The sequence below is a fragment of the Mauremys reevesii genome, linkage group 4 (genome assembly GCF_016161935.1).
Source record: "Mauremys reevesii isolate NIE-2019 linkage group 4, ASM1616193v1, whole genome shotgun sequence".
Classification (NCBI taxonomy): domain Eukaryota; kingdom Metazoa; phylum Chordata; order Testudines; family Geoemydidae; genus Mauremys; species Mauremys reevesii.
Genome location: NC_052626.1, coordinates 114,215,624 through 114,359,802, shown reverse-complemented (window position 1 = coordinate 114,359,802; position 144,179 = coordinate 114,215,624). Strand labels below are relative to the sequence as shown.

General features: G+C 47.7%; 2 protein-coding genes and 1 pseudogene across 2 annotated transcripts; 2 read left to right on the top strand and 1 right to left on the bottom strand.

The window, feature by feature from the left end:
* Window positions 1–23,521: 23,521 nt before the first annotated feature.
* On the top strand, window positions 23,522–24,142 carry LOC120403976 (olfactory receptor-like protein COR9). The gene has a single exon (XM_039535997.1). It carries the CDS (start codon window positions 23,522–23,524, stop codon window positions 24,140–24,142), a length of 621 nt encoding a protein of 206 aa, XP_039391931.1.
* A 19,560-nt stretch (window positions 24,143–43,702) lies between these two features.
* Window positions 43,703–62,191, bottom strand: LOC120403975 (NACHT, LRR and PYD domains-containing protein 3-like). Its single transcript, XM_039535996.1, has 4 exons — window positions 62,118–62,191; window positions 52,052–52,222; window positions 46,602–46,772; window positions 43,703–44,534 (listed from the first exon to the last, which is right to left on the bottom strand). The coding sequence occupies exons 1-4, from the start codon at window positions 62,189–62,191 to the stop codon at window positions 44,435–44,437; spliced, it is 516 nt and encodes a 171-aa protein (XP_039391930.1). The 3' UTR covers window positions 43,703–44,434.
* On the top strand, window positions 61,461–114,709 carry LOC120405024 (annotated as a pseudogene).
* Window positions 114,710–144,179: the final 29,470 nt, after the last annotated feature.

Sequence of the window (144,179 nt, the reverse complement as noted above, 5' to 3'; positions counted from 1 at the left end):
CTGAGCGACAGCAATAGTTCAGGGCTCAGGTCCTTGGCGGGAGCTGAGCGACAGCAATAGTTCAGGGCTCAGGTCCTTGGCGGAAGCTGAGCACACAGCAATAGTTCAGGGCTCAGGTCCTTGGCGGGAGCTGAGCACACAGCAATAGTTCAGGGCTCAGGTCCTTGGCGGGAGCTGAGCACACAGCAATAGTTCAGGGCTCAGGTCCTTGTCGTGAGCGGAGCACACAGCAATAGTTCTGGGCTCAGGTACTTGGCGGGTGCTGAGCACACAGCAATAGTTCAGGGCTCAGGTCCTTGGCGGGAGCTGAGCACACAGCAATAGTTCAGGGCTCAGGTCCTTGGCGGGAGCTGAGCACACAGCAATAGTTCAGGGCTCAGGTCCTTGGCGGGAGCTGAGCACACAGCAATAGTTCAGGGCTCAGGTCCTTGGCGGGAGCTGAGCACACAGCAATAGTTCAGGGCTCAGGTCCTTGGCGGAGCTGACCACACAGCAATAGTTCAGGGCTCAGGTCCTTGGCGGGAGCTGAGCACACAGCAATAGTTCAGGGCTCAGGTCCTTGGCGGGAGCTGAGCGACAGCAATAGTTCAGGGCTCAGGTCCTTGGCGGGATCTGAGCACACAGCAATAGTTCAGGGCTCAGGTCCTTGGCGGGAGCTGAGCACACAGCAATAGTTCAGGGCTCAGGTCCTTGGCGGGAGCTGAGCGACAGCAATAGTTCAGGGCTCAGGTCCTTGGCGGGAGCTGAGCACACAGCAATAGTTCAGGGCTCAGGTCCTTGGCGGGAGCTGAGCACACAGCAATAGTTCAGGGCTCAGGTCCTTGGCGGGAGCTGAGCGACAGCAATAGTTCAGGGCTCAGGTCCTTGGCGGGAGCTGAGCGACAGCAATAGTTCAGGGCTCAGGTCCTTGGCGGGAGCTGAGCACACAGCAATAGTTCAGGGCTCAGGTCCTTGGCGGGAGCTGAGCACACAGCAATAGTTCAGGGCTCAGGTCCTTGGCGGGAGTTGAGCACACAGCAATACTTCAGGGCTCAGGTCCTTGGCGGGAGCTGAGACACATCAAGAGTTCAGGGCTCAGGTCCTTGGCGGGTGCTGCTCACACAGCAATAGTTCAGGGCTCAGGTCCTTGGCGGGAGCTGAGCACACAGCAATAGTTCAGGGCTCAGGTCCTTGGCGGGAGCTGAGCACACAGCAATAGTTCAGGGCTCAGGTCCTTGGCGGGAGCTGAGCGACAGCAATAGTTCAGGGCTCAGGTCCTTGGCGGGAGCTGAGCACACAGCAATAGTTCAGGGCTCAGGTCCTTGGCGGGAGCTGAGCACACAGCAATAGTTCAGGGCTCAGGTGCTTGGCGGGAGCTGAGCGACAGCAATAGTTCAGGGCTCAGGTCCTTGGCAGTAGCTGAGCACACAGCAATAGTTCAGGGCTCAGGTCCTTGGCGGGAGCTGAGCACACAGCAATAGTTCAGGGCTCAGGTCCTTGGCGGGAGCTGAGCACACAGCAATAGTTCAGGGCTCAGGTCCTTGGCGGGAGCTGAGCACACAGCAATAGTTCAGGGCTCAGGTCCTTGGCGGGAGCTGAGCGACAGCAATAGTTCAGGGCTCAGGTCCTTGGCGGGAGCGGAGCACCCAGCACGAGTTCAGGGCTCAGGTCCTTGGCCGGAGCTGAGCACACAGCAATAGTTCAGGGCTCAGGTCCTTGGCGGGAGCTGAGCACACAGCAATAGTTCAGGGCTCAGGTCCTTGGCGGGAGCTGAGCGACAGCAATAGTTCAGGGCTCAGGTCCTTGGCGGGAGCTGAGCACACAGCAATAGTTCAGGGCTCAGGTCCTTGGCGGGAGCTGAGCACACAGCAATAGTTCAGGGCTCAGGTCCTTGGCGGGAGCTGAGCACACAGCAATAGTTCAGGGCTCAGGTCCTTGGCGGGAGCTGAGCACACAGCAATAGTTCAGGGCTCAGGTCCTTGGCGGGAGCTGAGCACACAGCAATAGTTCAGGGCTCAGGTCCTTGGCGGGAGCTGAGCACACAGCAATAGTTCAGGGCTCAGGTCCTTGGCGGGAGCTGAGCACACAGCAATAGTTCAGGGCTCAGGTCCTTGGCGGGAGCTGAGCACACAGCAATAGTTCAGGGCTCAGGTCCTTGGCGGGAGCTGAGCACACAGCAATAGTTCAGGGCTCAGGTCCTTGGCGGGAGCTGAGCGACATCAAGTGTTAAGGGCAGAGGTACTTGGGGGGAGCTGAGCACACAGCAATAGTTCAGGGCTCAGGTCCTTGGCGGGAGCTGAGCACACAGCAATAGTTCAGGGCTCAGGTCCTTGGCGGGAGCTGAGCACACAGCAATAGTTCAGGACTCAGGTCCTTGGCGGGAGCTGAGCACAGCAATAGTTCAGGGCTCAGGTCCTTGGCGGGAGCTGAGCACACAGCAATAGTTCAGGGCTCAGGTCCTTGGCGGGAGCTGAGCACACAGCAATAGTTCAGGGCTCAGGTCCTTGGCGGGAGCTGAGCTACAGCCAAATTTAAGGGCTCAGGTACTTGGCGGGAGCTGATTCCACAGCCAAAGTTAAAGGCTCAGGTCCTTGGCGGAGCTGAGCACACAGCAATAGTTCAGGGCTCAGGTCCTTGGCGGAGCTGAGCACAGCAATAGTTCAGGGCTCAGGTCCTTGGCGGGAGCTGAGCACACAGCAATACTTCAGGGCTCAGGTCCTTGGCCGGATCTGAGCACACATCAATAGTTCAGGGCTCAGGTCCTTGGCGGGAGCTGAGCACACAGCAATAGTTCAGGGCTCAGGTCCTTGGCGGGAGCTGAGCACACAGCAATTGTTCAGGGCTCAGGTCCTTGGCGGGAGCTGAGCACACAGCAATAGTTCAGGGCTCAGGTCCTTGGCGGGAGCTGAACCACAGCAATAGGTCAGGGGTCAGGTCCGTGGCGGGAGCTGAGCACACAGCAATAGTTCAGGGCTCAGGTCCTTGGCGGGAGCTGAGCACAGCAATAGTTCAGGGCTCAGGTCCTTGGCGGGAGCTGAGCGACAGCAATAGTTCAGGGCTCAGGTCCTTGGCGGGAGCTGAGCACACAGCAATAGTTCAGGGCTCAGGTCCTTGGCGGGAGCTGAGCACACAGCAATAGTTCAGGGCTCAGGTTCTTGGCGAGAGCTGAGCACACAGCAATAGTTCAGGGCTCAGGTCCTTGGCGGGAGCTGACCACACAGCAATAGTTCAGGGCTCAGGTCGTTGGCGGAGCTGAGCACACAGCAATAGTTCAGGTCTCTGGTCCTTGGCGGGAGCCGAGCACTCAGCAATAGTTCAGGGCTCAGGTCCTTGGCGGGAGCTGAGCGACAGCAATAGTTCAGGGCTCAGGTCCTTGGCGGGAGCTGAGCGACAGCAATAGTTCAGGGCTCAGGTCCTTGGCGGGAGCTGAGCACACAGCAATAGTTCAGGGCTCAGGTCCTTGGCGGGAGCTGAGCACACAGCAATAGTTCAGGGCTCAGGTCCTTGGCGGGAGCTGAGCACACAGCAATAGTTCAGGGCTCAGGTCCTTGGCGGGAGCCTAGCACACAGCAATAGTTCAGGGCTCAGGTCCTTGGCGGGAGCTGAGCACACAGCAATAGTTCAGGGCTCAGGTCCTTGGCGGGAGCTGAGCACACAGCAATAGTTCAGGGCTCAGGTCCTTGGCGGGAGCTGAGCACACAGCAATAGTTCAGGGCTCAGGTCCTTGGCGGGAGCTGAGCACACAGCAATAGTTCAGGGCTCAGGTCCTTGGCGGGAGCTGAGCGACAGCAATAGTTCAGGGCTCAGGTCCGTGGTGGAGTTGAGCACACAGCAATAGTTCAGGGCTGAGGTCCTTGGCAGGAGCTGAGCACACAGCAATAGTTCACGGCTCAGGTCCTTGGCGGGAGAGGAGCACACAGCAATAGTTCAGGGCTCAGGTCCTTGGCGGGAGCTGAGCACACAGCAATAGTTCAGGGCTCAGGTCCTTGGCGGGAGCTGAGCGACAGCAATAGTTCAGGGCTCAGGTCCTTGGCGGGAGCTGAGCACACAGCAATAGTTCAGGGCTCAGGTCCTTGGCGGGAGCTGAGCACACAGCAATAGTTCAGGGCTCAGGTCCTTGGCGGGAGCTGAGCACACAGCAATAGTTCAGGGCTCAGGTCCTTGGCGGGAGCTGAGCACACAGCAATAGTTCAGGGCTCAGGTCCTTGGCGGGAACTGAGCACACAGCAATAGTTCAGGGCTCAGGTCCTTGGCGGGAGCTGAGCACACAGCAATAGTTCAGGGCTCAGGTCCTTGGCGGGAGCTGAGCACACAGCAATAGTTCAGGGCTCAGGTCCTTGGCGGGAGCTGAGCGACAGCAATAGTTCAGGGCTCAGGTCCTTGGCGGGAGCTGAGCACACAGCAATAGTTCAGGGCTCAGGTCCTTGGCGGGAGCTGAGCACACAGCAATAGTTCAGGGCTCAGGTCCTTGGCGGGAGCTGAGCACACAGCAATAGTTCAGGGCTCAGGTCCTTGGCGGGAGCTGAGCGACAGCAATAGTTCAGGGCTCAGGTCCTTGGCGGGAGCTGAGCACACAGCAATAGTTCAGGGCTCAGGTCCTTGGCGGGAGCTGAGCACACAGCAATAGTTCAGGGCTCAGGTCCTTGGCGGGAGCTGAGCACACAGCAATAGTTCAGGGCTCAGGTCCTTGGCGGGAGCTGAGCACACAGCAATAGTTCAGGGCTCAGGTCCTTGGCAGGAGCTGAGCACACAGCAATAGTTCAGGGCTCAGGTCCTTGGCGGGAGCTGAGCACACAGCAATAGTTCAGGGCTCAGGTCCTTGGCGGGAGCTGAGCACACAGCAATAGTTCAGGGCTCAGGTCCTTGGCGGGAGCTGAGCACACAGCAATAGTTCAGGGCTCAGGTCCTTGGCGGGAGCTGAGCACACAGCAATAGTTCAGGGCTCAGGTCCTTGGCGGGAGCTGAGCACACAGCAATAGTTCAGGGCTCAGGTCCTTGGCGGGAGCTGAGCACACAGCAATAGTTCAGGGCTCAGGTCCTTGGCGGGAGCTGAGCACACAGCAATAGTTCAGGGCTCAGGTCCTTGGCGGGAGCTGAGCACACAGCAATAGTTCAGGGCTCAGGTCCTTGGCGGGAGCTGAGCGACAGCAATAGTTCAGGGCTCAGGTCCTTGGCGGGAGCTGAGCGACAGCAATAGTTCAGGGCTCAGGTCCTTGGCGGGAGCTGAGCACACAGCAATAGTTCAGGGCTCAGGTCCTTGGCGGGAGCTGAGCACACAGCAATAGTTCAGGGCTCAGGTCCTTGGCGGGAGCTGAGCACACAGCAATAGTTCAGGGCTCAGGTCCTTGGCGGGAGCTGAGCACACAGCAATAGTTCAGGGCTCAGGTCCTTGGCGGGAGCTGAGCGACAGCAATAGTTCAGGGCTCAGGTCCTTGGCGGGAGCTGAGCGACAGCAATAGTTCAGGGCTCAGGTCCTTGGCGGGAGCTGAGCACACAGCAATAGTTCAGGGCTCAGGTCCTTGGCGGGAGCTGAGCACACAGCAATAGTTCAGGGGTCAGGTTCTTGGTGGCAGCTGAGCACACAGCAATAGTTCAGGGCTCAGGTCCTTGGCGGGAGCTGAGCACACAGCAATAGTTCAGGGCTCAGGTCCTTGGCGGGAGCTGAGCACACAGCAATAGTTCAGGGCTCAGGTCCTTGGCGGGAGCTGAGCGACAGCAATAGTTCAGGGCTCAGGTCCTTGGCGGGAGCTGAGCGACAGCAATAGTTCAGGGCTCAGGTCCTTGGCGGGAGCTGAGCGACAGCAATAGTTCAGGGCTCAGGTCCTTGGCGGGAGCTGAGCACACAGCAATAGTTCAGGGCTCAGGTCCTTGGCGGGTGCTGAGCACACAGCAATAGTTCAGGGCTCAGGTCCTTGGCGGAGCTGAGCACACAGCAATAGTTCAGGGCTCAGGACCTTGGCGGGAGCTGAGCACACAGCAATAGTTCAGGGCTCAGGTCCTTGGCGGGAGCTGAGCACACAGCAATAGTTCAGGGCTCAGGTCCTTGGCGGGAGCTGAGCACACAGCAATAGTTCAGGGCTCAGGTCCTTGGCGGGAGCTGAGCACACAGCAATAGTTCAGGGCTCAGGTCCTTGGCGGGAGCTGAGCACACAGCAATAGTTCAGGGCTCAGGTCCTTGGCGGGAGCTGAGCACACAGCAATAGTTCAGGGCTCAGGTCCTTGGCGGGAGCTGAGCGACAGCAATAGTTCAGGGCTCAGGTCCTTGGCGGGAGCTGAGCACACAGCAATAGTTCAGGGCTCAGGTCCTTGGCGGGAGCTGAGCGACAGCAATAGTTCAGGGCTCAGGTCCTTGGCGGGAGCTGAGCGACAGCAATAGTTCAGGGCTCAGGTCCTTGGCGGGAGCTGAGCACACAGCAATAGTTCAGGGCTCAGGTCCTTGGCGGGAGCTGAGCGACAGCAATAGTTCAGGGCTCAGGTCCTTGGCGGGAGCTGAGCACACAGCAATAGTTCAGGGCTCAGGTCCTTGGCGGGAGCTGAGCGACAGCAATAGTTCAGGGCTCAGGTCCTTGGCAGGAGCTGAGCACACAGCAATAGTTCAGGGCTCAGGTCCTTGGCGGGAGCTGAGCACACAGCAATAGTTCAGGGCTCAGGTCCTTGGCGGGAGCTGAGCACACAGCAATAGTTCAGGGCTCAGGTCCTTGGCGGGAGCTGAGCACACAGCAATAGTTCAGGGCTCAGGTCCTTGGCGGGAGCTGAGCACACAGCAATAGTTCAGGGCTCAGGTCCTTGGCGGGAGATGAGCACACAGCAAGAGTTCAGGGCTCAGGTCCTTGGCGGGAGCTGAGCACACAGCAATAGTTCAGGGCTCAGGTCCTTGGCGGGAGCTGAGCACACAGCAATAGTTCATTGCTCAGGTCCTTGGCGGGAGCTGAGCACACAGCAATAGTTCAGGGCTCAGGTCCTTGGCGGGAGCTGAGCACACAGCAATAGTTCAGGGCTCAGGTCCTTGGCGGGAGCTGAGCACACAGCAATAGTTCAGGGCTCAGGTCCTTGGCGGGAGCTGAGCACACAGCAATAGTTCAGGGCTCAGGTCCTTGGCGGGAGCTGAGCACACAGCAATAGTTCAGGGCTCAGGTCCTTGGCGGAGCTGAGCACACAGCAATAGTTCAGGGCTCAGGTCCTTGGCGGGAGCTGAGCACAGCAATAGTTCAGGGCTCAGGTCCTTGGCGGGAGCTGAGCACACAGCAATAGTTCAGGGCTCAGGTCCTTGGCGGGAGCTGAGCACACAGCAATAGTTCAGGGCTCAGGTCCTTGGCGGAGCTGAGCACACAGCATTAGTTCAGGGCTCAGATCCTTGGCGGGAGCTGAGCACACAGCAATAGTTCAGGGCTCAGGTCCTTGGCGGGAGCTGAGCACACAGCAATAGTTCAGGGCTCAGGTCCTTGGCGGGAGCTGAGCACACAGCAATAGTTCAGGGCTCAGGTCCTTGGCGGGAGCTGAGCACACAGCAATAGTTCAGGGCTCAGGTCCTTGGCGGGAGCTGAGCACACAGCAATAGTTCAGGGCTCAGGTCCTTGGCGGGAGCTGAGCGACAGCAATAGTTCAGGGCTCAGATCCTTGGTGGAGCTGAGCACACAGCAATAGTTCAGGGCTCAGGTCCTTGGCGGGAGCTGAGCACACAGCAATAGTTCAGGGCTCAGGTCCTTGGCGGGAGCTGAGCACACAGCAATAGTTCAGGGCTCAGGTCCTTGGCAGGAGCTGAGCACACAGCAATAGTTCAGGGCTCAGGTCCTTGGCGGGAGCTGAGCACAGCACTCGTTCAGGGCTCAGGTCCTTGGCGGGAGCTGAGCACACAGCAATAGTTCAGGGCTCAGGTCCTTGGCGGGAGCTGAGCACACAGCAATAGTTCAGGGCTCAGGTCCTTGGCGGGAGCTGAGCACACAGCAATAGTTCAGGGCTCAGGTCCTTGGCGGGAGCTGAGCACACAGCAATAGTTCAGGGCTCAGGTCCTTGGCAGGAGCTGAGCACACAGCAATAGTTCAGGGCTCAGGTCCTTGGCGGGAGCTGAGCACACAGCAATAGTTCAGGGCTCAGGTCGTTGGCGGGAGCTGAGCGATAGCAATAGTTCAGGGCTCAGGTCCTTGGCAGGAGCTGAGGACACAGCAATAGTTCAGGGCTCAGGTCTTTAGCGGGAGCTGAGCGACAGCAATAGTTCAGGGCTCAGGTCCTTTGCAGGAGCTGAGCACACAGCAATAGTTCAGGGCTCAGGTCCTTGGCGGGAGCTGAGCACACAGCAATAGTTCAGGGCTCAGGTCCTTGGCGGGAGCTGAGCACACAGCAATAGTTCAGGGCTCAGGTCCTTGGCGGGAGCTGAGCACACAGCAATAGTTCAGGGCTCAGGTCCTTGGCAGGAGCATAGCAACCAGCTGGTAGGTCCAGACTTCTCTGTCTGATTGCTGGGGTGAGGGGGAGACTGCCACCCGTGAGTGGAGTGGCAGGGGGGACACAGGCCCACCCACTCCACTGTGTCCCAGCCCGGGGCCCTAACAGCAGCAGTTAGTCTGCTGCTGGGTCGGTGGGTTCCTGACCGAAACACACCGATATCGGCTCAACGTCCTCTGTAGCCAGACTGGGGTCATCTACCCCCGGGCTACTTTCCATTTCCCCCTGCATGGATACCTGCTCAGTACCAGTGTCCGGCGCTGGGTCCCACACCATGGGCTCCTCGTCGTGCTGAGTGTCGGCTAGCTCAGGCTGCTCCTCAGGATGCGGGTCCGGGTTACACTCAGGTAGCTCCTCGGTGTACCGGGCCCGGGGTAGGCTCGGCCAGTCCTCCTCGGGGTACCTGGCTCGGGGCAGGCTCGGTCCAGCAGGAGCTCAGTCAGGAGCGTCTGTCCTCTCTGGCCGCCGGGCTGCAACTGAGCGCTGGGCCGAGGCTTTTATACTTCCTGTCCCACCCCTTGACTTCTGGGGGGCGGGGACAGGCGGCAATAGCTCCGCCCACTGTGGCGGCTGTTCTGGCTCCTCCCTCTCAGGTGCGGCCGGGAGCCAGACCGCCTCACTACAGGCCTGTCTACTGCAGCCAGGTGTTGACTATGTGCAGGCACATCCGGAGCCTGGAGGTCAAAGCTGGGTGGTCGAAATTGCCGGTGTCGGGGAAGATCAGGACGGGGAGGAGGCAGGGCTGGAGCGGGTGGCTGGAGGGCCTGGAGCAAGGCTAGAGAAAGGCAAGGAGAATACCAAGCCGGGTTTCAGAACCCAAATCTGGAGCCAAGAAGGGTCACGCCAAAGTCATAGCCAGAGACCGGAGTCAAGAGTCCAGCCAGAGTCAACAGTGAGAAACCGGAGGGCAGGGCAGGGCAGGGGGTACATGCGGGTGGGAATGTGGATGACTTACTGGAGCCTGGAGACCCCTCATCGGGGGACTCCCTTCCTAGCAATAACAGAAGGACAGCGGGATGACAAAGATGTCTCTGAGCCTGGGGTCCAAGCCAAGGGAAGCTCCCATCCAGGCTGTGTGCCAGGACCCCGACACCCTCCCTGTTCATTTCACACTCTGAGACCCCCTAGCCGGAGGGGAGAATAAAGGGGCAGAAGCGAAGGTGCCCCTGGGGGAAAGGCTCTAGGCCGGGACCCAGTCCACTTCCCAGATCTACACCCAGGATTGTGTGACCAGGCCCACAGCCCTTCCTCTGCATCTCAGTTCCCACCTGCCAGACGGGGAGGCTGCTCCCCTGCGCCAGGGTGTTCGGGGGGAGTTTCCTTCCTGGCTGGGAAGGGCTCAGATACCGGGTGGGTGGATTGGGCCCCGGCTGGGGGATGGTCGGATGGGCACAGGGTGTTACTAGTCCCCACCGCCCCAGTCCTCCTCCCTTTCCCCTGGGTCTCCTCTCACCTCCAAAGAGGGAGCCTTGAAACACAGGGCTCCCAGACCCCACGGAGGAGCTGCTGGACCCGCAGGAGAATACAGAGCTGGTGCTGTCACTGAACTCCTGCTCTGGGCTGGGAGGAGGCACCACAAGTGCCAGGCTGGGGCTGGCGGGAGGCTTCTGAGTCGCCAGGCTGGGGCTGGCAGGAGGCTCCTCTGTGGCCAGGGTGGGGCTGGCGGGAGTCCTCCGTGGCCAGGGTGGTGCCGGCAGGAGGCTCTTCCATGGCCAGGGTGGTGCCGGCGGGAGGCTCTTCCGTGGCCAGGGTGGTGCCGGCGGGAGGCTCCTCTGGGGCCAGGGTCGGGCTGGCGCAGGGCCCCTCAGCTGCCACGATGGTTGGCGGCTCCTGCTGGGCCCTGGGGCGCAGCTCCTGGATCCTTGGCTTCCTGAAAAGGAAGCCCCAGAGCTGCTTTCCCTGGCTTCTGCCATCCTCTGGCTCTCTGCTCCACGGCTGAACCTGGGGCCACCTCCGTTTCGGCCCAGAAGGTGCCTCCGGGTCAGCTAGAGGAGCTGCTGTCTTCCGCCTCCTCCAGCAGGCGAAGCAGCTCCTCCCTTTCCCCTGGCCATGAGCCTCTTCCCCGCCTGTGGGGACAGAGGGGCCGCTCTCCACCTGGGCAGGCTGGCTGATGTCTTCTGGCTGTGGAGCCACCTGCCCGGCCTTCCTCCTGAGCATCTGCCTGATTCGCCTCATCCTGGAAGTGAGTGGGGAGCAGCCATGAGTCTGGCTTCAAAGCAGCCTCTCATTAACGAGCCTGCCTGCTCCCCTGCCCACCTCCCCTCTGCTGAGGCAATTTCTCCTCCCGACACATCCCACCGCAGGGCACAGGAAACCTTAACCTGGGGAACAAACCCTGACAAGGGGCGGGCTGGGAGCCCTAGTGGTGGGATATTCCCACCACACTGGGGAGGCTCTGGAGAACTCCACTTACTTACTCTAGATCAGATGATGCTGAATGGCAGATGCTCGGGGTTGCTCCTCCCTTCACCCTCCTCGCTCTCCGCACCCAGGTGGCCGGCAACGGGTGACGCTCAATGCCCTGCCAGCAGGGCAAGGGGTAGAAACCAGAGCTCTAAACTGGCTGTGAAAACAATACAATGCCACTAGTGGAACGCTCCTGGGACACTCCATAGCTGTACCGGGGCCACCTCCATTTGGGCCTAGAAGGTGCCTCAGGGTCAGCTAGGGGAGCTGGGGGCTTCCTCCTCCTCCAGAAAGCCAGAGCTGGCAGTGCCAGCAGGACTCGATTCCCAGTCTCCCTGGCTCCGAGTGGGACCTGTTGTAGTGACTGATGGATTTGCTCCTTGTCCCCCATCCAAAGCCAATAACACATCTCTGGGTTGGCAGTCATGAGTTAGACCTTCTCAGCACCCCTCTGTCTCCTGCAGCCCTCAGCTGTTCCTTGGACTGCGGTGGCTTGGACGGTAACAGGAGTGGATATTGTTACTGGCTCACTGGGTGGTTCTAGCCAATGAGGGTCTCAGTCTAGCCTCAGAGGCCCACACCCCCAGACACTACAGGTCAGGGTGGATTGATTTCATTCCAAATGTTTTGTAGTTGTATTTTTGAGTTATTTTCCTAATGAGAGATTGATTCTCATGAAATTCTTAGTGGTGGCCGATGACAGAACACGGAGCAACGGTCTCAAGTTGCACTGTGGAAGGCTTAGCTTGGCTATTAGGAAACACTAGTTCACTAGGAGGGTGGTGAAGCCCTGGAATGTGGTGGTGGAATCTCCATCCTTACAAGTTTTTAAAGGTCAGCTTGACAAAGCCCTGGCTGGGATGATGAAGTTGGGGTTGGTCCTGCCTGCAGCAGGTGGGTTGGACTAGATACCTCCTGAGGTCTGTTCCAGCCCTAGTCTTCTATGATGCTAGGAATAGGGATTCATTGAAACATGCTGACTTGCTGGTTTTGCAGGATACAGAAAAACAAAAAGGTTGACTGAACCATTTGTTTTCATTTCAAACAAACTGAGGTAAAGAAGTATCTCTAGTTCGTGCACTGAACTGATTGTTCCTGCTCATAACGTCCTTCCAGATTTTAGAAGTAGTAGCTCACACCTCCTCCTCTCTAGCCTTTATTCATATTTTACAAGGGGAAAAGAAGCCTTCATCCTTTTTCAACTCCCAATCAGTTTCTTACATTTGAATGAAGTAGCTGCATCAACTGGAATGAAGAAAATATTCTTTCTGCACCCGCAGAAGAGGCTAGTGCTGCCAAAATATGGCTGAGTGTTTCAATAACTTCTGGACCCCCAGGTGCTTAGGCAATGACTTCCAACAGTTCAGTGCTTTGACTTCCCCTGACACTTGGCAGCAAACATGGACTTCTTCATATATGTAGTTATTTAAATTACTTTAATAGGCTGGAGCAACTAGAGTCCTTAACATCACTTGTCATCATTTCAAATTTTATACTGGATAAGTTTAAAAGAAAGCTTTTTCAATATAAATTTAAAAAACCCAGTTTAAATAAAAATAAAATCTCTTTTGGGGGCGGGGTTAGGTTGTGAAAAAGCCACTGACTGGTCTTGCCCTTGATTTTAGAAGAACTGCTTCATCTGAGAGAATCAGAAACTGCTTGTATTCTAGTCAAGGAGAGGAGGCAGCAAAATTCATCCTAGCAGTAATTTGTTGGGCCTTATTTGCTCAGTCTCAAACAAACAAGTGTGCAAAACTCTAGCTAGTCTCTTTTATGTAGGCCCAGCTAAGAGGTGGTGGGAGGGGCAGGAATGCTGTCTCCATCCCAGATCCAGTAGCAATTGCACAGGATATTGCCACAAAACCTACATTTTACTGCCAAACTCTCTAAGCCAGTCCTCTCCTGCGCTTCCTGGTTTCTAAGTTTCAAATCCACAAAACCTTCCCCTTGACAGTCACTGCCCAGTTGGTGCAGCAGGCAGAGGAACCTGAGCAGTAACATTGTGACACCAGAGGTAACTCAGCCACCTGTCACTCCCTGACTCCACTAACCCGGAGCGTAAACCCGAAGCCTGAGCCCTGCCTTGGGCATCGCTCCCACGGAAACCTGAGGACTCATTTACTGACTTATGCAAATCACCTGTGGAGAGTTAGCACTGACTGGCTGAATTCATTCTCCAGTCACAATGCCCTTCAGCTTACAGCACGAATGGAAGGGGCACAGGGTGGAAATCAGGCTTTTCTGGTGGCCCGTTTTCCAATTGAGAAGAAGGGACAAGAGGGAAGCAAAATGGCCACATTCCAAACGCTCCCAGCGAGTCACAGATTAATTCCAAGCCCAGAGGAAACCACTGTCGTCTGACTTTCTCTTTCACTTCGGCCATAGAATGTGCCTCAAAATAATTCCCATAGGAATTAGAGCAGGTTTTTAGTAAAACACCCAAGCTTGATTTTAAAGGAGGCCAGTTGCGGATAATCCAGCACAACCCTCAGTGAATTGCTCCAAACTCTAATGTTAAAAATCCTCCTCGCCTTCTTTCCAGTGTGTATTGGTCTAGCTTCAGCTTCCAGCCATTGTCTGCTCATAACCTTTCTCTGGTAAAGGGAAGATGGAGGCTTGCTGCAGCAAGGCTCCAGGGCTCTGTGAGGTTCCCCCTGCCCCATATCCCTGTCCTGCCTGGCTGTTGGCAAGGGAGCTCTGTGAGGTCACAGACGTCTCACTCATAGAATCATAGACTATCAGGGTTGGAAGGGACCTCAGGAGGTGTCTAGTCCAACCCCCTGCTCAAAGCAGGACCAATTCCCAGCTAATTGTCTTTGCTCAATGGGCTGAGTTCCTGCCAAAAGCTTTTGTGAAGTCACTGCCACACCCACCTTTCCCTGGCAGGCCTGACCTCTGCCCCTGGCCAGCCCCGCTGGATGTTTGAGCTGCACCCCGGATCACCCCACTTGCTCATTATTGATTCTGGGGAGCAAGCAGGCTACCCAGTAAAACAGCAGAGTCTGTTCCGCACCCCACACTGAGGTTTTCATAGAGGCATCAGTTGTGAAACAATTCAGTCTCCTAATCTGGCCTCTATTTCACGGGCTATGAAATTTCACACTCTTAGCGCCCTATTGAGCCCAATTGCTTGTAATTCACTAAAAGGCACCTTCCCAACCAGTTATGATGGTAGGACACCAGGAAACAGAGACTCCACCTCTCCCCTGGGTAATTTCTTCCAGTGGCTAGTCTCCCTCACTGTCATAATTATATTGGAAATTGACAACCTCTGATAAGGGCCCAATTTATGACAATCTTTTAAATAATTTAAATAGAAGAGAAAAAATAACATTCAGTAGAACATGTTCACTGCCAAGCTTTTCAGACAGTCGCACCACTGATGTGATAGCTAAGGCCCTGGAAGCAAAGCTAGCTGAAATGCTAACCCAGCTTCGGGCAGCAGTAGCTTCCTTGAAAGGTGCAGAAAATATTGTCTTCCTTTCAGTTTATTCAAATCGTTCAGTTCAATCGACTAGTTTGCTGAAATTCAAGAAAGCCATTGGGAATTCACGAAATAGGCAAACTTGTTTTCCTCCCTCAATCTATGGATAAAAACTAAGGGGTAGATCTACTGGTTCATCAGTCTAGAAACATGTGGAGACTAGAATGTATCATTTCAGTTCACGAACCACACATCAAATTGCCTTTGTTTAAGAAATCGGTTAGTTTGAAATGCAAAACATTTTGATACAACTTCTTTCTTATGCTTCTCTTTCTAGCTCTGGCATGGCCTTGCTGTGTGACCAAAGAGAGGTCACTTCTTTTCTCTTTCCCTCGGTATCATGGGGGATGGAGAAAATTCTCTCAGCCCTAGCAGGAGAGAGATTTGAGCAAGTCAGGCGCGTTAGGGCCCTCGTGCTCTAAAGGATAATGGGCGATTATTGTTTGGGGTAAGAATCCCGACAGATTTGTTACTTGTCCCCCAACCAAAGCCAATAACACATCTCTGTATTTTCAGTCATGAGTTAGACATTCTCAGCACCCCTCTGTCTCCCGCAGCTCTCAGGTGTTCCTTGGATTAGGGAGGCTTGGATGCTAAGAGAACTGGAATTATTTTACTGGCTTCTTGGGTGTTACTAGCCCATGAGGGTCTCAGTCTGGCCCCCAAGGCCCGCACCGCAGACACTAAAGATCAGGAGGGGTTGATTTCACTCAAAGTGTTTTGTATTTGCATTTTTTAATTATTTTCCTAATGAAAGATTGATTCTCATGAAATCTTAGAGCTGGCAGATGACAGAACAAGGAGCAATGCTCTCAAGTTGCAGTGTGGAAGGCTCGGATATCAGGAAAAACTTTTTCCCTAGGAGGGTGGTGATGCCTTTGAATCTGCTAGGATAGAGTCCCCTATCTTGTATCTATATCTAGAACCTATATTTTTTCTTACCTTCTACACAGATGACAACGTCTTTGAAACAAATGAATGTTTGGAATGAAAAACACATGCACTGAATCTCCTGCACACCAACGTCTCTTGGTCCTGAGTAAGAGACCGCGAGCTGGAGGCTTGCTGCAGCAAGGCTACAGGGCTCTCCGAGGTTCCCCCTGCCCCGCATCCCTGTCCTGCCTGGCTGTTGGCAAGGGAGCTCTGTGAGGTCACAGACGCCTCATCATCTTTGCCCAATAGGCTGAGTTCCTGCCAAAGGCCTTTGTGAAGTCACTGCCACACCCACCTTTCCCTGGCAGGCCTGATGTCTGCCCCTGGCCAGCCCAGCTGGATGTTTGAGCTGCACCCCAGATCACCCCACTTGCTCATTATTGATTCTGGGGAGCAAGCAGGCCAACCAGTAAAACAGCAGAGTCTGTTCCTCACTGAGCTTTTCATAGAGGTTATGAAACAATTTGATCTCCTAATCTGGCCTCTATTTCACAGGCTATGAAATTTCACACACTTTGCACCATATGAAGCCCAATTGCTTGTAAGTCACTAAAAGGCACCTTCCCAACCAGTTATGATGGTAGGACACCAGGAAACAGAGACTCCACCTCTCCCCTGGGTAATTTCTTCCAGTGGCTAGTCTCCCTCACTGTCAGAAATGTGTGCCTACGTCTCATTTGAATTTCTCGGGCTTCAGCTGGCAGCTGTTGGTTCTTGTTGTGCCTTTTTTGGCTAGATCGAATTAGCCCTGCCCCGTAAAATCTGATCTCCCCGTCCTGCTGGACCCCCCAGCCAGGAGAACCCAGTAGGGGCCTCCTAGCTGTTTCTCTGCCCATCTGGGGACAGGACTTCCTCTCCATGGGGATATCAGACACACCTGCAGAGGAAATGCAGAAGTGAGCGCGCTGCATCAGCCTGGTGTTGGGCTCAGGGCTTTGGCCTTGGCAGCTTCTGCTCCACTCACGTCTCTGGGTGCCCTGACTCAGAGCTTCTGGCCCCCTGTGGCTGCAGCCAGTGCTGGGGCAGTGGGCTCAGGACTTTCATTCTCCCCCCACTCCTGCTGGCGCTCTGGGTGCCTGGGCTCGGAGCTTCTGCCCGGCATCTGCAGCGGCGCCTCAGGGCTTCCTTTGCAGGTCCTTCTGGGGCTCAGGGGTCCATTTCTCTGGATGCCCTGAAAATGGTAGGAGCCGAGGTGCTCCCAAGTAGACGGTAGGAGCTGAGGTGCTCCCAAAAGCAGGGACCCACCTGCACATCTGGGAACCTCCTCTAGCTTCAGAAAGGTTGCTGGCTGCTGCCCTTGGAGCCAGGTCTAAAGGCAGTACAGAAGTGAGGGTGGCAATGTTGTGACCCTCCCCACAACAACCTCTGAACTCCCCCGTTCTCCCAGGTTGGTGGGGACCCCCATGGTTACAATACCAGGAAATGTCAGGTGGAAACATCGAAATGATGACGTTGGTCAATTTCAAGGCCAGAGAGTTTGTAAATTAGTCAAAGTGAGCCCTGAATTTGGTAGGGACCTGGCTATTATGGAGGTCCGAGCAGGTTTGCACTCCCAGTTCTCTTGAAAGGCCATGGAGAATTACTGCTGCCTGAGAAACTTCCCAGAATAAGCTACCAGGACTGGGGGGAAACGAAGGAAACCAACCAAAGCCTGAGCTAGGATGGAGAGCATTGATCCAAGCCGTGTTTGAACCCCTCCACCCCCCACCTGCCTGCCCGTGGTGAAACAGACAGGGGGGCACTGATTTCTAGTCGTGAACTTGCTACAGACCGTGGGCTTCAGCACAAGCCGTACAGCCCATACTCTGAACTCTTGGATAAACAGCAAAGCTGGCTTTTCCGAAACCTTTCCCCCGAGTGCCCTGCATCCACTTGGGATTGTGCCCAGCAGAGGCTGGTGGAGGGGAGGGGAAGGGAGCGGAGGCCATGCAAATGTTGTGGCGTCTGCACTACCCCCCAGACACACACTACAATGCAGGGCGTAATATCCAGGACAGTAAATTATTTGGCCATAACCTACCAAATCCTCAGTGTTGAAAGTCCAATTTCTCTAGAAAACAATGGGAGGGAGGGGTTAGAGAGCTGCAGTAACCACCTGGACTTCCAGTCTCTGGCCAGGCACATCCCTCTCTGCAGAGTTTTCACTGCTATCCGTCTCCAAACTGGTCCTCCTGATCTAATGTGAGGTCACATCCTGGCCTTTAGGGACATTGGCAGGATCTTCCCTGTTCTCAGCTGCAGCATCACCCTCGTTATCCTGCCTGATAAGGATCCCGCCAGGGCTCAGCTAAATGGCATGTGGCAGGACAGGCTCTTTGCTGGAGGCCCTTGGCAGCGCTCAATCGAGATCTGAATCGGACAGGCACGTGCAGCTGCATTTCCTGACTTTTTACTGGACTCCTGGACCCTCTCATGCTGCTGCTGCAAATGTTCCTTCTCGCTCAGCGCTGAGCAGCAGAATGCTCATTGCCCTTTGGCTGAGCGACACACAGACGTCTAGTCCTGCTGCTTTGAAAGAAACCGTCTTCACAGCTTTAATCCTGGCAGATATTGATTAAAATCTTGCCGTGCTCCTCTAAGTGTATTTGTGATTGGATGTGCTTCTTGCTAGGGGGGATTTTTAGATACATGAACTGCATGAAACAGAGGGAAAGGCAAAGAGAAGCATCAACACGTCTAAGAACTTGAACAATATTTGAAGACCATATATTGGTGTATAGCGACGCAACTGGTATTTTAATGAGACACATACCCCACCTGTGCCTGACCTGAGATTCAGCACCCTGAGGAGGAAAAACTCAGTGGTTTAAGAATTGGCCTGTTAAATCCAGGCTTCTGAGTTCAATCCTTGAGGAGGCCATCAAGGGAATTGGGGTAAAATTCTGTTTGGGGATGGGTCCTACCTTGAGCAAGGAGTTAGACTAGATACCTCCTGAGGTCCCTTCCAGCCCTGCTATTCTGTCCTCTTGTGTTGGCAGAACAAATAAACCCCACCTCCAGTTACCCCTTATACAATCCATTTGAGTTCAAGAAAGAGAGATCTGTCTTGCAACAAGTATTAACATTACGAGGCAAAGACTAAGGTGAGTGGTCTCTTTTCCTTTCAGTTCTAATACCTGATGAAAGCTTCAAAATCCATTCCGTCGACCAAGAGAAAAGATTGTTTTTCTGCTCTCAAAGTGCTGATGCTTTTGACCCCAAAATGTTGTCTTCATTTTCTCTCACAAAATAACTTGCAGTGAAATGGGACCAACTGCCTAAACTATCCTGAACGCTGCATGTCAGAGTTTGGGAATATCAGGACATATCATCACCTGGTGTCAGTTGTCACGGATCCATCAGCATCAGCAGAGCTACGGTGATTTATACCAACTGAGTGTCTGGTCCATTGTGCTGTACTGAGTTAAAAGATTTTATACGCTGTGCATATGGAGATGAAAATAGTCTGTTTAAAATTACCCCTTGGTTTCAAAGAATCTTGTTCAATGGATGTTTTTTTCTTTTTTTTCCCTAAAAATGTGCTTCATTTATTTGCATATCAAACATTTTCATTTAAAATTTCCCAGAGTGGGTTTTGTGCTGGTGAAATATTCCCAGTTGACAGCCCTGGAGAGAGAAGATTGTGAAAAAAGACAGTACAGTATGGAATGGGCTTCCCCAGTGCACCATTCTTGGCCCCCATGGAAGCTCTCATGGGTTCGGGGTGGATACACACCAACAATGGAATGAAATCTCTCTTGCATAGTTGAGTTTTCTTCTTAGTTTGAAGCGGGAGAAGGAACAGGAACTTCTGGACCCACCTAGCTTCCAAGGGAAACATTTTTCTTGATGCTGTTTGACCTGCAATTCATTGTGGCCCTTTAGGTGGAGATCAGTGGGTATTCTCTAGGAAGCTGCTTTATGACTCTGCTAAAGTCATATCTTCTAAGGACAGGCTGGTCCTCCCACTGCCTCCACTCACTCACGGTAAATTATAGAGATTTGTAGCCGTAGGTTGTACAGAATGATAAGATACTGCATGTGAGCACGGGAGAGAGGGAGATGTTTTCCTTAGTATTCATTAGGGTCCTTTCCTTTGGAGGTGGAAGCTTTTCCAAACTCACTTGCTGCCTCTGCTTCCCCACTGCAGAACTCCAGTTGTAGGCTGTGCAATAAGCCAGAGCAGGCATGAGGGTTTCACCCATAGTTTTAATTCAGCTCTCGCTGCTTAACTTTGCTCTTCATTCATGTCTCCTCAGTTAATATACAGTGAACCAGTGTGAACGTAATCTTATTGATTTCAACAAGAATGCTGGTTATTGAACTTATCAGAGTTTATTCCTACTTTGTGGTTTTAATTGACTTCTTATAAATTGCATAGCTCCAGGTTTAGTTATGGAAAGGTGCTAGAGTGCTAATATGAGGCTTAAATCTACCACTCCAAGCACCCCCCGCCATAGATCAGCTAGCTGTGGTGACACTTGGCCTTTTAGTTTCATAAGAAGAAAATTATATTTGCAATTGTTGACTTTGCATTGTTTGTGGTTGGCATTTCTAAAATGCTGACTTGGGGCGGGGGGAAACATTTGCAATTGTCAATTGCTTCAAAGCAAGCAGCCTTTGGAAATTCCAAAATGCTCATCTCCTTCTTTTTAAAGTAATTCTTTTTCTCTGCCATTGTCATTCAGTTCACTTTCTCGAAATAGCTACAGTATTAGTGGGATTCACTTAGAGATTAAATATTTTAACTTTAATAGCAACTTTGGCTCTTTCTACCTGGAAATGATTCTTGAATTAATTTCTTTTCTATCCCACCTTACATCACAGTTAGGAGGGAACACGACATTTGAAAGTGTTCTGGATATTGCTCTGTTACAACAAGGTAAGAGTTGATGATGTTTTAGGAGCAGTTCTGAAACCTGGAAATGATAACGGATATAATAATATATTAATATTCTATTTGGGGGAAAAAATCCTTTATTTTTCAATTGTCTGTTTAATATAATGTTTTTTTCTCTTGATGTTTTCTCATGGGTTCCTATTATGGTGAAACGTGATTAGTCCCAACAGGACAATTGAAACGTGTGTGTATGTGCGTGCGTGCGCATGCGTTTTAATTTTTCACATTGATAAGGTAAAGAATTGTAGAAATCTAGTACCAAAATAGCCACCTTACTAGGAAATGGGGCTTCCAGATGAGTGTGACTTTATGCTTCCATTTCCATATGGAAATTTTGATTCCTATCTTTGGTGTTTCTTTGTCTCATGGAGAAATGCAAAAACTTTGTTACTGGAGACCTTGTTCATAACCATAGATGGGCAAATCTGAAAAAAAAACTAGGAGCTGTAATAAAAAGCAGCCAGAAAAGACCAGTTTGTGCAGAAGATGCATATCTCAGGGAAATGACTGAATATTCATGCAAATATATTGTTCACCATGTTTTTATTTGCAAGACTTTAACCCAAAATGATCTCAAAGTATTAAAGTGCTTGAATGAAAAGTCCACCAGCTATTCCAGTTTATAGCAACTCAGGATCGGGCTCCATAACTTTACCTTTAAAAAGATTTCAGGTAGGCGCCCACGTGGAGTGGGCCTGGCTGTATTTTGCATTGGCTGAGTTGCCCAGTGGACTGGTCATGCCATTTTATTATGGATGTTGTTTCATTAATGATCTGGAGGATGCCGTGGACTGCACCCTCAGCAAGTTTCCAGATGACACTAAACTGGGAGGAGTGGTAGATATGCTGAAGGGGAGGGATAGGATACAGAGGGACCGAGAGAAATTAGAGGATTGGGCCAAAAGAAACCTGATGAGATTCAACAAGGACAAGTGCAGAGTCCTGCACTTAGGATGGAAGAATCCCATTCACTCTTACAGACTCGGGACCGAATGGCTAGGAAGCAGTTCTGCAGAAAAGGACCTACGGGTTACAGTGGACGAGAAGCTGGATATGAGTCAGCAGTGTGCCCTTGTTGCCAAGAAGCCTAATGGCATTTTAGGCTGTATAAGTAGGGGCATTGCCAGCAGATGGAGGGATGTGATCATTCCCCTCAATTCAACATTGGTGAGGCCTCATCTGGAGTACTGTGTCCAGTTTGGGGCCCCACACTACAAGAAGGATGTGGAAAAATTGGAAAGAGTCCAGCGGAGGGCAACAAAAATGATTAGGGGGCTGGAGCACATGACTTATGAGGAGAGGCTGAGGGAACTGGGCTTGTTTAGTCTGCAGAAGAGAAGAATATGGGGGGGATTTGATAGCTGCTTTCAACTACCTGAAGGGAGGTTCCAAAGTCCATGGAGCTAGGCCGTTCTCAGTGGTAGCAGATGACAGAACAAGGAGTAATGGTTGCAAGTTGCAGTGGGGGAGGTTTAGGTTGGATATTAGGAAACACTATTTCACTAGGAGGATGGTGAAGCACTGGACTGGGTTCCCTAGGGAGGTGGTGGAATCTCCATCCTTAGAGGTTTTTAAGGTCAGGCTTGACAAAGCCCTGGCTGGGATAATTTAGTTGGGAAATGGTCCTGCTTTGAGCAGGGGGTTGGACTAGATACCTCCTGAGGTCCCTTCCAACCCTGATATTCTAGGATTCTACTAATCAATTAAAGGCAGGTAAAGCTGTCACAAACATCTTGGGAATTTAGACCCTGCTTTCAATTTCCTGATTTCAGGGCATTCAAATCTCATACTGAATAGTTCAGTAAAAGAGGACGTGTTTTTTCCTCTCTGAGTTCATGTACATTTATAATTCGGTGTGAACTTTACTAATCTCTTTGCCTTGAAGATCTCCTGCTTTAGGGAGTGCAGAAGGTTCAAATACACTGAGTGTTACCTTGCCTTGCTACTCACTCTGCTAGCTGGAAAGATGATAAAAACTGATATTAACAAACAACCTGACCCAAACCACAGTGAAAGAAATGGAAAAACTCCCCTTGGCGTCAATCTGTTTTGGATCAGACCCTCCTACAGTGAGTGGGAACACTACATTCCTAGGAAATGGATGAAAATTGACCTCCTCGCACAAAAACAAACAAATCTCTTTTGCATTGAACTTTTCCATGGAAATGTCAGCATTTTTACAACAAATAAAATAAAATAAAATCACAATAATCAATACAAATATTGTTACTCGGGAGTTCTAGCACTGTAGGGTGGAAGGGACCTCATGGAGTTTAGTCAGGCTCCCCATGCTGGGGCAAGACCAAGTAACACCAAGTAAACATCCCGATGGGTGTTTCTCTGACCTGTTCTCAAACATCTTCAGCACTGAGCAGTCCACATGCTGATCTGTCCAGCTGAAGTTCCTCAGGCTTCCAGTCTCCTTTATAGGCCCATCTTGTTGGTTTGGCTACATCTCCCAGTTGCTCCAAAATACTTCAGATTTCACCCAAAATAGACCAGCGCCAAAATCATTTGGATTTGGGGTTTTATTAATAAAAGCTCAACACTTTCCAAGGAGACACGTGGGAATTTTCACCAACTCGACATAAAAAGCCTCTCTTAACAGGGAGGGTAATTAACTCTTGGGATGATTTACCAAGGGTTGTGGTGGATACTCAGTTTACGGACGATTTTTAATTCAAGATTGGATGATTTTTTAAAAGACATGCTCTACTTTACAATGAAAACTATTGGAAAAAAATTATGACCTGTGTTATACCAGCAATTAGACTAGATTGGGGGTGTTGAATTTATCGTCTGCGAACACCTTGGGATCCACAGACTATACCTAAGGGGTCCTCCAAAGGTGGTTGTTACCATAGAACACTGCTTTTCAACCTGTGGGTCGTGGATTCCTAGGGGTCCACAGATTGTGTCTACAATTTCCACCTCCATTCAAAATTTTGGATTCATCCACAAATGAGAAAAAAATCCACTGGTCTAGATAATGAAAATGGGCTTTGGAATCTCTGACTAAATTGAATTTCCGTTGTTTCGGCATCCCTTAAGAGAGAACACGAGTCTCCACTGTACATCAGATTTATTGTTGTGGTACCCATTGCTTCTATCCCCTCCTCTGCCTCTTCTTTGACACAAAGCACAGTGACAGGAGAAATGGCTCCCGGAAACTGCACCAGAGTGACTGGCTTCATTTTCCGGGGAATCACTGACAGTCTAAAGCTGCAAAACATCCTCTTTGTGTTCTTCTTTGCCATTTTTTTCTGCACGCTGGTGGGGAATGTCTGGGTGATTGTGCTGATTAGCATTGACTCCCAACTCCACAGCTCCATGTACTTTTTCCTCAGCAACTTGTCCCTCTTAGATGTTGTCTCCTCCTCTGGATTGCCCCCAAGGCGATGCTCAGTTCCCTAGTGATGAGTAAAGACATTTCTTTCCCTGGGGGTGTGGTTCAGTTTTTCCTTTTCTCCTTCTGTGCCAACAATGAGCTTTGCCTCTTGTCTGTGACGGCCTTCGATCACTTTGTGGCCGTCTGCACCCCATTGCTTTATTATGTCATCCTGTCCAAGAGAGTCTGCTTCCAGCTGGTGGCTGGCTCTTCCCTAAGCGCCTGTGTCAATGCCACTGTGCATACGTGTACTGAATTCAGTCTGTCCTTCGGCCACTTCACTGTCCTCAATCATTTCTTCTGCGATATTCACCCACTCCAAGAAATCTCCTGCTCTGACTTTCGTATCAATAAGCGAGTGCATTTCATCTTTTCAGCCATAGAAACAATAAGCACCATTTTCACCATCCTCATCTCCTACACTTACATCATCTTTGCCATCCTGAGGATCCGCTCCACGGCAGGAAGGCACAAAGCCTTCTCCACCTGTGCCTCCCACCTGACTGTCGTTTCCATCTTATATGGGACCCTGACCTTTACATATTTACGACCCTCCTCTGGCAGCTCAGTGGACTGGGAGAAAATGGTGGCCGTGTCCGATACCCTTGTGATCCCCCTGCTGAACCCCTGATCTACAGCCTGAGGAACAAGGGGGTGAAGGATGCCCTGAGGAGGACAATACACCAGAAAATTATTCCTCACTGTATGTAAATGTAACCCTTCTGCCCCTCTGAGTTGGCAGCAACAAGGGCCGGGTTCAGTATCAAGGGGTTCCGTTTCAATAACACAAGGCAAAACCGGCTCGAGTCCGCACCCAGTGACCTGGGACAATTACATATCACCCCCCCGGGCACCTCTAGGAGGCAATACTTTCCCACTCGCAAGCACAGAGTCCAAGTGTAGCAAAATCCTTTTAATAAAGGAGGGAACAATGCGGCATCACGTTGGAGAGACACCACAAACAGGACTATACACAAACCATAAGCAAAACCCACCTCCAAGTACATTTGGCACTGTCCTTTCCCCCTTAGGGTCTTAAGTCCAATCACCCCAAAGTCCAACAACCCAAAAGTCTCTCTCTCTGGTCAGTGCCACCCCAGAGTTCAAAAGTTTATCTGCAGAGTTTTACCCCCCCCCCAGCCTAAGTGGAAATGGGGGGGCGCACACACAGGGTGTTAAGGGGCACCTTACGTGGGCCAGGGCTGACTGCTCTGCCTCTCCGTGCAGTTCTGCTGCAGCGTTCACCACGACTGGTTCCACTCCACCAGCTGTGCCACTCCTCCAGCCGACCCGTGAACCGCTCCACCCTGCTCACTATTCCATGGGCTGCTCCAACGTGCTGCAGACTGCTCTGCTCTGCCAGCCGCTTCGCGATAGATCTTCAGGCTCCCCCACTAATTAACACAGCACTCAGTAATCTCAGCTCAGTAAGCTTAGCTCTTTTAGTGATTTCAGCTCTTAGCGGTTTCAGCTTGTAGTAGGGGAGCCCTGGTGCTGGTACACCATTGACCCAACGTGAATTCAGGTCAGCAGTCTCTAGATGGACTCCTAAAGGATTCAAAATTAGCTCTGCTCTTCAACAGTGGAGAGAGGAGGATATGCAATTGGTGTTCCAGGCCCTCAAAAGGGGCCCATACCATCAAGTACACACACCAGTCCCCAACCTCTCTCCATTCACTGGGAGTTGGAACCCATGTCCCTTGTCTAGCAAGTACTATTTAATGTAGGTTGAGTCACTTCTGTCATAAAGCAGTCTCATAGTTCCTCATTCACATAATTAAGGTGACAGCACTTTTTTTCCTTCCTGCCCCAATAACAAAGAAATTGGGGATCCCACAGCTGTGAAAATAACCATCCCAGGCTGCTGTGTGTTATGCTAAGTGGAGTGGGTTTACCAATGCAAATGCACATTCTTGAAATTCCTTTGCCCACTCCTCATAATTTACCACTAGATGTCAGGGTACAGCTCATCCTGACTCTGCTTACATCAATATGGGGATTGTTTTTTCTGATCAGTACTGGAGTGCAGATATGAGCTAGTTCTCGCTCATTAAGTCATTGTGCAGAAATTTCTGCATAACATCATATGATTTACAGGAGAAAACAATATGGAAATGGAACTTGAGCCCGATAATGAAGGAAGGCACCATGTCCCTTGAAAAACAGTGTCCAGTAACTGTGTTACAGCTTCTCCTTTATGCACTGATATGTGATTTCTGCAATATAGACACCTCCCCCTGCTTGTTTCACTACCTTCTGAACTATGTTGGTTAACTTAGCAGATGATATAAAGAGGAGATGCTCAGACTGTAATTATTTCCGTTTGCCACCACTATTATCTCAGTTCCCACAGCCCCCACCTGAAATCCCTGTATTATTAAATAAAGGGAGGTGCACATGGAGAGGTGTTTTTATAGCTAGATAGTCAGACAGATGGTTCTGTTTGGGGACAGACAGGTAGACACTAGACAGACGGATGTTTTGCGATGGGGCTAGATAGACAGAGACATGGTTATGTCTGGGGTTAGATAGACAGAAACATGTCATTAGACACACACAGGGGAAAAGAAGGATGATCCAGAGGTTATCGCACTCGCCTAAGACTTGAGGGGTCTGAGTTTAAATTCCGCCCCCGCTGCAGACTTCCTTTGTGATCTTGAGCAAATCACTTTGGGCCAATTTTTTAAAGGGATTTCAGTTCCTAATTCCCATTGAAATCCATGGGATTTATGTGGCCTAAATACCTTTAAAACCCCTGGGTTTAGGCTTCCTTTGCCTCTGTTTGCTACTTGTAATATGGAGGTAAGAGAAGGAGTGTTGTAAGCAGGCTTACCATCTCCTTATAAACTTGCTGCTGCAATGTACCAGTTCTGTGGGAGGCTTTGCTGGGTGCAAGTTGTGATCCCACAGTGTTCAACTTAGGCAACTTTTGTGGGCCTGGCCTGGCCTGCTTCATCATACCTGCTAGTGACTTTGCAGCACAGCCATGACCTCTGTATTTTCACTTATGGTGACCCCTTCACACACCTCAAAGCTCTCGAGTGGGATATCCCTATGGCATTCAGGCCTCAGATCAGGAACAGGGGCTGTCTTACAATCCTCTGCACAGAATGGCATCTTGACAACAGCTTCACTGTTGTGATGCACTTTTAAGCTGTTTATATGCACAGTCCGAGGTGCGTCCCTGCTGTGGGGCCTGTGTACATTGCAGGTAACAGCATGACCCCTCCCTACCACCTCAAAAGGCCCCTCCCATCAGTTTTGCAATCTGTACTTTTCCACAAGGAATAACACCAGCAGCAGATCCCCTGCATCAAACGATCGCTCACAAGGAGAGCAGAACCCCCTTTATCCCATCGAGTTGGGGCCAGAGCCAGATTGGTTAACCAAAACGTCGATAATCGGATGAATGGGAACGTGCCAGGCTGCAGCGCCATCTAGGGACCATAGGAGAGAATGCCCACTTCTGGACCTGTGCGCTGGTTGTTGGGTTAATACGGAGAACCGGATAATGGAGGGTTAGATAAACAGGGTTCTACTATATTGCGATCATCCCATTCTTTCCGAGCTGCTTGGCTTCTAGTGAGGCTTTGCGTCGCTATTCCAATCATGGATTTAGGGAAACCTAATTTAGGCTCCTCCCTGTGAAAGGGGAAGGAAAAGTGAAGTGCTTCAGTAAGATCAACCTGACCAGAATGAAATGGTTCCAATTTTTGTTTCAAAAGGACATTTGGCTTCATAAGTGTATTTTATTTTGGATGAGATTGTGCCTTTCACGGTTTGTGGCACACAAGCAGACAAGTTAAAGAAAATATAAAATACTCTTGATGGACGTTCGCAAAGTCTTGCTAATTTGTTTCTTAGGAGCCCGAACAACAACACGTAAGAACCCAAAACTCAGAGGAAGAGAACGCAGGCTACTGCCTATAACAGAGAGGCACAACTCACTGGGTACCTGTTGACTGGCAGCTGTTACACTCCGATTGTGTGCAGCCCTATATATAGAGAGAGTTCTTTAAAGGGGTCAACAAACATGTGGACAAGGGGGATCCGGTGGACATAGTGTACTTAGATTTTCAGAAAGCCTTTGACAAGGTCCCTCACCAAAGTCTCTTACATAAATTAAGCTGTCATGGGATAAAAGGGAAGGTCCTTTCATGGACTGATGTCTGGTTAAAGGACAGGGAACAAAGGGTAGGAATTAATGGTAAATTCTCAGAATGGAGAGGGGTAACTAGTGGTGTTCCCCAAGGGCCAGTCCTAGGACCAATCCTATTCAATTTATTCATAAATGATCTGGAGAAAGGGGTAAACAGTGAGGTGGCAAAGTTTGCAGATGATACTAAACTGCTCGAGATAGTTAAGACCAAAGCAGATTGTGAAGAACTTCAAGAAGATCTCACAAAACTAAGTGATTGGGCAACAAAATGGCAAATGAAATTTAATGTGGATAAATGTAAAGTAATGCACATTGGAAAACATAACCCCAACTATACATATAACATGATGGGGGCTAATTTAGCTACAACGAGTCAGGAAAAAGATCTTGGAGTCATCGTGGATAGTTCTCTGAAGATGTCCACGCCGTGTACAGAGGCGGTCAAAAAAGCAAACAGGAAGTTAGGAATCCTTAAAAAGGGGATAGAGAATAAGACGGAGAATATCTTATTGCCCTTATATAAATCCATGGTACTCCCACACCTCGAATACTGTGTACAGATGTGGTGTCCTCACCTCAAAAAAGATATTCTAGCACTAGAAAAGGTTCAGAAAAGGGCAACTAAAATGGTTAGGGGTTTAGAGAGGGTCCCATACGAGGAAAGATTAAAGAGGCTAGGACTCTTCAGCTTGGAAAAGAGGAGACTAAGGGGGGATACGATAGCGGTATATAAAATCATGAGTGATGTTGAGAAAGTGGATAAGGAAAAGTTATTTACTTATTCCCATAATACAAGAACAAGGGGTCACCAAATGAAATTAATATGCAGCAGGTTTACAACAAATAAAAGGAAGTTCTTCTTCACGCAGCGCACAGTCAACTTGTGGAACTCCTTACCTGAGGAGGTTGTGAAGGCTAGGACTATAACAATGTTTAAAAGGGGACTGGATAAATTCATGCTGGCTAAGTCCATAAATGGCTATTATCTAGGATGGGTAAGAATGGTGTCCCTAGCCTCTGTTTGTCAGAGGGTGGAGATGGATGGCAGGAGAGAGATCACTTGATCATTGCCTGTTAGGTTCACGCCCTCTGGGGCACCTGGCATTGGCCACTGTTGGTAGACAGATACTGGGCTAGATGGACCTTTGGTCTGACCCGGTGCGGCCGTTCTTATGTTCTTATGCCCTACCGAGCTCCCTAGCATGCAAGCATGCCCAGGAACCCTGCCCAACATTTAAAGTTACAGTATTCAATTTTAACACAACCACAAATGCACCAGAGCATCAACATTTTCTGTTTAACGAGGTCTCTCCTTTTTTGGAACCCTTGTTTCTAAACATGCCATGTGGGATTTGAATCAAATTTCAGCAACTAATTATCATGTGGGTGGAATCATCATTAACGTGTATTCTGGGTAGGTATGTTGTTGGCTTCTTTAAGAAATGTTATAGCTGAGAACTTTCACTGACCCTGAAGTTGCATGAAATGAGTTTTGTTTTAATGCAGTTTAATTTAATGACTTTCAATACTCTGATCAGCACAGCACTGAGTGGTGAAACAGGGATTTTCACCAAGATAACAATGGCAATAAAATATAGACTGAACCAACGCACGAGTAAGAGCGTCCTTGTTTAAACAGCTTGTAGAGTTGCAGACTCACCCCTGCAGCGCCGCCTGCTGGTGACTTCTGGGAATTAGCTCATTCCAGCTCCAGAGCACCCTCTGCAGGCCAGTGATCCACCTGTCCTCTGGTCCCCCTGTCCCTCCCTGGACCCGGTGCCCCTTTAGCTGGGGTGCTGCCCCCCGGCAGCAGGGGCAGCTCTAGGATTTCCGCCGCCCCATGTAGGGCGGCGCGCCGCGGGGCACACTCGGGCAGTCAGCGGTCCCGCGGCGCCAGTGGACCTCCTGCAGACGTGCCTGTGGAGGGGCCGCTGGTCCGCGGCCCCTCCGCAGGCAAGTCTGCAGGAGGTCCACCGACGCCGCGGGACCAGCGGACCTTCCGCAGGCATGCCTGCGGGAGGTCCACCGGAGCCGCCTGCCGCCCTCCCATGGGACCCTGCCCCAAGCGCGCGCTTGGCGCGCTGGGGTCTAGAGCCATCCCTGCCCGCAACCCTGCCGTCCCGCTCCCCCGGCGGAGCCCATGGTCCCCGCGGACCCGCTCTCCCAGCTGGAGCCCCGCAACCCCGCGGTACCGCTCCCCTGTCCGAGCGCTGCAAGTCCCGTGGCCCTGCTACCGTGGCCCGAGGCCCGCAACCCCAATCTTCCGGGCGGAGCCCTGCAACCCCCCGGTCACACTCTCCCGCCCGAGCGCCGCAACTCCCGCTGTCCCGCTACCCCAGCCAGAACCCCGCAACCCGGTGGTCCCACTCCCCCAGTCAAACGCGGCAACACTCGCTGCCCCACTCTCCCGGCTGGACCCCCGCAACCCCACAGCCCAGCTCTCTCGGCCAGAGCCCCGCAACCCGCCGTCCCGCTTCCCCTGGCCGGAGCCCAGAGACCCCACGGTCCCTCTCCCTTGGCCGGAGCACCTCAACCCCGCGGTCTCGCTCTCCCAGCCGGAGCCCCGTAACCCCGCGGTCGCACTTCCCCGGCCGAGCGCAGCAACTCCCGCAACCCTGCCACCTCAGCCGGAGCCTTGCAGCCCCGCTTTTCCAGCCGGAGCCCCTCAAACCTGCGGTCCCGCTACCCCGGCCAGAACCCCGCAACCTCGCAGCGCCGCTCTCCCGGCCGGAGCACCTTAACTCCGTGGTCCCGCTCTCCCGGCTGGAGCCCCGCAACCCCACCCTCCCGCTTCCCCGGCCGGAGTCCAGGGACCCCGCGGTCCCGCTCCCCACGCTGGAGCGCCACATGTCCCGCGACCCTGCTACTCCGGACGAAGCCCTGCAACCCCGCGGTCCCCCTCTCTCGGCCGGAGCACTGCAACCCCACGGTCCCGTTTTCCCGGCGGAGCGCGTCAAGTCCTGCGCCCCCGCTACCTCAGCTGGAACCCTGCAACCCCTTATTCCTGCTCCTTCGGCTGGAGCCTCGCAGCCAGGGCTGGCTCCAGATCCCAGCGCGCCAAGCAGGCGCGTGGGGCGGCATTGTCCTGGCAGGGCGGCATTTGGCTCCGGCGGATCTTCCGCAGTCATGCCTGTGGGAGGTCCACCGGAGCCCCGGGACGAGCGGACCTGCCGCAGGCATGACTGCGGAGGGTCCCCTCTTCCCGCAGCTCCGCTTGAGCTCCCGCAGGCATGACTGCGGCGGGTGCGCTGGTCCCGCGGCTCAGACGGAGCTCCCGCAGGCATGCCTGCGGATGCTCCACCGGAGCCGCGGGACCACGGGACTGTCCGCAGGCACTTCTGCCCCTGCTGCGGGACCGGGGAAGGGTGGCGCGAGCGGCGCGGCGCGCCACCCTGCTTGGGGCAGCAGAATTTCTAGAGCCGCCCCTGCTTGCAACCCCTCGGCCCTGCTACCACCGCCGGAGCGGGGAAATTCGAAGTGCCACCCAGAGAGTACATGCCCCAAGAATGGGGCCCCGCACTGGCTTAAGCCCGCCCTGACTGCAAAACTCCCATTCATGGCCGGCTCCAGGCACCAGCAAAACAAGCAGGTGCTTGGGGCGGCACATTTCTAGGGGCGGCATTCTGGCACTGGCCATCATAGGTGCCGACTCTGGGGCATGGGGAAAAAGTGCCCCCACCACCCCCACTTGCTGCCCCAGCTCGCCTCCACTGGCTCCCCTGAGCGGCCGGCCGCCACTTCTCTTCTCCTCCCTCCCTCCCAGGCTTGCTGTGCGCGAAACAGCTGTTTTGCGCAGCAAGTCTGGGAGGGAGGAGAAGCTGAGCGGCAGGCACTTGGGGGAGGCGGCAGCGGTGGAGCGGAGGTGAGCTGGAGTGGGGAATGGTTCCTCTACCCCTCCTTACTTCCGGTGCCCCCCCACCCTAGCTCACCTCTGCTCCGCCTGCTCCCCTGAATGCGCCGCTGCTCCACTTCTCCGCCCTCCCTTGCCTGAGAGAGAGAGGGAGAAGCGGAGCAGCGGCACACCGGGGGGAGCAGGCGGAGCAGAGGTGAGCTAGGGTGTGAGGTCGTGGGGCCCCCCAGGAAGCAATGGGGAGGGAAATGCTGCACACCCAGGGGAGGAGGTGAGGCTGGGGATTTGGGGAAGGGGTTCAGAAGGGGTGGAGTTGGTGAAGGGCTGGGGGACATGAGAAAAAGGGCGGGGTGGCCAAAATTTTTTTTGCTTGGGGCGGTAAAAATCCTAGAGCCGGCCCTGCTCCCATTGACTTCAGTGGCACATGAATCGGCTTTATGGGTCTGCTCCAAAGCCCACTGAATCAAAGGGAATCTTTCCCTGGGCTTTGGATTCAGCTTTATGTGGGAAAGTGACCTCTAGAGTAATCACCATGTCACACCAGCATTGGTCCTTTTTTTTTAATGTTCCTGGTCTGATTTGGAGCTTATGTTGGCGAGAGCTTTTTCCCCTCACGCTAAGACTATGCCCCCATTTGCGTCACATACTCATGGCCAAGAACCCACCTATGTGTTGATGGAAACAGGTATAATACTGTGTACATGCATAGCCCTGTGGCCACACTGCCACTGTAAGTACACAGCAATAGCCCTGCCACTTCAGGGGTGGTATCTCAGGGCTCTGTGTGTCACAGGGAGATACTACAAGAACCGCTTTGCTGTGGGATATTGGTACTGTCCTCCACCTTCACATGCTTGCCTGTGGCAGTTCTTGATCATGTCACTCTCTGATTGTTACTCCCCACAGAACTGGGTAGAAGACATGGAGCAATTGGATGATGATCTGGTTCGTCTCCCATTCCTTACTGAGGGATAAATGGTTATGCAGTGAAGTGGGTGCTCAGCAAGCTGCTGGATGGAATTCTGCCCCAGCATTTTCTGACACATAGAAGATGGCTGACCCTGTGGGGCAAGTCAATTCTGCCCACACGGTATAGTTATGTGAATGCCTGTATTGTCACGGTGCGTCCTTCTAGTGACTGTCACATCTGGTGAAGGAGAACCAGCACCCTATGGTAGGGTGTAAGTTGTGTGCCGAATGAAGCAATAGACCTACATGGAGCTCTGTGATGAGCTTGTGCCAACTCTCCAGCACCAGAACACTTGATTCAGGGAAGTCGCACCAGTTCAGAAGTGGGTGGCTATTACCTTGTGTAAAAGCAGCAAAGAATCCTGTGGCACCTTATAGACTAACAGACGTTTTGCAGCATGAGCTTTCGTGGGTGAATACCCACTTCGTCGGATACCCACGAAAGCTCATGCTGCGAAACGTCTGTTAGTCTATAAGGTGCCACAGGATTCTTTGCTGCTCTTACAGATCCAGACTAACATGGCTACCCCTCTGATACTATTACCTTGTGGACGCTGGCTACACCAGACAGCTATAGGTCCATTGTAAACCACTTTGGGGTTGACCCATCCACTGTCAGGGTTGTGGCTGTGCAGGTTTGTGAGGCAGTGAACACTGATGTACCCACAGGTGGGTGTCATAAGAAAAGTTCCAGCACTACTAATTGGTTTTCAGAGAATGGGGTTTCTGAACTGTGCAGGGCCATCGATGGCACCCATAGCCCAATACTTTGTCCCTCGCGCTGGGCAGATGAGTCAGTGAACTGAAAAGTTTACTAGCCAATCGTCCTGCAAGGCCCAGTGGATCACATACTGCTGAATGGAGGGATTTGGTCATCTATGAAGGTGGAGGAAGCAGATTTGCACTGCCGGTGACCCTGAAGAACCAGCTGGAGTTTTTGCTGCAATAGGGAGGAAAAGTCAGCGCACAGTATTTTAAATGCCCTGGATCTTAAAACTGAGAATTAAGCACCAGAGCAAGAAGTGATATTGGTGAGGAGGCATTGTAGCTGACAAGCCTCAGATTCTGGTTCCTGACACAGCTCGGGGAGGTCTTCCTCAGTTTGTCATGGGGGGCAGTGGTTTCCCCAGGAATTGAAATTAGCGGGGGTGTTCGAATTTACAGGGTGGGGTCTCAGGACTAATGAGATATATAAAAGAGATATGAATAAAGTAAATGTTTTGTTAGGATTATGCAAATTTAACATAAGAATAATGCAAGTTACACCAAAACACATAACAGGTCTACATTTTTAAAAAAATATACATTTAAAAAAAAGTATTTAATTTAAATTGACTTTTGAAAAGTAAGCCATCATGGGGTAAGAGGAAAGTCCTCTCATGGATCAGTAACTGGTTAAAAGATGGGAAACAAAGGATAGGAATAAATTATCAGTTTTCAGAATGGAGAGAGATAAATAGTGGTATCCCTGAGGAGTCGGTACTGGGACCAGTCCTATTCAACATATTCTTAAATGATCTGGAAAAATGGGTCAACAGTGAGGTGGCAAAATTTGCAGATGATACAAATCTATTCAAGATAGATAAGTCCCAGGCAGACTGTGAAGAATTACAAAGGGATCTCATAAAACTGGGTGACTGGGCAACAAAAAATGGCAGATGAAATTTAATATTGATAAATGCAAAGTAATGTACACTGGAAAACAATCTCAACTATACATACAAAATGAAGGAGTCTGAATTAGCTGTTAACACTCAAGAAAGATATTGCAGTCATTGTGGATAGTTCTCTGAAAACATCCACTCAGTGTGCAGCGGCAGTCAGTGATTCCCAACATTCTATTTGCTTTTTTAAAAAGAACAGGAGCACTTGTGGCACCTTTGAGACTAACAAATTTATTTGAGCATAAGCTTTCGTGGGCTACAGTCCACTTCATCGGATGTAGCCCACGAAAGCTTATGTTCTTTTTGCAATACAGATTAACACGGCTGCTACTCTGAAACCTTTGCTTTTTTAAGAAAGGGATAGATAATAAGACAGAAAATATCATATTGCCTCTATATAAATCCATGGCACATGTACACCTTGAATACTGTGTGCAGATCTGGTTACCTCATCCCAAAAAAGACATACTGGAAATGCAAAAAGTACAGAGATGGGCAACTAAAATGATTAGGGGTATGAAACAGGAGAAGAAATTAAAATGACTGGGAATTTTCAGCTTAGAAAAGAGATGACTAAGGGGGGATATGCTAAAGGTCTTTAAAATCTTGACTGATGTGAAGAAAGTGAAGAAAGTAAATGTTTTGTTAGGATAATACAAATTTAACATAAGGAAAATGCAAGTTACACCAAAACACATAACAGATCTAGATTTCTAAAAAATATATATAATTAAAAAAAAGTGTTTAATTTAAATTGACTTTTGAAAAGTAAGCCATCATGGGGTAAGAGGGAAGATCCTCTCGTGGATCAATAACTGGTTAAAAGATGGGAAACAAAGGGTAGGAATAAATTATCAGTTTTCAGAATGGAGAGAGATAAATAGTGGTATCCTTGAGGGATCAGTACTGGGACCAGTCCTATTCAACATATTCATCTGGGAAAAATGGGTAAACAGTGACGTGGCAAAATTTGCAGATGATACAAAACTATTCAAGATAGTTAAGTCCCAGGCAGACTGCGAAGAGCTACAAAGGGATCTCACAAAACTGGGTGACTGGGCAACAAAATGGCAAATTAAATTCAATGTTGATAAATGCAAAGTAATGCACATTGGAAAGCAATCTCAACTACACATACAAAATGATGGCATCTGAATTAGCTGTTAACACTCAAGGAAGAGATTTTGGAGTCATTGTGGATAGATCTCTGAAAACATCCACTCCATGTGCAGCAACAGTCACAAAAGCAAACAATGATGGGAATCATTAAGAAAGGGATAGATAATAAGACAGAAAATATCATATTGCCTCTATATAAATCCATGGTACGTGCACACCTTGAATAGTGTGTGTAGATCTGGTCACTCATCCTAAAAAATATATATTGGAATTGGAAAAGGTACAGAGATGGACAACTAAAATGATAAGGGGTATGAAACAGGGGGAGAGATTAAAGTGACTGGGAATTTTCAGCTTAGAAAAGAGATGACTAATGGGGATATGATAGAGGTCTACAAAATCTTGACTGGTGCGAAGAAAGTGAATAAGGAAATTTTATTTAATCCTTCACATAACACAAGAGCTAGCAGTCACCCAATGAAATTAATAGGCAGCAGATTTAAAAAAATGAAAGGAAGTATTTCTTCACACAATATAAAGTCAACCCAGGGAACTCTTTGCCAGGGGATGCTGTGAACTAGATAAATTCCTGGAGAACAGGTCCATCTGTGGCTATTAGCCAGGATGAGGGGGATGCAACGCCATGCTCTGAGTGTCCCTAGCCTGTTTGTCAGAAGCTGGGAATGGGCAACAGGGGATGGATCACTTGATGATGACCTGTGTTCATTCCCTCTGAAGCACTTGGCCTTGACTAGTATTGTAAGACAGGGTACTGGGCTATATGGACCATGGGTCTGACCATTCTTATGTAAAAATTAATTATAATAAAAATGTTTAGTACAGAAACTCCCCAACATAATGACCTCCCAAGATAACAACAATGTGAGATAACAACCTTGGCAAATACTGCATTTTAAAAATCTTGGCCTACTGGGAAACATATTTATATAAGTTTCCATTCCAAGTCACAAATCTAGCATTCTGGAGCAAAGTGACTAAAATATAGTCCAACAAACAAATGTTTATTTAACATGCCCCTCACTTTTCCCTCCACCGCACTCCACTCACCGGTGTTGTCCTTGGTCAGTGGAGACTCAGAGTTCAGAGGTGCTTTCACGTGAGTACACCTTCCAGGTGGGGGGCAAGAAGGCACAGTTTGCTCTGGCCATGGCTGTTCGTTGTGCCACCGTTCACTCCCACCAATCTGTTGCCAATGGCCCTGCACAGTCACCTTCTGCAGTCACCTACCACTGTGACCTCTGCGAGTTGGTCTCTTGAGGTTCCACCAGCTCTCAGTGATTTCAGAAAAAGCAACAAAGAATCCTGTGGCACCTTATAGACTAACAGACGTTTTGCAGCATGAGCTTTCGTGGGTGAATACCCACTTCTTCGGATGCAAGTGGTGGAAATTTCCAGGGGCAGGTTTATATATGCAAGCAAGAAGCAAGCTAGAGATAACGAGGTTAGTTCAATCAGGGAGGATGAGGCCCTGTTCTAGCAGTTGAGGTGTGAAAACCAAGGGAGGAGAAACTGGTTCTGTAATTGGCAAGCCATTCACAGTCTTTGTTTAATCCTGAGCTGATGGTGTCAAATTTGCAGATGAACTGGAGCTCAGCAGTTTCTCTTTGAAGTCTGGTCCTGAAGTTTTTTTGCTGCAGGATGGCCACCTTAAGATCTGCTATTGTGTGGCCAGGGAGGTTGAAGTGTTCTCCTACAGGTTTTTGTATATTGCCATTCCTAATATCTGATTTGTGTCCATTTATTCTTTTCCTTAGAGACTGTCCAGTTTGGCCGATGTACATAGCAGAGGGGCATTGCTGGCATATGATGGCATATATTACATTGGTGGACGTGAATGAACCGGTGATGGTGTGGCTGATCTGGTTAGGTCCTGTGATGGTGTTGCTGGTGTAGATATGTGGGCAGAGTTGGCATCGAGGTTTGTTGCATGGGTTGGTTCCTGAGCTAGAGTTACTATGGTGCGGTGTGATTTCAGCTGAGCTCTCAGTGTGGGAACCTTGCTGCTAGTGCAGTCTGGGCTGTCTCTTACACAAAAACACTGTACCCACAGGAACAGTGTCCCCACAACAGGACTAAGCACTTAGACCTGATTGTCAGTGATTTCGGCTGCAATGTCACTTAACAGAACAAAAGACTATCTATGGAGCCTAATCAGCTCTGTCTTTAAACAGTGGAGAGGGACAGGTCCCCACCCTCTCTCTTGATGCCTTCAAATCATCACAGGCTAAGTACAGTTCTATTGCCCTTTACTCATACAATAAGAACAACATTTCATCCCCCCTTACCCCCACATTCAAGTGGTTTGTAACCCAATCCCAGCGAAAAATCACTTGGACAACACAGCTCTGTTTGCTGGATACCTAGGTAGATTAGGTGTGAATGTAAATATAATCTGGCCCTGAAGCCTTTCCCCGCAGCCCCAGCTCATCACTAGCTGTCAGGGAGAGCTCATTTAGACTTTGCTTACAAATCATCATTTGAAATTATTATTATTGACATCATAAAAAACAGCTGTATAAGGAAGCAAGGAAGCTAGTCTATGTTCATACTTTTCAAATCTATTATAGTTTTCCAGATGCACATATTTTATCATACACTGTATGTATGGCTGTGTTAGAACATCCCCATGGCCAGGGTGTCCCATGTTCTGTGCAGTCTGGCAGGCTGAGGGCACCTCTTCTAAGCTGCAGACAAAGAGCATCTGGTGGCACATGAAGATGGGAGACCCAAGCTGCATTTTGCAAAGGATAGAGAGTGTGCCCTGCTGCATGGCTGTCCTGCTCCCTATGTCCCTGCTGAGACCTGTGTCCCTTTTCATGCTCCCCTCCCTCCCTGCCTTTTCTGTACACGATAATTGCCTGGTACATAGTCCATGGCAATCCCAATCTCTCTGCTTTGTGCAATATAGAGGATCATCCCCACAGACGGTGTTTGATTGCAGGCAGCATGTGACACTCAATGAGGACTGGTGTAGGAAGAAGATGGGAGAGGGATCAAAAAGTGGCTAAACATCTGAGCAGTTGATCAGCTGCTAAAGTGAGCCCCCCCCCCCCGGCCACAGATCACAGCCAATGCTTGTTAGGAGGGATGGGGCAAGATCTTTGCATGCTAAAATGTGGGTTCTGTGCTGGTGCAGATCCAGGGGAGAAGCATGCTCCATGCACCCATTCATTTTCCACCCATTCATTCAGGGACATCACACATCACCCCTCCATGTCATACCCTGTCATTCTGTGCACATATCCCAGCACCTCAAACAGTAGCCTCCACTGAGCCAGCCCACAAGTTACACAAGGGAGGGAAATCACAGTCACAGGCCCAATCATTCATAGGTAGAGACCAGGGCAAGGAGAGGGCTTCCGTGTGTTCAGGGGATGTCCCATCCTTCCCAATAAACAACCTAGGCCCATGGTTCCCTGCCCCTAGCTCTGTCTCCCATTTTCCTGGGAAAGAAACTGCCCCACCCTTAAACCCCCCAGGGCACTGGCATTCCCCAATATCTGGTTTCACAGTTCACAGATGTAAGGCAGAAAGGGCTGTTGTGACAATCTAGTCTTACCTCATGCAGAAGGCAACACAACATCCCTGAATTAATTCCTGCTTTGAGTCCAATAGCTGTGCTTGATCTAGAGCAAGTCTTTTAGAAAAATAGCCACTCCTCATTTTAAACATGCTAGTGATGGAGAATCCAGTGCAATCCTGGGTCAGTTGTTCCAGTGGTTAATTACCCTCCCTGTTAAAACTGTGTGCCTTACCTCCAGTGCAAATTTATCTAGCCTCAACTTCCAGCCATTGGATCCTCTTACACGTTTGTCTGCTAGATTGAAGACACCTCTGTTATCAAACTTCTGTTCCCCATGTAGGTACCTATAAACTGATCAAGCCACCCCTTAACCTTCTCTATGACAGTATGTTTTCCACAGTTTTCCAGTGCCACATACAGAGGACTATGTAACTCTCTGACTGGATTAGCTCTGCTCTGTGCACTGGTGCTCTGCACAGAGTCATTAAAGGGTTTCTTGCAGACTGACTGGTTAAACACGAGCACTTGTGACTCTGGCAGTTAAATGTCCGATCACCAATGATTTGGGAGTTTTCACTATAAACAATAAATAGCTTTGTAACCCTGTGGTGTGAAGATGCCTTCAAAGGGAAAACCAATCACTAGAGCTGGGAGTTTGTGGTTTCTGCTAAAATCATTGGTTGATATTTTCATTGGGGACATCAGAGCTGTGTCTAAGGGCCCATCTCCATTAAGACATTCGCTCAGAGATCATCTACATTAGTGACACCAGGGTGAGTCCCCAGAGCACATGCTGCCTCAGTGCAAAGTGAGGGTCACGTGGGGGCAGCACAATCCATAACTACTGGAGTGGGAGGGGAAGTTTAGAATCCTGGGAAGCTGAGGGGACAGAGGAGAATTGCAGGATAGAGTTTGTGGGGGCTGCTTAGAGAAGAAGGGTGGGGAATCTCTGTGGGGGGACCTGCAGGAAGAAAGATGAGGAACTGTCAACCTGCAATAACAAAGGAGGAAGTGTTGCAGAAAATTGATAAATTGAAGAGCAGCAAGTCCCCAAGACCAGGTGATACACCCTGGGTGTGTTTAGGTAAATACAGTTTGCTCCTGCTTTGCTTAGATTTAATAGATATTCAGCTGATGAACCGGTGTTTTGCTCATTGTAAAGGATTTAGCTGGTGTTGGGTCACAAATTATTTTAGTCCTGAATGCAGGGGTAGTGAAATATAGTTACCAATGTTTGCAATTATTGTGGGAATACAGAAAAGGACTGTGCTTAACCTGTCCCAAAGGAGCTAGTCACTTTCAGTTTAAAGAACCTTGGGAAAAAAAAGGGCTCAAATGTCTGAGCTCTGTAAAAATATGATGGCATGTGTGTGCACAAATGGCTGCATACCCTCAAGGGGTGTTGGATCAATGGAAAGGAACCCCTAGATATTCAACCTCAGCACTGGTGAGGCCTCATTTGGAGTACTGTGTCCAGTTTTGGGCCCCACGCTACAAGAAGGATGTGGATAAATTGGAGAGAGTCCAGCGGAGGGCAACAAAAATGATTAGGGGGCTGGAGCACATGACTTATGAGGAGAGGCTGAGGGAACTGAGATTGTTTAGCCTGCAGAAGAGAAGAGTGAGGGGGGGATTTGATAGCAGCCTTCAACTACCTGAAAGGGGGTTCCAAAGAGGATGGATCTAGACTGTTCTCAGTGGTAGAAGATGACAGAACAAGGAGTAATGGTCTCAAGTTGCAGAGGGGGAGGTTTAGGTTGGACATTAGGAAAAACTTTTTCACTAGTAGGGTGGTGAAGAACTGGAATGGGTTACCTAGGGAGGTGGTGGAATCTCCTTCCTTAGAGGTTTTTAAGGTCAGGCTTGACAAAGCCCTGGCTGGGATGATTTAGTTGGGTTTGGTCCTACTTTGAGCAGGGGGTTGGACTAGATGACCTCATGAGGTCCCTTCCAACCCTGAGATTCTATGATTCTATGAACCTGGCTCCACCTAGCGGAAGGGTTACATTTTGGGGGGGCTCGTAAGCACCTGGTGAGTGATTCACTAAGTTGGGAAAACAATTGTGTTATATTTGAGGAAAGTACTCTGTATAATAGCTAATAAGTCAGGTTTGTTGGGCTCTGACTCAGCAGCTCCTAGCTTGGGGGCTGCAGCCTTGGCCGATGATTGGGGAAAAGCACTGGGGCAAGCATTGGAAAAGGTTGTGCTGTCCCATGCTACATCAAGCTCCTATCGTAAGTTAAGGTTATTTGCTGGGGGTCCCATCACAATACCTGGGAAAGAGGAGTGTGAACCCTGGTTGGAACATACCATTGAAATGCTGCAGGAGTGGGCCATACCAGGCACAGAAGAGTGAAGATGTCTAGTAGAGAGCCTTAGGGGCCCAGCTTTAGACGTGATTCGCACCCTGAAGCTCACTATCCCTGGGGTCGGTGTGAAGGACTGCCTAGATCAGGGGTGGGAAAACTACAGCCCACAGGCCAGATCTGGGCCGCCAGCCATTTTAATCCATCCGTCGAGCTCCCACTGGGGAGCAGGATCTAGGGCTTGCCCCACTCCGGCACTCCAGCTGGGAAGCAGCAGCATGAAGCAGCAGCATGGCCCCCATCTGGCTCCTACATGTAGGGGCAGCTAGGGGGCACTGCTCTGCATGCTGCCCCTGCCCCAAGCACCGCCCACGCAGCTCCTATTGGCCAGGAACCATGGCCAATGGGAGCTACAGGGATGGCACCTGCAGACAGGGCAGCGTCCCGAGCCACTTGGCTGCACCTCTGCTTCCAGGGGCCGCTTGAGGTAAGCACCACCTGGAGCCTGCACTCTTGAGCCTCTCCCCACACCCCAACCCCTGCCCCAGCCCTGAACCCCTTCCCACCCTCTGGACCCCTCTATCTCAGCCCAGAGCACCCTTCTGCACCCAAACCCCCTCCTCCCCAGCCCCCCCCCCGGGCCCGCACCCCCCGCAAGAGCCTGCACCCGGTACCATGCCCCAATCCCCTGCCCCAGCCCTGATCACCCTCCCACCCTCAGAACCCCTCTGTCTCAATCCTTCTACCAACAGATGTTTAGGCACCTGCCTATACAGCCACTGACCGGCCTTGGCCTGTGTGGCCTTGTAGTAGTAAAATCTTAGGTTTGTATTTTGTATAATTACAAAAAAATAAAGACTGGTAATGTAGCATGTATTAAATGTATTAATGTATAAATAATTGAACAATATTCTGCCAGCCACTATTTCGGAAAGCAGAAAGGAATGGCCTAACAGGCCTTTGGTAAAAATTGCATCAGCCAGAATCTTGTGTCTAAAGCTAATTTCAAGGCAGTAATAGACCTTTGGGGTCACCACTTTGTTGTAGGTTTAAAATTAGCATTTTAAAATTAATAAAAGAATGCAATAATGGTTTTCTCCTGCATTGTAATTTAATGTTCCTGTTCAAATGTTCTGTGTAAATCAATCCTGTTTTGTGTGTAAATAAAAAATGTGTATGTAAAAAAATAACTGTCAAGGCCATTATCAAACCAAATGTTCTAAAACAAACCCCCAAAACAACATAAAGATACCAAAAAATTGCAACATGCCCCTATTAAAATGTCAAAAAAGGACAAATTAACAACTCTTAAAAAATAAGGCAGGTACCTATCAACCGGGACAAAATAACTAATCAAAACCAGCATGGGGTAACTCCCCAAAAAACTAATAAAAAACAAAATAAAAAATAAAAAAAAATTAAAAATTAAAAAAACAAGCCCTTGTCAAACAGCAATTAATTACAGCATAATGGTGAAAAACTCATTGGTCTCAATAAAACAAAAATCTCTATATAAACAGGGTTCTTTGCCATAACATTTTGGGTTCATCCTGCCAAGACTTCCCCAGAGCATCGTGTCGTGACCTACAGAACCTGGGTCCTCCCTACTTGTAATCAACCTAGCTGGCCACTAGACTGAGACAGCCTCTTAACTGGTAACTGTAACACTGACTAGCGGGACAGTGTGTCTATGTGTGTAATTAAATGCATATGCTAATTGTTGTATCTCCAATATCCGCGGCGTATTGCCTTTTCCCCTAAAAAAAAAATCCCGTGTGCTTCTTCTAAGCATAACATTTGTTGCTGGAGAATTGCAAAAGGGGGAGGACATGCACCGTGATTGTTGAAAATACTGCTAAAGGGTATATCATACGTATAAAGTGATCAATCATTCAGTTGTGCACACCCCCGGTCATAGAGATATTGGGCAATAGGGAGAAGATTAGAGTCCTCAGTGCTCCTACCCGTCTGTCGGAAAAATATATATAAATTTATATATATAAATTACATAGGTGAATATACCCTCGATCATAGCAGGATCAAGCCTAAAAGGTAGGGGGGTTAGTGTTTCCCCCTCCTGCTCTGTCAGTCAGCATTTTTTTAGTGTGTACAGACTTTTTGTGTTTTATAAGTCCCAGCACAAGCATGGGCATTATGTTAAATGTCTTGTTTTTCCCTTTTTTCTATTTTTGCCTTGGTTTTATTAACTGGGAGATGTCCCAGCCCTTTTTATTCTCTAATCTGATGGTGTGAGAGCCTGGGTTTGTACATACATGCAGCATGTGCGTACGAGCGCCAGTAGAATCTACACCAGGAAGGCGCCTTAAAGAAAGTTCCCCGGATAGAAGTAGCCCTAAAACAGTCTCAAAGACATTCGCTGAAGTATGTTCTGTCTGTGTGTGTTTGAGGCCTGAGAAACAAAGCTGTCAGCTGTAAATTGCTAAATAAGAGATGTCAAACTGCTGCTTAGCAGTGTGTGTTTTTTCAAAGCCTACACTGTAATAGCTCTGGGTGAGGGGAGGAAAGTGTTCACCAGCACACATTGAAATGTCAGGAGAAAGCTTTGTAATTGGCTCTGAGCTTGTGGTTTGGACATTAAATAATAAACTCCTTACAGTATTAAGAGAGTGACCCAGCACCAAGTTATAGATTTGGTTGATTGGGTAAAATTCTTTAGCTGGGATTCATAATCCAAACAGTCACCTTCTTAGATCCTTTTTAGGATTAATACAACAAATAATCAGTTCTTATTAATCTGATGAGGTAACTAATTTGGTGACATAGTTTTGATTTAACACTGAGACTAATTTAATTGGGGTTTGATTTTGTTTGGATAGTTGCATTGCTCTGCGCTTCATTTAGTTTTGTAGTACGATTAGTAGCTTCACTTTGGTGATACAGTTTGTTGGTGTAATAGTTTTAATACAATTTATAAAACTGAAACCAAACAACATTTCTTTCAATAAGCAACAGGGGTCTACAACCTTGAGGATGTGGGCAGATATCAGTGGGTGAACCTAAAAAGCCTAACCAGCTCCACATAATAAGCCTTTGGTTCTCACAGACCTGACAGTCTCTTCCAGTCCTGCGCCTGTGGAGGCTGAATGTGTATATTCAACAAGCTCACAAAACGGGAGCGTATTTTCCCCACAGTGTGAGGTTCTCACTCTTAACACCAGCAGGAGAATATGCATCCAGAGTCCTTGGTGATGCCAGAGATGCCTTAAAAGAGGCAGGTCCTGTCCCTAGCTGCTGTCCCAGCTAGCAGGCCGACAGCCAGGCCAGAGCAGTGTCGGTGCAATGGCTCCTGCTCACCAATTCTTCCATATATGTATGACCATATCAGGTTTCCTCTTTCTCACAGCATCTAGCTCTCTCTGTGTGTCTTCATTTACATTGACACTGCTCAAGCTGTGGGGAAAAACAAGTCAAGAAAAAGTGTTAGACATAATGCCTGAGAACACAGTCCCTTTGAAGCAGAGTTAGCCGCACACCATTGGTTTCAGTGAAATCATCTCTGGAATGGACACAAAAGACTATTGCAATGAATGTTCAGACATAACTATTTGGGCCCATCTTCTTTCCCCATCCCACACATTTCTGGTCCACCCCGGCAGTCACCATCTGCACTGGATTCCCTCTGGAGTCTGACCAGGCCCGTCCTTGCCTGCTGAAGAGGCTGCTGTTGAGTGACGTGTGGAACTCTCGGCCCACTTAGAGGGAGGGAGATGCCAGCATGTGACATTTATAGCAAGTGAGAAAACTGACTTCAGCAAACTTATTTGTTTCTGAATTGTTATTAATCTATAAAGTTATTGTTCTAAATCTAAATCGTTTTGAAACCTGTCATCATGTGTTTTGGTTGTAACATCCCAGAACCAAAGGCGGTGTGGGGGATGCTTAGGACTGTGTAGAAATCTGGACGTTGTTTAAATGTATTTGCTATCTCAATGCTCCACAGAACTTATTTCCATTTTTTAATTCCCATCAGTCTTTTATCTTCCTTTATTTCTGGTCCTTTTAGTTCTCTCTCTTTTATAGATTTGCCTTTTCCCCTTCAGGCCAGTGGTATAGAAATTTCAAAACATTCTCTTGTAGCTGTCCGGCTGTGCTGGATTTAAATGCTGCTTAAGCTGAAACTCTGGTAGCTTTTATGAACTAAGATGATCTTAAAAACAGTTTAAAACTGCCTGACATTGTTCTGGAGGAAAAGGCAGATGTCAGTTGCCTAAGGTGCCGGCTGGACCTTCCAATCCTACCAATATCTGTATGAGCTACTGAATAGACAGACAACCAAGATGAGGAGGAGAAGAGTGAAGAAACAGGGTTGCCATCATAGATAGAAAAAGAAATTAAACAAAAACAATTAGGTGTCAACGTTGTATCCTTTCCTCTTTTCCTTTTTCTTTTTCTTTGTTTGGCTTTGTCCCAGAATTATTTGTTGAAATGGTGGTAAATTATCATTTGCATGGAGGGCTATTTTAATTCAATTGTGAAACACCCCCGACTCGTATTCTCAGTCCTGCTTACTGAGTACTGAGATATTCCGATTTTATAGGGACAGTCCCGATTTTTAGCTCTTTTTCTTATATAGGTTCCAATTACCCCCCACCCCGTCCCAATTTTTCACACTTGCTGTCTGATCACCCTAATTCTAACACAAAACTACGCTGCCTTTGAAGTGCTCAGCCACTTTATTATCCCATGTTTAAGTTAGTCAAGTTGCATGAATAATACATTTTTCAGATTGGTGGCTGAACTGAAGAAAAAAAAAGAAAAGGTTCATTTTGAATCAAAACCTCAAATTTTCAGGGTTTTTGTTGTTGTTGTTGTTGTTAAAAGAAATCAAACAAACAATTTTTTTGGTGCCAAATGAAAATTTATTTGATCTGAAAAAAATTCGGGTCTTTTTGTGGTTTTCTTTAGTTTCTTTTTAAGTGTTTTTTCCCCTCAAAAAACAAATTAATCAAATTAACTACATTTCTAAACAAAACATTGTTTCAAAGTGACAAGACAAATCTTTTGTTTAAAAAAACCCACCTTTTTATTCTGCCAAAATTATTCATCAGATGCAACATCCATTTGCAAATATTTTCATCCTGAAAGTGCATTTTTCTGCAAATTTACTATTTGAGCAAAAAATGTCACCCAGCTCTACTGTTATCACAGCAGTGGATCTTTCTTCCTTTCTCTGCAGGAGGAGACTAGGTGCCAGTTCTTGGGTGCATGGACAATAACATTGTGACCCCAGGAGAAAGAGCTTAAATCACATCACTATGTGCCAGATTTTCCAAAGAACTCAGCACCCACAACTGGGGCTGGATGTTCAAGGGGACTGAAGTCCCATTTACCCAGGGTGCTGCTGGCTTTTCTGAAAATCTGACCATAGAAGTCACAAGCTACTGCATGCTGAGCACTTTCGAAAGCCTGGCCCCATGTGAAAGGAACACTCGTGAAAGGAGCCCACTTGTAACTTACCCCAGTTTCTGCAGTTTGCAGTTTGGGTGTTTCAGTCCTTCACACAACTGTTTCACACCTGAGTTGTCCATTGTTTTCTCTCCCAGGATCAGCTCTGTCAGCGTCTGGTTGGTGCTGAGAGCAGAGGCGAGATCCTCACAACAAGCAGCTGTGAAATGGCAACCACTCAGTCTGCAGGAGCCAGAGAGATACAAAGATTTGTGATTGCTTATTTTTGCCCCATTCGCTGACATCAGCAGTCTTCATTCTAGGCATGCACAGTAAACCACAGTGCTCTGAGAGGAGCCTTTGGGATTAGTCATCAATTCCAAGGCCAGAAGGGCCCACTGTGATCATCTGGTCTGACCTGCAGTACAGGACGTCCCCCAAACAATTCCTGTTTGAACTAGAGCAGAGCTTGTCGACAAAAATATTCCATCTTGATTTTAAAATTGCCAGTGACAGAGAATCCACCACAACCCTTGGTAAATTGTCCCATTGGTTAGCTGCCCTCACTGAACCTTATTTCCAGTCTGAATTTGTCTAGCTTCAACTTCCAGCCATTGATCCTGTTATACTTTCCTCTGCTAGACTGAAGAGCCCATTATCGAATATTTGTTCCCACGTAGGTACTTGTACACTGTGATCATGTAACCTCTTAGCCTTCTCTTCTGAACAAGCGCATATAGAACACATAGTAACTGACACAATACCTGCACATGGTAAATTATTCCCTCCAGGGCTTATAGTGTTTAAGAGAAGAGGGTGTGTTTCTATGGGGATCCCACAGGGATCGATTGGCCCTATGCTTCATAACATTTTTATCAATGACCTGGCAGACAACATAGTATCACTGATAAAGTTTGCAGATAACACAAAAATTGCAAAAGGGGAAATAATGTAGAGCACAAGTTACTGCTACAGAGCGATCTGTGTTGCTTGGGAAATTGGGTGCAAGCGAACAATATGTACATTTTAATACAGACCAATAGAAATGTGTGCATCTAGAAACAAATAATTTAGGCCACACTTACAGGATGGGAACCCTATCTTGGGAAGCAGTGACTCTGAAAAAGACTTGAGGGGGTACGGTGGATAATCAGCTAAGCATGAGCTCCCAGTGTGTTGCTGTGGCCAAAAGGGCTAATGGCAGGGGTGGCTCTAGCCATTTTGTCGCCCCAAGCACGGCGGCACGCTGCGGGGGGCGCTCTGCCGGTCGCCGGTCGTGGACCTCCGCAGAGGGTCCGCTGGTCTGGACCTCCCGCAGGCGTGCCTGCGGATGCTCCACCGGAGCTGCGAGACCAGCAGACCCTCCGCAGGCATGCCTGCAGGAGGTCCACTGGAGCAGCCTGCTGCCCTCCCGGCGACCGGCAGAGCCCCCCCCGCGGCATGCCGCCCCAAGCACACGCTTGGCATGCTAGCCTGGAGCCGCCCCTGGCTAATGGATGTATAAAGAGAAGAATCTCGAGTAGGAGTTGAGGTTATTTTACCTCTGTATTTGGCACTGGTGTGATGATGGCTACTGAAATATTGTGTCTAGTTCTGGTGCCCACAGTCCAAGAAGGATGGTGATAAATTGGAGAAGGTCCTGAGAAGAGCCATGAGAATAATACAAGGATGGGAAAACCTGCCTTATAGTGACAGACTTCGATCTACTTAGCTTAGGGACAGGCAGATTGAGGTGTGTGATACAGGAGGGCCTGGGAGCAGGGGTAGAGTGGTAGCCTCAGGCTAATTAAGGTGTGGTTCCCTGTAGACTAGGGAGGGTTGCTACAGGTTAATTGTAGCACCTGTAGTCAATTAAGGCCCCATCAGGAACCTAATGAAACCCCCTGCTTCAGGCAGTCAGGGAAGAGGAGGAAGGAGAGAGGACTAGAGCTTGGAGGTGTGTTGTGAGATTTGAGAGATCAGAGAACCAAAGTAAGGGAGACTCCCTCCTCCAACATCTAAGGACTGAGGATAACCCCACCCAAGGGGGAAGAGGGTAAGAAACCCGCAGAGGTTGAGAGGGACTCAGAGTGAGGAGAAAACCCAGACCCCTTTCCTGCTTCCCTCCTCTACCACCTTCCTGGGTCACTAGTGGGGCCCTTGGCACCCAAGAGCAGGGGCAAGGGGTAGTGTCTTAGCCCCTCCCAAGAAAAGCGCAGGACCCACCATACAAACATTGACCATCTTATTACAGGTGCTATTTCTAATGGGTGGGATGGTCCTAACAATACACTGTAATGACCTGCTGGTTCCCTACTGGTTCCCTGCTAGAATGGTAGGAAGAGAAAGGACTAAACCAGTGTTCCCCAAAGTGGTGCCTGTGGGTGCCATGGCACCCGACAGGGCATTTATGTGTGTCCGCCTAGTGCCCAGCAGAGGACCTGCCAGGGACAGAGAACTCAGGCTGCAGGCACGGTGTTCTCGGTCCCCGGCAGGTGCGGGGCCCACCTACTGCCCAGCAGAGAAGAGAATCTGGGGCCCTGCGCCTGCTGGGCACAGAGTACTCCAGGGCTGCAGGCACCGGTGTTCTCTGTCCTTGTGGCTTTTCTCCGGCATGTCTCTGGATTCATATATTATGTAATATTAAATATGTTTTTTGGTATTATTTAATGTACAAATACAAAATAAGCCTTGAAAAATTGTTGGCGCCCGCCACGCTCTTCTGAAAACATGAATATGCTACTGGTCACAAAAGGTTGGGGACACTGGGCTAGGTTATTCTGGTAGAGGAAGAACCTAGATTAGCATCTCACCAGTAGGGGGAGCTGTGTTAAGCAGAATGACGAGGAAAGAGAAGTGACATCCTTTGGACAGAAGGGATCAGGCTGGGAGAGCGAGAGGGCCAGTGTGTGGGGGGGTGAGCAGCAGGCTGCAGGTAGCAAGGACAGAAAGCCTGGCAGTGGTATCCTGAGAGCCAGGGCAAGGAGGCAGGTGGGAAGGGGCGAGCTGATCAGAGAAGCAGGCTGTGGCTGGAGGGCTGGGAGCAGCAGCACCAGGACATGTGGGGGTGGAGCAGCCTGCAAGCAGGAGGCGAGAGGCAATTGCTAAGGCTTAGTGACACAGGAGGACAATGCACAGGGATGCTGAGGAGACCAGAGATGACAGGGCTGAGCTCTGGCCAGTGGGGTTGCAGACCAGCCTTGAATTAGCTGCCATGAGAAGGATGTGCCAGAAAGGGCACTGGGTGCCAGCCCACAGCCCGTTCTCTGTGACATACTTGCTGACTGGGCTGTGTTATCAGTAGCTGGGGTGACAATGCAGATTTGGCCATGCACTGCTACAGGCTGGGGAGCGACTGGCTAAGCAGCAGTTCTGCAGAAAAAGATCTGGGGATTACAGTGGATGAGAAGCTGGATATGAGTCAGCAGTGTGCCCTTGTTGCCAAGAAGGCCAATGATATATTGGGCTGCATTTTAGTAGGAGCATTGCAAGCAGATCAAGGGAAGTGATTATTCCCCTCTCTTCAGCACTGGTGAGGCCACATCTGGAGTATTGCATCGAGTTTTGGATCCCCCACTACAGAAGGGATGTGGACAAATTGGAGAGAGTCCAGAGGAGGGCAACAAAAATGATTAGGAGGCTGGGGCACATGACTTATGAGGAGAGGCTGAGGGAACTGGCTTATTTAGTCTGCAGAAGAGAAGCGTGAGGGGGGATTTGATAGCAGCCTTCAAGTACCTGAAGGGAGGTTCCAAAGAAGATGGAGCTGGACTATTCTCAGTGGCGGCAGATAACAGAACAAGGAGCAGTGGTCTCAAGTTGCAGTGGGGGAGGTCTAAGTTGGATATTAAGAAAAATATTTCAGTAGGAGAGTGGGGAAGCACTGGAATGGGTTACCGAGGGCGGTGGTGGAATCTCCATCCTTAGAGGTTTTTAAGGCCTGGCTTGAAAAAGCCCTGGCTGGAATGATTTAGTTGGGGATTGGTCCTGCTTTGAGCAGGGGGTTAGACTAGATCAGTGGTCCCCAACGTGGTGCCTGCAGGCGCCATGGCGCCCGCCCAGGCATTTATATGCGCCCGCTTAGTGCCCAGCAGGGGACCTGCCGGGACAGAGAACTCAGGCTGCGGGTGCAGTGTTCTCTGTTCCCGGCAGGTGCGGGGCCTGCCTAGTTCCCAGCAGGGGAGAGAAGCCGCGGCCCTACGCCTGCCAGGGACAGAGAACTCTGGAGCTGTAGGCGCTGGTGTTCTCGGTCCCCGGCAGGTGCGAGGCCCACCTCAGGCCCCGCAGAGAAGAGAATCTGGGTCTCAGCGCCTGCGGGGGACAGAGTACTCCAGGGCTGCAGGCATCGGTGTTCTCTGTCCTTGTGGCTTTTCTCCGGCTTCTCTCTGGATTCATATATTATGTATTATTAAATATGTTTTTTGTATTATTTAATGTACAAATACAAAATAAGCCTTGAAAAATTGTTGGCGCCTGCCACGCTCTTCTGAAAACATGAATGTGCTACTGGTCACAAAATGGTTGGGGACCACTGGACTAGATGACCTCCTGAGGTCCCTTCCAATCCTAATCTTCTATGATTCTGTTAAATGATGGGTAATGATCAGAGGGGAGTCTCAGCCCCTTTGTGGGAAACACATTAATATTTATTCACATTTACTGTTTACAGCCCTTTTGGGAGAAAAGAGCCATGTTCAATTTCCTTTTCTTTCCAGCTCTTTTGGGAGAGCAGGAGTGACAGCTCCAGTTCAGGGCAGTGTGCACACATGTGGGGTTGTTACTGCCTTAGTGAGTAAAATCATTGTTTTCTAATGTCAAAATATGCTGCATCTGTGGTTTGCTAAAAGCCACCAGATTCTGTCCTCGGCTGCACCAAGTTCACATCTGGCACTGCTGAGAGACTTCGAGGAGAAGATATTGGCTGTAACCCACCTTCCTACTGCACTGATCCTGGGCCAGGTGGGGGCCAAAACAGCCTCTGGTATAACTAAGAGGAATCTCAGGGCTGCTCTAAGTTACTCCAGCTGCTGTGCCAGGCTAGGATCCAGTAAAGCATCATTGCGCTCCACCCTGCCCCTCCTAACCTCTCTGCCCTTCGTATGCTGAGGCAGGAGGGATGCTGTGGAAGGGTGCCAAAAATGTGGTTAGACCTGCTTTGCACCACCTAAGGATTACCCTGTATTGAGGGACCTTTGGCTGCCCCTTTAGGACAATTACCCAGCTACTTTGCCTGCTGAACAGGGCCCAGGGACTGAGCCCACTGCAGTACTCAGAACTCCTGCATCTTGGTGGGAGTTAGAGCAGCTGATCATTGTAGCCCCTTCTAGCCCTATGTTCTGCAGTTCTCTCATTATTCAGTTGTTTAACTAGCAAAATGTGACCAATGAAGATATCAGTGAGTCTCTGTTCTTTGCCTTGGGAGCAGAGTGGGGCTGGTCCATGGCTGGGTTCTATGCAGGTTATTGTGACCCTGATAAACAGAGTGTAACTCACCAACCACAGTGTTAACAGGCACAGACTAAAGGGAACCATCTGGTACTTACTGCAGTGTCTGTAATTTGCAGTTTGGATGTTTTAATCCTTCACACAGCAGCTGCACTCCTGAATCTCCTAGGTTGTTCCACCTTACGCCGAGCTCTGTCAGGGTCTGGCTGGTGCTGAGAACAGAGGACAGATCCCCACAACAAGCAAATGTGAGATCACAATACCCCAGTCTGTAGGATATGAAGATATACAGAGAGCAAAATGATGACTTGTTTATGCCTCTTCCTCTGCATTTCCCTTCTTGATACCTGTGTGTAACTCTAAAGCAGGGGTAGGCAACCTATGGCACGTGTGCGAAGGCGGCATGTGAGCTGATTTTCAGCGGCACTCACACTGCCCAGGTCCTGGCCACTAGTCTGTGGGGCTCTGCATTTTCTTTAATTTTAAATGAAGCTTCTTAAACGTTTTAAAAAACTTATTTACTTTACATACAACAATAGTTTAGTTATATATTATAGACTTATAGAAAGAGACCTTCTTAAAACATTAAAAGGTATTACTGGCACGTGAAACCTTAAATTAGAGTGAATAAATGAAGACTTGGCACACCACTTCTGAAAGGTTGCCGACCCCTGTTCTAAAGTGATTCTTAATTTGGAAGCAATAGAGAAATCATTTCACTTTGATTCAGATTACAAAAAGACCCCTACATGAGGCTTTAGACCAGGGGTGGGCAAACTACAGCCCGCAGGCCATTTTAAGCCAGCCCTCAAGCTCCTACTGGGGAGTGGGGTCTGGGACTTGCCCTGCTCTGGTGCTCTGGTGCTGCAGCCGGGGAACAGGGTTGGGGCTGTTCCACACGGCTCCCGGAAGCAGCCACGTGGCCCCGCTCTGGCACTCCAGCTGGGGAGCGGGGTTGGGGGCCACTCCATGTGGCTCCTGGAAGCAGCGGCATAGCCCCGCTCCGGCTCCTATGCACTCCAATGTCCTCCTCCGGTGCTCCAATGTGAGCTGCAATGGCGGTGCCTGCAGATGGGGCAACGTGTAGACAGGGCCGGCTCTACAGTTTTCGCTGCCCCAAGCAGCGCGCCAAATTGCCGCCCTGGGCGGCGGGGGCAGTCCATGTGCCCTTAGGGCGGCAGGCGCGTTTCTGCGGAGTCGGCAATTTGGTGGCAGCGTCTATGTTTAGCTGAAGCTGCCCCGGACAGCTAAACATAGACGCGGCCGCCGAATTGCCGCCGCCGCGGAAATGCACCTGCCGCCCTAAGGGCACACAGACTGCCCCCCCCACCCATGGCAGCAATTCGGCACGCTGCTTGGGGGCAAAACAAGGGGGGCTGCCGCCCCTTGCAGAATGCCGCCCCAAGCACCAGCTTGGAATGCTGGTGTCTGGAGCCGGCCCTGCGTGTAGAGCTGCCTGGTTGCGCCTCTGTGTAGGAGCTGGAGAAGGGACATGCTGCTGCTTCTGGGAGCCATTTGAGGTAAGTGCCACCTGGAGCCTGCACCCTGAGCTTCTCCTCGCACCCCTGAGCTCCCCACACCCCAACCCCTGCCCCAGCCCTGATCCCCCTCCTGCCCTCTGAATCCCTCCATTCCAGCCCAGAGAACTCTCCTGCATGCTAAACCCCTCATCCCCCGCCCCACTCCAGAACCTGCACCCCCAGCCTGCACCCCTTCCCGCACCCCAATCCCCTGCCACAGCCCTGAGTCCCCTCCCGCCCTCCAAACCCCTCAATCCCAGCCCAGAGCACTCTTCTATACCCCAAACTCTGCATCCCCCAGCACCACCCCAGAGGCCGCAACCTCAGCCGGAGCCCTCACTCCCCTGCACCCTACTCCCCACTGCAGCTCACAGTCCCCTCCCGCACCCTGAATGCCTCATTTCTGGCCCCACCCCAGAACCCGCTCCCCCAACCACAGCCCTCACCCCTTCCCACACCCCAACCCCAATTTTGTGAGCATTCATGGCCCACCATACAATGTCTATTCCCAGATGTGGCCCTCAGGCCAAAAAGTTTGCCCACCCCTGCTCTAGACCTCTAACACACAATTAGAGCTACAACCAAAACCCCAGTAGCATTAAATTAATTATTCTAATAGGAACTTATCCATTCAGCTACAGAAAACACCTTCTCAACCCTCTTTAAAACCCCAATCAAACAGAGGCTCATTGCAGCATGCCCAGAAGGTCCCTAAATGTGGGGTATTTTGGACTGCGGGAAAGTCCCAGAGCCCTCACAGAGGCCAACCATCCCTTCTCTTTTATAACAAAGGGGGAATCAGCTCAGGTGCCCGTGCTGACTGCAGTTGGGGCAGACACAATCCCTCAGGTAGGCCAGTCCCAGGTCATTTAGGGCTTTATCGATCAGAACCAGCCTCTTAAATTCCACCCAGAGACCAATGGGCAACCAGTGCAGATCCTGGAGCCATGTGCTCCCAGCAGGATGCTATGCTCAGTAAGTGACCTAGCACTGTCCCCCAAGGTATTTTGGAGGTATGAAAAGAGGAGCCTGCAATGGGAGGAGAGATTCTAAGATTGGGTTGAGCAGGGGGAGAAAAAAACCCAAAGGTGTATGTGGGAATCTGAGGGGATAAACCCTAATTTGGGGAGGGTAGAGAAAAGAGGGCATCCAAGTTGAAGCAGAAGAGAAGAGCCCCACAAGATTTAAAGGCTAAAAGAGAGATAGAGACAGAAGACACCTGAGAAGGTGAGGAGAAAGAGACCCCAAAGTGTGGGGAGGGCATGTGAGGGAATGAACCTCACTTGGTATTAAAAGGAGACCCCTCTGCCTTAAAAATATTGTTACTCTGCTCAATGGGGAGGTGTGAAGGGACCCTCAGGGTGCAACCTGAGAAGGGTAGTGAAGGGAGTAAGGAAAGACACCACCCCACACTCCCACACCCTGATACCTTTGATGGAAGAGATAAGGCTAAGGTGGGGTAAGAAAATACCCACCATGGTGCAGAGGAAGGCAGACCTCCAAAGAAGAGCACTGAAAGTGGGGAAAAACTGTAAAGGAAATAGGGGAATCCCCTAGAAAGTAATATGGGGGACAGAAGAGAATTAATAAGGATACAGGGAGCAAGACAGAAAGAATTAATGAAGCATGGAGGGAGTCTCTAGGGAGCAGCAGAAGGAAAACAGTGAAGATGGTGTGGGGGAGAATGGCAGGAAAAAGAAAATGACTAAATTTGAGGGTAAACACACTCAAAAGACTGAAGGAAAAAAGAGAGTGACGAAAAGAGAAGAAAATATCTGAGCAAAGAGAGAAACAACAGAACAAATGACAAAATTATAAAAGGGGGACTGTAATGCCAAAACATTGCACTAAGATACACACTCACTGTATGCTGCCAAATGTTCAAAAATCACGAGTCAGGTTGCAAAGAGTCTTAAACTGAGCATAGTTATGTGATTGTCTTAAAAATAATGAGATTTAAAAAAAAAAACCAATACACTGAATTCCTTTTATTTGGCTTCTGTTTTTTCAGACTTTAGGGTTCATGTTCTCAGGCTCTCTGCAACTACAAAAGTAGGAACTAAGCTTTCATTTTCTTTTTAAATGGAGAGTATTACTTAGGCCTGGTCTACACTAGGAGTTTATGTCGAATTTAGCAGCGTTAATTCGACTTAACCGTGCACCCGTCCACACCAGGAAGCTAATTAGTTCGACCTAGAGGGCTCTTTAGTTCGAATTCTGTACTCCTCCCCGACGAGGGGAGTAGCGCTACATTCGACATGGCTATGTCAAATTAGGCTATGTGTGGACAGAAATCGGCCTTAGTAGCTCCGGGAGCTATCCCACAGTGCACCACTCTGTTGACGCTCTGGACAGCAGTCCGAGCTTGGATGTTCTGACCAGCCACACAGGAAATGCCCAGGGAAAATTTGACACGCTCTGGCGCCTTGTGGATGTTCTGCAGGACTGCAGGCAGGAGGACAGAGCCCCCCTGCAGTGTATCTGCAACCGCCCTCCCCCGCCACAAAGTCCCAAACCCCCCTCACCCAAAGTAACAAGAAGGAGGGGCGACAGGGGCCATGAAAACTGTCACTGCACCCCTGCAGAGTGCACAAATACAAGAAGGCTCTCATTCCCTAAATGTTGAGAAGTCCTTCCCTTCCTGGCTCACCGAAGCCCCAATCCCAGTTTCATCCCCTAACTGTGTAGTTGATTATTAAAAGTAGTTTGCTGTTAATTACTATTTCCGTCAAGTTTTTCTACAGAAGACTGTCTGTGAAGGGCGGGGGAGGGGGGTTGTTAATTGCATAGGACAGTCACCTTTACCAGGGTACAGACACGGGGGCAGGATCAACAGCAGGTCACACACACAGTGCAGTCAGTAGGCACCCTGGTCGGTCTGGGAGGTGTTTTCCATGTTCTGTCTGGGTGGGGGGTACGTGACTTTGTGGCATAGGAGGGCGGTTACAGAACTTATGCATGGGTCCTTGTCCCGGACCACAGAGCCACGCAGCAGGGGAATCTGTAACCGTCCTCCCCTGCCACAAGGTCACATAGCCCCCGCACACAGAGTCCCGAAAAGGAGGGATGGCAGGCTCCGTTGAAACAACCAGTCCGGCACTGCAGACCGCTCTAGGAGCAGGAGCCTATCATTCCTCGAGTGTAGAAGCGGTGTTAACATCACTGCACACCCTACCCACCACAGTCTGCGTCCCTGTTTCAACCCTTTAACGCGAATTCATTAATAAAGAAAACGTTGTTAATTAACAATGTTCCATTAACTTTATTTTTAAACGTGTGTTGGAAGGCGGGAAACGTGGTGAATGGGGTATGTAACCGCAGAAGAAAGTCAACAGTAACTGAAGCAGGGGCAGGTTCCGCTTCGCTGTAAAGAAACTGAACAGTCACAGGTTACCCTGCTCCCTGAGGAACCTAGCTTTCAAAGCCTCCTGGATGCACAGCGCTTCCCGCTGGGCTCTTCTAATTGCACGGCTGTCTGGCTGAGCATAATCAGCAGCCAGGCGATTTGCCTCAACCTCCCATCCCGCCATAAAGGTCTCCCCCTTCCTCTCACAGAGATTGTGGAGCACACAGCAAGCTGCAATAACAATGGGGATATTGGTTTCGCTGAGATCCGAGCGAGTCAGTAAGCTCCTCCATCTCCCCTTGAGACATCCGAAAGCACGTTGAATGATGACTGTTACCCAAGACCACCCTCGACACATTTTTCCCCCCAGCATGCATTGTGGGGAAATCCCAGAATTCAAATGGGCAGTGGGGACTGCGGGAACTGTGGGATAGCTTCCCACAGTGCACCGCTTCCAATGTCGACGCTTGCCCCGTTAGTGTGAACTCACAAAGTCGAATTAGTGTCCTTAGTGTGGACATACAAATTCGACTTTGTAAGGTCGATTCCACAAATTCGAATTAAGTTAAATCGAACTAATCTGGTAGTGTAGACATACCCTTAGTTACATGACTCTGGGCACTAGGACTTTCAGAAAAACATCAAATATCAAGAGATTTGTGATAAAACCACAAGATGGCAACATTGTCATGTATTACAACATGATTCTCTGGTGTAACAGGGGTCTCAGAGGCCTGGCTGAGATTGGCAGAGGGCATGAGAGTCTTTACTGAGATCAGAGGCAAGAATAACCTGATTTTTCTTCCTAACAAAATGATGTGTAAAATGAAGGGTTTTCAGTCCGGATTTAACTTTAAATCTGAATGCAAAGTTAATCCTGGAGCTGCTTGTGCCCTTCCCCATCAACTCAAGTTGATGCTGGGTTTTAGAATATAGCTGGGTACGCATCTATTGGCAAATAATTGTATCTATTTAGGGTCTTGTGGTTTTGATGCACTTCTATATTAACATGTAATTTGAGACACTAGAAAGTTTTCTTAGTGCAGAACTCCAGAAGAACACCATGAATGCTCTTATTATTCTAATTGCATAGAATTTTGCCTTTAAAATGTCTGAAGACTTTCAGATATACTAGGAATGGCACCTGACATTTCAAAAATGTTTAGGAGATGGCCACCCTTCACCCTCCTCCTCCAGACAACCCTACCTGGATTTTGTTTTGCCTCTTCACAGCTTTCAGATGTTTGTTTGGATCCGGCCTGGTCAAGACAGAGCTTTTTGAATTTTTCTGACACACTTCAACAAATCACGTGTATCGTGGTCAGAAAATTCATAAGTAGCACTGGCCCTAATTTTTAAATGCTGATTGTTAAGTTTGTTATTGTTTAAAAACCATAAACATAGAAAAGAGAGGTTGTGTCCAATCCAAAAAGCACATTTCTGAGACCAAAAAACACAAGAGAATGAGCAAAGCTCTCTTCAGGAGAAAGGAGGCTCTTGTAATTAAAGTCCTGCCTCTACCACAGACTCCCCCATGTGACTTTGGGCAAGTCACTCTATCTTTATGGGTCTCAATTTTCCATCTGAAAAAATAATTATATTTCCTTGCCCCATCCTTTGTCTTTCTGGTCTCTTATTGCAGGGTGATGCTATAGTTAAGGTTTAGACCAGGTTTCTGTTTAACAATCAACTCTTCTAAAATCCACAGGGTTAGTCAGATTACCTTGAAAGTTAGTGAGCCTCATGAGTGCCTGCGATTCTGTACGTGTTCCAAACTTTTAGATATTTGACCAGTTGTTCCCAAGATACAATCTCAGGGGAAAAAACTGTTTTTCTTAAAGGTGGCAGATTTCAGCAGCCTTTTTCTGCTCACCAGGTATGTCTGCACTGCAGTTAAATAGACTGTGCAGATCAGGGAGCCTCTGCTAAATTCCTGCTCCCTGAAAAAGGAGTTTGCATTACTCTTAGACTGTGGCTTCAGGGATATGGCGTCTCCAGCATCGCAGTGACCAGAATCCAGAGAGAGAGAGAGAGATCTTACCCAGCACAGGTTACCGAGAGCCATCCGAGATCCCAAGGGATTCTAATGAACCGGATGGAGTCAGGAGAAGAGCCTGCCCTATCAAGGCATGAATTAAAAGGTGACTTTTGTTTTAGTCAGCCACCACCACAGTGCTGCAACACTCCATCTCAGGATACGCGACCTCAGCAGCACCATCCACCTTGGGAAGGTGCCAGGTGGGAGATGGGGTTAGAGGAGTTTGTGAGCATTAGGATGCAGGAAAATGGGTTAATAATGTTTCTTAATTATTAGATAATCTTAAACCCTTCCTGCCCCGATCCTATTTTCCTGTGACCAATACAGTTCACCTTTCTGTTATAGTGTTATTTTTGGTGTGTCATTCATTTGCTGAGGTTTATTTTATTTACTCTATTCTCCCCTGTATACTAGGCTTTATGCTTCTTTCCTGTTTGAAGTATTATCATGGCTTTATCAAAGGATAGTCACCCTGTGCACTGGGCATAGTGCAGAGTCTCTTTGAGTGGCAACACCAGGAGCCAAAATAGAAAAAGAACCCAGAACCTGACCCATGCAAGGAGTGGAGAAAAAATACCCCAAATATTTGCGATAGCAAGTGCCTAGGAGAGAAAATGGAGGAGGGGCTACATATTATTATAATAAAAACAAGTTTTAAAACCCAGTGACATGTTTAAAAAAAACCTGAAGAAAGTTAAAAGAAAAATAATCTAGTTAAAAGTTGTTTTGTTAAATTTGTCAGGGATCAAAGTGGAGTCTTTGGTGACCATTTAAAGTAAAAGTCACTGTAGTTACAGTCTAAAGTAAAAGAAGAAAAGGCCTTTCATGCTGGTTTCTATGTTTTTTGAAAGTGAATACTGCACTCACAGGGATTGAGTCCTCATTTAAGAGTCAGATCCAAAGTGTTTTGAAAGTAAAGAACTCAGTGATCAAAGTCATTCAATAGCATAGCTGAGCAAAAGTCAGATTTCCCATCTAACAAGGAAATTACAAATATTTCAACATTTGTTTTCATCCCAAAGCGTGACAAAAAGGTGAGGCATCTGTACCTAAAGTTCAGAGTGGGAAGGAACCTTGACAGGGAGTCTGAGGAGTCTGCGTGGGTTGGAGTTGTGAGCAGAGACTAATGGATGCAGTAGGGGACCAACCACCAGAGAGAGTGGCCATAGCACCTACATCGCTAGCCTCAACATAGGAGTGTCTCTAGGGCAGCGGTTATTATGTTCACTTTATGTGCAGGGCTGATACAAGCAAATCCAGCCCCCTGTAAAGCTGTGTATTTAGGGACCCGTATATGGGCCATCCCTTGGCAGTAGTACTAAGCTGACATACCAGCTGAGATCTGACCCCAGGCAGAAACCCCTCTCTCTGCTTCCATCCTAAGAGGAGCAGGACCAATGGATTCTGGTTCCCATAGTTCTTATTTCTCTGCTGAAATGAACAGCAAACTTCTTGTTTCCACTTCTCAGTTGGGACAAGGGCTGCTGGCAGCTGCAGACAAAAACAAAAGTACAAGAAATTCTTAAAATGAGGTAACAAAGCCCCAAATGGTGGCAGGTGGTGGGGTGCGAGCCAGCATGGAAGCTTAGAGTTGCTGCTTATTTGATCTCAGAGAGAATTGCCCCAGAAAGACGGCAGAGATTAAGAATCTCACAGGGACGTATCAGAAATGTGTCCTCACTTCCTCTGTTTAACAAGCAGCTATTTCCTTCTGAGTAACTGTATGAGTGACTTGTAAAACTTTCCAAGCTCACTTTTGAAGCTTATGATTATTGTGGTCCATGGAGATCCAATTTTGCTGACTTCATTTTTGTCCAAAGTTCTGTTCTCATGATTTTTTTAATATTAAAGATAGGGATTCTTCCCCTCACCCATGAATAGGATGTGTTAGGGTTCCCTCCCCACACTGAACTCGGGAACAGATGTGGGGACCTGCAAGAAAGACCCCCTAAATTTATATTCTACAGTTTAGGTTAAAAACTTCCCCAAGGCACAAATTCCTTTCGTTGTCCTTGGATGGTATTACTGCCACCACCAAGTGATTTATACAAACATTTAGGGAGGGGCCACTTGGAGCCCTATCCCCCCAAAATATCCTGCCAAGTCCCTTCACCCCCTTTCCTGGGGAAGCTTGAGAATAATATACCAACCAATAGGTTAACAAAGTGAGCACAGACCAAATCCCTGTTTTTTAGGACACTGAAAATCAATCAGGTTTGTAAAAGAAGAATTTTATTTAAAAAAAAAGTAAAAGAATCACACCTGCAAAATCAGGATGGAAGATAACTTTACAGGGTAAATAAAAAGATTTAAAACATAGAGAATTTCCCTCTAACTTTGTTACGAAACAGGAATAAAATTACCTCTTAGCATAGGGAAAATTTACAAGCTAAAACAAAAGATAATCGAATGGATATTCTTGCAATTACTTACCTTTTTTTTGAATTTTAGATGTATTATTTTAGGGTTTTTTAGGAGCTGGGTTATCTGCTTGGTCTCTTTCTTTGTCCCAAGAGAGAACAACACAAAGAGAGCACAAACAAAACCTTCCCTCCCCGCCCCTAGATTTGAAAGTATTTTTCCCCATTGTTTTTTTTGGTTAGGTGCCAGCTAGGTTAATGGAACTGATTAACCCCTTACAGGTAAGTGATTCTGTACCTCTGGCCAGGAGGGATTTTATGTTACTGCATACATAAAGGTGGTTACCTTTACCTTTATATTTATGACAGGATAAGCTGATATCACTGCTATTTATGTATCAAGATGATACAAAGTCCAATCCCCATTCTGTCTGTTGCATGCTATTTAGGTGTGGCTTGTCCTGGTTAAAGCTGCTGCACTGCTTTGATAAAGCTGCTACAATATTTTCTCCCAACATGGAGTGTGTGGGAAGGGAGAAGTGGTGAACATGATTATGGAGTTCATGACCTCACTATTCAGAGAAACAAGTTGCTGAAGCCAAAGGAATAAAAGGAATAAAAACCAAAACAATATAGATACATGGACTAAGAAGGCTTTAAATCGTACTTGCTGTGGTATGAGGGTTCGTAGAGAAATTCAGAAAGTGCTGAAGTTCAGTTTTAGCTAGTGATGTTTTAGTTTCTTTGTATTGAACAATAAACTTCGAGCAAACAGTTTCCTGTTTCCTCTTCCTCTTCCTAGGGTTGTTTTGGATGTCTCTGTTTGAACACAAAGAAGATGGAGAGAAACAGATCAAACAAGAGCCATCAGATGATGTTGGTGAGAGCGTTCTGACCAACAGTAAGTCGATCACTTTCTGCATTTTCTCTTGGGATGAGCCAACTTTAATCTGAACTAGTTGTAGTTTGTACATGTGGGTGGTGAGACCTGTCAGAATAGGGCCTGTGGGTAAGTTTACACAGCAAGTGAGAGGTGTAATTCCCAGTGCAGGAAGACATGTGCATGGGCTGTGTTTGTGCTCCCGCCCCAAAGAAGCAGCATGGGCGGTGGCTTGAGCTTGCCACCCGGGTATGTATCCAGGGGGTCAGGCAGGATTTGACATGGGCATCTAACCTGTGTTGCCCCCACCACACTGCTATTTTTAGGCCCTAGCTCAAGTAGAGCTGAAGCTCACATCTATCTGTCTGTCCAAACTGGGACCGACACCCCACAGTTGCTGTGTAGATGCACTGTATGTCAGAAATTACCACTGCTCCACCTCGCCTTGCTCTGATATCCAAAGTACCCAGGAGGCTCCTCACAAGCTAATGCTGGATCTCAGGACGCAGGGCCTGATATTCCAGGACTGTATTTTCTGGGTTTATATTTTTGAAATGTTAATTAAATTAGGGTGTCCCACCTCTATTTTCAAACCCAGTTGGATGATAAATACTATTACCATAGCTCCTATCTTCCTATTACTCATCTGGCTTTACAAACATTGTCTAAGCTGCACAACAACCCTGTGAGTTAGATCAGTAGGATTATCTCCATTTTACAGATGTGGAAACAGGCACAAAGAATCATTTGTGAGAGAGAAACACTGAGGAGTTATGAGCCCCAGTGATCTTCTCCCACCACTAGATTACTTCTTTCCTCTACATGGGAATAATTATTGTTATACCCAATTAATGATTAACATGAAGACTTTACATTGCATTTTAGCTTCTATCTTGATGCCCAGTGATGGGAAACCAAAGCAGCAAAGTCAGTGACCTGCTCTTACGAGCTCTCGACAACCTTTCTCAGGAAGACTTGAAAAGATTTAAAGACAAACTATCACATTCTGACTTTGAGGGGAAAGGTAACATCCCCCGAGGTCGGCTGGAGAATGCCGACAGGATAGATATGAAGAACCTCCTGATGGAATTCTATAGTGGAGACGCTGCAGTAGATGTAACCATAGAGGTTTTCACTCAGATCAACCTCCGAGATTCTGCTGCAAAACTCAGAGAGGAAAGAGAGAAAGGTAAGAGACATAAAGTTACTGTAAAACCTGGGAGTCTCCCCCAGGGCAGCAGTGGCAGGAGCAGAAGGAGAAACAGGCTGATGGCAGGAATGACAAATTTCAAATCCCAGCAGGAAGCCAGGGGGACTCAGAGCAGAGATGCCCACAGTGGCCCAGATTCTCTCACCTACTCCACTCCCTTTTCACCACTCAGCTGGCACAAAAGGAGAAGAGACAGCCTGTAACACTCCCTCTGAGGAAATCCCCAATGTGGGGGAGTCCCCAGTGGGTGTAGAGCCAACAGAGCGGTGCAGAGGGAGTGCCATGGGCAGAGAGAGGTGCAGAGAAGGAGTTACTGGGATGCATCCCTAGCTGGGGGATCATTCCTTGGTGACCATTAGCAGCTAGTGCAAGTAAGACCAGCCCCCAGGCTGCTCTAACCTGTGCCAGAGCTGGGACAGAGAACTGAGGATCTGTAACTGGTAACTGGTCACAGCAGAGTATGTTATCCCCAAACAGCTGGTGGACAACATGAGACATTCCTGGGGTTCCAGGCAGGATCTTTATTATCTCCAAGGCTATCTTTTAATGCAAGAAACAAATTCAGTGCAGTACAAACAGCCAAGGAACCAGCAAAGCTGCAGAGCTGCAGTTCCAGAGGCTCCAGGCTGCTTTGCAGTGTCCCACAAGAGTGTAAGAGCCAGTGCCAGTGGGGAGCCAGTCTGTAGTGGAGCAGTGTTAGATTCCATGTGCTCAGTGATGGAGCTAAACTCAACCCTGTTACAGTCATTCCTGTTCCACTTCCCTGCATCCTACGGTGCCAGTGGAGCCCAGCTGGGCTGGTTCTGCCTGGGGTCCCTGGGATGGAAGCTCTGGGGCTGGCAGTGGGGCTCTCCCTAGAGGCCTTTGGAATTCACTGCCCTGGGCAGTCCCCCAGGGGGAGAGTTTAGAAGCCTCCAGAGCGCAATGCAGGGGGCAGTTACTTGGTTTAGACTGAGCTCCGTCAGGCTGGGACAGTCATGTTATGTGTGTGCACAGGGCCTAGTACAATGGGCCCCCGATTGGGGCTCTAGATCCTACCAAAACTCAGTAATAAAATAATAATTATTGAGGGGTGGGGAAAGGGTTCTTTGTTCCCCTAAATTAGTCACAGATGCTTGGCAAAAGGAGTGGCAATATTAAGCAAACTAGTCTGGTTACCTGTGCGGCTTTTAATCCAGTCAGCATCCTACATTCTATCAATAACTGAACCTAGTGAAAAGCTAGGGGGTGTTGGGGGGGAGGCCCCAAGTGGTAGTTATCCCAAATGAACAAATTCCCTCGGGCTGCCCTCAGTGTCTGTTTTAGATCCCTACATTTTAAAGGCTCTCCTGGGCCACCTAGCCCATCCCTGACCGAGGGCAGAATTCTCCTTTGCATGGACCCTTTAGTTGTTTCACCTAATCTGTGTTGGAACATGAGTGTTTGTGAGGGATTCCCTCTCCCCACAAACGCTCCTGAATTGACTGTTTGTCCCAGTGCCAGTTGTTCTGTGTTTCTCTGACCACGTGGCCGGCTCATCATGTAAAGTGCAGACTAGTCATCAGTGGAACCAGGCAGGGGGAGGTCCGAGAAACAGTATTCCCCAAACTGAACTTCATACACTGATGGCTGGTAGCAGTGCTCTCCTTGGTGATTACTTCATTAACAGAGGATGCAATTGGATTATCAGTCACTTGTTGCCTCCATACAGAACAGAAATGCACTTGCATTGAACTACACTCTACATTCTTTCACTGTTATTTAAATGTAATTTCCCTTTCAGAGTTTCACCAGAGTCAAAACCCATCAGAGTTGTCGGCAAAAGGTATGTGATGGCTACCCAGGAAGTGCCTTTCCAGGTGACACCATTAGCACAGGGTTCCCTGGCAATTCTCCAGAAAAGGGAACACCGTGAAACTGCAGTAACGCTACCAAAGGCAGCACTGTAAAGATGTTGATGGTGACTGTGGCAATGGCCCTGCAGGTGAGGATCATTCCCTAGGTTTTAATGTGCAGCAGCCAACGTCAATCCCCAGGAAATGCCTTTGTGGTGGTGGTGCCGCTGAGGTCCAATCCTGTTTCCTTTCACAAAGGGGAGAGACGAATAGCAAAGAGAAAATGCTGCTGGTCTCTGATGCTGACGTTCCCGTGCAGCTTCCCTGCTGTTGAGTTACCGGTGCAGCAGGTGTGTTGATCTGCCACCCTGAGACCCAGCAAACTTTTACCAATGTCAGACTAAGGCGTGACTTTTATCTGACTCTGTGGTCAGGCCAACAGCAGTGCTGGGACAGATGGAGTCGTCTTGGCCAGCTGAGCCAGACTTTCCTTAGATAGAAAAAGAAAAAAGAAACATGGCGGGGAAGGCAAATGACATGGTGTGTGTGGGGGGAGGGCATGCGGGGTGACATCAGAAGCCTCAGGCTCACATCCTGGGTAGTGTCCAGGATTTCGCCATTTGGTTCCCTCAGGCTGGTCAGAAAGTCTTTCAGAATCAAGATGATGAAGGCCCAACATTGTCATAGAATAACAGAAATGTAGAACTGGAAGGGACCTTGAGTGGTTATCTTGTCCACTCCCCTGCACTGAGCCAAGACCAAGTAAACCTACCCCGTCCCTGATCGGTGTTTGTCTTCATAAAACCCTCCAATGATAGAGACTCCACCACCTTCCTGGGAAGCCTATTCCAGAGCTCACCTATAAGAATAGTTAGAAAGTTTTCCCTAATATCTAACCTAAATCTCCCTTGCTGTAGATTACGCCCATTACTTCTTGTCCTACCTTCAGTGGACATGGAGAACAATTGATCACCATCCTCTTTATAACAGTCCTTAACATATTTTAACACTGTTATCAGGCCCTCTTCATCATCTTTTCTCAGGACTAAGCATATCCAGGTTTTTTAACCTTTCCTCATAGGTCAGATTTTCTAAACTTTTTATCCTTTTTGTTGGTCCTCTGGGCACTCGCCAGTGTTTCCACATCTGTCTTAAAGCATGGCACCCAGAATTGGACACAGGACTCCTGCTGAGGCCTCACCAGTGCTGAGTAGAGCAGGACAATTGCCTCCTGTGTCTTACATATGACAATCCTGTTAATACACCCCAGAATATTAGCCTTTTTCACAACAGCATCACATGGTTGACTCATGTTCAATTTGTGATACACTATAACCCCTAGATCTTTTCAGCAATACGACTGCCTAGCTAGTTATTCCGCATTTTGTATTTGTGCATTTGATTTTTCCTTCGTAAGTGTAGTACTTTGCACTTCTCTTTATTGAAGTTCATGTTGTTGATTTCTTACAAGTTTTCCAATTTATAAAGGTCCTTTTGAATTCTAAACCTGTCCTACAAAGTGCTTGTAACCCCTCCCAGCTTGGTGTCATCCACAAATTGTATAAGTATATTCTCCACTCATCAAAGTTATTAATGAAAATACTGAAATAGTACTAGACCGAGATCCATCGTTGAGACCCCATTAGAATGCCCTGCCATTTTGACAGCAATCTATTGATAACTGCTCTTTGAATACTTTTTTTTTTCAATCTACTGTGCACTCACCTTATAGTAATTCAATTGACCACATTTCCCTAGTTTGCTTATAAGAATGTCTTGTGGGACTGTGTCTCAAGCCTTATTAAAATCAAGACAAGTGATATTTATGGCTCCCTCAATCCTGTAGGCTAATAATCCTGTTAAAGAAGGAAATTAGGTTGGTTTGGCATGATTTGTTCTTGAAAAATTCACATTGGCTATTACTTTTTACCCTATTATGCTCTAAGTGCTGACATATTGAGTGTTTAATAATTTGTTCCAGTATCTTTCCATCTTAGGCTGCTTGGTCTTTAATTCCCTAGGTTGTCTTTGTTCCATCATAAAAAAGATATTTGCCCTTCTCCAGCCCACTGGGACCTCATCCATCCTCTATGAGTTCTCAGAGAGAGTGATTCAGAGATGGCCTCATCTAGTTCCTTAAGTATCGTAAGTTGAATTTTCAGGCCCTGCTGACATGAGTGCATCTAACTCATCTAAGTAGTCTTTACCCTGCTCTCTCCCTATTCTGACTTTTGAGTTTTCCCTTTTGTTATTAATAAGAATTGTCTTAGCATCTGGTCACAATTAACATATTTAGTGAACACTGAAGCAAAATAGGCATTAAACACCTCAGCCTTCTAGGTATCATCCATTATTAGATCTCCTTCCCTGCTAAGCAGTGGACCTGTGCTTTTCTTTGTCCTTCTCTTGCTCCTGTTGTATTTATAGAGCCTTTTATTGTTTTCTATGTCCTTCACTAGGTGTAACTCATTTTGTCCCTTAGCCTTTCTGATTTTGTCCCTACATCTCTGTGCAATCCTTTTGTTCTCATCCTAAGCAATTTGTCTGTCTTTCCACTCTTTGTGTCATGGTGGATCCCAGGAGGTGATGGGAATCCCAGCCATGATGGGAAAGTTCTCTCCTTCCATTTCATGTGTTCTTCTGTTCCATTTAGCGACCATGAACAAACTGTGTACAAAATGGGGCAGCAGCCTCATGCCATTACAATGAACCAATCAAAATACTTGGTGATTTCAATTATAAACATTTTTCCTATTTCTAGAATCTCTAGGCTCATTGTCATGCCAACCTATGACTTTATCAGGAGCCTTGCAGACCCCTCAGTACTGCTTTTCTAGAGTAAATGATCCAGTTTGTATCAGTTGTTTTACAAACAATTTTCTATAATGGGCGGAGTGGGACTTTTGTTACCTTGGGCAACTTCCAATACAGATGTGTGCAAAATGTCCCTCTGGGTCAGTACTGAGTGAATGTACTAGCCTCATGCTGGAGGACACTCTGCTGTAGGGGCAGGGGCGGCTCCAGACCCCAGCACGGCAAGCGCATGCTTGGGGCAGCATGCTGCGGGGGGCGCTCTGCTGGTCACTGGGAAGGCGGCAGGCAGCTCCGGTGCACCTCCCGCAGGCTTGCCTGTGGAGGGTCCGCTGGTCCCACGCGGCAGCCAGCACACCTTCCACAGGCATGCCTGCAGGAGGTCCACCAGAGCCGTGGGACCAGCAACCGGCAGAGCGCCTCCCGCGGCATGCCGCCCTGCTTGGGGCGGCGAAATGTCAAGAGCCGCCCCTGTGTAGGGGCACCATCTCTTAAGTGAGGCAGGTAACTGGAAGTACTCAATTGTGGTAATTAAAGATCCCGTGGCGCTCTCTCTTGTAAACCCATGTGTCCTGACAAATTCTAGTTTATGAAGTTACATTCTTTCCACCTACATTCCCAGTATTGTTTCAACTGCATATAATATTCTCCTCCACTTGTTACCTACCTTGTTGTGTAGACAGTAGCCAGGTTTCACCAGGGGATGAGGTGATGCCTACAATCTTTACTTAAATGAATAATTTCATTGAGGCGACCATGTTTGAATAAGGGCTGCAGGATCTCACCCATATTTAAATGATTTCAGGATCCTTTTTGAAGAAGGTTTCATTATAAATGTGAAGAACCATTATTGTTGTTCCAGTAGAACTATTTTAAGACATTAGTCTGAGATTAGTCTGTCTGTTTTCTGAACTTTCAGTTCAATATTTCTAATGTTTCATGTTGCTGATACAGGTTACAATAAGAAGTATAAAGAAGATATTAAAAAGAAATACAAGCTAATAAAAGACATGAACAGTCGTTTTGGTGACAATATAATTCTAAACAGAAGATACACAAACCTCACTATTGTAGACAGACCTCGTCAGGCAAAGGAGAGAGAACATGAAATAATGGCCATGGGATGGAGACATGCAGAAATCATGACTGAACGAGCTAGTTCTGCAGTTACACTGGCCACTCTCTATAAACCTGATAAAGATGGACAAACACCACAAGTCGTTGTGCAGCTGGGAGCTGCTGGGATTGGGAAAACAATGACTGCAAGAAAGATCATGTACGATTGGGCAGCTGGGGAACTCTATAAGAAAAAGTTTGATTATGTTTTCTACATAAACTGCAGGGAAATGAACCTTCTTAATGAGCAGGGAAGTGTGGCTGACATGATTTTTAAAAGTTGGCTTAATACAAATGCACCAGTTAACCACATTCTGGTGAATCCAGAAAAACTCCTGTTCATAATAGATGGGTTTGATGAATTGAGATTTTCCTTTGATCAGCCTAAAGATAATCTGTGCACTGATCCCTGGGAGAAAAAGCCAATGGAAATCCTCCTGAGCAGTTTATTTAGGAGAACAGTTCTTCCTGAATCCTACCTGATGATCACTACAAGACCAGCTGCTCTGGAGAAACTCGGGCAATGTTTGGAGTGTTCACATTATGCAGAGATCCTGGGGTTTTCCAAAGCTGAGAGGGAGGAATATTTCCACACGTTCTTTGGAAATGAAAACCAAGCAAGACAAGCTTTACAATTTGTGAAAGCAAATGAAATTCTTTTCACCATGTGCTTTGTCCCCTTCGTATGTTGGATCATCTGCACAGTTCTGAAACAACAGCTTGAAAAAGGTGAGAATCTCACACAAACTTCAAAAACAGTCACTGGAGTGTATATGCTCTACCTTTCCTGTTTAGTCAAGCCTCTCAGCAACAATACAAAGCAACACTTACATGGAAATCTGAAGGGACTTTGCTCTTTGGCTGCTGATGGAATCTGGAAACAAAAGATACTGTTTGAGGAAGAAGAAATCAAGAAGTTTGGCTTAGATCAAGAGAACTCTCTCCCCCTCTTTTTGAATGAGAATATTTTTCAAAAAGAAACTGACTGCGAATGTCTCTACAGCTTCATTCACTTAAGTTTTCAAGAGTTTTTTGCAGCTTTGTTATATGTCCTGGAGGAAGGTGAAACAACAGATTCAGGGATTCCCAAGAAAGATGTGAAAACGTTGTTAGAAAACTATGGAAACTCTAAAAATTATTTAATGTTAACAGTGTGATTCCTGTTTGGGTTCTTAAATGAAGAAAGAATGAAGGACCTGCAGGAAAAATTTGGGTGTAAACTTTCACCTAAAATTAAGGCAGATTTACTGAAGTGGGTTCAAGCAAACCAACAAACAGATTTAACCTTGCCCTGTGTTCATGAGGGGATTTATCAAAGTTATCAGCTTGAGTTGTTTCACTGTGTGTATGAGATGCATGAAGAAGATTTTGCAGTTAATGCATTGGATCACTTCACTGAACTGAAATTAAATCAAAATAAATTTACCCAGATGGATCAACGGGCTCTTTCATTCTGTGTAAAGCATTGTCGTAGTCTGGAGTCACTTTGTATGTGTGACTGTACATTTAGCTTAGAAGACCACGAGGAAGAACTCCCAAGACGACAAAAGTGGCTACATCAGTAAGTATTGTCTGAGCTGAAAAATCTGTAGTTTCTTTAACAGATCAAATGTTGTTTTTCCTATGTCTTGATAACTACTAATTGGCTGAATGACCCACCTGAGAACAATTCTACTGTTACTGTAAGCTACTGATACAGTTATCCAGGGCCGCTGCAACCATTTAGGCGACCTAGGCAGTTGCCTAGGGTGCTAGGATTTGGGGGGCGCCAATTTCTTCGTCAGCGACCGCAGCAGCCGGATCTTTGGACACCCCGGTTGCCGCCAACATTTAGGCGGAGGGAGCTGGGGCAGGGGGGTGCGGGGAGGGCTGCCTGCAGCAAGTAAGGGGGGGGCAGCACGCAGGGGGAACTCCCCGCCCCAGCTTACCCCTGCCCTGCCTCCTCCCTGAGCATGCCATGACCGCTTCATTTCTCCCGCCTCCCAGGCTTGTCGGTATTAACAACTGCTTGGCAGGTCTCCAAAAGCAATCCTAACCCAACCTACCACATCTTGCACATCTTGCAAAACTGTCACATGTTTCCACATAACTAGTGCAATGGGAGTGTGGAGTTTTTTTGTTTTTTCTGGGTGAGCGAAGATGCCACAATACCCAGTGGTAGAGTGACCAGATAGCAAGTGTAAAAAATTGGGACAGCAGGTGCTGCCTGCCCTGGCTCCCTATGTAAGAAAAAGCTCCAAAAATCAGGACTGTCTCAATAAAATGGAGACATCTGGTCACTCTACCCAGTGGCTTAGCAGATGGTGCATTGAGGTACCAGCTAAAGGGCTGTGAGTTCTAATCCCAGTTGTTTTCTTGACTGCTCTTGATATTTCTCTGCTTTTTTCATCCCTTATTAACATAGGCCTCAAAACCCTGCCTTAGGGGAGGTATAACTATCACCAACCCATTTTACAGCCGAGATAACAGAGCGATTGGCAAGTTCACATCAACAGAGCCGAGGATAGAACCCAGGCCTCTAATAGCATGGATCTAAGCCTCATCCATTTTGCCACCCTGCCTATAAGGTAAAAAGAGCCAAAATATCTCTGTGTAATCCACATTCAGACAGAGTGGCTCTTTATTCCTGTCTAGTGACTAGATCGTACAGCAAGCAGTTCATGGATCTCTAATAGCCCCTGTACTCATGGGAGTGGTCCTATAAATCAAGTGACAGATGCTCCTCTTTTGAGGTTGAGAGCCCAGGACCACTCCCTGCAGATCAGGGCTGGCCAAATCAGGCAGGGAACAGATCTGACCCTGGTCTCTCACATTTCAGATCAGTGTCCTAACTACCCAGTTACAGAATCAGTCTTGTTCTCTCTGGCCCAATTAATATTTAAGGATCTGCACAAAGTGGAATAGCTCCAACAGAGAGAAAAACACTACCCATAGGGTTATTTGCTATTCTGAGATGAGAGCTCTCTCTCTTCCTCTCTCCAGAGGTATTAAGGAATGTTTGTTGAACATTTTCTAACTGAAGACAACCCAAGCAGGAGGGTTGTTGCAATGGCTCTGCTGTCTCTAACCAGCAGAGCTTAGATTCCTCCCAGAGCAAGGAAGAGAACCCAGCCTAACAATCCTGAAACCCAACAGCCTAGTGCTAGGGATTAAACACCATTCCCCGCTAATAGGATGTTGGTGGCCCCAGAATGAATTGAGATTGGTCAGTACCAGCTCCCACCTCACAAACTCACCACCATGTGTTACACTAACTAGTAAATGATCAAGTTTAGTCTAATGGGCAGAAGTTAGTAAGCAGGAGTCATGTGCACCAGCTGCCCGGCCATTGTCAAGTGTTTTGCAGGCAGGGGAGGCTCTAGACATTTTGCCACCCCAAGCACGGAGGGTCCGCTGGTCCCGCAGCTTCGGCGGACCCTCCGGACCCGCAGCTTCGGTGGACCCTCCGCAGGCATGCCTGTGGGAGGTCCACCGAAGCCACGGGACCAGCGGACCCTCCGCAGGCAAGCCACCGAAGGCAGCCTGCCTGCCACCCTCGCAGTGACCGGCAGAGTGCCCCCAGTGGCTTGCCGCCCCAGGCACGTGCTTGGAGTGCTGGTGCCTGGAGCCGCCCCTTTTTGCAGGATTCACAGCAGAGGTAAGTTTTAAGGAGGGATTTGAAAAAGGCTATTGCAAAGGAGTAATAAGAACATAAGAATGGCCATACTGAGTCAGACCAAAGGTCCATCCAGCTCAGTATCCTGTCTGCTGACAGTGGCCAATGCCAGGTGCCCCAGAGGGAGTGAACCTAACAGGTAATGATCAAGTGATCTCACTCCTGCCACCCATCTCCACCCTCTGACAAACAGAGGCTAGGGACACCATTCCTTACTCCTTAGTGGAGTTATGATGTGTTCCTCCCAGGCATAGGGGATGGCAAGGGAGAAAGCATGAAAATATTATGGACTAATGAGTAATGAAAACTGGCTTGGTCGGCAGAGTAGAAGCGGAGGTTGACATCTTGATAATGTGCTACAGTAACAGACAGGGCAAGGCTAAGCCATAAAGGGCTAAATGGTAACTTGTGTTCGATTCAGTGGAGAGGGGTGGCTAGGTTACCAGGAACACATCTCCCCAAACGGTGCTGCCTGCCCTGGCTCCTATTGGCCCGAGTCAAGTTAAATAAGGTTGTACTGACTCTTTTCAAAGCACTGCATGGTGCTGGCCCTAGATCTGAGATAGAGAGAGAAAGCTACAGTCCCTCCAAGACAGCGAATTGGCCTGGTGGCTTTGTTCCACAAGAAAAACCAATCAGTTGACAAGGAAGGAAAGGCTTGTCTCTGCAGGAGATTCAGTTGTCCCAGGTGTGGGGTCACAAGGTGGAACTCACTGCTCAATGAAATAAGAATGAACCCCCTGCACCCACCCACCCACACTGCCTCAAAACTAAATACAAACCCTACATCTCTGACTGAGTTTTCCCACAAGAACCAGCTCTCACCAGCACCATCACATTACACATGTTCTTTAAAAATAACCCCAGTGATACCCACGCTCTTTCCTGATGGAGGGGAGATGTCTTGTGGAAGGCACTGGGACACCATAGTGTTGGATGACCTTACAATAATCTGAGTCTTCAGCATAAATTTGACCGTCAAAGCCACATTTTGAATGAAATTGCCCAGTGTCAAGGTGTAGGTGGAGAAAAGGAGGGGCCAAGGAAGGAGCCCTGTGGGGTGCCAGTGAAAGATGGAGGGGGGTGGGAGGATGCAGCACATGAAATGCTGACGAGAGAGGTAGGAGGAGAAGCAGGAGAGAACAGACTCCTGAAAGTTGAGGGAAGAAGAGGTTTCAAGAGGAGGAGAGTAGGCAAAGGTGTTAAAGGCAGTGGAGAGGTTGAGGAGGGAGAGGACCGAGTACAGAACCTGAACTCTGGCTAGGGTGCGGTTAATAAAAACTAAGATGGAAGCTTCAGTGGTGAGGAAGCCAGACTGGACAGGGTGACAAAAGACAGGGATTTGGCCTGCTCTCCTTTTACCCACCATCTGCCTCAGTGACACCATCGACCATCCCATCCTATCTTCTGATCTACCTTGTCCCTAATGCCCTTCCATTCCTCATGTTCCCCCACCCTCAAACTCTGGTCTATTTCTTTGGCAACATATGTGTGATTTATTTGCCCCATGCATGGCCGGCTCAGGGTTTTTGCCACCCCAAGCAAAAAAGGGGGCCGCCGGAGCAGCAAAGCGGGGAAACAAAACATGGTGTAGCCAGAGTGGCAAAGTGGGGTGGGGAACAAAAATGGCACGGCTGGAACGGCAAAGTGGGGTGTGAGGGGGAACCTGCAGCACAGCCAGAGCAGTAAAGCGGGGCAGGGGGACCAAAAAAACAAAAAAAAGGCACGGCTGGAGCAGCAAAGCAGGTGGAAAAAAAAAACCCTGCGGTGCGGCTGGAGCGGCAAAGCGGGGGGAGGGGCACGGCGCGGCAAAGTGTGTGGGGGGAACAAAACAAAAACACGGAGCGGCAAAGCGGGGGAGGGGCGGGAATGGCGCGGCTGGCAAAGCAGGGGAAAAACAAAACAAAAAAACCCTACAGGGCGGCCGGAGCCAGTGTGCAGGGGGACTCCCTGTGCTGGAGAGTGCGCGCCTGGTCTAGTGGTGGGGGCGGGGAGAGAGAAGGGGGGCAGCTAGGGCTTCAGCGGGGCTCTCTTCCCGCGGCCCCAACCGCCTCACTGCCTGCCGGGAGGGCTCCGTGCTGCTCCGGTCGGCTGGGAGAGAAGGACGCTGGCTGCCCTGCCAAGTTTGCTGCAGGGTGCTCCCCTCCTGCACCCCTTACAGGGCGGCCAGATCACCAGGAAAAAAAAAAAGCGGTCGTGCCGGCCTAATATTGGGCAGAAGCCACTCCCTAGAATCTGCCACCCCAAGCACGAGCTTGCTCGGCTGGTGCCTGGAGCTGGCCCTGCCCCCATGATAAAAAACCCTTCCCGTGACCCCACTTGTCTCTCCAACTATCACCCTGTCTCCCCGAATACTCTACAACTGCTGTTTAAGAAAGACCTGATTATTAGAGCTGGGCAGATAATAATTAATAATTCATTCAATGTGTTGCGTCGCGGTGCCTCTCAGGCGGGCATGGACCGAGCCCATCAATCAATGTGATTGGGAGCAAAGTCATTTATTTCTTTCCAGCATGCTCTTATATATAATTAAAGCCAGGCCATCAAGCAATTGCTAATTGGTTAATAAAATACACACAAGCACAGCTGTAACTTCATAGGGTAATTGTCATTCTGTACAACTTTCTAATTTATTATCCTGTTTACTGCCCACTTGCAGATAAGAGCCAGCCCAAGGCCAACATCTCAGGCACAGCTCACAGCCTAATTAGCCCGTCCTCAAAGTCTAAACAACTCAGCTTCTCACATTCCGTTCCCACATCTCCCCCCTCTTTTCAAAATCAAAAGAAGGAAAAAGGGTGAAGGCATTAGTAAAACATTCCCAACTCATAATATCAATACTACAATCTACACAAACCAAAGCTAAAAGGCAAATAAAAACACCAACTGCCTAACTAAACCGTAACAATATCTTCCGCAGTGCCCTACTTTTACCTATTACTTCCCTCCTCCAGGTAACGCAAGTGGCCCAAGGGGCCAGGAGGGTTCTGCCAATGTGCGTGCCACACAACAGCAACGGCGGCCACACAAATAGCAAAAATACAAAAGGCAAACAGCAAAAATACACAGCATCCCTCTGTTCTTGTGACCACACTACTGTAACTTTCCACCAAAGGAGGATAGGGAAAATGCAACCCCACATCCACATCTCCCCCTCTATTCCAAAACACACAAAAAAAGGGCATGCAAAGCAAAGCAAAAAAAATTAATAACAATAACCAATAAACAAAACAAAAACAAAACCAAATAGTACTTCCTTAATCTATAGGGCTCATCTATAACCATGCAATTCATAACATACAACACCAACAACATCAGACAAAACAAACATAAATTAACAAAAATAAAACAAATAAATGGTAAAAATTCGGCAGGGTTCCCCCATTCTCTATTGTACACCAACCTGTGACAAATTTCTATTACCAATCCATCCCTCATGTGTCAGGTGATCAAGCTGACACTGAGGGAGGGGGGGTCCTAGAGAAAACACAACATAAACCACATAAAAATCTTAACAACACAACAATAATTCTGGCCAGAAAAACAAACACCACAAAACAAAACATAAAACACAAAACATAAATTTAAACTCTAATAATAACTGCATGGTACATTAAATACTATACAGCTAACATCAATTCTCTTAAATATCTAAAAAACAAAAACAAATATACCCCTACTGGGCAATCAATCATTACTTAAAATACACAAATACCCTTATTAATTTCAGGCAGAACAGGGGAATTACTTCAGCAATTAAATCATTTACAGTAATACAACTGCATCTTGACTTGCTTCTAAATTCAAAGGTATACACAGCTAAAATTTCTTACTTATAACTTCTGCTTTTAAACACTAAAAATAAAAAAAAAAACATCACCACTTATATGCCCTTAAGCCTAATACAACTTCAATTACATAGCACTATATACATTCTTCAGCTAATACAACAAAATTGTTTATAACCAAACAATTGCAAACTAATTTCTTTGCCTAAATTTATTTACAAACATTTCAAAACTCCAAAAACTTTTCTCTTAGCATTTTTACAAAATTCAGCTATTATTCCCTTTAGCAACCACAAAATTAACTTTTTACTCTGCCTTAAATTACTCGCTTGTACTCCAACAACAACCTTTCTCAACTTAAATCACCATTCCAAGTATCCCCCTGAATATTTGAAATTCCCAAGCTTTTGTCTGTAGCCTGGCCGCCTGGGCCCGATCCTTTTTTCCTCTTCAGATTCTCTGTCTGTTGCCTACCCGCCTGGGCCCGATCCTTTTTTCCTCTTGTTAAACCGTTCCTTACATGAACACCAACTTATTCCACTATCAATTTAGCTAGGAGGGTGTACTTCTTAACTAGCCCCCACCCTTCTAGTCTCTACTGCAAGCAATCTTACAGCTACCAATAATCAGCAAATAACACAAAATTTACAAAAAGTCTAATAAGACTAACAAAAGCACTTTACATAAAGGTACTTTGGGTCACATAAATTCAAAGCCATTCTCCCAAATTACCTAGATTTATGCCTAATAACACCATAAACTCCCCCCCTTTGAGAATACTCAACAAACCTTTTGGCTGAGTTTTCTCAAACTTTAAAAACAAAAACAATTAAGCTCTAGAAAATCGGGGTTAGTAATGGGAGGGGGTAATACCATTTACAATCCAATTAGGGAGGGCAATACATGCTAAAAAAAAAATTCCACAACACAGGACGCAGCCTGTAGAATAAACCCCAAAATCCAATCAATACCACATTTTTCAGCAGGAGTCCCAAATTTCTTCCGCCTGTGTACAATTCTTCGTTTCTTCACCAGGGTCAGTTCTCAATGTCCTTTTAGTCAGGAATTTCTGGACTTTGGCAATGTCAATAATGTGAGCGTTTTTTCTTCTTTTCCACCACCGTTGTGGTTCAGCTTCTACGGGGAAAATTACCAAAACATTATTCTGTAGTGGTTTTGCTTCTTGGAGTTGGTTTTGCTTCTTTTAAAAAGAAATCCAATAACACAATGGGGGCTGCAGCGGACAAGGGAGAGGTTAGTCAGCACGTCACCTTGTCCTTTTTTCCTGCTGTTTAGAAGCACAATGAAGCTAAATAAAAAAAAATAAACCAATCATCAGTAGTAGAATCCTCCTGATGTAAAGGGGTCTTTTTGCAGTAAAAATCATGGGTCCAAGCAGTCAGTCTCCTGGTTGCAAAATGGCAGGGCTGCTAGGATCTTTGGGCAGCTCTTCCATACCTGTGAAAGGAGACAGCTAACACATTCCGTAGTGCCTGGCAGGGTTTTGCAGCTCTCATTAGCTTTTTTGGGCCCAGTCAAGCCCCGGCTTTTCCTTGGCTGTCCACCAAGTCTTAGCTAAACGGCGTGTGTCCTTGACTGGGGCGAGAAAAGAATGAGCTTTCCTGGGTTAAATCATTCTGTTCTCTCTCCTTCCCTGCTTGGCTTCTTTTAATCTGTGCAGCCTGTGTCAAAACACCCAGCTGTTGCTGCTCATACCGGAGAAGCATAACGGTTTTCCCGGCACTGTCCCAGGCTTAGACCAGCCAGCGTAGGACGCCTTCTCCAGGCTCCTGCCAAAACAACTTACTTGCTTGTAGGTCCAAACGACCTCCGGGGCCACGGCACGAGCCTCTGCCTGCGCCATGCACTCCAAAGTTTTCTCATCCAGGGCTCGCTTCCAGCGGAGCCCCTCCTCGTCGAGTGCCCGAAGGGCGGTCAGGAGCCTCTCCAGCTCCCCCTCTTTCCACAATGATGCTGGAAGACCTTGCATTTGATCTAACTTGTTATTAATGGCCTGCAGCTGTTGACCCCGGCGCTCCATTTTCTTATAAAAGGCATTAGACTGGGTAAACTGAGTAAGCGTAGTCAAATTGGGATATACCTGTGATGGCACGTGTCTCACCCGAGCCTCCTTTGTTTCCCCGCATTCGTGACACCCCCAGGTCCCGTGGACATGGCATGGCTTGGGAGGGGGTGCATACGGCAAAGCTGTTTTCACAGGCTCGGGCGTATCGGGGGGTAGCGGGACCGTAGCAGGATTAGTTATATCGGGGCCGAGGGCCACATTGGAGGGTAATGGAACCATAACAGGGGCAACATTATCCAGGTCGGAAGCCAAAGGTATCACCGTGTCCTCGCCACCGAAAAACTCCCTGGCTCCAACCGGCAACACAGAAGGCATTTCGGGCGTTGGGCGGAAAAGCTTAGAAAGGGCCACCTGCACTCCTGCCTCGGCCGCGAGAGTTTTTACTATCTTCTTTGTCTTATTCCATACTGGACTCAGGGAAAAGGCTTCCTCATCGCCCTGAGCCACCGACTTCCAAAGCTTGGAGCCTAGCCGCTCCCACACAGTTCTATTAAAAATTGTACTCGGCTTAACAAAAAGTTCCCTTCTCTGTCCCCACCGCAGCAGGCGGGATAACGTATCAGAGGGGAGCTTTTCTCCCTGCCGCTTCATAATGTGCAATAAAGGCTTCTGTGTTATCTTTTCTTCCGCTGATGCAGCGGTTCCCATGTTAGCTGCTCTGCCCTTCCTCCGCGACTTATAGCCGCCGCTTTCCTCCGCGGCTTATAGCCGCCGTTCTCCTCCGCGACTTATAGCCGCCGCTTTTCTCCGCGACTTATAGCCGCCTTTCTCCTCCGCGACTTATAGCCGCCACTTTCCTCCGCGACTTATAGCCGCCCTTCTCCGCCGCGGCTTATAGCCGCTCTCCTCAGGGCTCAGGTGCGCCCCTCTTTTCGGACGCCCGGGGGCTTCTCCAGCACTCCCCGCCGCAGCTCCTCCGCCTGGAACAGGCCACCGACTCTAGGCCTCCGACACTATCATCATTCGATTCGAATCACGTCGGGGTCACCATTTGTTGCATTGCGGTGCCTCTCAGGCGGGCATGGACCGAGCCCATCAATCAATGTGATTGGGAGCAAAGTCATTTATTTCTTTCCAGCATGCTCTTATATACAATTAAAGCCAGGCCATCAAGCAATTGCTAATTGGTTAATAAAATACACACAAGCACAGCTATTACTTCATAGGGTAATTGTCATTCTGTACAACTTTCTAATTTATTATCCTGTTTACTGCCCACTTGCAGATAAGAGCCAGCCCAAGGCCAACATCTCAGGCACAGCTCACAGCCTAATTAGCCCGTCCTCAAAGTCTAAACAACTCAGCTTCTCACATTCCGTTCCCACATCAATGAATGTTGCCTTTTTCACAAGTTATCCAAACAATTTTATTTTTTTAAATATTAATTTTTCTAAATTATTTTGATTGGACACACAGGTCATAGATATTTCAGTTCTGTGATTCGATGAACATAAATATGAGAACCAGATTTCTAGTATGAATGCTCAGGATTATAAATACAAATTTTGCTTTCACAGGAATATTCTGTAATAGTTATTTAAACGCATTGCTTCAACAACATTCCTGTCTGCAAATTCCCTTTGCTAGAATATTTGGAAAGCACACAATAAAGATGTGTGAACACAGTGGAAATAAATTCACTTTAAAATTCATCAGAATATTCTTGAATTTTAGTTGTTTAATTATTCATCCAGCACTATTTCTTATACAGATGCTGCTTTAAAATTAACTTACCATTTTACACATTCTGCTGTCAGGAAACAATAAGCTCCATTTCTGGTTCCTCCTAGGGATGTAATTTATTAAGTGTAAGCCCAATTATACACTATTGAATAACAGTTGTCATAATTACAATTTTAAGCAAATACTTATATTTGGTTTTTAGCTTTGTGGGCAAATTAAAGACAACATTCCTAGTTAAATAAACACAATAATTTCTACTGTATCTCCAGAAATGATACTGCACTTACTGCCTGACACACAAGCATAAAACCTCTGGAGACATTCCCATTTGTGTGAATAGTTAGAACTGGTTTTAATATTCAGAGAATCAGAGTACCACAAGTTCATAAAATGAATGGATTAAATTTAGTCGCATGTATTCTATTTGACTCCATATACTTAAAACACATATCAAAGTACTAGATGTAGTTTTGAATTGGGGGACTTACAACTAACTGCCTGCAGAATAACCTATGTGCACTGTATCACAGTGTCCAAGAGGCTATTTCAATGTTCAGGAAATAGAATTAAAATCTGCCTTCAGAGAACAACAAAGACAATTTCTATTTTCTCCTTTTTTTAAGGAAAAACCGTCAGGATAAGCCAAAGCATTCACCTATTTACCTGCTCTGTCAAGCACTGAAGGATCCAAACTGTAAATTAAAGAAACTAGAGTAAGTAACTATTCTTTCTTTTTAAAATCCTCTTATTACTGCTGCTATCCCAGAAATTCTACAGCAGTGCAGCTCTTCACCATGGTTGGTATAGTGACCACATAGAATTGTGTAACTTCTGAGGATTGTGTTTAAATTTTCAGTTAAAACATGTGGGGTTGGCTTAGTCGGCCTAGTGCTGTAATGACAGTTAACCCAATTACCTTACCCACAGATGAGCCTGAGAGACAGGGGTCAGAAGGCCAGGGGGAATTCTTTGAGATCAGGAAAGATTCAGGACGTGGAAGATACAAACTTAAGCATTTTAATCTTAGATATTTCTGAGGTGCTTGTCACTAGAGCTCGGTGAAATTTACTTGGTGAATAGCTGATTTGGCAAATAATGCAGTTTAGAGTTGACTGTTCACGAATTCAGGTCAAATCTGATGAATAGTTTAAACTGAATAAAAATGGGGAGAACGTTTCCAAAAAAGTCAAAATATTTAGTTTTGACATTTTTGAAACAAAATTTCAAACTTTGTGACAAAATGATGTTTTGTTAGGAAAATTTAGCTCAGTTTAATTAAAAAAATAGAGTTAAACAAAAAACCTGAAAACTAAGCATTTTGTTTAGGGGAGCACAAAACATTTCATTTGATCCCAAACCATTTGTTTTACAGTTTTTTTTCATTTTGTTGGGAAAAATTGTCTTTTCTGTTTCAAGTGAACCCAAATAAAATACTTTCTTATTATTGGGTTCAGGCACTGAACCAAATAACCAATCATTCACCCAGCCCTACCTGTCAGCAGGATATCTAAGCCCTGAACATATCTATTTATTTAACATCTATGTATCTTCACTGGATTTCATTTCTCCCTGACTCACAGGTGTGGTTTTTTTGGGAGGGGATTGATTTATTTCTTTCTCTTCCTCTGCTCCACCCCTCAACTCTCTCCTGGCTTCTTTATTTTCTTCCTACTACACCAGCTCCATCTCACGCAAGTTGGTCTAGTTCAGGGGTCGGCAACCTTTCGGAAGTGGTGTGCCAAGCCCTCATTTATTTACTCTAATTTAAGGTTTCGTGTGCCAGTAACACATGTTAATGTTTTTAGAAGGTCTCTTTCTATATTATATAACTAAACTACTGTTATATGTAAAGTAAATAAGGTTTTTAAAATGTTTAAGAAGCTTCATTTAAAATTAAATTAAAATGTAGATCTTATCAGTTTAGTTGTGATCCTTGCCCTTGCTTTTCCTTGCTGAGTTTTCCAATTTTCCCAGGCAGGCAGCGGGCTGAGCGGGCTGGCAGATGGAACCCCAGACCAGCAGCAAAGTGCCACTGAAAATCAACTTGCATGCCACCTTTAGCATGTGTGCTATAGGTTGCTGACCCCTGGTCTAGTTATTACTTAGTCCTGCTTTGAGTGTGGGGGACTGGATTAAATGACTTATTGAGGTACCTCCAGCCCACACTTGTGGGATTCTGTGGTGATCCTGGAGTTGTTCCTGGGAAAGTCTTTAGCAAAGAGGTGATCTTGCATTTTGCTTTGACCATGGCTAGGCCAGGACTCAGTCTGATCCCCTCTGACAAGGAGTTCTACAGCAGGGCTCTAGCGGTTGAGAATTCTCTGCCCCAATGCCCAAGACTCTGAGCCTGGGCTCCTATAGCTGGATTGTCCCTGTGAGCACAGCTGTTCTGCAGGGTGCTGGTGGATCGAGCGGTTTGAGACGACATCTGTGCTAGAGAACTTTGAGCTTACCAGCAGCAACAGCAATATACCTGTATCGCTGCACAGCCACATACATACTTACAGCGATGCACAAGAGATCACATCACCTTTGGATTTTAATAGAATGCAATTACATATTGTCTCCTACCATGTCCCTCTGCACTGATTCAGCACAAACACTGGCAGAGCAGCTGCAGTGGGGCAATAAATACTTCCCATTCAATCCGACAATGCCCCTGCCCAGCCTTCCATGACAGCTCAGCGTACTGGTGCTGTCGTGATAAGCCACTCACTGAAGCTAGACAGAAGATTTCATAATTTGGATGAAAAAATGAACAAAGGTGATACAAAATTATCAGAAAATTGCTTCCAATTTCCAGCCAGTTCTGCATGCCAGCCCCATGTCTGTCCCTAAACACCCAACCCTCAGATGACGACATCTGAATTTCAACTTGAAAACAGAAATCTTGTTTTTATTTGGCCCCTTGAGAATTCTTCTGAAAATCAGACAAGCAACAGCTTGTGAACATTGTCCTGGTGCGTGTGCACGTACATTCGCACACATTGCACGGAGTGTTCACTGCCTCAACAGCAACTTCCATACTGCTGAGATCTGCAAATAAGAACACAGAGCAGGATAATTAACTAATGAATTAACAACCAGACAAGCACTACCCTCTGCACTCCCACACCTCCAAGTAACTCCAAAGATCATTACATTTCACCCAGTTACCCCTGCACTGAGCCCAGTAACTTGGGTTTAACTAAAGCATCTTCCAGAAAGGCATCCAGTCTTGATCTGAAGACATTCAAGAGACGGAGAATCTACCACTTCCCTTGGTAGCTTTGTTCCAATGGTTAACCGCCCTCACTGTTAGAAATTTGTGGTTCATTTCTAATTTGAATTTGTCTGGTCTTAATTTCACACCATTGGTTCTTGTTGTGCCTGTCTCTGCTAGACTAAAGAGCCCTGTAGCACCTATTGCCCAAGTGGAGATGGGAGATGATTTCTGGTGTGAGTATGAGGCTATTGAGCTGGCTCCAGGACAGCCCCACACCTCATCCAGCTCCTCAGTGGCCCCCATGGCTCCATGGCTCCTTCTCTCCCGCACCCTTGGAATTTTGGGTGAGGATGGTGAGCTTTCCCCTCCCCTCCATTTTCTTCTGAGGGCAGCCAGCTGGCCCAACCCCCATGCATGTTTTACGAGGGCTGACACGTGGGTCCACAGTGCTCCACTTCTCTGGGTGCAGGTCCCAGGGATCTTCCTTCAGGCAAGAGCTGCCGCCCTTACCCAACTTTTCATCATCCATTGACAAAATGAGGTTGCTTGCTAGGCTCCATCTCTGCTTTTTATAAGCAAAGCTGGTGGGATGGTGAGGGGAGGGAGACTTAATCTCCAACAGTGTTTTCCAGGATCTCTGGTTGTTCTCAGGGTAGTGCTACAGGGGCCAGACAGTTTGGGTTTGCACATTTTTGATTTCCAACTCACGTTCAACTAACTTTAAAGTAGAACCTGAATTTGTAATTTCTATGCTTAGGAATGAAAGTTTAGGATATTTTTTTTAAAACAGCATTTTTTAATCTCTTTCTACAAGGTTGGGGGCAGGTCACAGTAACTTCAATGTCAGTATGACAAAGCCTTCTGTCTGGGAACTGTTTACATGTTGGCTGTGAAGGAAGAGTTTGCTACACAATGGAAGCCCAGATACTGAAAACTCAAACTTTGCCAACAACAGCACATGTACGGGGCATCACAGCCACCTTTATCCACAGAGCAAATTCTTGCCGACACCAATCCCAATGTGATCTGTGAAGCTAGGCAAATGCACTGCCCTTTTCCACAGCAGACTGTGGGTGACCAATGGAATATGCATTGATTTCTCACTGCGAAGTAAAGGGAATGGAAAAACTGTATAAAAATAAACTACAATAGAACCTCAGAGTTATAAACACCAGAGGTATGAACTGACCTGTCAACCACACAACTCATTTGAAACTGGAAGTAGGCTATCAGGCAGAAGCAGAGGGGAAAAAAAGAAGCAGCAGCATATACATTATGTGACTGTTAAATATAATCTACTAAAAAAATAAAGGGAAAGTTTAAAAAAATTGACAAAGTAAGGAAACAGTTTCTGTGCTTCTTTCATTTAAATTAAGATGGTTAAAAGCAGCATTTTTCTTCTGCATACTACAGTTTCAGAGTCAGTTGTTCACTCATAGTAAAGTATTCAGTCAGTGTTCAGTGGTAAACTTTTGAAAGAACAGCCATAACATTTTGATCAGAGTCACAAACATTTCAGAATTATGAACAACTTCCATTCCCAACGTGTTCATAACTCCAAGTTTCTACTGTTTTAATGAAAACTAACTGTAAAAATGGGACCACTTCCTCCTGGCCTTTTGAAGAGCTAATGTGTCAAATCGGTGTCAAATGAATCAAAGTTTTTTTTCCTAAAAAGTTGGTTGGTATTTCCAAATGTTTAATTTGCCCCAAATAGAACATCGAGTCCCTGGGGAAAGGCCCGACTCAGATGGGCATGCAGGCATGAGGGAAAAAATTGTCAGGATGGATAGACTAGTAAGTTCAAAACACACTTGGGAGGAATCTCAGAGGAGTCTATACTATCACCTTAGCTTTGTAAAATGTGACACAATGGACCAGTCGTGTGAGCCTGAAGCTCACTCGCTCTGAGCCAGAATCATTGTTGGTAGGAAAATGACTTTCCGTGTATGGAAATTGAGCTCCATTAACCTAGTGATTCAAAAGGAGGTTTCATCAGCTTTATCCCATGACACCAGGGAATGGAGGTGTTACAACTTGGCCCAGTACCACTCTGGAGGATTGCCAGGTTGTTGTGAGTGGGGCCCAATCACTGGGTGACACCTGCTTCTAAGCCAGGTGAGCCTGGGTGTGGTCTAGCCCCTGTTTCCAGGTCTGGATCTTTGGGGTCATTCCTCAGCCCTCTTGTCTGATGTCCTTCCTTGGAATGTGAGGCGCTGCCTTCCCATTGCCCTAGGCCCTGAAATCAGTGTCTGAGATCTCCCAAGTCCCACCTCCAGTCAGACTCTCACCCTGCTCCAGCGCTCCACCTGGGTTGTGGGTTCTCTGGGCTTCTAGCTTGTCACCTTCAGGGATAATGTGGCAGGAAAGCAAGGAACACAGGCTTGGCACAGGGGCTTATTAATCAGAGACTTTGTCTTCAAAGCACTCAGGAGTTACAGATCTTTGAAAAACAACAGAAGTCCTGAGATCCCACCTCCCTGAGTCTGGTTGGGCCCTTCCCACGAGTCCGAGGCATGTCAGGGTTTCAGGCTGGGCAGAGTCCCTCTTGCCCTCTCTCTCCTGTACATCCTGCTTATATGTCATGATGGTCATACCCATCCTCTGCATAGGGCAGCTCTGGGTCTCTGTCCCCTTGCTATGTGACCCACTGGGTTGCCCCAGCACCCTCTCCTAGTCATGCTTGCCCTGCCTGTGGCCCCGCTGTTCCAAGGGGTTGGGCCAGAAGTTGAGACAATCACAGTCAATGACTCCAGAGCATAGTCCTGATGGCTTCTTACTGACAGTCCTTCAACTGGCTGCCAGGCACCTTTCCTGCTCAGGAAATGCTGTTCAATGGGTTTGTCCTGGGCAAGTTCAGACATGTGTTCAACAGCTAATACAAAATGGGCTTTGTAATTTTGTACAGTCACACACACACACACACACATACACACACCTCTCTGACACAGGATTTCAAAAGTGTCAAGCCCTATATGAAGCGGATAATAAGGGCTGCAGGGACGGGACACTTTGTCTACTTCCTGAGAGGCTGGAATAGCTGCTAAATGCCTCTGTGTGGCGTCAGTCTTTAGGATAGACTCGGATGAAGGAGTCAGTTAAACTGCTTTTCTGTGGAGATAATAGAGAGCACCATGTGGACCTGTTTGCACCCTGCTAGAACCCCTTTCTACTGGTAGATGGGGAAGGATAGCTCAGTTGTTTGAACTTTGACTTGCTTAAATCCAGGGTTGTGAGTTCAGTCCCTGAGGGGGCCATTTAGGGATTTGGGGTAAAAATCTGTCTGGGGATTGGTCCTCCTTTGAGCAGGGGGTTGGACTAGATGATCTCCTGAGGTCCTTCCGACCCTGATATTCTATGATATGATTCTAGGAAGACATGAGGCTCCTGCATATGGCCCGTACCCTGTCAGGAGCCAAGCTGTCAGGAAGAGGGCTCCTGAGATGAAGCAAGGTGCCTTTGTTCTATGTTAGCAACCAAGACCAGATTCAGCCCAATGGAGTCGGCTTTGGACAGCTGCACGTGACCTAGCCAGTATGAGGCTATGAAGATTATAGAACCCTTGTATCTTCTGAGATGCGCCAGTGCCTGTGTCACCAGAAGCAGATATTAAGGTCCACAGGAGCATTCTTCTCACGGAGGTAGAGAGAGCCCCCTTGCTAACATTATCTATTCTCCAGGCTATCAGCAGAAGGCTGGTAGGTTCTTGTTCAGGTATGTGGCAAAGAGAGACCTCCCTCTCTCTTGTGCCCTTTGAGACTGGGCTCTCTAGGGAAATTCCAGCCTTTTCTAATGTATGGTCGAGAGAGATGGGGTGGGGGGTGAGACTTGAGATGTGGCAAATTGGAGCCATCCCTGAATCCTGAATGTTCAATACTAAGTCTTCCATAGATGGTGGCTTATTTGCTGAGTCCTCAATTGACAAGATGCAGCAAGAAAGAAGAAAAGGCTCCTCCCATCCACAAAACTTCTTATTAGCAGATGCCCAAGTGTGTCTGCTCAGAGGTGGAAAACACTCATATGGGAATACAGGATCAATGAGAGCTACAGATGCACGTGGATTGAAATCCACACATAACCATGTGGTCCCCATCATCCATTACTACAGCTCTGTGATTCCCCCTCCCTTCCCCCCTCACTCCCAAATACAGGAATCTTTCTAGAAACCCACGGCGGGACTGGACAGACAGAAATTCTCATTTTCCTCTCTGCTTATCTCCTGCAGGTTTTGTGATTGCCTTTTGACAGCTGCTTGCTGTGAGGATCTCTCCTCTATTCTTGGTACCAAACAGACCTTGATCGAGTTGCACCTGGCAGGAAACAGCCTGGGAGAATTAGGAGTGAAGCTGCTGTGTGAGGGACTGAAGCATGTGAACTGCAAACTGCAGAAACTGAGGTGTGTATTTACCATTTTTTTTCCGTAAAAGACTCCATGGAGTGTGAGGATGGTGTAAGATGCTGGCTTCCTGCAGGTACATGAAGTCAGTGTGTACATTGCAAAAAAGACCCACAGCAGTGAATTCTCAGATCCTGGATCAACTGATCCAGGTTCATACTACAGGACTAAAAATAGCTGTGTAGTGAGGTGGTGTGGCTCCCCTCCACCCTGGAGCGGGACGAGCCCATCTGGAGCTCAGAGTGGGCGGAGCTAGGGAGCTCGGAGCCCGTCTCTCAGAGGGTCAGGCGGCAACTCGGAAGTATAAAGGCTCGCCCTCAGAGCTCACTAGGGAGCCAGTCGCCAGGCAGGACAGACGTCTCCAGCCTAGCCCACGACTGGGAAAACCCCGTGGCCCAAGGTGCACACCAGGACTGGCCTGACTTGCCCTGCCTTGCCCTGCGCTCGCTAACCAGAGGAGGTACCGGACCTGCCCTGCGCTCACTACCCGGAGGACGTGCCGGGCCTGTCGCTCACCCACTGCCCCGAGGAACCCATGGTGCTGGACCCCCGGAGGACACCACCCTGACCCAGGTACTACCCGAGGGGGAGTCTGGAAGTAGCCTGGGGGCAGCCGACCCTAGCACTGCCAGAGCCCATGTCAGTTTGTTGTGGTAAATAGAAGCTAGGCACTTCCCATGGCCCCTCCAAGCTCACCGAGAAAAAGTTTTGAACGGTTTCACAGCCGCATTTCGGGATTCACCAGCCCACTGAAAATGCAGCCACCCACTACCCTCATCTTCAGCTTAGCTGAACGCACACTTGTGGAACACAGGCTAATGGACATAACAGATGCCCATAGAAGGACCCCAGTGTAAACTTCTCTTTTACAATCCCACTTCTGCCAACACCAAGGTTAAGATTCATTGCTGAGCTTCTAAGAGGCGCAGCAAAGATCTCACATTCCAGAGAGAGGGTGGAGCTAAGTGGATTTAAACCACCTTTAGGCCTCCCAGATTCAGGGCTGCTCCAGGTATTCAAATAGTTCCCTAGTGTAAACTAGAGCTGCTCTGAGATCCCCAGGCTGCTAATGGACAACTCTGCAGCTTGCAACAGATGAGAATCCCAATAGCTGGCAAAGCAGAGTAATTGTTCTAAAGGAAAAGTTATTTTGATTCTGGAAGAGTGTGTCCACACAGGGAGCTATTCTGCTCAATGTCCTTCTATAGACAAGCCCTCAGTATCTAGCCATCATGTTTAAGGCCTGATCTACACTTAAAATTTAGGTCAATATAGCTACAAGGCTCATAGGTGTGGAAAAGTCAATTAAAATAAAAATAAATTAAAAATTCAACCCCTGGTGTAAATGCAGCTAGATTGAGAAAAGAGGACAATATATCTTCAGTTTGTCTATTTTGGTCATAGTCTCCTTGATCTGGGTGATATTTCTTTCTAAAGCACTGAGACTTTTAGTCTACAAGAAAGAGAAACTCTAATGTACAACTGGATTCCTATATAATTCCCTTATTCTTCATTTTTCACACCAGTCTCTATGAATTTGTTTATTGATGTGTTGCAAATCCTTAGATTAAGGGTCATGGGGACTATGGTAAATGCTTCTTGGCTTTCCACGCTGGAATTTCAATTGAGAGGAGAGGACTGGATGGACAGACATGCTCATTCTCTAATCTGTGCATCTCTCTCTTTCAGATTGAAGGCTTGTAAACTCTCAGCTGCTTGTTGTGGGGAGCTCTCTTCCGCTCTCAGCAACAACCAGTTGCTGACAGATCTGGACCTGAGTGATAATCAGCTGGGAGCTCTGGGAGTGCAGCTGCTGTGTGAAGGACTGAAACAGCCAAATTGCAAACTGCAGAGACTAGTGTAAGTATTGACCAGTTTCCTCTATGTAAAGACCTTGGCAGGAGGCGTGGATGGGGTACAATAAACTTCCTGCAGGTACGTGGTGAGGTTAAAATCTGAGTCTCTCCTATTAATGCCTCAGTTGGGGATACTTTCTCCCCACCCCCAAACATGTGAGAGCAATATGGAGCCACTACCCAGGAGGACCCTTGCAGTGAATAAAAATCACCACTTGCAAACCAGGACAGCTCTGATCCCTCTGTTAACTATTTCTCCTCATGTCCAGTCACCCCCGCATCCACTTCTCATCCCTCTCCCCTGCTCTGTAGGGTAGGTGGTGGGAGGGACAGGAACAGTCTCTATTCCTGAAGCCAAATGACATGCCCTCTTAGAGCACCATCTAGCTGAGGATCTCAAAGCACTTACAGAGCTGAGGGAATTCACCTCCCACCCCATTGAGCCAACTGGAGACAAAATAATATAAGATTCATTTAAGTCAGTTCCTGCTGCCTTGATCCCCTCCTGATTCTCCCTCTGTCCCTGACCCTGCCCCACCATCCAGGTTTGTGACCTCCCTGTTGATTTTTACTTCCTCACGTCCCCTCACCTACACCCAGGCTGCCATTGAATCTTCTCGGTTCTCCATCCCATGTCCTCCCGTCATCGTTCAGCCGGATGAAAGCAATTTTTGCTGCACACAACATCCGAATACTAAGGTGCTCCCCCACCCCATCTCCAAGTTTTACTGTTGACTTCAACAGGAACAGGATTTGTCACCATTCTGCAAACCCTGACAGTAAAAAGCTTCAAAAATCCTCTCGCCTGTGGACAGGAGGAGGTTCTCCATCAGCCTTGGCAGTGCCGTGTCTGTTCTGTGTCTAGGCTTAAAACCCAGCTGGATATTGCCAATGGACAGGTGAAGTTGGATGCAACTGTTCAGTAACTGCTTGACTAGATTGCTCAGAAACAAGAGACTTGATGATACCAGGCATTCACATGTAAGGCTGGTTGTATCAAGCAATGAATTCTTAAGTCCTGGCCAGGTTACTGCATGCTCCAGGTTGGGGGAGCAGATGTCTGTCCTCAAAAGCAAATGATGACAGTATTTGTTAGTAGGGTTTCTAGATGCTCTTGCTCAGAGCCGTTCTTAGGGTATGGCGAATCAGGACGACCCCTCTGGGCCCCGCGCTTTTAGGGCCCTGTGGGCCAGAGCAATTGGCCAGCACAGTCGCTCCCAAAAGTGACGGATCAATCCCGGAAGTGATGTATTCATCACATCCACCCCGGGCTCCGCACCCCCCTAGGGATGGCCCTGCTCTTACTGGCCTGCACTAGCCACAGAGATCAAGGATCCGAGTCATAGGCAGAGGGTCGGATTTCCTCTAGCATTGTCTAGGATTCCTGTTTTGTGAATGAACAGAATTCTGAGGAGGGTTTTGTGTTGTCCCTGATGGCCATAGAGGCCATCCTGAATGTGGAAGATCTTCTCTGTGAAGTGGGTACAGTTCCTCACGCTGACTGGTGCTGGGCTCTGGAGCTAGGAGGCATCTAGGTTAACAATGTTATTGACAATCCAAAATAGTTCAGTGGGGTGTGACTTGGGGCTTGTCTACCCAGCCCTGCAGTTCAGACTACAGGGGTATGAAGTGCAGCATGCACCAAACTGCTGTGCTGTAACTCCCCCATATAGACAATGCAGGTGCAAACAAAAAGGTACCTAGTTCGTGCTAACATAGTCCTGTTTGAAGAGGACTATGTTAACACAAGCTAGGTACCTCTTAGTTTGCACTAGGACCATCCACATTGGGGTGCTGTGTGCACCAAAATGCTGTGCTGTTGCAATTCACACCCCCATAGTCCAACTGCATCAATGTAGCCTCGGTGGTTGCTATGGAAGAGGAGAAGGAGGATCTCTTAGTCTCCTCCAGGGACAAGGAGCAGGCAAAGAAGAATTCGTTGTTCAGACATCTGTATCTTCTTGAGTGTTCTCAACACTGACACTTGGGTTTTCTTGCCTCCTTGCATCATCTATCACAGGAAGAAGAAACCACAAAGCTCTGTAAGGGCCATATGGGAAGGAAGTGCTTCAGAACCAAAGTATTCATGGCTGTGGTCAGTCAGTGACTGTGATGTCTCACTGGTTCTTCTAGTCCTTGGCTGCTGGGCTAGGGCATCAGTGCTTTGTGGGTCTAATTGGATCAGTGAGCAATCTAGGATGGACTATGATGTTAAGAAAAAAAATTAATTAATAAGCAGCAGATTTAAAACAAACACAAGGAAATATTTTTTTCACACAACACACAGTTAACTTGTGGAACTCCTTGCCAGAGGATGTTGTGAAGACCAAGACTATAACACGGTTAAAAAAAGAACTAGATACATTCGTGGAAGATAGGTCTACCACTGGCTATTAGCCAGGATGGGCAGGGATGGTGTCCCTAGTCTCTGTTGACCAGAAGCTGGGAATGGGCGACAGGGGATGGAGCACTTGATGGTGACCTGTTCTGTTCATTCCCTCTGGGGCACCTGTACAAGACAGGATACTGGGCTAGATGGAGTATGGCTGTTCTTTCTCTTTTGAAGGTGGCAATCTGACTGGCATCAGGGATTGATCCACATTCATTATAAAGGTCAGGATGTGACCAGCTGTGTGTGTGTTTAAGGCCTAGGGACTGCCTGTGAGAATCCAAAGGTGAACAGGGCAAATAGAAAGTTTTGTGCATTGGATCAGGTGTATTGTCAGTGTGAATTGTTAAGCCTCCAAGAATGAGAAGCCTCAGGAACTGCATCACCATGTGAGCCAGTGTCTCTGTCAGCTCCTCCAGAAAACTTGAGCTCTCTGTAGGTAAAAGATCTGTGCTATTGGAATGTCTTATTGGGCTTGTCATTGGTCTCTCAGGGTACGTCTACACTACGGGATTATTCCGAATTTGCATAAACCGGTTTTGTAAAACAGAATTTATAAAATCGGGTGGAGCACGGCCATACTAAGCACATTAAATCGGTGGTGTGTGTCCATGGTCCGTGGCTAGCGTCGATTTCTGGAGCGTTGCACTGTGGGTAGCTATTCCCTAGCTATCCCATAGTTCCCGCAGCCTCCCCCGCCCCTTGAAACTTCCGGGTTGAGATCCCAGTGCCTGATGGGGCAAAAATCATTGTCGCGGGTGGTTCTGGGTAAATGTCGTCAGTCACTCCTTCGTCTGGGAAAGCAACGGCAGACAAGCATTTCGCGCCTTTTTCCCCTGGATTGCCCTGGCAGATGCCATAGCATGGCAATCATGGAGCTTGTTTTGCCGTTTGTGACTCTCACCGTATGTGTACTAGATGCCGCTCACAGAGGCGATTCAGCAGCGCTACACAGAAGCATGCTTTTGCTTTTGCATGACAGCAGAGATGGTTACTAGCCATATTGCACCATCCAAACCCTTCCATAAATTGGAACTGCGGATGATCATGGCTACCAGTCCTTTTGTACCATTTGCTGCTAGTGCCCCTGGCCAATCAGCCAGGGGTGCAAAAGCCAAGATTGGTTACTAGCTGTATTGCACCTTCCATCATTTTGTACCATTAGCTGCTGTCATAAGTGCCCCTGGCCGATCAGCCAGGGGCGCAAAAGCAAAAATTGGGAATGACTCCCTGAGTCAATCCCTCCTTTTTGGTTTCTAAAAATAGAATCAGTGCTGCCTAATATAGGCAAGTGTGCTAGAGAACCACCGTATCATAGAACCAGAGAGCACAGCTGCTCTGTGTCAGAGCCTGCAGAAATTATTACCTGTATGCTATTCACAGGGGGTGCTCCTGTAACAACCCCACCTGTTGATTCCGTTCTTCCCCCAGCCTTTCTTGGCTACCGTAGCATTGTCCCCCCACTTGTGTGATGAATTAATAAAGAATGCAGGAATAAGACACACTGACTTGTTAGTGAGAAATGAGTGGAAGGCAGCCTCCAGCTGCTATGATAGTCCAGACAGGACATTAAGCAGTGTGTAGGAGAGAAGCCCAGCATCCCACTGCTAGTCCAGGGGCAACTGAATCTTTTCTTTACACATGAAGGGTGGGGGCTGATGGAGCTCAGCCCCCTGTTGCTATGATGAGGATGGTTACCAGCCATATTGCACCATCCATCCACCAGAAAAAATTAGGGCCAATAGGCTGATGACGAGGACGGTTACCAGTCCTTTTGTACCATCAGCTGAGGCTGATCATGAGGATGGATTTCCAGCTTTTTGTACGATCAGCTGATGCTGATGATGAGGATGGATTTCCATCATATTGTACCATCAGCCGCCCATGGCGGGGGGGGGAGCAAGGATGTTGGTGTTGAGTGCTGCACTATCGCGTCTATCTGCAGCATTCAGTAAAGATAGGGTGACATGTAAAAGAGTCAGAGGATTGTTTTACCTTTCGCTTCTGGGGGTGGGTGGGGGGTGGGTGAGTAGATTGCCAAGCTATGCCCTGACCCGCGGACACTGTGTTTGACCCTAGAAGCATTTGGAGCTCAGCCAAGAATGCAAATAATTTTCGGAGGCTGCAGGAACTGTGGGATAGCTTCAGTCCTCCAGTCCATGAGCGTCCATTTGATTCTTTGGCTTTCCGTTACGCTTGTCACGCTGCAGTGCGCTGAGTCCCTGCTATGGCGTCTGTCTGGAGATTTTTAAAAAAGGATTCTGAATTTCATCTTCTGTAACGGAGCGCTGATAGAACGGATTTGCCTGCCCTTACAGCGATCACATCCGCATGGTCCATGCGGGAGCTCTTTTTTTATTTTGATTTCGGACTGCATCGCCACCCATGCTGATCGGAGCTCCACGCTGGGCAAACAGGAAATATTCAAAAGTTCGCGGGGCTTTTCCTGTTTACCTGACCACTGCATCCGAGTTCAGATTGCGGTCCAGAGCGGTCACTGGTGCACTGTGGGATAGCTCCCGGAGGCCAATACCGTCGATCAGCGTCCACACTAACCCTAATCCGATATGTTAATACCGATACTAGCGTTACTCCTCTCGTTAGGGAGGAGTACAGAAACCGGTTTAAAGAGCCATTAAAATCGATATAAGGTGCCTCCTAGTGTGGACGGTTTTGGCGTTAAATCGGTTTTACGCTCCTAAAACCGATTTAAACGCCTAGTGTAGACCAGGCCTCAGATTAAGTAGATGCACTCAAGGGATTTTGTTATAAAGGAGCTTCTTTTGCATTTGAAGCTGGGTGGCAATAAAATTGGTGCTCCGCTGCTGGAACTGCCTAGTCTGGGTCTGTAGGGCCCTGTGTCAGCTGGAAGGATGAAATGATCCAGCTCCCAGCCTGCTGTGTCAGATAGCCAGGCTCTGGGGATGCAGACCAGATCAGGGATCTAATCCAAGCTGATAAAAGGCTTTTCAGCCACTAACCTTGCTTTGTTCAACACAAGCTTTGATCCTGAGGTGTGCCTGTGTCTGTAGCAATTTTGTGTGCAGTGGCTGAAACTCATTTGCACTGGATTGGTGGCTGGTGCCTAGAGTAATGCTTTCCAGAGGCTGGCTTGTATTTCTTGTGTGTCTTCCATGCAGGGCCGGTGCAATCATTTAGGCAAACCAGGCGGCTGCCTAGGTGCCTAGTGGTTGGGGGTGCCTAAAAGCCTGCTCAGGTGAGGAGGTGGAGTGGAGGTGAGCTGGGGTGGGGGGCCGTGGGGAGGGCTGCCCACAGTAACAGGGGGGGCGCACAGGGGAACTGCTCCCCGCCCCAGATCACCTCCACTCTGCCTCCTCTGCTGAGCACACAGCCCCAGCTCTAATTCTCTTCCAATTGGTGCCACAAGCCTGGGAGGGGAGGAGAATTAGAGCGATGGCATGCTCAGCAGAGGAGGCAGAGCCGAGGTGAGCTGGGGCAGGCTCCCCAGGTGGGATTAGCTGCTGCAGGAGGGGGCTCCCCAGGCAGGGTTAGCTTCTGCGGGAGAAGAGTCTCCCCAGGGAGGGTTAGCTTCTGCGTGGGGTGGGGGAGTCTCTCCGGGCAGGGTTAGCTTCCACATGTGTGGGCGGGGTATCTGCGGGCAGAGTTAGCTTCCGTGTGGGGGGGTGTCTCCCTGGGCGGGGGTAGCTGCAGGGGGGGTAGCTGCTGCTGGGGGGAGAGTTAAAGGGTGGGAAGGTGACGCGAGGTGGAAGTTTCATGCCCTAGGCGAAACTTCCTTGCACTGGCCTTGCTTCCATGTAAATCTTGGATTGGAGTGGAAAAGTCTCATACCCATGAGACACTCCCACAGTCTTTTGTTCACATGAAGGCTACGTCTGCACTCGGAGCTGGGAGTGCGATTCCCAGAGTGACTAGACACACTCGCACTAGCTCTCATCGACTCAGCATGCTAAATATAGTGATGTAGCTACAGTAGCGTGAGCAGTGGCATAGGCTAGCTGTTCTGAGTATGTATCCGGAGGGCGGGGGATAGGAGTTCACCTCCCCACAGCTCTTCATGGCTTTTGCATTTTTGCTTGGGTAACTCCAGGCCCTGGGTAATCAGCTTCCTGAATTTCCCGGACACAGTTCCTCAAATCAGATATTGTGCTTGGACCCCTCGTCACTACTCCTAGTATCTATCCATTGATAAGTAGCTCTCTGCCCTTGAAGCCTTGGGCTTTGTCTGCAGTTGGAGCTGGGGGTGTGTGATTCCCAGCTCACATACACACATTAATGCTAGTGCTGATCTGAGCTAGTGCACTAAAAATAGTAGCGTAGCCATGGTAGCATGGGCAGTGGTGAGCAGCGGCATGAACTAGCCACCACCACCCAGACATTTTTTAAAAGTTAGGTGCAATTTCCTGTATTTTAGAAGCTTTTCATATGTTTCAAAGTCAGAATGCTGTGCAATAAAAATAATGTAATAAAATAATCAATAATACGAGCACAGCCGCTGTTCATCTAGACTTCTGTGCTAGGATAACTTGCTAGTGCATCAGCTAACGTACTGTGAAACCAGATGTGCATCAAAACCACAGGACCCCTAAATATATATGATTATTTCAGGTAGATGCAAGCATGAAATATTCTAAAACCTAGCACTAGCATTGGGGAAAAACTTGTTGAGGGAGTGCTATCAATTCTATAATTAAGTTTGCATTCAGATTTGCAATTAAAGGAGGACTGAAAACCCATTATTTTACTATAAAGATTTTGAGGTAAACAAAAATCAGGTTAGTCCCTCCTCTAAGCTCTGGTCAAATGGACTCCCATGCCCACCTACCATTCCTAACCAGGCTACAGAGATCCCATTGTCCTATGAAGTCACGTTGTCTGATATATAATATTGTTGCCATCTCATAATTTTATCACAAATTTTGATATTTGATGGTTTTTCTTAAAGTCACAGCTCCTGGAGTCATGTGAATAAGTGAGCCCCTCACTTTTTAAAAATGAAGGCTAAGTTTCTAGCCCTTGTGGTTACAGATAGAGCCTGAAAACACAAACCCTAAAGTCTCAAAAACCAGAAGACAAAGAAAAAGAACCCAAAATGTATTTGTAAAAAAAATCCCATGAAATCTAAGCCGATATCGTGACTTTTTGGAGCCTGACTCATGATTTTGGAACTTTTGGGGTTGGCCACATGTCATGAATATATTTTATTGCAATGTTGTGGCATCAAACTTGATATAAAATAATGTAACAGAGTGCCTCTAGATCTCCCCTCGACTATTTTTAGTTTTTCTCTGCTTGAAAGTTTTCTTCTCTCCTTTTCTCTGACTCTTTTTTCCTCATTGTTTTGTAGTGTCTGTTTTTACCCTCCAATTAACTTCTCTCTTCTGATATTTTCCACCCTCTAAACTTCTCCATCCATCTTCCCCATTTTCCTCCTCCTGACCCTTTCCTAGAGCCTTCCTTGAAACTTCACTTTCTCTCTCTCTCTCTTTATAGTGCAAGCAGTGGGGCTAATGCAGGAAGTCACACCCAAACCTGGTTCTGGCTTCTCACTGGTCAAGGGATGAGTCTTAGGACAGAGTCTAGGGCTGGTTTTGTGGCTCATTACTGATACTGATTGGTCAGGGAAAGGAGATGCTGGGTGGGGCCACCTGTCAGAATGGCTGTGATGAGCCTCATTCACTCTCTGATGGATCTGCTCTGCATTTGTCTCTCCTGCAGGTTGAGATTTTGCGGTCTCACAGGCGCTTGCTGTGGGGATCTCTCCACTGTTCTCAGCAGGAGCCAGAGCCTGACAGACCTTGACCTCAGTTATAATTTTTCTCTGGGAGAGGCTGGAGTTCAACTGCTGTGTGAGGGACTGAAACATCCAAACTGCAAATTACAGATGCTGGGGTAAGTAATATTTGGTCTCCTCTGTGTATTTTCAGATGACATCTATGTAAAGTGCTTCACAGGGGCTGTAGCTGGTGTCTGCCCCCTGTAGGTATATGGAAAAACTGAGAGTTCAGTGTCTCTCCAGCACCATTGTCAATGGCTCACAACATGCACCCAGCCTGCCCTGTTTGGAAAATGGAAATATTAAGCAAAGGTGGGCCCACAGCAGACAGCTGGTAACACGGTCCCAGTGAATAAATATTTTATTTTTTTTAAACCAATTCTTTAATATTGGGCATTTTTTTAAAAAAAGAGCACTCTCTTACCCTTCCACTAACAGCCCATTTTAAAGATAACTTTAATGACTTTGATACCTTTATATATTAACTTTAAAACTTGTGACATTTTTCTGCACAGATTTAAAGACTTCCATGGCGTCAAAGCAGCTGAGTGCACATACCCCAGCCCAGTGAGTGGCACAAGCTGCCTCCTTCTGAGGCAGCTGTCAATCAGAGTGTGGTGGGTGGTGATGTAGGAGTGATCTGTCACTAACACAACTTCCAGAGACCCCTTTCTCTGCAGCACATTAGATCCAAAACTGGTGGGGGGTGGGCACTGCACCAGATTCACAAGGCCATTATTTCACCTTGTGCCCTGCTCCCTACAGTGTATTTCCCCGTGAGTTGTCTAGTCTACTGTGATGATGGCCCAAGTCATGGAGCTTCCACCCCTTCTGGGGGGAAACTATTCCATGGATTATTCCAGTAGATCTGTCAGAGCAGCACAGCAGTGAAGCAGACACACTTCAGTTGTGTATCTTCCCTCCCACTCCCCCCCATATCACTCTCAGTGAGTTACTCGTTCCCCACCCTCCTCCGAGCTGTGAGGGAGAGATGGGGCAGTTGCCACCAGGGAGAAGTGCCACCATCACTCGCTGCAGGGCTGTGGGGGAGGAGAGGCCAGTCGTCACTGATGGTGGAGAAAAAACAAAGAGCTTTGAAATGAGTCCTGTCTACCTACATACTGACAGGCAGAGCTTTGAGATGGGGACAGAAGCAGCTCAGCCCTCCAGCCATGGGTCTGATGTTCTGGGGAAAGAGTGGGGGTCCCTGGAGTAGGAGTTGGTGGCATTAACCCCAAACCTCCAGTGATAGACAGAAGCTGCAGAAACAGAAGGCTGATTTTGACATTCACTTTGCTGGTGCTTTTGTCTCGAAAATCTGCCCCAAAACGGCCCTGGGGAACATTTTGGGCTGGAGAGCTTATACTGGCTCCATCTGCTTAGACCAGAAAGGATCCAGAGTGCTAGCAATGAAAACATTTGAACTATTTTCCAGCCACGACCTTCCCACTCCCAACCCACTAAAAGTGACCCACAACCTGCCCCCTCCCTTTACTTCAACTGACCAGTCACTTGTGGAGTGCTGCGTAACCGACATAATGGGCCAGACTGTGCTCTCAGTTGCTCTGTATTTGCAAGTCTGCCTTTATTGACTGCAAGGGATTTGCTCCAGAGTTACACCAACATAAATGAGAGCTAAACCCTGCCTGACGGGTGTGCATGGAAAAAATCCACACTAACGGCCTTTTGTGTTTTTATTCCCCCTGGCCTCTTCCCACAGCACTGTCATCTCTCCCTGCACTCCCACAATAATAAATATTTCTAGACTCACACAGACATCTGTGAGGGGAACACAGTGCATGGGTCAGAAATGAATCGTTTTCCATTCTCTCTTCATTTCATGCAGGCTGGAGTGGTGCAGACTCTCAGCTGTATGTTGTGGGTTCCTCTCCTCTGCTCTCAGCACCAGCCAGGCCCTGACATAGCTGAACCTTTGGGGGGCAAAGCCGGGAGATTCAGGTGTGCAGGTGTTGTGTGAGGGACTGAGACATCCCAACTGCAAACTGCAGAAAATACTGTAAGTACTGGCTGGTCTGCTCCAGTCTGTGCCTGCTAGCATGGTAGCTCTGGCTGCTGGGTTACCGAACTGTAATGCTTGTGCTCCCACCAGCCCCAGGCCCTGCACCTTCCACTCCATAGAAATATACGGCTGAAAGGGACCTCGAGAGGTCATCGAGTTCATCCCACAGTGCAGAGGCAGAATTAAGTAAACGTAGGCCATCCCTGACAGGTGTTTGTCTCACCTGTTCTTAAAAACCTCCAAGGACAGGGATTCCACAGTCTCCCTAGGTAACTTGTTCCAGGACTTTACTCTCCTTATAGTTTGAAAGTGTTTCCTAATATCCAACCTAAATCTCCCTTGCTGCTGATTCAGCTGATTACTTCTTGTCCTACCCTTGGTGGACATGGAGAACAATGGATCACCATTCTCTTTATAACAACCTTTCACATAATTGAAGTCTGTTATGTTGCCCCTCAGCCTTGTCTTCTATAGACTAAACATGCCCAAGTCTTTCACCCTTTTCTTGTGGAGCTTGTTTTCTAAACCTCTTTTCACTTTTGTTGCTCTCATCTGGACTCTAATTTGTCAACATCTTTCTTGAACTGTGATGCCCCAAACTGGACACAGTTCTCCAGCTGAGGCCTCACGGGTGATGAGTAGAATGGGACATTCACCTCCCATGTCTTACCTACGATTCTCCTGCTAACACGCCCTACAGTGATATTAGCCTTTTTCCAAAAAATACATCACACTGTTTACTCATATTCACTTTGTGATCCACTATAATCCCCTGGTCGTTTTCTGCAGTACTGCCCCCTAGCCAGTTATTCCCCATTTTGTAGTTGTGCATTTGATATTTTACCTTCCTAACTGCAGAACATTGCACGTCTCTATTTAATATGATAAATTTCAGACCAATTTTCCAATTAATCAAGATCATTTTGAATTCTAATCCTGTCTTCTAAAATTGTTTGTAACCCCTCCCCAGCTTGGTGCCATCTGCAGATGTTATAAGTGTGCTTGCCACTCCATCATTCAAGCTGTTAATGAAAATATTGAGCAGTTCCGGATGCAGGACAGACCCCTGAGAGACCCTGCATGATATATCCTCCCAGGTGTAGTTTCAGGCCAAATTTGCAGGACCAGCAAAGCTCTGAAGACTCAGCTGCAACAGCAAATGTCTTATTGAGAGTCGGGAAGAGGCAACGTGAGCAGCAGGTGTATGGGGTGGTACCATGGTCCTAGCACTCTACGGCAGCAAGACTCTGGTAATCAGGAAGGATATTTCAGCAGAAGCAAATCTCAATCAGCAAAGCAAAACAACTTAAACACATCAAATCATAAACCACCCCAGCCTGAGGCTCGCTCAGCCTGGATTTGCAGCCATCTCAACCCACAGCCATTCTGCACCCACTGGCTCCCCAACAGCTGTTTTTATAGCCCTTTCCCTGAGCACCTGTGCAAGGACAGATTGAAGGAAGCCAGAATTAACCCCTTACTCGCTGAGGACCTGGGATGTCCCTAGCCCCTAAATATTTGGCTAGTGTCACATGTGGCAGGAGCCATCCTTCCCTCCCTCCAGAATGGAAATGAAACCCTCTCCAGACAGATACCGACACCAGTGAGGGAACCACAGCCAACAGGGAGGAAACAAGTGATCACTTCCCTCTCTGTGTATTTGTCTCTTGTAGGTTGGGGAGCTGCAGCCTCACAGCTGCTTGCTGTGGGGATCTCGCCACTATTCTCAGCACCAGCCAGAGCCTGACAGAGCTGGAACTGGCGGATAACAAACTGGGGGATTCAGGTGTGCGGCTGCTGTGTGAGGGACTGAAACACCCAGACTGCAAACTGCAGAAACTAGTGTAAGTAACCGCTGGCTTCCTGCAGTCTGTGATTATTAACAGTGACCTGAGCTTTGTCTACTGAGGCATCTGTACTCCTGGCAGCTGAGGAAAACTGTTTTCTATTCTGAGAAAACTTAATATTTCCCCCGTTCTGCATTGTGATCCCACTGGTTAGGGCACTCACCTGAGGTGTGGGGGGCACAGGTTAAAGTCACTGCTCTGCCTGATTTGGGAGGAGACGAAGCTGGGCTTCACACAGGCCAGGTGAATGCCCCAACCACAGGGCTACTGGCTATTCTAGGCTTGCTCTGTCTGTAGTTTTGCCTTGAAAGTCCAGCCTGGCTAAGAAAGACCTTCCTGACAGGACTTCCATCAACACCACGACGTTCCCACAAAAAGTGTGTGACTAATCTGCATTTTCTGATGGAAAAACTATTTCACTGAAAAAAATCCCAAATGGTTCATCTAATGACCACCCAAAAACACCTACTCTCCTCCTGCGTACAGCTGAGAGACCCCACCACACTGTAGATTTGTCGTATTTTACTAGACAGAAGTTGGGTCACACGGAGCCTCTTCATGCCCCATAGATATTTTCTGTAGGTCCTCTGTTTATTGTACTCACTAAGGTTTGGTCCACACTAGAAAGTTAGGTCGACCCAGCTACGTCACTCAGGGGCATGAAAAATTCACACCCCCGAGAGAGTTAAGCCGACCTAAACCCCAGTGTAGACAGTGCTAGGTCACATACTGAGCATAGCATCCTGCTGGGAGCACATGGCTCCAGGATCTGCACTGGTTGCCCATTGGTCTCTGGGTGGAATTTAAGAGGCTGGTTCTGATCGATAAAGCCCTAAATGACCTGGGACTGGCCTACCTGAGGGATTGTGTCTGCCCCAACTGCAGTCAGCACGGGCACCTGAGCTGATTCCCCCTTTGTTATAAAAGAGAAGGGATGGTTGGCCTCTGTGAGGGCTCTGGGACTTTCCCTTTCCCGCAATCCAAAATACCCCACATTTAGGGACATTCTGGGCATGCTGCAATGAGCCTCTGTTTGATTGGGGTTTTAAAGAGGGTTGAGAAGGTGTTTTCTGTAGCTGAATGGATAAGTTCCTATTAGAATAATTAATTTAATGCTACTGGGGGTTTGGTTGTAGCTCTAATTGTGTGTTAGAGGTCTAGAGCAGGGGTGGGCAAACTTTTTGGCCTGAGGGCCACATCTGGGAATAGAAACTGTATGGTGGGCCATGAATGCTCACAAAATTGGGGTTGGGGTGTGGGAAGGGGTGAGGGCTGTGGTTGGGGGAGCGGGTTCTGGGGTGGGGCCAGAAATGAGGCATTCAGGGTGCGGGAGGGGACTGTGAGCTGCAGTGGGGAGTGGGGTGCAGGGGAGTGAGGGCTCCGGCTGAGGTTGCGGCCTCTGGGGTGGTGCTGGGGGATGCGGAGTTTGGGGTATAGAAGAGTGCTCTGGGCTGGGATTGAGGGGTTTGGAGGGCAGGAGGGGACTCAGGGCTGTGGCAGGGGATTGGGGTGCGGGAAGGGGTGCAGGCTGGGGGTGCAGGTTCTGGAGTGGGGCTGGGGATGAGGGGCTTGGCATGCAGGAGAGTTCTCTGGGCTGGAATGGAGGGATTCAGAGGGCCGGAGGGGGATCAGGGCTGGGGCCGGGGGTTGGGGTGTGGGGAGAAGCTCAGGGGTGCGAGGAGAAGCTCAGGGGTGCAGGCTCCAGGTGGCACTTATCTCAAATGGCTCCCAGAAGCAGCAGCATGTCCCTTCTCCAGCTCCTACACAGAGGCGCAACCAGGCAGCTCTACACGCAGGGCCGGCTCCAGACACCAGCATTCCAAGCTGGTGCTTGGGGCGGCATTCTGCAAGGGGCGGCAGCCCCCCTAGTTTTGCCCCCAAGCAGCGTGCCGAATTGTGCCGTGGGCGGGGGGGGGCAGTCTGTGTGCCCTTAGGGCGGCAGGCGCATTTCCACGGCGGCGGCAATTCAGCGGCAGCTTCTATGTTTAGCTGTCCGGGGCAGCTTCAGCTAAACATAGACGCTGCCGCCGAATTGCCGCCTCCGCGGAAATGCGCCTGCCGCCCTAAGGGCACATGGACTGCCCCCGCCGCCCAGGGCGGCAATTTGGCGCGCTGCTTGGGGCAGCGAAAACTGTAGAGCCGGCCCTGTCTACACGTTGCCCCATCTGCAGGCACCGCCATTGCAGCTCACATTGGAGCACCGGAGGAGGACATTGGAGTGCATAGGAGCCGGAGCGGGGCTATGCCGCTGCTTCCAGGAGCCACATGGAGTGGCCCCCAACCCCGCTCCCCAGCTGGAGTGCCAGAGCGGGGCCACGTGGCTGCTTCCGGGAGCCGTGTGGAACAGCCCCAACCCTGTTCCCCGGCTGCAGCACCAGAGCACCAGAGCAGGGCAAGTCCCAGACCCCACTCCCCAGTAGGAGCTTGAGGGCTGGCTTAAAATGGCCTGCGGGCTGTAGTTTGCCCACCCCTGGTCTAAAGCCTCATGTAGGAGTCTTTTTGTAATCTGAATCAAAGTGAAATGATTTCTCTATTGCTTCCAAATTAAGAATCACTTTAGAACAGGGGTCGGCAACCTTTCAGAAGTGGTGTGCCAAGTCTTCATTTATTCACTCTAATTTAAGGTTTCACGTGCCAGTAATACCTTTTAATGTTTTAAGAAGGTCTCTTTCTATAAGTCTATAATATATAACTAAACTATTGTTGTATGTAAAGTAAATAAGTTTTTTAAAACGTTTAAGAAGCTTCATTTAAAATTAAAGAAAAATGCAGAGCCCCACAGACTAGTGGCCAGGACCTGGGCAGTGTGAGTGCCGCTGAAAATCAGCTCACATGCCACCTTCGGCACATGTGCCATAGGTTGCCTACCCCTGCTTTAGAGTTACACACAGGTATCAAGAAGGGGAAATGCAAAGGATGGGGCATAAACAAGTCATCATTTTGCTCTCTGTATATCTTTATATCCTACAGACTGGGGTATTGTGATCTCACAGTTGCTTGTTGTGGGGATCTGTCCTCTGTTCTCAGCACCAGCCAGACCCTGACAGAGCTCGGCGTAAGGTGGAACAACCTAGGAGATTCAGGAGTGCAGCTGCTGTGTGAAGGATTAAAACATCCAAACTGCAAATTACAGACACTGCAGTAAGTACCAGATGGTTCCCTTTAGTCTGTGCCTGTTAACACTGTAGTTGGTGAGTTACACTCTGTTTATCAGGGTCACAATAACCTGCATAGAACCCAGCCATGGACCAGCCCCACTCTGCTCCCAAGGCAAACATCAGAGACTCACTGATATCTTCATTGGTCACATTTTGCTAGTTAAACAACTGAATAATGAGAGAACTGCAGAACATAGGGCTAGAAGGGGCTACAATGATCAGCTGCTCTAACTCCCACCAAGATGCAGGAGTTCTGAGTACTGCAGTGGGCTCAGTCCCTGGGCCCTGTTCTGCAGGCAAAGTAGCTGGGTAATTGTCCTAAAGGGGCAGCCAAAGGTCCCTCAATACAGGGTAATCCTTAGGTGGTGCAAAGCAGGTCTAACCACATTTTTGGCACCCTTCCACAGCATCCCTCCTGCCTCAGCATAGGAAGGGCAGAGAGGTTAGGAGGGGCAGGGTGGAGCGCAATGACGCTTCACCGGATCCTAGCCTGGCACAGCAGCTGGAGTAACTTAGAGCAGCCCTGAGATTCCTCTTAGTTATACCAGAGGCTGTTTTGGCCCCCATCTGGCCCAGGATCAGTGCAGTAGGAAGGTGGGTTACAGCCAATATCTTCTCCTCGAAGTCTCTCAGCAGTGCCAGATGTGAACTTGGTGCAGCCGAGGACAGAATCTGGTGGCTTTTAGCAAACCACAAATGCAGCATATTTTGACATTAGAAAACAATGATTTTACTCACTAAGGCAGTAACAATCCCACATGTGTGCACACTGCCCTGAACTGGAGCTGTCACTCCTGCTCTCCCAAAAGACCTGGAAAGAAAAGGAAATTGAACATGGCTCTTTTCTCCCAAAAGGGCTGTAAACAGTAAATGTGAATAAATATCAACATTAATGTGTTTCCCACAAAGGGGCTGAGACTCCCCTCTGATCATTACCCATCATTTAACAGAATCATAGAAGATTAGGATTGGAAGGGACCTCAGGAGGTCATCTAGTCCAGTGGTCCCCAACCATTTTGTGACCAGTAGCACATTCATGTTTTCAGAAGAGCGTGGCAGGCGCCAACAATTTTTCAAGGCTTATTTTGTATTTGTACATTAAATAATACAAAAAAAATATTTAATATTACATAATATATGAATCCAGAGAGAAGCCGGAGAAAAGCCACAAGGACAGAGAACACCGGTGCCTGCAGCCCTGGAGTACTCTGTCCCCAGCAGGCGGTGAGCCCCAGATTCTCTTCTCTGCTGGGCATTAGGTGGGCCTCGCACCTGCCGGGGACCGAGAACACCAGCGCCTACAGCTCCAGAGTTCTCTGTCCCCGGCAGGCGCGGGGCCGCGGCTTCTCTCCGGCTTAAGCTGCGGCCCCGCACCTGCCAGGGACCGAGAACACCGGTGCCCGCAGCCTGCAGCCCCAGAGTTCTCTGTCCCTGGCAGGCGTAGGGCCGCGGCTTCTCTCCCCTGCTGGGAACTAGGCAGGCCCCGCACCTGCCGGGAACAGAGAACACTGCACCCACAGCCTGAGTTCTCTGTCCCCGGCAGGTCCCCTGCTGGGCACTAAGCGGCGCATATAAATGCCTCAAGGGCGCCATGGCGCCTGCAGGCACCACGTTGGGGACCACTGATCTAGTCTAACCCCCTGCTCAAAGCAGGACCAATCCCCAACTAAATCATTCCAGCCAGGGCTTTTTCAAGCCAGGCCTTAAAAACCTCTAAGGATGGAGATTCCACCACCGCCCTCGGTAACCCATTCCAGTGCTTCCCCACTCTCCTACTGAAATATTTTTCTTAATATCCAACTTAGACCTCCCCCACTGCAACTTGAGACCACTGCTCCTTGTTCTGTTATCTGCCGCCACTGAGAACAGCCCAGCTCCATCTTCTTTGGAACCTCCCTTCAGGTACTTGAAGGCTGCTATCAAATCCCCCCTCACGCTTCTCTTCTGCAGACATGGGTGGCAAGTTTGTAAAAATTTTGGTGGGGCCCAGAACCCGCCCCCAACTCCGCCCCCCCCCCAACTCCGCCCCCACCTGCCTAAGGCTCTGGGAGGGGGCTCGGCGGGGGAGGTCTGGGGTGCAGATCCTGGGCTGGGGATTAGGGTGCAGGAAGGGTGCTGGGTGCAGGCTCTGGGCTGGGGCAGGGGGTGGGTGTGCAGGAGGAGGTGAAGGGTGCAGGCTTTGGGATGGAGTTTGGAGTTGGGAAGGGGTGTGTGGGAAGGGGGAGGGAGTTTGGGGATAGGAGGGAGTGCAGGGTGAGGACTGTGGGGCTGAGGATGAGGGGTACATGATGCAGGAGGGGGCTCAGGGCTAGGGAAGAGGGTTGGGCTGTGGGTGAGGGCTGTGGATGAGGGGTTCATGATGTGGGGGCGCTCAGGGCTGGGGCAGAGGATTAGGGTGTGGGGGGATGAGGGCTCTGGCTGGGGCTGAGGATTAGGGTGCAGGGGGATGAGGGCTCTGGCTGGGGCTGAGGGTTTGGGGTTGGAGAGGCTCAGGGTAAGGGCAGCCTGCCTTGCCAGTACTGGCGGGGGGCAGGCACTAGGACCCTGCGGCAGCAGACAGCAAATCTGCTGGGAGCCCTCCGGGCAGCAGGCAGGGGAGAGGCGCGCTGCGTTCTGTCAGGCAGGGACGCAACACAACGCGGCGGGGGGGGGGGGAACACGCGGAGGGGGGGTGGCAGGCGGGGGCTGGGACCTGCTCCAGGCAGGGTCGCGGCGGCGGGGGGAGACCTGCGGTGGCTGGGGCCGATCCAGGCAGGACCGGGGGGCGGGAAGAGACCCAGCTCCAACTATTGCTGGAGCAGGGCGCCCAGCCCTGAATATTGCTGGGGCCCGGGCCCCACACAAATATATAACCTGCCGCCCATGTCTGCAGACTAAATAAGCCAGTTCCCTCAGCCTCTCCTCATAAGTCATGTGCCCCAGCCTCCTAATCATTTTTGTTGCCCTCCTCTGGACTCTCTCCAATTTGTCCACATCCCTTCTGTAGTGGGGGATCCAAAACTCGATGCAATACTCCAGATGTGGCCTCACCAGTGCTGAAGAGAGGGGAATAATCACTTCCCTTGATCTGCTTGCAATGCTCCTACTAAAATGCAGCCCAATATATCATTGGCCTTCTTGGCAACAAGGGCACACTGCTGACTCATATCCAGCTTCTCATCCACTGTAATCCCCAGATCTTTTTCTGCAGAACTGCTGCTTAGCCAGTCGCTCCCCAGCCTGTAGCAGTGCATGGCCAAATCTGCATTGTCACCCCAGCTACTGATAACACAGCCCAGTCAGCAAGTATGTCACTGAGAACGGGCTGTGGGCTGGCACCCAGTGCCCTTTCTGGCACATCCTTCTCATGGCAGCTAATTCAAGGCTGGTCTGCAACCCCACTGGCCAGAGCTCAGCCCTGTCATCTCTGGTCTCCTCAGCATCCCTGTGCATTGTCCTCCTGTGTCACTAAGCCTTAGCAATTGCCTCTCGCCTCCTGCTTGCAGGCTGCTCCACCCGCACATGTCCTGGTGCTGCTGCTCCCAGCCCGCCAGCCACAGCCTGCTTCTCTGATCAGCTCTCCCCTTCCCACCTGCCTCCTTGCCCTGGCTCTCAGGATACCACTGCCAGGCTTTCTGTCCTTGCTACCTGCAGCCTGCTGCTCACCCCCCCACACACACACACACTGGCCCTCTCGCTCTCCCAGCCTGATCCCTTCTGTCCAAAGGATGTCACTTCTCTTTCCTCGTCATTCTGATTAACACAGCGCCCCCTACTGGTGAGATGCTAATCTAGGTTCTTCCTCTACCAGAACAACCTAGCCCAGTGGCCCCCAACCTTTTTGTGACCAGTAGCATATTCATGTTTTCAGAAGAGCGTGGCGGGCACCAACAATTTTTCAAGGCTTATTTTGTATTTGTACATTAAATAATACCAAAAAACATATTTAATATTACATAATATATGAATCCAGAGACATGCCGGAGAAAAGCCACAAGGACAGAGAACACCGATGCCTGCAGCCCTGGAGTACTCTGTGCCCAGCAGGCGCAGGGCCCCAGATTCTCTTCTCTGCTGGGCAGTAGGTGGGCCCCGCACCTGCCGGGGACCAAGAACACCAGCGCCTGCAGCCTGAGTTCTCTGTCCCTGGCAGGTCCTCTGCTGGGCACTAGGCGGGCACACATAAATGCCCTGTCGGGTGCCATGGCACCCACGGGCACCACTTTGGGGAACACTGGTATAGTCCTTTCTCTTCATACCATTCTAGCAGGGAACCAGCAGGTCATTACAGTGTATTGTTAGGACCATCCCACCCATTAGAAATAGCACCTGTAATAAGATGGCCAATGTTTGTATGGTGGGTCCTGCGCTTTTCTTGGGAGGGGCTAAGACACTACCCCTTGCCCCTGCTCTTGGGTGCCAAGGGCCCCACTAGTGGCCCAGGAAGGAGGTAGAGGAGGGAAGCGGGAAAGGGGTCTGGGTTTTCTCCTCACTCTGAGTCCCTCTCAACCTCTGCAGGTTTCTTACCCTCTTCCCCCTTGGGTGGGGTTATCCTCAGTCCTTAGATGTTGGAGGAGGGAGTCTCCCTTACTTTGGTTCTCTGATCTCTCAAATCTCACAACACACCTCCAAGCTCTAGTCCTCTCTCCTTCCTCCTCTTCCCCTGACTGCCTGAAGCAGGGGGTTTCATTAGGTTCCTGATGGGGCCTTAATTGACTACAGGTGCTACAATTAACCTGTAGCAACCCTCCCTAGTCTACAGGGAACCACACCTTAATTAGCCTGAGGCTACCACTCTACCCCTGCTCCCAGGCCCTCCTGTATCACACACCTCAATCTGCCTGTCCCTTCAACTCATCTGAACAATCGCATATAGAACACATAGTAACTGACACAACACCTGCACATGGTAAATTATTCCCTCCAGGGCTTATAGTGTTTAAGAGAAGAGGGTGTGTTTCTATGGGGATCCCAGAGGGATCGATTGGCCCTATGCTTCATAACATTTTTATCAATGACCTGGCAGACAACATAGTATCACTGATAAAGTTTGCAGATAACACAAAAATTGCAAAAGGGGAAATAATGTAGAGCACAAGTTAGTGCTACAGAGCAATCTGTGTTGCTTGGGAAATTGGGTGCAAGCGAACAATATGTACATTTTAATACAGACCAATGGAAATGTGTGCATCTAGAAACAAGTAATTTAGGCCACACTTACAGGATGGGGAACCCTATCTTGGGAAGCAGTGACTCTGAAAAAGACTTGAGGGGGTACGGTGGATAATCAGCTAAGCATGAGCTCCCAGTGTGTTGCTGTGGCCAAAAGGGCTAATGGCAGGGGCGGCTCTAGCCATTTTGCCACCCCAAGCACGGCGGCACGCTGCGGGGGGCGCTCTGCCGATCGCCGGTCCCGCGGCTCCGGTGGACCTCCCGCAGACGTGCTTGCAGAGGGTCCGCTGGTCCCGCGGCTCTGGTGGACCTCCCACAGGCATGCCTGCGGATGCTCCACCGGAGCTGCGAGACCAGCAGACCCTCCGCAGGCATGCCTGCAGGAGGTCCACTGGAGCAGCCTGCTGCCCTCCCAGCGACCGGCAGAGCGCCCCCCGCGGCGTGCCGCCCCAAGCACACGCTTGGCATGCTGGGGCCTGGAGCCTCCCCTGGCTAATGGATGTATAAAGAGAAGAATCTCGAGTAGGAGTTGAGGTTATTTTACCTCTGTATTTGGCACTGGTGTGATGATGGCTACTGAAATATTGTGTCTAGTTCTGGTGCCCACAGTCCAAGAAGGATGGTGATAAATTGGAGAAGGTCCTGAGAAGAGCCATGAGAATAATACAAGGATGGGAAAACCTGCCTTATAGTGACAGACTTCGATCTACTTAGCTTAAGAAAGAGAAGGCTAAGAGGTTACATGATCACAGTGTACAAGTACCTACGTGGGGAACAAATATTCGATAATGGGCTCTTCAGTCTAGCAGAGGAAAGTATAACAGGATCCAATGGCTGGAAGTTGAAGCTAGACAAATTCAGACTGGAAATAAAGTTCCGTGAGGGCAGCTAACCACTGGGACAATTTACCAAGGGTTGTGGTGGATTCTCTGTCACTGGCAATTTTAAAATCAAGATGGAATATTTTTGTCGACAAGCTCTGCTCTAGTTCAAACAGGAATTGTTTGGGGGACGTCCTGTACTGCAGGTCAGACCAGATGATCACAGTGGGCCCTTCTGGCCTTGGAATTGATGACTAATCCCAAAGGCTCCTCTCAGAGCACTGTGGTTTACTGTGCATGCCTAGAATGAAGACTGCTGATGTCAGCGAATGGGGCAAAAATAAGCAATCACAAATCTTTGTATCTCTCTGGCTCCTGCAGACTGAGCGGTTGCCATTCACAGCTGCTTGTTGTGAGGATCTCGCCTCTGCTCTCAGCACCAACCAGACACTGACAGAGCTGATCCTGGGAGAGAAAACAATGGACAACTCAGGTGTGAAACAGTTGTGTGAAGGACTGAAACACCCAAACTGCAAACTGCAGAAACTGGGGTAAGTTACAAGTGGGCTCCTTTCACGAGTGTTCCTTTCACATGGGGCCAGGCTTTCGAAAGTGCTCAGCATGCAATAGCTTGTGACTTCTATGGTCAGATTTTCAGAAAAGCCAGCAGCATCCTGGGTAAATGGGACTTCAGTCCCCTTGAACATCCAGCCCCAGTTGTGGGTGCTGAGTTCTTTGGAAAATCTTGCACATAGTGATGTGATTTAAGCTCTTTCTCCTGGGGTCACAATGTTATTGTCCATGCACCCAAGAACTGGCACCTAGTCTCCTCCTGCAGAGAAAGGAAGAGAGATCCACTGCTGTGATACCAGTAGAGCTGGGTGACATTTTTTGCTCAAATAGTAAATTTGCAGAAAAATGCACTTTGAGGATGAAAATATTTGCAAATGGATGTTGCATCTGATGAATAATTTTGGCAGAATAAAAAGCTGGCTTTTTTTAAACAAAAGATTTGTCTTGTCACTTTGAAACAATGTTTTGTTTAGAAATGTAGCTAATTTGATTAATTTGTTTTTGAGGGTAAAAAACACTTAAAAAGAAACTAAAGAAAACCACAAAAAGACCCGATTTTTTTTCAGATCAAATAAATTTTCATTTGGCACCAAAAAAATTGTTTGTTTGATTTCTTTTAACAACAACAACAACAAAAAACCCTGAAAATTTGAGGTTTTGATTCAAAATGAACCTTTTCTTTTTTTTTTCTTCAGTTCAGCCACCAATCTGAAAAATGTATTATTCATGCGGCTTGACTAGCTTAAACATGGGATAATAAAGTGGCTGAGCACTTCAAAGGCAGCGTAGTTTTGTGTTAGAATTAGGGTGATCAGACAGCAAGTGTGAAAAATTGGGACAGGGGGTGGGGGGTAATCGGAGCCTATATAAGAAAAAGAGCTAAAAATCGGGACTGTCCCTATAAAATCGGAATATCTGGTCACTCTAGTTAGAATCTCAGTTATTTTACTCAGTAAGCAGGACTGAGAATACGAGTCGGGGGTGTTTCACAATTGAATTAAAATAGCCCTCCATGCAAATGATAATTTACCACCATTTCAACAAATAATTCTGGGACAAAGCCAAACAAAGAAAAAAAGAAAAAGGAAAAGAGGGAAAGGATACAAAGTCGACACCTAATTGTTTTTGTTTAATTTCTTTTTCTATCTATGATGGCAACCCCGTTTCTTCACTCTTCTCCTCATCTTGGTTGTCTGTCTATTCAGTAGTTCATACAGATATTGGTAGGATTGGAAGGTCCAGCCGGCACCTTAGGCAACTGACATCTGCCTTTTCCTCCAGAACAATGTCAGGCAGTTTTAAACTGTTTTTAAGATCATCTTAGTTCATAAAAGCTACCAGAGTTTCAGCTTAAGCAGCATTTAAATCCAGCACAGCCGGACAGCCGGACAGCTATAAGAGAATGTTTTGAAATTTCTATACCACTGGCCTGAAGGGGAAAAGGCAAATCTATAAAAGAGAGAGAACTAAAAGGACCAGAAATAAAGGAAGATAAAAGACTGATGGGAATTAAAAAATGGAAATAAGTTCTGTGGAGCATTGAGATAGCAAATACATTTAAACAACGTCCAGATTTCTACACAGTCCTAGACATCCCCCACACAGCCTTTGGTTCTGGGCTGTTACAACCAAAACACATGATGGCAGCTTTCAAAATGATTTAGATTTAGAACAATAACTTTATAGATTAATAACAATTCAGAAACAAATAAGTTCGCTGAAGTCAGTTTTCTCGCTTGCTATAAATGTCACATGCTGGCATCTCCCTCCCTCTAAGTGGGCCAAGAGTTCCACACGTCACTCAACAGCAGCCTCTTCAGCAGGCAAGGACGGGCCTGGTCAGACTCCAGAGGGAATCCAGTGCAGATGGTGACTGCCGGGGTGGACCAAAAATGTGTGGGATGGGGAAAGAAGATGGGCGCAGATAGTTATGTCTGAACATTCATTGCAATAGTCTTTTGTGTCCATTCCAGAGATGATTTCACTGAAACCAATGGTGTGCGGCTAACTCTGCTTCAAAGGGACTGTGTTCTCAGGCTTCATGTCTAACACTTTTTCTTGACTTGTTTTTCCCCACAGCTTGAGCAGTGTCAATGTAAATGAAGACACACAGAGAGAGCTAGATGCTGTGAAAAAGAGGAAACCTGATATGGTCATACATATATGGAAGAATTGGTGAGCAGGAGCCATTGCACCGACACTGCTCTGGCCTGGCTGTCGGCCTGCTAGCTGGGACAGCAGCTAGGGACAGGACCTGCCTCTTTTAAGGCATCTCTGGCATCACCAAGGACTCTGGATGCATATTCTCCTGCTGGTGTTAAGAGTGAGAACCTCACACTGTGGGGAAAATACGCTCCCGTTTTGTGAGCTTGTTGAATTTACACATTCAGCCTCCACAGGCGCAGGACTGGAAGAGACTGTCAGGTCTGTGAGAACCAAAGGCTTATTATGTGGAGCTGGTTAGGCTTTTTAGGTTCACCCACTGATATCTGCCCACATCCTCAAGGTTGTAGACCCCTGTTGCTTATTGAAAGAAATGTTGTTTGGTTTCAGTTTTATAAATTGTATTAAAACTATTACACCAACAAACTGTATCACCAAAGTGAAGCTACTAATCGTACTACAAAACTAAATGAAGCACAGAGCAATGCAACTATCCAAACAAAATCAAACCCCAATTAAATTAGTCTCAGTGTTAAATCAAAACTATGTCACCAAATTAGTTACCTCATCAGATTAATAAGAACTGATTATTTGTTGTATTAATCCTAAAAAGGATCTAAGAAGGTGACTGTTTGGGTTATGAATCCCAGCTAAAGAATTTTACCCAATCAACCAAATCTATAACTTGGTGCTGGGTCACTCTCTTAATACTGTAAGGAGTTTATTATTTAATGTCCGAACCACAAGCTCAGAGCCAATTACAAAGCTTTCTCCTGACATTTCAATGTGTGCTGGTGAACACTTTCCTCCCCTCACCCAGAGCTATTACAGTGTAGGCTTTGAAAAAACACACTCTGCTAAGCAGCAGTTTGACATCTCTTATTTAGCAATTTACAGCTGACAGCTTTGTTTCTCAGGCCTCAAACACACACAGACAGAACATACTTCAGCGAATGTCTTTGAGACTGTTTTAGGGCTACTTCTATCCGGGGAACTTTCTTTAAGGCGCCTTCCTGGTGTAGATTCTACTGGCGCTCGTACGCACATGCTGCATGTATGTACAAACCCAGGCTCTCACACCATCAGATTAGAGAATAAAAAGGGCTGGGACATCTCCCAGTTAATAAAACCAAGGCAAAAATAGAAAAAAGGGAAAAACAAGACATTTAACATAATGCCCATGCTTGTGCTGGGACTTATAAAACACAAAAAGTCTGTACACACTAAAAAAACCCTGACTGACAGAGCAGGAGGGGGAAACACTAACCCCCCTACCTTTTAGGCTTGATCCTGCTATGATCGAGGGTATATTCACCTATGTAATTTATATATATAAATTTATATATATTTTTCCGACAGACGGGTAGGAGCACTGAGGACTCTAATCTTCTCCCTATTGCCCAATATCTCTATGACCGGGGGTGTGCACAACTGAATGATTGATCACTTTATATGTATGATATACCCTTTAGCAGTATTTTCAACAATCACGGTGCATGTCCTCCCCCTTTTGCAATTCTCCAGCAACAAATGTTATGCTTAGAAGAAGCACACGGGATTTTTTTTTTAGGGGAAAAGGCAATACGCTGCGGATATTGGAGATACAACAATTAGCATATGCATTTAATTACACACATAGACACACTGTCCCGCTAGTCAGTGTTACAGTTACCAGTTCAGAGGCTGTCTCAGTCTAGTGGCCAGCTAGGTTGATTACAAGTAGGGAGGACCCAGGTTCTGTAGGTCACAACACGATGCTCTGGGGAAGTCTTGGCAGCATGAACCCTACAACAAAGTGGTGACCCCAAAGGTCTATTACTGCCTTGAAATGAGCTTTAGACACAAGATTCTGGCTGATGCAATTTTTACCAAAGGCCTGTTAGGCCATTCCTTTCTGCTTTCCGAAATAGTGGCTGGCAGAATATTGTTCAATTATTTATACATTAATACATTTAATACATGCTACATTACCAGTCTTTATTTTTTTGTAATTATACAAAATACAAACCTAAGATTTTACTACTACTACAAGGCCACACAGGCCAAGGCCGGTCAGTGGCTGTATAGGCAGGTGCCTAAACATCTGTTGGTAGAAGGATTGAGACAGAGGGGTTCTGAGGGTGGGCGGGGGATCAGGGCTGGGGCTGGGGATTGGGGCATGGGACCGGGTGCAGGCTCTAGCTGGGGGGGACGGCTGTGGGGTGGGCCTGGGGATGCGGGTTTTTGGTGCAGATGGGTGCTCTGGGGTTATATAGTGGGGTCCAGTGGGGGGTATGGGGTTCTGGGCTGGGGCAGGGGTTGGGGTGTGGGGAGAGGCTCAAGGGTGCAGGCTCCAGGTGGTGCTTACCTCAAGCGGCCCCTGGAAGCAGAGGTGCAGCCAAGTGGCTCGGGACGCTGCCCTGTCTGCAGGTGCCATCCCCGTAGCTCCCATTGGCCATGGTTCCTGGCCAATAGGAGCTGCGTGGGCGGTGCTTGGGGCAGGGGCAGCATGCAGAGCAGTGCCCCCTAGCTGCCCCTACATGTAGGAGCCAGATGGGGGCCATGCTGCTGCTTCATGCTGCTGCTTCCCAGCTGGAGTGCCTGAGTGGGGCAAGCCCTAGATCCTGCTCCCCAGTGGGAGCTCGACGGATGGATTAAAATGGCTGGCGGCCCAGATCTGGCCTGCGGGCTGTAGTTTTCCCACCCCTGCTCTAGGCAGTCCTTCACACCGACCCCAGGGATAGTGAGCTTCAGGGTGCGAATCACGTCTAAAGCTGGGCCCCTAAGGCTCTCTACTAGACATCTTCACTCTTCTGTGCCTGGTATGGCCCACTCCTGCAGCATTTCAATGGTATGTTCCAACCAGGGTTCACACTCCTCTTCCCAAGGTATTGTGATGGGACCCCCAGCAAATAACCTTAACTTACGATAGGAGCTTGATGTAGCATGGGACAGCACAGCCTTTTCCAATGCTTGCCCCAGTGCTTTTCCCCAATCATCGGCCAAGGCTGCAGCCCCCAAGCTAGGAGCTGCTGAGTCAGAGCCCAACAAACCTGACTTATTAGCTATTATACAGAGTACTTTCCTCAAATATAAACACAATTGTTTTCCCAACTTAGTGAATCACTCACCAGGTGCTTACGAGCCCCCCCAAAATGTAACCCTTCCGCTAGGTGGAGCCAGGTTCATAGAATCATAGAATCTCAGGGTTGGAAGGGACCTCATGAGGTCATCTAGTCCAACCCCCTGCTCAAAGTAGGACCAAACCCAACTAAATCATCCCAGCTAGGGCTTTGTCAAGCCTGACCTTAAAAACCTCTAAGGAAGGAGATTCCACCACCTCCCTAGGTAACCCATTCCAGTTCTTCACCACCCTACTAGTGAAAAAGTTTTTCCTAATGTCCAACCTAAACCTCCCCCTCTGCAACTTGAGACCATTACTCCTTGTTCTGTCATCTTCTACCACTGAGAACAGTTTAGATCCATCCTCTTTGGAACCCCCTTTCAGATAGTTGAAAGCAGCTATCAAATCCCCACTCATTCTTCTCTTCTGCAGGCTAAACAATCTCAGTTCCCTCAGCCTCTCCTCATAAGTCATGTGCTCCAGCCCCCTAATCATTTTTGTTGCCCTCCGCTGGACTCTCCAATTTATCCACGTCCTTCTTGTAGAGTGGGGCCCAAAACTGGACACAGTACTCCAAATGAGGCCTCACCAGTGCTGAGGTTGAATATCTAGGGGTTCCTTTCCATTGATCCAACACCCCTTGAGGGTATGCAGCCATTTGTGCACACACACGCCATCATATTTTTACAGAGCTCAGACATTTGAGCCCTTTTTTTTACCAAGGTTCTTTAAACTGAAAGTGACTAGCTCCTTTGGGACAGGTTAAGCACAGTCCTTTTCTGTATTCCCACAATAATTGCAAACATTGGTAACTATATTTCACTACCCCTGCATTCAGGACTAAAATAATTTGTGACCCAACACCAGCTAAATCCATTACAATGAGCAAAACACCGGTTCAGCAGCTGAATATCTATTAAATCTAAGCAAAGCAGGAGCAAACTGTATTTACCTAAACACACCCAGGGTGTATCACCTGGTCTTGGGGACTTGCTGCTCTTCAATTTATCAATTTTCTGCAACACTTCCTCCTTTGTTATTGCAGGTTGACAGTTCCTCATCTTTCTTCCTGCAGGACCCCCACAGAGATTCCCCACCCTTCTTCTCTAAGCAGCCCCCACAAACTCTATCCTGCAATTCTTCTCTGTCCCCTCAGCTTCCCAGGATTCTAAACTTCCCCTCCCACTCCAGTAGTTATGGATTGTGCTGCCCCCACGTGACCTTCACTTTGCACTGGGGCAGCATGTGCTCTGGGGACTCACCCTGGTGTCACTAATGTAGATGATCTCTGAGCGAATGTCTTAATGGAGATGGGCCCTTAGACACAGCTCTGATGTCCCCAATGAAAATATCAACCAATGATTTTAGCAGAAACCACAAACTCCCAGCTCTAGTGACTGGTTTTCCCTTTGAAGGCATCTTCACACCACAGGGTTACAAAGCTATTTATTGTTTATAGTGAAAACTCCCAAATCATTGGTGATCGGACATTTAACTGCCAGAGTCACAAGTGCTCGTGTTTAACCAGTCAGTCTGCAAGAAACCCTTTAATGACTCTGTGCAGAGCACCAGTGCGCAGAGCAGAGCTAATCCAGTCAGAGAGTTACATAGTCCTCTGTATGTGGCACTGGAAAACTGTGGAAAACATACTGTCATAGAGAAGGTTAAGGGGTGGCTTGATCAGTTTATAGGTACCTACATGGGGAACAGAAGTTTGATAACAGAGGTGTCTTCAATCTAGCAGACAAACGTGTAAGAGGATCCAATGGCTGGAAGTTGAGGCTAGATAAATTTGCACTGGAGGTAAGGCACACAGTTTTAACAGGGAGGGTAATTAACCACTGGAACAACTGACCCAGGATTGCACTGGATTCTCCATCACTGGCACGTTTAAAATGAGGAGCGGCTATTTTCTAAAAGACTTGCTTTAGATCAAGCACAGCTATTGGACTCAAAGCAGGAATTAATTCAGGATGTTGTGTTGCCTTCTGCATGAGGTAAGACTAGATTGTCACAACAGCCCTTTCTGCCTTACATCTGTGAACTGTGAAACCAGATATTGGGGAATGCCAGTGCCCTGGGGGGTTTAAGGGTGGGGCCGTTTCTTTCCCAGGAAAATGGGAGACAGAGCTAGGGGCAGGGAACCATGGGCCTAGGTTGTTTATTGGGAAGGATGGGACATCCCCTGAACACACGGAAGCCCTGTCCTTGCCCTGGTCTCTACCTATGAATGATTGGGCCTGTGACTGTGATTTCCCTCCCTTGTGTAACTTGTGGGCTGGCTCAGTGGAGGCTACTGTTTGAGGTGCTGGGATATGTGCACAGAATGACAGGGTATGACATGGAGGGGTGATGTGTGATGTCCCTGAATGAATGGGTGGAAAATGAATGGGTGCATGGAGCATGCTTCTCCCCTGGATCTGCACCAGCACAGAACCCACATTTTAGCATGCAAAGAGCTTGCCCCATCCCTCCTAACAAGCATTGGCTGTGATCTGTGGCCGGGGGGGCTCACTTTAGCAGCTGATCAACTGCTCAGAAGTTTAGCCACTTTTTGATCCCTCTCCCATCTTCTTCCTACACCAGTCCTCATTGAGTGTCACATGCTGCCTGCAATCAAACACCGTCTGTGGGGATGATCCTCTATATTGCACAAAGCAGAGAGATTGGGATTGCCATGGACTATGTGCCAGGCAATTATCGTGTACAGAAAAGGCAGGGAGGGAGGGGAGCATGAAAAGGGACACAGGTCTCAGCAGGGGCACAGGGAGCAGGACAGCCATGCAGCAGGGCACACTCTCTATCCTTTGCAAAATGCAGCTTGGGTCTCCCATCTTCAGGTGCCACCAGATGCTCTTTGTCTGCAGCTTAGAAGAGGTGCCCTCAGCCTGCCAGACTGCACAGAACATGGGACACCCTGGCGATGGGGATGTTCTAACACAGCCATACATACAGTGTTTGATAAAATATGTGTATCTGAAAAAGTCTAATAGATTTGAAAAGTATGAACATAGACTAGCTTCCTTGCTTCCTTATAGAGCTGCTTTTTATGATGTCAATAATAATAATTTCAAATGATGATTTGTAAGCAAAGTCTAAATGAGCTCTCCCTGACAGCTAGTGATGAGCTGGGGCTGCGGGGAAAGGCTTCAGGGCCAGATTATATTTACATTCATACCTAATCTACCTAGGTATCCAGCAAACAGAGCTGTGTTGTCCAAGTGATTTTTCACTGGGGTTGAGTTACAAACCACTTGAATGTGGGGGTAAGGGGGGATGAAATGTAGTTCTTATTGTATGAGTAAAGGACAATAGAACTGTACTTAGCCTGTGATGATTTGACGGCATCAAGAGAGAGGGTGGGGACCTGTCCCTCTCCACTGTTTAAAGACAGAGCTGATTAGGCTCCATAGATAGTCTTTTGTTCTGTTAAGTGACATTGCAGCCGAAATCACTGACAATCAGGTCTAAGTGCTTAGTCCTGTTGTGGGGACAATGTTCCTGTGGGTACAGTGTTTTTGTGTAAGAGACAGCCCAGACTGCACTAGCAGCAAGGTTCCCACACTGAGAGCTCAGCTGAAATCACTGAGAGCTGGTGGAACCTCAAGAGACCAACTCGCAGAGGTCACAGTGGTAGGTGACAGCAGAAGGTGACTGTGCAGGGCCATTGGCAACAGAGTGGTGGGAGTGAACGGTGGCACAACGAACAGCCATGGCCAGAGCAAACTGTGCCTTCTTGCCCCCCACTTGGAAGGTGTACTCACGTGAAAGCACCTCTGAACTCTGAGTCTCCACTGAAAAAGGACAACACCGGTGAGTGGAGTGCGGTGGAGGGAAAAGTGAGGGGCATGTTAAATAAACATTTGTTTGTTGGACTATATTTTAGTCACTTTGCTCCAGAATGCTAGATTTGTGACTGGGAATGGAAACTTATATAAATATGTTTCCCAGTAGGCCAAGATTTTTAAAATGCAGTATTTGCCAAGGTTGTTATCTCACATTGTTGCTATCTGGGGAGGTCATTATGTTGGGGAGTTTCTGTACTAAACATTTTTATTATAATTAATTTTTACATAAGAATGGTCAGACCCATGGTCCATATAGCCCAGTACCCTGTCTTACAACAGTGGTCAAGGCCAAGTGCTTCAGAGGGAATGAACACAGGTCATCATCAAGTGATCCATCCCCTGTTGCCCATTCCCAGCTTCTGACAAACAGGCTAGGGACACTCAGAGCATGGCGTTGCATCCCTCTCATCCTGGCTAATAGCCACAGATGGACCTGTTCTCCAGGAATTTATCTAGTTCTTTTTAAAATCCTGTTATAGTTTTGGTCTTCACAGCATCCCCTGGCAAAGAGTTCCCTGGGTTGACTTTATATTGTGTGAAGAAATACTTCCTTTCGTTTTTTTTTAATCTGCTGCCTATTAATTTCATTGGGTGACTGCTAGCTCTTTGTGTTATGTGAAGGATTAAATAAAATTTCCTTATTCACTTTCTTCGCACCAGTCAAGATTTTGTAGACCTCTATCATATCCCCATTAGTCATTTCTTTTCTAAGCTGAAAATTCCCAGTCACTTTAATCTCTCCTCCTGTTTCATACCCCTCATCATTTTAGTTGTCCATCTCTGTACCTTTTCCAATTCCAATATATATATTTTTAGGATGAGTGACCAGATCTACACACACTATTCAAGGTGTGCACGTACCATGGATTTATATAGAGGCAATATGATATTTTCTGCCTTATTATCTATCCCTTTCTTAATGATTCCCATCATTGTTTGCTTTTGTGACTGTTGCTGCACATGGAGTGGATGTTTTCAGAGATCTATCCACAATGACTCCAAGATCTCTTCCTTGAGTGTTAACAGCTAATTCAGATGCCATCATTTTGTATGTGTAGTTGAGATTGCTTTCCAATGTGCATTACTTTGCATTTATCAACATTGAATTTAATTTGCCATTTTGTTGCCCAGTCACCCAGTTTTGTGAGATCCCTTTGTAGCTCTTTGCAGTCTGCCTGGGACTTAACTATCTTGAATAGTTTTGTATCATCTGCAAATTTTGCCACGTCACTGTTTACCCATTTTTCCCAGATGAATATGTTGAATAGGACTGGTCCCAGTACTGATCCTCAAGGATACCACTATTTATCTCTCTCCATTCTGAAAACTGATAATTTATTCCTACCCTTTGTTTCCCACCTTTTAACCAGTTATTGATCCATGAGAGGATCTTCCCTCTTACCCCATGATGGCTTACTTTTCAAAAGTCAATTGAAATTAAACACATTTTTTTTTAAATTATATATTTTTTTAGAAATCTAGATCTGTTATGTGTTTTGGTGTAACTTGCATTTTCCTTATGTTAAATTTGTATTATCCTAACAAAACATTTACTTTCTTCACTTTCTTCACATCAGTCAAGATTTTAAAGACCTTTAGCATATCCCCCCTTAGTCATCTCTTTTCTAAGCTGAAAATTCCCAGTCATTTTAATTTCTTCTCCCGTTTCATACCCCTAATCATTTTAGTTGTCCATCTCTGTACTTTTTGCATTTCCAGTATGTCTTTTTTGGGATGAGGTAACCAGATCTGCACACAGTATTCAAGGTGTACATGTGCCATGGATTTATATAGAGGCAATATGATATTTTCTGTCTTATTATCTATCCCTTTCTTAAAAAAGCAAAGGTTTCAGAGTAGCAGCCGTGTTAATCTGTGTTGCAAAGAACATAAGCGTTCGTGGGCTACATCCGATGAAGTGGACTGTAGCCCACGAAAGCTTATGCTCAAATAAATTTGTTAGTCTCTAAGGTGCCACAAGTGCTCTGTCCTGTTCTTTTTAAAAAAGCAAACAGAATGTTGGGAATCACTGACTGCCGCTGCACACTGAGTGGATGTTTTCAGAGAACTATCCACAATGACTGCAAGATCTTTCTTGAGTGTTAACAGCTAATTCAGACTCCTTCATTTTGTATGTATAGTTGAGATTGTTTTCCAGTGTACATTACTTTGCATTTATCAACATTAAATTTCATCTGCCATTTTTGTTGCCCAGTCACCCAGTTTTATGAGATCGCTTTGTAATTCTTCACAGTCTGCCTGGGACTTAACTATCTTGAATAGATTTGTATCATCTGCAAATTTTGCCACCTTACTGTTTACCCATTTTTCCAGATCATTTAAGAATATGTTGAACAGCACTGGTCCCAGTACCGACCCCTCAGGGATACCACTGTTTATCTCTCTCCATTCTGAAAACTGGTAATTTATTCCTATCCTTTGTTTCCCATCTTTTAACCAGTTACTGATCCATGAGAGGACTTTCCTCTTACCCCATGATGGCTTACTTTTCAAAAGTCAATTTAAATTAAATACTTTTTTAAAAATGTATATTTTTTTAGAAATCTAGACCTGTTATGTATTTTGGTGTAACTTGCATTATTCTTATGTTAAGTTTGCATAATCCTAACAAAACATTTACTTTATTCATATCTCTTTTATATATCTCATTAGTCCTGACACCCCACCCTGTAAATTCAGACACCCCTAATTTCAATTCCTGGGGAAACCACTGCCCCCCATGACAAACTGAGGAAGACCTCCCCGAGCTGTGTCAGGAACCAGAATCTGAGGCTTGTCAGCTACAATGCCTCCTCACCAATATCACTTCTTGCTCTGGTGCTTAATTCTCAGTTTTAAGATCCAGGGCATTTAAAATACTGTGCGCTGACTTTTCCTCCTTATTGCAGCAAAAACTCCAGCTGGTTCTTCAGGGTCACCGGCAGTGCAAATCTGCTTCCTCCACCTTCATAGATGACCAAATCCCTCCATTCAGCAGTATGTGATCCACTGGGCCTTGCAGGACAATTGGCTAGTAAACTTTTCAGTTCACTGACTCACCTGCCCAGCGCGAGGGACAAAGTACTGGGCTATGGGTGCCATCGATGGCCCTGCACAGTTCGGAAACCCCATTCTCTGAAAACCAATTAGTAGTGCTGGAACTTTTCTTATGACACCCACCTGTGGGTACATCAGTGTTCACTGCCTCACAAACTTGCACAGCCACAACCCTGACAGTGGATGGGTCAACCCCAAAGTGGTTTACAATGGACCTATAGCTGTCTGGTGTAGCCAGCGTCCACAAGGTAATAGTATCAGAGGGGTAGCCGTGTTAGTCTGGATCTGTAAGAGCAGCAAAGAATCCTGTGGCACCTTATAGACTAACAGACGTTTTGCAGCATGAGCTTTCGTAGGTATCCGACGAAGTGGGTATTCACCCACGAAAGCTCATGCTGCAAAACGTCTGTTAGTCTATAAGGTGCCAAAGGATTCTTTGCTGCTTTTACACAAGATAATAGCCACCCACTTCTGAAATGGTGCGGCTTCCCTGAATCAAGAGTTCTGGTGCTGGAGAGTTGGCACAAGCTCATCACAGAGCTCCATGTAGGTCTATTGCCTCATTCGGCACACAACTTACACCCTACCATAGGGTGCTGGTTCTCCTTCACCAGATGTGACAGTCACTAGAAGGACACACCGTGACAATACGGGCATTCACATAACTATATCGTGTGGGCAGAATTGACTTGTCAGTGCCCCACAGGGTCAGCCATCTTCAATGTGTCAGAAAATGCTGGGGCAGAATTCCATCCAGCAGCTTGCTGAGCACCCACTTCACTGCATAACCATTTATCCCTCAGTAAGGAATGGGAGACGAACCAGATCATCATCCAATTGCTCCATGTCTTCTACCCAGTTCTGTGGGGAGTAACAATCAGAGAGTGACATGATTAAGAACTGCCACAGGCAAGCATGTGAAGGTGGAGGACAGTACCAATATCCCACAGCAAAGCGGTTCTTGTAGTATCTCCCTGTGACACACAGAGCCCTGAGATACCACCCCTGAAGTGGCAGGGCTATTGCTGTGTACTTACAGTGGCAGTGCATGTACACAGTGTTATACCTGTTTCCATCAACGCATAGGTGGGTTCTTGGCCATGAGTATGTGACGCAAATGGGGGCATAGTCTTAGCGTGAGGGGAAAAAGCTCTCGCCAACATAAGCTCCAAATCAGACCAGTCACATTAAAAAAAAAAAAGGACCAATGCTGGTGTGACGTGGTGATTACTCTAGAGGTCACTTTCCCACATAAAGCTGAATCCAAAGCCCAGGGAAAGATTCCCTTTGATTCAGTGGGCTTTGGAGCAGACCCCTAAAGCCAATTCATGTGCCACTGAAGTCAATGGGAGTTTTGCAGTCAGGGCGGGCTTAAGCCAGTGCGGGGCCCAATTCTTGGGGCATGTACTCTCCGGGTGGCACTTCGAATTTCCCCGCTCCGGCGGTGGTAGCGGGGCCGAGGGGTTGCGAGGCTCCAGCCGAAGGAGCAGGAATGAGGGGTTGCGGGGTTCCGGCCGAGGTAGCGGGGACGCGGGACTTGACGCGCTCCGCCGGGGGAACTGGACCGCGGGGTTGCGGTGCTCCGGCCGGGAGAGGGGGACTGCGGGATTGCAGGGCTCCGGCCGGAGTAGCGGGGCTGTGGGACATGCGGCGCTCCAGCGTGGGGAGCGGGACCGCGGGGTCCCTGGGCTCTGGCCGGGGAAGCGGGAGGGCGGAGTTGCAGGGCTCCAGCCAGGAGAGCGGGACCGCGGAGTTAAGGTGCTCCGGCCGGGAGAGTGGCGCTGCGAGGTTGCGGGGTTCTGGCCGGGGTAGCGGGACCGCAGGTTTGCGGGGCTCCGGCTGGAAAAGCAGGGTTGCAGGGCTCCGGCCGAGGTGACAGGGCTGCGGGAGTTGCCGCGCTCGGCCGGGGAAGTGCGACCGCAGGGTTGCGGAACTCCGGCCGGGAGAGCGAGACCATGGGGTTGAGGTGCTCCGGCCAAGGGAGAGGGACCGCGGGGTCTCTGGGCTCCGGCCAGGGGAAGTGGGACGGCGGGTTGCGGGGCACCGGCCAGAGGAGCGGGGCCACGGGATTGCGGGGGATCCGGCCGTGAGAGCGGGGCAGCGAGTGTTGCCGTGTTCGACTGGGGGAGTGGGACCGCCGGGTTGCGGGGTTCTGGCTGGGGTAGCGGGACAGCGGGACTTGCAGCGCTCGGACAGGGGAGCGGTACCGTGGGGTTGCGGGGTTCCAGCTGGGAGAGCAGGACTGTGGAATTGCGGGGCTTCCGGCTGGGAGAGCGGGTCTGCGGGCACTGTGGGCTCCGCCGGGGGAGCGGAACAGCGGGGTTGCAGGCAGGGCCGGCTCTAGACCCCAGCGCGCCAAGCGCGCACTTGGAGCGGGGTCCCGCGGGAGAGCGGCAGGCAGCTCCGGCGGACCTCCCGCAGGCATGCCTGCGGAAGGTCCGCTGGTCCCGCGGCACCAGTGGACCTCCTGCAGACGTGCCTGCGGAGGGGCTGCGCAGGCACGTCTGCAGGAGGTCCTCCGGCGCCGCGGGACCGCTGACTGCCAGAGCGCCCCCCGCGGCGCGCCGCCCTGCTTGGGGCGACGGAAATCCTAGAGCCGCCCCTGCTGCCAGGGGGCAGCACCCCAGCTAAAGGGGCACCGGGTCCAGGGACGGGCACGGGGACCAGAGGACAGGTGGATCACTGGCCTGCAGAGGGTGCTCTGGAGCTGGAATGAGCTAATTCCCAGAAGTCACCAGCAGGAGGCGCTGCAGGGGTGAGTCTGCACCTCTACAGGCTGTTTAAACGAGGACGCTCTTACTCATGCGTTGGTTCAGTCTATATTTTATTGCCATTGTTATCTTGGTGAAAATCCCCCTTTCACCACTCAGTGCTGTGCTGATCAGAGCATTGAAAGTCATTAAATTAAACTGCATTAAAACAAAACTCATTTCATGCAACTTCAGGGTCAGTGAAAGTTCTCAGCTATAACATTTCCTAAAGAAGCCAACAACATATCTACCCAGAATACACATTAATGATGATTCCACCCACATGATAATTAGTTGCTGAAATTTGATTCAAATCCCGCATGGCATGTTTAGAAACAAGGGTTCCAAAAAAAGGAGAGACCTCATTAAACAGAAAATGTTGATGCTCTGATGCATTTGTGGTTGTGTTAAAATTGAATACTGTAACTTTAAATGTTGGGCAGGGTTCCTGGGCGTGCTTGCATGCTAGGGAGCTCGGTAGGGCATAAGAACATAAGAACGGCTGCACCGGGTCAGACCAAAGGTCCATCTAGCCTAGTATCTGCCTACCGACAGTGGCCAATGCCAGGTGTCCCAGAGGGAGTGAACCTAACAGGCAATGATCAAGTGATCTCTCTCCTGCCATCCATCTCCACCCTCTGACAAACAGAAGCTAGGGACACCATTCTTACCCATCCTAGCTAATAGCCATTTATGGACTTAGCCACCATGAATTTATCCAGTCCCCTTTTAAACATTGTTATAGTCCTAGCCTTCACAACCTCCTCAGGTAAGGAGTTCCACAAGTTGACTGTGCGCAGCATGAAGAAGAACTTCCTTTTATTTGTTTTAAACCTGCTGCCCATTAATTTCATTTGGTGACCCCTAGTTCTTGTATTATGGGAATAAGTAAATAACTTTTCCTTATCCACTTTCTCAACATCACTCATGATTTTATATACCTCTATCGTATCCCCCCTTAGTCTCCTCTTTTCCAAGCTGAAGAGTCCTAGCTTCTTTAATCTTTCCTCGTATGGGACCCTCTCTAAACCCCTAACCATTTTAGTTGCCCTTTTCTGAACCTTTTCTAGTGCTAGAATATCTTTTTTGAGGTGAGGAGACCACATCTGTACACAGTATTCGAGGTGTGGGCGTACCATGGATTTATATAAGGGCAATAAGATATTCTCAGTCTTATTTTCTATCCCCTTTTTAATGATTCCTAACATCCTGTTTGCTTTTTTGACCGCCTTTGCACACTGCGTGGACATCTTCAGAGAACTATCCACGATGACTCCAAGATCTTTTTCCTGACTTGTTGTAGCTAAATTAGCCCCCGTCATGTTGTATGTATAGTTGGGGTTATGTTTTCCAATGTGCATTACTTTACATTTATCCACATTAAATTTCATTTGCCATTTTGTTGCCCAATCACTTAGTTTTGTGAGATCTTTTTGAAGTTCTTCACAATCTGCTTTGGTCTTAACTATCTCGAGCAGTTTAGTATCATCTGCAAACTTTGCCACCTCACTGTTTACCCCTTTTTCCAGATCATTTATGAATAAATTGAATAGGATTGGTCCTAGGACTGGCCCTTGGGGAACACCACTAGTTACCCCTCTCCATTCTGAGAATTTACCATTAATTCCTACCCTGTGTTCCCTGTCCTTTAACCAGTTCTCAGTCCATGAAAGGACCTTCCCTTTTATCCCATGACAGCTTAATTTATGTAAGAGCCTTTGGTGAGGGACCTTGTCAAAGGCGTTCTGGAAATCTAAGTACACTATGTCCACCGGATCCCCCTTGTCCACATGTTTGTTGACCCCTTTAAAGAACTCTCTCTATATATAGGGCAGCACACAATCGGAGTGTAGCAGCAGCCAGTCAGCAGGTACCCAGTGAGTTGTGCCTCTCTGTTATAGGCAGTAGCCTGCGTTCTCTTCCTCTGAGTTTTGGGTTCTTACGTGTTGTTGTTCTGGCTCCTAAGAAACAAATTAGCAAGACTTTGCGAGTGTCCAGCAAGAGTATTTTATATTTTCTTTAACTTGTCTGCTTGTGTGCCACAAATCGTGAAAGGCACAATCTCATCCAAAATAAAATACACTTATGAAGCCAAATGTCCTTTTGAAACAAAAAATGGAACCATTTCATTCTGGTCAGGTTGATCTTACTGAAGCACTTCATTTTCCTTTCCCTTTCACAGGGAGGAGCCTAAATTAGGTTTCCCTAAATCCATGATTGGAATAGTGATGCAAAGCCTCACTAGAAGCCAAGCAGCTCGGAAAGAATGGGATGATCGCAATATAGTAGAACCCTGTTTATCTAACCCTCCATTATCCGGTTCTCCGTATTAACCCAACAACCAGCGCACATCGGTCCAGAAGTGGGCAATCTCTCCTATGGTCACTAGATGGCGATGCAGCCTGGCACATTCCCATTCATCCCATTATCGATGTTTTGGTTAACCAATCTGGCCCTGGTCCCAACTTGATGGGATAAAGGGGGTTCCGCTCTCCTTGTGAGCGATCATTTGATGCAGGGGATCTGCTGCTGGTGTTATTCCTTGTGGAAAAGTACAGATTGCAAAACTGATGGGAGGGGCCTTCTGAGGTGGTAGGGAGGGGTCAGGCTGTTACCTGCAATGTACACAGGCCCCACAGCAGGGACGCAACTCGGACTGTGCATATAAACAGCTTAAAAGTGCATCACAACAGTGAAGCCATTGTCAAGATGCTATTCTGTGCAGAGGATTGTAAGACAGCCCCTGTTCCTGATCTGAGGCCTGAATGCCATAGGGATATCCCACTCGAGAGCATTGAGGTGTGTGAAGGGGTCACCCTAAGTGAAAAGACAGAGGTCATGGCTGGTTTGCAAAGTGACTGGCAGGTATGATCAAGCAGGCCAGGCCTGACTCAGAAAAGTTGCCTAAAATGAACACTGTGGGATCACAACCTGCACCCAGCGAAGCATCCCACAGAACTGGTACATTGCGGCAGCAAGTTCATAAGGAGATGGCAAGCCTGCTTACAACACTCCTTCTCTTACCTCCATATTACAAGTGGCAAACAGAGGGAAAGGAAGACTAAACCCAGGGGTTTTAAAGGTATTTAGGCCACATAAATCCCATGGATTTCAATAGGAATTAGGAACTGAAATCCCTTTAAAAAATCGGGCCCAAAGTGATTTGCTCAAGATCACAAAGGAAGTCTGCAGCGGGGGCGGAATTTAAACTCAGACCCCTCAAGTCTTAGGCGAGTGCAATAACCTCTGGCACCCTTCCTTTCTCCTGCGTGTGTCTAATGACGTGTTTCTGTCTATCTAACCCCAGACATAACCATGTCTCTGTCTACCTAGCCCCAGAGAAAAACATCCGTCTGTCTAGTGTCTACCTGTCTGTCCTTAAACAGAACCACCTGTCTGACTATCTAGCTATAAAAACACCTCTCCATGTGCACCTCCCTTTATTTAATTGTACAGGGATTTCAGGTGGGGGCTGTGGGAACTGAGATAATAGTGCTGGCAAACGGAAATAATTACAGTCTGAGCATCTCCTCTTTATATCATCTGCTAAATTAACCAACGTAGTTCAGAAGGTAGTGGAACAAGCAGGGGGAGGTGTCTATATTGAAGAAATCACATATCAGTGCATAAAGGAGAAGCTGTAACACAGTTACTGGACACTGTTTTTCAAGGGACATGGCGCCTTCCTTCATTATCGGGCTCAAGTTCCATTTCCATATTGTTTTCTCCTGTAAATCATATGATGATATGCAGAAATTTCTGCATAATGACTTAATGAGTGAGAACTAGCTCATATCTGCACTCCAGTACTGATCAGAAAAAACAGTCCCCATATTTACATACAGCGAGGAATAATTGGTGTATTGTCCTCCTCAGGGTGTCCTTCACCTCCTTCTTGGAGTGGGCGAATATCGCAGAAGAAATGATCGAGGACATTGGAGTGGCCGAAGGACAGACTGAATACAGTACACGTATGCACAGTGGTGTTGACACAGGCGCTTAGGGAAGAGCCAGCCACCAGCTGGAAGCAGACTCTCTTGGACAGGATGACATAAAAAAGCAATGGGTTGCAGATGGCCACAAAGCGATCGAAGGCCGTCACAGCCAGGAGGCAAAGCTCATTTCTGGCACAGAAGGAGAAGAGGAAAACTGAACCACACACCCAGGGAAACAAATGTATTTAGTCGTCACTAGGGAACTGAGCATCGCCTTGGGGGCAATCACAGAGGAGGAGACAACATCTAAGAGTGACTGAGGAAAAAGTACATGGAGCTGTGGAGTTGGGAGTCAACGCTAATCAGCACAATCATCCATACATTCCCCACCAGCGTGCAGAAATAAATGGCAAAGAAGAACACAAAGAGGATGTTTTGCAGCTTTAGACTGTCAGTGATTCCCCGGAAAATGAAGCCAGTCATTCTGGTGCAATTTCCGGGAGCCATTTCTCCTATCACTGTGCTCTGTGTCAAGGAAGAGGCAGAGGAAGGGATAGAAGCAATGGGTCCCACAACAATCAATCTGATGTACAGTGGAGACTCGTGCTCTCTTAAGAGATGCCGAAACAATGGAAATTCAATTTCGTCAGAGATTCCAAAGCCCATTTTGATTATCTAGACCAGTGGATTTTTTTCTCATTTGTGGATGAATCCAAAATTTTGAATGGAGGTGGAAATTGTAGACACAATCTGTGGAGCCCTAGGAATCCATGGCCCACAGGTTGACAAGCCTTGTGCTATGGTAACAACCACCTCTGGAGGAGCCCTTAGATACAGTCTGTGGATCCCACGGTGTTCGCAGACGATAAATTCAACCCCCCTAGTCTAGTCCAATTGCTGGTATAACACAGGTCCTAATTTTTTTCCAATAGTTTTCATTGTAAAGTAGAGCATGTCTTTTAAACAATCATCCAATCTTGAATAAAAAATCGTCCGTAAACTGAGTATCCACCACGACCCTTGGTAAATCATCCCAAGAGTTAATTACCCTCCCTGTTAAGAGAAGCTTTTTATGTCGAGCTGGTCAAAATTCCCACCTGTCCCCTTGGAAAGTGTTGAGCTTTTATGAATAAAACCCCAAATCCAAACTATTTTGTGGCTGGTCTATTTTGGCTGAAATCTGAAGTATTTTGGTTTTGAAATGGAGCAACTGGGAGATGTAGTTGAACCAACAAGACTGGCCTATAAAGGTGAATGGAAGCCTGAGGCGCTTCAGCTGGACAGATCAGCATGTGGACCGCTCAGTGCTGAAGGTGTTTGAAAACAGGTCAGAGAAACACCCATTGGGATCTTTCCTTGGTGTTACTTGGTTTTGGCCCAGCATGGGGAGCCTGACTTGACTCCATGAGGTCCCTTTCACCCTACATTGCTAGGACTCCTGAATAACAATATTTGTATTGATTATTATTATTTTATTTTATTTGTTGTAAAAACACTGACATTTCCATGGAAAAGTTCAATGCAAAAGAGATTTGTTTGTTTTTGTGGGAGGAGGGGAATTTTCATCTATCTCCTAGGAACGTAGTGTTCCCACTCACTGTAGGGGGTCTGATCCAAAACAGATTGACGCCAAAGGGAGTTTTTCCATTGATTTCAGTGCGCTCTGGGTAAGGCTGTTTGTTAATATCAGATTTAATCATCTTTCCAGCTAGCAGAGTGAGAAGCAAGGCAAGGTAACACTCAGTGTATTTGAACCTTCTGCACTCCCTAATGCAGGAGATCTTCAAGGCAAAGAGATTAGTAAAGTTCACACCGAATTATAAATGTACATGAACTAAGAGAGGAAAAAGCACGTCCTCTTTTTCTGAACCATTCAGTATGAGATTTTGAATGCACTGAAATCAGGAAATTGAAAGCAGGGTCTAAAATTCCAAGATGTTTGTGACAGCTTTACCTGCCTTTAATTGATTAGTAGAATCCTAGAATATCAGAGTTGGAAGGGACCTCAGGAGGTATCTAGTCCAACCCCCTGCTCAAAGCAGGACCAAACCCAACTAAATCATCCCAGCCAGGGCTTTGTCAAGCCTGACCTTAAAAACCTCTAAGGATGGAGATTCCACCACCTCCCTACGGAACCCAGTCCAGTGCTTCACCATCCTTCTAGTGAAATAGTGTTTCCTAATATCCAACCTAAACCTCCCCCAATGCAACTTGAGACCATTGCTCCTTGTTCTGTCATCTGCCACCACTGAGAACAGCCGAGCTCCATCCTCTTTGGAACCTCCCTTCAGGTAGTTGGAAGCAGCTATCAAATCCCCCCTCATTCTTCTCTTCTGCAGACTAAACAATCCCAGTTCCCTCAGCCTCTCCTCATAAGTCATGTGCTCCAGCCCCCTAATCATTTTGGTTGCCCTCCACTGGACTCTTTCCAATTTTTCCACATCCTTCTTGTAGTGTGGGGCCCCAAACTGGACAGTCTCCAGATGAGGCCTCACCAATGTCGAATAGAGGGGAATGATCACATCCCTCCATCTGCTGGCAATGCCCCTACTTATATAGTCCAAAATGCCATTAGCCTTCTTGGCAACAAGGGCACACTGCTGACTCATATCCAGCTTCTCGTCCACTGTAACCCCTAGGTCCTTTTCTGCAGAACTGCTTCCTAGCCATTCGGTCCCTAGTCTGTAACAGTGAATGGGATTCTTCCGTGCTAAGTGCAGGACTCTGCACTTGTCCTTGTTGAACCTCATCAGGTTTCTTTTGGCCCAATCCTCTAATTTGTCTAGGTCCCTCTATATCCTATCCCTACCCTCCAGCGTATCTACCACTCCTCCCAGTTTATTGTCATCTGCAAACTTGCTGAGAGTGCAGTCCACGCCATCCTCCAGATCATTAATGAAACAACATCCATAACAAAATGGCATGACCAGTCCACTGGCCAACTCAGCCAATGCAAAATGCAGCCAGGCCCACCCAACCATCTCTCTACGTGGGCTTTGTCGAAGAAAAACTCAGTTCTCACTTTTTGTTTGGATGCAGCAAAATCAAATACTTTATTATTTCTCCAGTAATTACCATGGAGGGAGAGAGTGCCATAGGACACAGGGTCCTGGACAGGTCTCTCAACTGGTAAACAATCACAGCAAGCCTTTATACCTTTTACAGACAATTTCTAGCAATAATACAGACAGTAAAAAGCAACAAATACATTTTGTTTATACATAAGCTTTTCTGCTATCTCACTAGAAAAACAAGACTGCAAGACTGCACATTGCAAGGTCGTAATAACTTTCACACAATTCACTCTGTCTTACATTATCTTGCTTCCTCACGTCACCAGGGTCACAGTTAACCTAACTCATGCTAACTAACATTCATTAAGATCTCTTCAAAACCTTGTTAATTATTTACTGGCTTCCACACTCCCCCCTTTTGTACTTCTAGTACAACAAACAATTTCAAATCTCAATTCGCATGAAACCATGGACTTCAGATACTACAGCAAACATGTCAACCGTCATGGGACGTAATGACAATGCATGATTAGCATGAACATGAAAGGTATTGCTATTCTCACGTCATTTACAACAACAACAACAACAATATAATCCTAAATTAACTAACAACACTACAAATAATAACAATCCTATAGGAATAATACAATGGGGCTGTTGTACAATCGTGAACACAAAGCACAAAACATCATACCTAGTACATAAAGTAAACACTCTATAAGCTGTATGAAAGGCATTCTTTCCAGCTTGATATACATTCTAAAACATGGGAATTTGCCCTTGCAATTCAGAGATTCTTTGAACCTTTGGTAACAATGAAAGCAAATTTTGAAACCAATCAGGTACTATTCTAGTCCAATTAAAATATACCTGAAATCTAAGAGCTACATGTAACATTCTATCTGCAGGCCAGTAAATGATATAATTGCCTGCAGCAGTGGTAAGATCAATATGTATATCTTGTAAAGTGGTGGCATTAACGCAACAGCTATCATTAGCTTGAAAAAAATGGGTGTCCCGTCAGGGCAGTTCCTTGACCTCCACCCTCTCAACAAATATTGTCATAAACAGTGACAACTTCCCCTAGCTTCAGTTTATAGATACACTGAGCTGTGGTGGTTCTAACGGCCAAAATGTCCATTGACTCTCTATTCTTATCCAAAATGTCAGGTGTCATTCCAGGGGTACTGTCTAGAAATCAGTTGGAGATACCAGGTGGTCTAATTTCCCCAGATGTCTCGGTAAACAATTACAGTCCCACAGGCATCCTCCCCATGGACCCAGCAGGATTCGGTATGTGGGAGCCCACACCCACCCTAACCGGTCCATATGCTTGGAAGGAGCACTGTGAATGTCCACACTTCCATCCAGAAAGTGTCCAAGTATGTCTTCATGACCACAGATCAGATGGTACTCCTGACGTCTGTAAGGGCAGTGGGCCAAGTCTAGTCCAGATCCCACTGCAATGCCTTCCCAGCCTCAGTGATATTCAATACCATCTCTGTCAGTAACTTCAGGGTCATAGAACTAAGGGTGGAAATTACATGTAACTCAGCAACTCCAGCCTGTACTGAAGATAGCTGAGCTTCAAAAATAAGACTAGTGGCCTTTTCTAGTTGCCCCAATTTCTTATCATGTTCTTGGCCTGGAAGAATAGTCCAAATGGCTACTACACTATTGGCCAAATGAAATAACCCAGCCCACAGGGATCTGGTCAATTCCCTTTTTGTCCAGAGGAAATAACCCAGGCCTTTTTGTTGTGCTAATCTAATGGTAGCCCCTTGTGAGCAATCTGGGTATGTAGAAAACTGGATAAGGGCAATGTCAGGTAAAATCCAATTAGGGAGGGCAATACATACTGAAGGATTTATCCAGAACACAGGGTGCAGCCTGTAGAATAAACCCCAAAATCCAATTAATACCACAGTCCCAAGCATGGGTCCCACAAATTTCATCCTGCCAGTATGTAATTCTTTGTTTCTTCACCAGGGTCAGTTCTCAGTGTCCTTTTCAGTCAGGAATTCCTGGACTTTGGCAATGTCAGTGGAGTGAGTGTGTCTCCTTCTTTCCCAAAACAATCGAGGTTTAGCATCCTACAGGGGAGAGGTTGCCAGCACATATCACCCTGTAATGGCTTTGCTTTTTTCTAGAAAAGTCTAAAGGCACAGTTGGTCTGTCAGTGAACAAGGGAGAGGTTGTCCAGAAGCTGTCCAGAAGCACAGTAGAACTAGAAGAAAGAATAGGCTAATCATCAATAGGAAAATTCTCCTGATGTGGAGGGGTCTTTGTGCAGTGAGAATCCTGGGTCCAAGCAGTCAGCCTGTGGCACTTCACAGCGGTGTCGGTAGTCAGCAGGACTTGGAAAGGGCCTTTCCAGCATGGAGCCAAGGCAGTCTTTCGCTGATGGATCTTTATGTAGACCCAGGCTCCTGGTTCCAACGAGTGGCAAGGTTGCACAGGATCCTTTGGTAGTGCTTCCATCACCTGTGTATAAAAAGACTTAACACATTTCATTAGTGCCTGACAATATTTAAGCATTATGTTATCCAGCAAATGAATGTCCATCTGAGCTGGGGTTAGTGGGGGTGCAGTTGGTAGTCAGCATTGGGTGTCCTGTCAAATTTCATGAGGGCTGAGTCCAGTCGTTCGATTGGGAATGGTTCTCATACACATCAGTGCCAAAGGAAGGGCATCTGGCCACTTTAAGTGTGTCTCAGCACAAATCTGGCCAGTTTATTCTTTAAAATCCTGTTCTGGCGTTCCACTGTCCCAGCAGATTCTGGGTGGTGAGGGCAGTGAGTTGCACATAACTCCTTTACAATCTGTCCAGTAAAAATGAATTCCACGATCACTGTTGATACCCGCAGGGATGGCAAAACGTGGCACAAAATCTTTAAGCAAAATGTCACAACAGTCCTGACATCTGCTTTCCTGCAGGGAAAAGCTTTAACCCAATTGGTAAATACATCAACTAAAACTAATACATATTCATAACCACAACATGTAGACATTTAAATAAAATCAATCTGAATATTTACAAAAGGTCCCCAAGGAGGAGAGTGGGCTGGCCGCTGCACACCAATCTCGTGTAATTGCAGCAACCATTCCCCCCCCCCTTCCCTTGGTAGGCAGCCAAGCGGTGTCCTTGACTGGGGCCAGCGCATGTTAGCCATTCTCTGGTTGTTTTTTTTTCATTTAACCTACAAAGAAAACTTTTACTCTTCAATTATACACCTTTTTCATACCATGAACACATAAACAGTACTGTTATACAGTACAGATGTATTATCATTCAATGTATGCCACACATACCCTTTCACCAAAATAACCTTATTACAGAACTTTGGAAGAACAAGCCAGGACAAGCACACCCACTTTGAGAAGTTCACTTAATATAACTTCTAGTCCAATAGCTATCCACCATCCCCAGCCCTCTGGCTAAAAGTCTGAGGTAGCCAGAAGGATCCCTTGTACAATATGGGGAGTGGGTTAACTTTTCATGTCCTCGCTTCCAAAGACTGTCAGTATGCAAATTTTAACAACAATTCTCAATTAAAGATTTGGCCAATGTAGTTTCTTTACCTTACTGAAGAAAATGTATTAGACTTTAGTATATCACATTTTTCTGATGTAACCAAACACTTTGTATTCTAAGTTGAACAAAACAAGTATCTGCATTGCAATGCAACATTTTCGCTTGATGTCAAATCAGACCATCTCATGAAAATATTAAACACAACAATTCTTTTTTTTTCCATGAGACAAAACACCACAAAACAAAACATAGAACACACAACATAATTTTTTTTTTACTGTGCCAGTAAATCAAGGTACGTTGAATGCTGTGCAGCTGGCATTAATGTTCTTTGATTATCTGAAAGACAAAAACAGAGGTCCACCCCTTCGGGGCAGTTAAATACTTAAAATATACAAATACTCTTGTTGATTCTAGGCAAAACAGAGGAATTACCCCATATTTTCACGTATGTGCTTCGTAGACAGCCCTGGTTCAGCGGCCTCTACCTTATCAGTTAGTTAATTTGCATTAACACAGATGCTCTCTGGCTTGCTTTTTTTTTTCTTTTAACTCCTGCTTTTAAACACTGAAAGAAAACATCACCACTTATAGTGCCTGTAGGGCCTAATAAAATGTCATTACATAGCACTGTATACATTCTTCAACTGATTTAACAAAATTGTTCATAGCCAAATGATTGCAATCTAATAAGTTCTTTGCCTGAATTTATTTACAAACATTTCATAGACACCAAAAACTGTTCTCTTAAAAATCACTTGCTTTTCCCTTCCAACAGCCACTTTTATCAACTTAAATCACCATTCCAAATATCCTCTTGAGTATTTGAAATCCTCATGCTTATATTCACTTACTCCTTCTTTCCACTACACCCTCAAAAGTTTCCAACCTGTTTTCCAATCGCTCTGTCTGTTGCCTGCCCGTCTGGGCCCGATCCTTTTTTCCTCACTGAATCGTCCCGTCCATGGACACTAGCTTGTTCCACAACCAGTTCTTAGCTAGGAGGGTGGGCTACTCAACTAGCCCCCACCCTTATGGTCTTGTCCCCAAAACATTTCTACTCACAAGACTACCTGAGTCCTTCCTAGTAAGGCTTGCCACCTGGGCAAAAATACATGGCCATTCACTTAACATATAATCCAAACCCCTTTGGGGGTCTACCCAGAGACCCACCCATTTGTCTGCTGACACTTAAACAGAAAAGAAAATTACACAAAAAGCAAAGAAAATTACAATCTAAGCCAAATTTTTCTACTTCTATTATATTGTCCGCTACGGGGGGGCGGGACTGTAAAAATCTCAGGACAACCTCAGAGCTTCATCGCACACATGGCTTCCACCCTGAGGAATTACGAACGAGAAGTTCAGTTCCGCTCACACACCTAACGCCCAAATGAACAGAGCAGAAAAACATCAGTTAAACAAAACAGAGCCAAAGCTAAATAGTGCACCAAAACCAAATAGTGTTTCCTTATTCTATTAGAGCTCACCTATAATCATGCTATTCTTAACACAAAACACCAACAGTACCAAACAAAGCAAACATAAACTAACAAGGGTAAAACAGATAGCTGGTGTAAATTCTGCAATTGCTCACCAAACTGTGACAAATTCCTATTACTAATTTATCCCTCATGTCAGGTGATCAAACTGACAGAGCATATAATCAAATTTTAAAGCTTCATTAAAATAATAAAACAACAATGGAGAGTGTTGGGAATGCTCCCACATCACTCGGGAAAAATATGAATGCCCCAAGCCTTAAGCCACTTTAATACTTACACATATCCAGACTGGCATGTCTGTGTATAATGTTCAGAGAAGGGAAATAGGTGGACGGGAGATTATCCTGTATACAGCTTGTCCAGCATTTCCAACATGCTTCCACTCTTGGGATGGCTGTTCTTTTACACCCTGGAATCTCCTGCGGCGTCTCTTTCAGAGATTCCAGTTCAGGTCAGCTGCCTGTCCGGCTTCAGGGTTGCAAAAACTGTTGGATCTCACTGAACTGTTAAGCTTTGCAAATGCAATCTCAGTTTTGTAACTTATACTGCTTTTTGGTTTGCCTTTTTTTTATTTTTCCACAACCAGCTGGGGCTGAAGCAGTTTTACTTAGCACTTAGCATGGTCCGCACTAATTCATGACCTTGAAGACAAAACAACTTCTCCTTTATCTCAGGGCTAAGCCGAATTTCAAATTAACCCGTTCCTAGACAAATTGCTCACACTGTAACAGAGGTTTTTCTTTGTGATTAAAGCTCCACTGAGATATATGATCTTATCTAGATTGAAGGTACCTTCTAATGGGCATTGTTTAAATGAATTTTCACGCGTATACAGATTCCAATCATTTAAATACCTGCAGGTTTTAGGACCATAATGTACGTACATGTAATATGCTGGGGTACCCTTAGGGGGTAAGGTGGAATATTTAGACAGTCCCTTACCCATTTTCCACTCACACAGGAGAGACTCACAAGGAAAGGGGAGGGAAGATGGGTTCACACACTCCTAGACCCAGGCAGCTTCCTCGCCGGACTATGCCAGGCTGAGTCAGCCCACCGTGGGTCGGATCTCCTAAAGATCCACTAGTTACCGGGCTAGCCCGGTAACAGCCACTCACACTGGTGTACACACACACACACCAAGGCCTCTTTTTCTTCCTTTTTCTTTTTCTTTTTAACCTTTTTTTTAACCCTTTTTCAACCTTTTTATCTTTTTTTTTTTTTTAAACCATGCTGCATCTTTACCTGGTCCGGACCAATACCATGAGGCGGTATGACAACCCCTCTTGAGGCGGTAAAAACCCCTCAGCACCGGTGCATTATAATGCATTTACCTATGCATTACCTTATGCATTACCTTATGCATTTCCTTGGCCAACTCAGCAGTTCCCACTACTGCTATAAACTAACCTTATTGGGGCCTCTCCCCAATACCACTTTGCATCTGATCCTGCTGCACAGTCAATAAGTTCAGATGGCGTGAGCCCAACAGAGAGACAGACGTCCTCACGGAAAGTCCTCCTCCGATACCCCAATAGAGATTTCAAAAGGTCTCATACCTCTCATGTGGCGCCATGGGGTTCGAAGGGGAATGATCCGTAGTAGTTGTCTGTGGGTCCGTGGGCGTTGCCATCCCGGACGAGCCCCCAAATTGTCGAAGAAAAACTCAGTTCTCACTTTTTGTTTGGATGCAGCAAAATCAAATACTTTATTATTTCTCCAGTAATTACCATGGAGGGAGAGAGTGCCATAGGACACAGGGTCCTGGACAGGTCTCTCAACTGGTAAACAATCACAGCAAGCCTTTATACCTTTTACAGACAATTTCTAGCAATAATACAGACAGTAAAAAGCAACAAATACATGTTGTTTATACATAAGCTTTTCTGCTATCTCACTAGAAAAACAAGACTGCAAGACTGCACATTGCAAGGTCGTAATAACTTTCACACAATTCACTCTGTCTTACATTATCTTGCTTCCTCACGTCACCAGGGTCACAGTTAACCTAACTCATGCTAACTAACATTCATTAAGATCTCTTCAAAACCTTGTTAATTATTTACTGGCTTCCACAGCTCCTACCTGAAATCTCTTTAAAGGTAAAGTTATGGAGCCCGATCCTGAGTAGCTATAAACTGGAATATCTGGTGGACTTTTCATTCAAGCACTTTAATACTTTGAGTATCAGAGGGGTAGCCGTGTTAGTCTGGTTCTGTAAAAGCAGCAAAGAATCCTGTGGCACCTTATAGACTAACAGATGTAAGTGGGTATTCACCCACGAAAGCTCATGCTGCAAAACGTCTGTTAGTCTATAAGGTGCCACAGGATTCTTTAATACTTTGAGATCATTTGGGGTTAAAGTCTTGCAAATAAAAACACGGCGAACAATATATTTGCATGAATATTCAGTCATTTCCCTGAGATATGCATCTTCTGCACAAACTGGTCTTCTTTCATTGCTTTTTATTACAGCTCCTAGTTTTTTTCAGATTTGCCCATCTATGGTTATGAACAAGGTCACCAGTAACAAAGTTCTTGCATTTCTCCATGAGACAAAGAAACACCAAAGATAGGAATCAAAATTTCCATATGGAAATGGAAGCATAAAGTCACACTCATCTGGAAGCCCTATTTCCTAGTAAGGTGGCTATTTTGGTACTAGATTTCTACAATTCTTTATCTTATCAATGTGAAAAATTAAAACACATGTGAGCGCGCACACACACACACACACACACGTTTCAATTGTCCTGTTGGGACTAATCATGTTTCACCATAATAGGAACCCATCAGAAAACATCAAGAGAAAAAAACATTATATTAAACAGACAATTGAAAAATAAAGGATTTTTTCCATCAAAAGGAATATTAATATATTATTATATCCGTTATCATTTCCAGGTTTCAGAACTGCTCCTAAAACATCATCAACTCTTACCTTGTTGTAACAAAACAATATCAAGAACACTTTCAGATGCCGTGTTCCCTCCTAACTGTGATATAATGTGGGATAGAAAAGAAATTGATTCAAGAATCATTTTCAGGTAGAAAGAGCCAAAGTTGCTAGTAAAGTTAAAATATTTAATCTCTAAGTGAATCCCACTAATACTGTAGCTATTTCGAGAAAGTGAACTGAATGACAATGGCAGAGAAAAAGAATTACTTTAAAAAGAAGGAGGTGAGCATTGTGGAATTTCCAAAGGCTGCTTGCTTCGAAGCAACTGACAATTGCAAATGTCCCCCCCCCCAAGTCAGCATTTTAGAAATGCCAACCACAAACAATGCAAAGTCAACAATTGCAAATATAACTTTCTTGTTATGAAACTAAAAGGCCAGGTGTCACCACAGCCACCTGATCTATGGTGAGGGGTGCTTGGAGTGGTAGATTTAAGCCTCATATTAGCACTCTAGCACCTTTCCATAACTAAACCCGGAGCTATGCTATTTATTAGAAGTCAATTAAAACCACAAAGTAGGAATAAACTCTGATAAGTTCAATAACCAGCATTCTTGTTGAAATCAATAAGATTACGTTCACACTGGTTCACTGTATATTAACTGAGGAGATATGAATGAAGAGCAAAGTTAAGCAGTGAGAGCTGAATTAAAACTATGGGTGAGACCCTCATGCCTGCTCTGGCTTATTGCACAGCCTACAACTGGAGTTCTGCAGTGGGGAAGCAGAGGCAGCAAGTGAGTTTGGAAAAGCTTCCACCTCCAAAGGAAAGGACCCCAATGAATACTAAGTAAAACATCTCCCTCTCTCCCGTGCTCACATGCAGTATCTTATCATCCTGTACAACCTACGGCTACAAATCTCTATAATTTATCATGAGTGAGTGGAGGCAGTGGGAGGACCAGCCTGTCCTTAGAAGATATTACTTTAGCAGTGTCATAAAGCAGCTTCCTAGAGAATATCCACTGATCTCCACCTAAAGGGCCACAATGAATTGCTGGTCAAACAGCATCAAGAAAGATGGTTCCCTTGGAAGCTACGTGGGTCCAGAAGTTCCTGTTCCTTCTCCCGCTTCAAACTAAGAAGAAAACTCAACTATGCAAGAGAGGTTTCATTCCATTGTCGGTGTGTATCCACCCCGAACCCATGAGACCTTCCATGGGGGCAGAAAATGGTGCACTGGGGAAGCCCATTCCATACTGTACTGTCTTTTTTCACAAGCTTCTCTCTCCAGGGCTGTCAACTGGGAATATTTCACCAGCACAAAACCCACTCTGGGAAATTTTAAATGAAAATGTTTGATATGCAAATAAATGAAGCACATTTTTAGAAAAAAAGAAAAAACCTCCATTAAACAAGATTCTTTGAATCCAAAGGGTAATTTTAAACAGACTATTTTCATCTCCATACGCACAGCGTATAAAATCTTTTAACTCAGTACAGCACAACGGACCAGACACTCAGTTGGTATAAATCACCGTAGCTCTGCTGATGCTGATGGATCCGTGACAACTGACGCCAGGTGATGATATGTCCTGATATTCCCAAACTCTGACATGCAGCGTTCAGGATAGTTTAGGCAGTTGGCCCCATTTCACTGCAAGTTATTTTGTGAGAGAAAATGAAGACAACATTTTGGGGTCAAAAGCATCAGCACATTGAGAGCAGAAAAACAATCTTTTCTCTTGGTCGATGGAATGGATTTTGAAGCTTTCATCAGGTATTAGAACTGAAAGGAAAAGAGACCACTCACCTTAGTCTTTGCCTCGTAATGTTAATACTAGTTGCAAGACAGATCTATCTTTCTTGAACTCAAATGGATTGTATAAGGGGTAATTGGAGGTGGGGTTTATTTGTTCTGCCAACACAAGAGGACAGAATAGCAAGGTTAGAAGGGACCTGAGGAGGTATCTAGTCTAGATCCTTGCTCAAGGCAGGACCCATCCCCAAACAGAATTTTACCCCAATTCTCTTGATGGCCTCCTCAATGATTGAACTCAGAAACCTGGATTTAACAAGCCAATTCTTAAACTATTGAGCTATTCCTCCTCAGGGTGCTGAATGTCAGGTCAGGCACAGGTGTGGTATGTGTCTCATTAAAATACCAGTTGCGTCGTTATACACCAATATATGGTCTTCAAATATTGTTCAAGTTCTTAGACGTGTTGATGCTTCTCTTTGCCTTTCCCTCTGTTTCATGCAGTTCATGTATCTAAAAATCCCCCCTAGCAAGAAGCACATCCAATCACAAATACACTTAAGGGAGCACGGCAAGATTTTAATCAATATCTGCCAGGATTAAAGCTGTGAAGAAGGTTTCTTTCAGAGCAGCAGGACTAGATGTCTGTGTGTCGCTCAGCCAAAGGGCAATGAGCATTCTGCTGCTCAGCGCTGAGCGAGAAGGAACATTTGCAGCACCAGCATGAGAGGGTCCAGGAGTCCAGTAAAAAGTCAGGAAATGCAGCTGCACATGCCCGTCCGATTCAGATCTCGAATGAGCGCTGCCAAGGGCCTCCAGCAAAGAGCCTGTCCTGCCACATGCCATTTAGCTGAGCCCTGGCGGGATCCTTATCAGGCAGAATAACGAGGGTGATGCTGCAGCTGGGAACAGGGAAGATCCTGCCAATGTCCCTAAAGGCCAGGATGTGACCTCACATTAGATCAGGAGGACCAGTTTGGAGACGATAGCAGTGAAAACTCTGCAGAGAGGGATGTGCCTGGCCAGAGACTGGAAGTCCAGGTGGTTACTGCAGCTCTCTAACCCCTCCCTCTCATTGTTTTCTAGAGAAATTGGACTTTCAACACTGAGGATTTGGTAGGTTATGGCCAAATAATTTACTGTCCTGGATATTACGCTCTGCATTGTAGTGTGTGTCTGG

Coding starts and splice junctions, on each gene's coding strand:
- LOC120403976 (XM_039535997.1), top strand. CDS start 23,522: ATGCTCAGTTCCCTAGTGATGAGTAAAGACATTTCTTTCCCTGGGGGT.
- LOC120403975 (XM_039535996.1), bottom strand. CDS start 62,191: ATGTACAAACTACAACTAGTTCAGATTAAAGTTGGCTCATCCCAAGAG. Junction 46,773..52,051: donor TGCAAATTACAGACACTGCA/GTAAGTACCAGA, acceptor TGGCTCCTGCAG/ACTGAGTGGTTGCCATTTCA. Junction 44,535..46,601: donor TGCAAACTGCAGAAACTGGG/GTAAGTTACAAG, acceptor TTTTCCCCACAG/CTTGAGCAGTGTCAATGTAA.